Raw genomic sequence first — 144179 nt, 5'->3', positions numbered from 1 at the left:
GAAGATGGCTGTATAAGAGGCAAAGATGAAGCCATAAGGTAAGAAATTGCATTTTCTACTATGAAGTGTGTGGTGTTGGGGGCGTCCGGGTAGTGTAATGATCAATTCTGTTGCCTACCAACACGGGGATCGCTGGTTCGAATTCCCGTGTTACCTCCGGCTTGGTCTGGTATCCCTACAGACACAACTGGCCATGTCTGCGGGTGGAAAGCTGGATGTGGGTTCGTATCCTGGTCGCTGCACTAGCACCTCTTCTGGTTGGTCGGGGAGTAATAGCGTGATCCTCCCACGTGCGATATGTCCCCTTGGTGAAACTCCTCACTGTCAGGTGAAAAGAAACGGCTGGCGACTCCACATGTATCGAAGGAGGCATGTGGTAGTCTGCAGCCCTCCCTGGATCGGCAGAGGGGGTGGAGTAGCGACCGGGGCGGCTTGGAAGAGTGGGGTAATTAGCCACTTACAATTGGGGAGAAAAAGGAGGCACCCCCCCCCTCCCAAAAAACAGTTATATTATGGTCAGGGATTAAAGTTTTCATTCAATTTGATGGATTTCCGTCATTTTGTCTGAGGACGGGGAAAAAGAGAGAGTGAGAGAGACTGCATGTGTGTATGCGTGTGTGTGTGTGTGTGTGTGTGTGTGTGTGTGTGTGTGTGTGTGTGTGTGTGTGTGTGTGTGTGTGTGTGTTAACTAATGACACTTGAGTTGCACGTGGAGCACTTGACAGCTGTGGAATAATAACAGCATCACTGAACTTTAACGTAGGGAATAGTTGAGTAACTTAACGGAACAACGGAATTTGACATGACGGAATGACAACGGTAAGATTGCTTATACTGTTGCTGAATGTTCAATTAGTGCAAAACGAGTTAACAGCAACATAAAAAAAATGGACAGATAGATGGTTTGTTAGTTTAGCTGGACAGCTATGTATAGGTAGTGGTTGGCCACACATTGCATTTTGCAAATTCATGTTGGTTCACGTTTAACCTTTAACCTACCAAAAATCCAAACAATCATGCACTGCGGGGTAATTTGTTCCTTAACGCTACCATCCTGATTAGCCATGGACTCGCTTTTCATGAAGGACGGCTCTGATGTGTCGGAAATGGACAACACGGTTAAAAATAAATGGAGATGGGCTTGGCTTACTGAAACGGGCGAGAACAGCCAGCCCTTTATTTCGTGGTGCAAAAAAAGAAAATGGCCAGGTGTGTGTTATTGCACGGTATGCCACAACAAACTACTGTATGGCAGTAATGGGGAAAAACTGCTTGCTCGCCATCAATCAGATGCGTGTCACAAGGCTGCACTTCGCGCTCGCCAGAACAACTCCTCACTGCCTGGTGCAACAACCACTACAGCGGAGGTGCAACAATCCATGGCCGAGTGTGTGTGCAACCACAAAGTGCTCATATGTTCGTTAATAGTGGAACATGATCTGTCACTGACTATCGCTCAACCACTGGTCAATCTTATTCAAGCGGCTGCAGAGGACAAGCCCGCACTATCAAGACTGACCATTTCCAAAGCACACGTGTCCTACCTGTGCACGCACAGTATTGCTGCACATAGGAAAACTGAACTGGCAAATAAATTGAAAACACAGATGTTTTCGTTAAATGCAGATGAGGCAACAAATGGGAACGCGGACAGGATCTTAAATGTTCTTGTACACTTCTTTGATGAGGACATGGGGAAGGTTCTAACCCAGCACCTGACCTCAAGAAAAATCAACATAGCGGATGCCTCAACCCTCACTGAAGAATTGACCGACATTCTGCAGTCGTACAGCCTGAACTGGACTCAGGTTGTTAGTATACTGTTGGACAACTGCAGTGTAATGAGGGGGAAAAGGTCTGGAGTGGAGACACAAGCCAGAAGACTAAACCCATCACTCCTGGACATAAGCGGAGACACAATACACATGGTCTCAAATGCAGCCAAGGCCCTCTCAAATCCTTTTGAGTCATTTGTGGAAGATTTTTGCTCAGATGTCTATTATGATATCAAAAAATTCCCAAAACAAAAGGATTTTATTTTCAGAGTTTCAGTCCTTGATGCATTTAGAAAAGAAGAGCCTGGTTCGTCCCATCAGCAGCAGGTTCCTGCAGATGCTGGACGTGTGCGACAGAGTACGGGAGTTTATGGATCCGCTGATTGTGCGCCTCTACAGCGTCCTGTCTCCTCGTGAGCAACACAAACACAGGTACAATGGCATTAGCATTATCTTTATATTATATATGTTTGCCTAATTTGGATAATTTCATGATATAAAATAAAGGGTATAATACAGAAATATTGTATGTGGGTCTATATTAATAAGTGTCATTCTGATTGGTCCTACTACTACAGAGAAAATAGATGATATAATATATGTGTGGATGGGTGGGCAGGTGTATTTTAAGGCCAGACACCACAGTTGAATAGAGACAAAATAAATCTTGTTCTTCTATCAGAATGGAACTTATTAATATAGACACATCATACAATATATAACTGTATTTTGTTTTACATGAAATTATGCTAATTAGGAAAACTCATGAAATAAGTCAGAGCAAATATAGCAATGGACCGATCTCAAAGCCTGGTCTCTTTTCTTGATCCTGTAATCACAACTGTTGCCAGATCAAGAAAAGAGAGTGGGCTTTTAGATAGGTCCATTTCAGGTGTGTTGTCTGCCCTAAATCTTATGTGTATAATGCTTTATATGATGCAGATGGCTCTTGAACCAGGTTCTCAACAAGCATCAAGTGACACCTGATGAGAAGGCCAGGATCACTCTTCTCTGACAGCAAATGGCAAAATCTGCAGAGATCAGAACAGTGGTCAACAAAAATCGAAAGACACGCATCTGTGTGCAGCTCTTCTCAGAGTTTGACAAACTCACAACCTTGATCTATACAGAGGTATGTTCAGTCAGTTTTCTTTTTTGAGTGGTTTAGTCAAAGTCCTGTGCCTAGTTGAAATGATTAGTTCATGCTCAAAAACCTACTAGTGTCTCTGAATGAAAGAGAGATGGATACCAAATAATTTGTATTTTTTAGATATCACTCCTAAAGCCAATGCAAGATATTAAATCAATAAAAGGGTACAATTATTGATTGACATAGACGTAGCAGATATTGTATCACTTTTTCAAGAAATTATTGAAATATTATTTTAATGTAATGAATTGTTGGTTTACTCATTAACTTTGTTATAACCATCTACACATCTAGAACTTTTCCGTTATCAAAACAGAAAAGGGGTAAATACTTATTTTCATGCCACTGCATTCAGTGTTGTTGTGTTTATTTTGAAGACCCTATTTGCAACTGACTTTGTTAATGTTGTAATAAAGCATGGGAAAGGAAAGTAGTGGGCTCCTGTGATCAGGAATGTATGGATAAACATTTTCATCTGCTGTTCTAATCAGGTTCTAATGTGATTTTCAGGTGTGCTTCCAACATTCCAGGAGTTCCTGAAGAAGCTGCAGCATGAGAAGCCCATGCTCCACGTGCTGCAAGCTGAGATGGTGCTGCTGGTCGGGGAACTCCTCTCTAAATTCATGAAGCCTGAAGCCATCTCCATGAGGGTGAATAACTTGCTGAAGCTTGATGTCCAGAAGAGAGAGCTGTTGTACCCTGACAAAAGGCTGTCTGTGGGGAGATGCAGCTTCTTTGCCTTGAACAAGGCTAGAGTGGAGAGGAAGCCCTGGGTGCAGAAGGTCTACATTTCTCTTAGGGAAGTTTACATCAAGGCAGCAACATTCCTGCTGAAAAACCTTCCCCTCAAGAATGACATCATCACCTCTTTGTCTGCGCTGGCATTGTCACTGATTCTCCAGGAACCAGTCCAAGAGGCATTCAACACCTTAGCCAAAGCCTTGCCAAATGTTGTGAAATCTGAGGAGCTGGGTCAGCTGGATGACGAGGTGCAAGCCTACCAGATTGACTCAGATCTAGGAGCACAGGCCAGATGCTTTGAGGAGAATACTGCATGAATCGATGTTGACTGGTGGAGTAAGATCTTTGCCTGCAAGACACCCGAAGGAGGGATGAGATTCCCTATCTTGAGGAAGTTGGTAAAGGCTCTTCTGTCAGTGTTCACTGGCCCTCTTATTGAAGGATCATTTAACCTCATGGATGACATCATTGAGAATGATAGGGCCAGGTTGAACATTGAAACCTATGAAGGCTTAGCCATCATCAAGTCCCACATGAAGGCAAAAGGGAAAACAGCCTCCAAAATGGAAATTAGCCCTGCATTGAGGAGTTCATGCATGTCCTCTTATGAGCGATACCAGAACCATCTCAAGAAGAAGAAGAAGAAGGAGATCATTGACAAGCAAAAGGGAAGGAAACTGAGGGAAGCTGTGAGGGTCCTCTTAGCAGTTAGGATAAGCAAAGTAAGGAAAGGTTCCACCTCTTCTGCTGCTGCTAGAGCCTTCTCCTCCTATTCCACTCCTGGAGCCAGAGCAACTGCTGCTACAGCCTCCTCCTCCTCCACTCCTGGAACCAGAGCCACTGCTGCTACAGCCTCCTCCACTCCTGGAGCCGGAGCCACTGCTGCTAGAGCCTTCTCCTCCTACTCCACTCCTGGAGCCAGAGCAACTGCTGCTACAGCCTCCTCCTCCTCCACTCCTGGAACCAGAGCCACTGCTGCTACAGCCTCCTCCACTCCTGGAGCCGGAGCCACTGCTGCTACTGCCACCTCCTCCTCCACTCCTGGAGCCAGAGCCAGTGCTGCTACAGCCTCCTCCTCCTCCACTCCTGGAGTCAGAGCAACTGCTGCTACAGCAGTGTTGCCAGATGTACAATAATTATCGTATTTGTACGATAAGTTTGCCCTCTGTATGATGTACGATCAATAACAATAATAATGACCAAATTATTTTACTTTATGGGACTTTTTGTCATTATTGATCATACATCGTACATAGGGCAAAATTATCGTACAAATACGATAATTATCGTACATCTGGCAACACTGTGCTACAGCCTTCTCCTTCTCCTCCACTCCTGAAGTCAAAGCAACTGCTGCTACAACCTCCTCCTCATCCTCCACACCTGGAGTCAGAGCAACTGCTGCTACAGCCTCCTCCTCCTTCACTCCTGGAGTCAGAGCAACTGCTGCTACAGCCTCCTCCTCCTTCACTCCTGGAGTCAGAACAATTGCTGCTGTAGCTAGTCACCACAAGAAAAACCTCAAACAGGTAGCCAAGCTTCAGGCATGTGGTTTCACTGCCCAGAAAAGGCAAAAAAAAATGAAAATTTGATTTTACTTAGCGTTATTTTATTTATTGTTTGTGCTGTTTGTTTGATGCACACATTATTGCACTTGATATTTTAATGTTGGTGCTGTTTGTTTGATGTTTCAATAAAATTTATTTTTGCTCATAATTTCTGTCTTCAGGTTACTATTTTTCAATAGTTGTTTGTTTCCAGTTCTACCACTAGGAGGCAGTGTCTGCTAGCATAACAATGGACTGGTAAATGGCGTTATAAAAAGTTACCATTGTTTCATTCATTGTTTTGTTTCGTTAATGTAGATGGTTGATTATTTGAAAGAGTAAAAACTGAGACAAGCTTTGCAAAAAAAGAAAAAGAATCACTTTAATTTCAAAAAGGCCAAAAAATAAAACTGGCAAGAAGCTGTTCAAAAGCGTCTTCTTCCCTTAAAACACTATTGGTCTTGAGTATTTAAACTTGATGGCTGCATTAAAGAGCAGCAGCAATGGTTATGTGTCGAGTGGTGCTGAAATCTCATAATTTTACATATGATAATTTTCACGAAAAATATTTCAGTCAAAATTTTTTTTCTGCTTTAGTCCCTCATTATGGTGTGTGTGTGTGCGCGCACCTAAGCCTATGTAGCCTCCATTACTGAGTAAGTCTCTCTCAGTTTACATTTGTGTGTTTAGTGGGAGAGAGAGAGTGCGTGCATGTGCTGGTACGACTAAAGCAGATTTGGGGGAGGGGGCATTCACTGGACCTTTTCAGGGGCCCAGCCATTTCTGTGGGCGGGCCTGTTCATCGGTATGTTTGAATGCATTGTACGCATGTGACAGAACGTTTGCCAGTCGTGGTATTTTGGGAACAGCAAATAAGTTTTTTGTGAAGGTTTTGTTTTTGAGACGGGGCTCATTATATTTGTCCTCAGACACAGTGGCATTACACTATTGAGAGTATCACCAGCGTACAGTCATGTTTTCTCCCATATGATTTGTTTTCAGTTTGCAAAAATTGAAAATATATAATTTTGTCAACTGACAATAACAAATACTGAAAATGAAGGATTTGCATGAGGAAAAGTTCTTTATGTTCATAAACTGGCAGGTATTCTGATGAAAATAGTGGAGGTTAAATCATGTCACTGTAGAGAAATATTCCAGTTTTTGTCAAAATGTAATACCTTTTCCAATAAAATATAATTGATTTTAAAAGGGCCCACATGGATTTTTTTTGGGGGGGTGATTTTTCCCCTTTTTCCCCCCAATTTTACTTGGCCAATTACCCCACTCTTCCGAGTTGTCCCGGTCGCTGATCCACCCCCTCTGACGGTCCAGGGAGGGCTGCAGACTACCACATGCCTCCTCCGATACATGTGGAGTCGCCAGCAGTTTCTTTTCCCCTTGACAGCGAGGAGTTATGTCAGGAGGATGTAGCACATAGGAGGATCACGCTATTCGCCCCCAGTTGCCCCTCCCCGACCAGAGGAGGTGCTATTGCAGTGACCAGGACACATACCGTCATCCGGCTTCCCACCCGTAGACACAGCCAATTGTGTCTGTAGGGACGCCCGACCAACCTGGAGGTAACATGGGGATTCGAACCAGTGATCCCTGCGTTGGTAAGCAACAGAACAGACCATCACGCCACCCGGATGCCTTCACTCTGATTTTTTTTTTTTTTTTTTTGATAATGAATGTCTGGTAATAGACAGTAAAGATGGCCTTAATAATCATTGACACTGAATAACATTGCTCGTATATGATGTCAACAGCCATATGTTTTGGCTTTGCTTTCAAAGTTACACGTGATTTTGTATAAAACGACGAGTGAATTCAGCGTGAGGCACAGACATGTCCAGGCACACGACTCCATTTGAGGCAATAACCTTTGACCTATGAAGCTTGACCCCCTAATCTTATCTGCACCTGGTCCAAAAACACACATCCATCCAACCCCCTCCCCCTTTCTTCTCTCGTTCTTCTCTCTTTCAGAGCACCTGGTGCAAACTACTCATCTGAGGAGTTTCCCTCGTTTTCAGCACCTTTGAGAATACAACACACACACACACACACACACACACACACACACACACACACACACACACACACACACACACACACACACACACACACACACACACACACACACACACACATAACCAACATTCAAAATTCATAGGAATGGACCCAAGTGTTCAGCTTGAGGGAACAATAAAAATTAAGGTTTTCTGAACTTTAGTAAGTTGTAAAACTGGGAAATGTTAAAGTAGAACACACACATCAGACTGTTTAAAGGCGGTGAGGTACTGTAGTTAGCACCCCTGTTAAATACACACTCAATATAAACTTCCTCTTTTAATTTCAAAGTCCAGGGAGAAGGAAGGCACGCACGCACACACACACACGCACGCACGCACACACACACACACGCAAGAAAGCAAATGAATGCATATGCATCAGTGAAAACAAACGCAAATCCCACTGACAATCTCTTTTCCTATTACACGCTCATACACAAGCACATCTTAATCGCATCTTTATGCGTGCTCAGTAAGCCAGGTGAGAAAATCACAGAAGATCGAATCAGGTCATCAGGAACCAGCCTTCATTGGGGGGTACAGCTCATCACTCATCTAAGTGACCTCTTCAGTCTAAACTGACTGCAGCTATCCCCACCCTTATAAACAATACAGTGGCATAATGACCGAAAACAATGATCAGCTTCATATGCAAATTACCGTGACGATTAACAAGAACCACAATGGCCATGTGTACTACTCACAGAGGATTGGGGAATGTTTGCAATCACAGCATTGTAACTGGTGGTGGTGGTGGGGGGGGGGTAAAAGTACATCTTTTGTTCTTACAATGGCCATTGAATCTCTAGTTAATGTTCATGGTAATTTGGTCATCTCACCATCATCATCATCATCAGTCATGTCTTGATGCATGCTCAATAATCCAGGTAAAATCAAAGAAGGTCAGTTTGCAGTCAGTTTAGAGTGAAGAGGTCACTTCGATGAGTGATGAAACGTATCTGTCAAGAAACATTGTATTCAGGAGAACTGATTCAACCTTTTTTCATCATCAATCATGGTGATTTGGTAAGGGTAATAGTAATCTCCCACTAAATGTTATATCCAGATGAACTGATTCAACCTTCTGTGAACATCTTAATCACGTATGCAAATAGAGGCACACGAGCACACGGACAGACTCGGGCAAACCTATTTTTCAGGATGCTGGGAACATGTCTGTCGCACCGCAGCCACCATTTCCTTGGAACCAGCATACACATAACAAACCAATATAGAGCAGTTTGCTTTCACTTACGTAAACAAGTTGACACAGCTGTTGGTTCACGTACAGGTTGACCATGGAGATTAATGATACTGATGAAGAGAGCTTACCAAACAGAAGAGATTAAGAGTGCAGAGGGCCCGAAATGCACAGTAGTACACACAAATACACATGTAAAAACATGACATGAGCTTGGATTTATGGTTGTCCTACGTGAATTCATCTTTTACACTTTATCGATCCCTTCTCAGGGTCAGTCGCAGAGCAGTGGCCCCTCCACCCGCCACAGCAGTGGGAGGTCAGTCCTGGGCTCAAAGATCACATCTGCAGGGTGGCTATTCAAGAAGAATAAAACACTGACGATCAAAAATGCAAAAAATAATGAAAAGGGAGAATTTGAAGTACAGTGTTGTCTAGTTTTTTGTTTTTTTTTTGGACTACTTTTATTAATCCCCATGGGGCAGCTCTTCCTCTGCATTTAACCCATCCTAGCTGTGTAGCTAGGAGCAGTCGGCAGCTGCTGTGCAGCACCCGGGGACCAATTCCAGTTCGTCTTGACATGCCTCGGTCAGGGGCACAGACAGGAGTATTGACCCTAACATGCATTTCTTTTTGATGGTGGGGGAAACCCACGCAGACATGGGGAGAACATGCAAACTCCACACAGAGGATGACCTGGGATGACCCCCGAGATTGGACAACCCCGAGATTGGACAACCCCGGGGTTCGAAGCCAGGACCTTCTTGCTGTGAGGCGACAGCGCTAACCATTGGGCCACTGTGCCGCCCAGTTGAGATGAAGGAGAGCCTAAAAGTGGTTCTGATAATAGTTACTTAAAAGTATATGCAATTTCTACCTGGGTGCTGACCTCAAATGTTAAGTGACGTGAGTAACAACAACAAATCAGAACAGACATGACAAGCAAATTCACATAAAAGTGTTGCATAGGGGGTAAATTGATGTAGACCTCTGGTTGACCACTGCCTATTAAAATGCATTGGTCAGTATATGCAAACTATGTACCCTGTGGCCCTGGTTCTGAAATATGTTGCGCGTCAAAGCCATTGATCACCCCTCGATTCGATTTTAGTTGAATTCAATTTGTAGATGTTTTTATTAAATGGCTTAATGAACCGGGCGCGATACCGCACTTCAATTCCCAGCAGTCCCTGCCCCTGGTTACTAAGTAACACGAGGCACCTGAATTTCCATCTGACGGTTAGCTAACGTGATATGAGCTGAACTTGAGCCTGATGCAAGATGCTAAAGGTAGCTATAGTAGTAGCTAGTGCCAAGGAGCTCAGAGATATACGTATGCTTTTTATCCTGACAGCACCTTATCAAACGGATTCACCAAACGGATTCAACCTCTCTTTAACATCCTTTGGAAATCGATAAAAAGCACACTTGCTTGGTACGTTCTTCCTGTGGGAAGTGTAGTTCATATACTACATGGTAATTACTAAAGTGGTGTACCTTCGTATTTCCCCCCACAAGTAAAGTGTAACAAATGGGTTCATGTTATGATAGCTTGTATAACGGACAACACTACCAGGTGGTTTTAAAAACCATTCATTGCATTATTTGATTTTTATAATACATGCCCTCCTTGTGTCTATGGGAAACTCCACTAGTCAACCAGTGATGTTATTTCCCTTTTACCTCCCCTAGGTGTGGGACTTGCTATTTGTATGCCATTTCCCCCTAAATCTGAATCAGAAATACTTTATTCATCCCCGAGGGGAAATTGGGTCCTGTTGCAGACACTCACGCTTTAGTAAAGAAAAACTAACAAGATAACAAAAAATAGAAATAAATAGAAATAAGAAAAATAGAAATAGAAGATAAAATAAATAGAAATAAGAATAAAATCAGTAAACCATGCTCCAGCATATAACACCCTATCTATCCTGTATTACTGCAGCATGAAACAAACAGCACAAACACCTGACAGGGTAAAATAAGTCAAAGGGCCAGAGTGTCTGACACTGTAGGTGGAGCTGTAAGGTTTGATGGCCACAGGCAGGAGTGACCTCCTGTGGCGCTCTGTAGTGCATTTTGACAGAATGAGTCTACCACTAAAAGTACTCCTGTGCCCGACCAGCACATGGAGTGGGTGGGAGACATTGTCCATGATGGCACATAACTTCAACAGCATCTTCCTCTCAAAAACCGCTGCCAGAGAATCCAGTTCTACCCTCACAATGTCACCGGCCTTGCAGATCAGTTTATTGAGCCTGTTTGCATCCGCTACCCTCAATCTGCTGCCCCAACACACAACAGCAAACAGGAGAGCACTGGCCACCACAGACTCATACCACATCCTGAGCATTGTCTGGTCGATATTGAAGGACCTCAGCCTCCTCAAAAAGTAGAGATGGCTTTGTCCCTTCTTGTAGAGGGCATCGGTGTTCTTAGCTCAGCCCAGTTTATTGTCGCTATACACCCCCAGGTACGTGTAGTATTCCACAGTGTCCACACTGACCCCCTGGATGGAAACGGGGGTCACTCATGTCATGTCCCTCTTCAGATCAACAACCAGCTCCTTCGAATGACACCATTTTAACCATTTCCGACATATCTTTTTCAACCTTTGCCCCCAACCCTGGCCCTAACTTTAACCTTAACCCTGACATTAACCCTAATCTTAATCTAATTCTAACCCTTATCTTAAGCTAATGTTAACTCCCACATGAACTGGTATAAAAATAAGGAGTCCCCCTTATACACAGCATGGTTGTTGACATCTGCCATTTTTGAACACTCGCAGTAGATCTGTTTGCTGTGATCGCTGTAGTTTACAGTGAACTGAAAATGTGACCCACATTTTTTGGGAGCGAGGGTCTCTCACACGATAAAAACAACTCAGCTGAATGCACAATTCTATGTGTGTGTGTGTGTGTGGGGGGGGGGTTGAGCGCCATGTTTCATTCTATACAGCTCAGCCACTCCCGCTGATATTTAAATTATTTTTCAAGCAAGCTGAAATATGTCTCTTCATCACACAGTAAGTTAATGAAACAGTTTACTATGGAAGAAGAGGAAGCAGCTACTCATTTGCTTTCACCATGCAGATATCCCTCCAGAATAACTGGAGGTTTCAACCACTGACCGCTCCTGAAGGTTATTAGGAGCTTTCTGGGTTGTCTGGTATTTTAAACCTTAAGCATCCAGCAGAACGCTTGACGTTTAACAACCCCCCCCCCCCAGTCCAGGAAAAGCCCTGCTCAGAAATGCACAGGAAGTTAAACTCAACATTAAAATGAAACTCATTCAACAGACGTCCGTAAAATGTTGCCTTCCTGAGATTATAATCTTCTTTTATGAAGTCCTTGTCCAATCTGCCAAACCCTGTATATTAAAATCTCACACACACACACACATATGTATATATATATATATAGATATATATATATATATAGATATATATATGTGTGTGTGTGTGTGTGTATAGATATATAGATATAGATATATATAGATATGAAGTCAGCACAAAAAGTAAGGAAATGTGTGTTTGGTAGATTATTTCTTTGTTGTAACAATGCCTCTTGGCAATACATCTTATATCAGGCACCTGATTGTCAACACCTGGGGTACCAGAAGCTCAAAACAAGAGTCAATAGCAACAGCAAAATAAACTGTTTGGCATTGGCAGAGAAGATTTGGCAAATTTTTCATGGGCGCAACCCACATACTCAGCTCTGATGTTCATCCCACAAATGCATGTTCCTTACAAATGTGGCACCATTTAAAAGGGAAATAAACAGGCTTTCCAACGGTATAAGATTTATTGCCAAGAAGCATTGTTACAACAAAGAAATAATCTACCAAACACAAATTTCCTTACTTTTTGTGCTAAGTATATATATATATAGCGATGTAGCAAATTCAGGGGGCAGCCGCGGGAACCGCCACAGCCGGGACATGAACCCATATCTCCTGCACCGCAGGCAACAATGTTAACCGGTCAACTAAAGGGTCCGACCAATTTATTAATGGGAGGTCAAAGTTCATCCTTCGCATTGACCACTTACTGATTACACATTACCTTCCCATTGGCTATGAATTAGGTGGTACATAGTGGGGGATGAAAGAAAGAGAGCTAGACAGACAGGCAGGCAGACAGACAAACAGATGGACGGACGGGCAGACATACAGGCAGACAGATGGACAGACACAGATGGATGGACGGATCGGCTGACAGATGGACGGACGGACGCACAGACAGACTGACGGGCAGACGGACAGATGGACAGACAGACAGGCAAACAGATGGACAGGCAGGCAGACAGACAGAAACAGATAGATTGATCAGATTTGCGTCAATGCATCCTTTCAACTTTACAGCCAATACAATGTATGGAATTATACACTGACAAAATCTGGAATGAATTGACAAAAATACAATTGAAAAAGAACAAGAGACTGCCACTACCTTTTTTAAACAAAGTCGGTGGCAAATGAGTGCATGCAGCAACACGCCGGGCAGGAAGATAAGAGGAAGGGGGCGGGAGGAGGGAAAGCAAGCGAGGGGAGTTACGGTGAAGTGAGAAACCGTGAGAGAAATAATGTGAATGAGAAAGAGACACACACATAGGAAGAGTGGAAGGAAACAAGCCAGTGTGGTGAGAAAGTGAAAGAATACGACAGTGAGAAAGAACGCGGAGGAGGGAGAAACCCTGACAGCAAGAGAGTGAAATTAAAATAGAGATATAGGGAGACTGAAATGGAGAAGCATAGAGAAAAAAAACTATTAATAAGAGGGATGGGAAAGTAGGAGAGAGACAGGGCAGAGAGAGGGAGATAATGTTGCAAAGCTGAGTTTATCAGTCAGCATATTCCATCCGCCTGCCCGCCAAATCCAGTGGAAACTAAACCACAGTGATCCGAACCTGAAAGTAATGATGCTGATAAATTGGTATACTTTCTCAGGCAGGATGGCCTTCTGGTTCATGGCATTGTCACCTAACGCTGATAGCTTTTAGTCCCCCCCTCCTTCTCCTCTGCCAGGGCCACATCTGTCAAAGACTATGTCATAGACTTAAAACTCAACTCTAGTATTTTGTCAAGAACCAGTTTTTTGCCTCATTGTTCATGAAATTTGTTGAAAGTGATCCATATCTAATAGTGTGAACAGACTTCCATCCTGAGATGACTCACATGCTCAGTCAAAGAAGAATTCATGTCGTTGCTCAGTCATTTCACTAGAAATTTTTGTAAAAAAACAAAAAAAAATCCCAAAAAGTGGTAGAAAGGTTTTGCAAAGAAAATTTAAATCTCAAGTATACAGAACAGAGTTGATCTGTTTAAGTATGCAGGATGATGCAGGACAAATATAGGGGGGTACGCTTGCTGTCAGCCAAACCACTAAATGGAAACTACATTTCCTGTGTAGGCTCGCTGAAAGCGTTGGCAAGGTGGTTATTAGGTGGGTGGTAGAAACCATCATGATGATGCAACAATCACCTGGGAAAATAATACTGCCTTCTTCTGGAGAGATTAATATTGAACTGTGCTAGCTTTCAGCCAACTTGCTCATAAATGATTAATGATGAATGGTTAAGATAGAACAGGGTGGTGGTTATGGAGACTTTGTTCCACAAAACAAAGTTTCCAGGTTCATTGTTTACGGGCAGCGGTTGTATATTCACATGCCCCCAAAGGTCCTGAGAAAGTTTTCTCTGGTAAGGCACTAAACTACTACCTGTTGACTAACTACAAGGTACAGCAGATAATAGCATCAACCAGGACTGATAACTATATAATAGACATGCTATGCAAATTGCACCCCTGGGAACTAAACGACAAGCAACATAAATCATGTAATATAGCCATAAGTGGCGATTCTGTGGTTCAAGCCAACACAGACCGTTAGAAGTTGAAACCTCCAACAGCATAATTAAAAATACCCACCAAGTTTGGTCATGTTTCGACAAACTGTCATAGATTTATGACCATATTTGCGCCAGGCCCATACATGTGTTTGGAACTAGTGGCGCCCCCTGTTGAGTGATTTCAAAATAGTTCTACACATGTGGTTCGGCTTTTTCATGAAACATATCGTGTGAGTTTTGTAATGATTGAACAAACAATTTCTGATTTATAGTCTGATTTGTATTATGCCACACCCATTTGTTTGCATTTGCAGCACCCCCTGGTAATAGATTTGAATGAAACCTTCAGGGCATGTGTCAGGTATATGTGTGGCTATATCCTGCAAGTTTTGTGATGTTTGGCCAAACGGTTGTTGACTTGGGTTTATTTATGTGTTGAGTTGTGCCCTTTTGAAGTTCATTGGTTAATATTGTAGCGAATTCAGGGGACAGCCGGGAACCACTGCAGCCAGGACGCGAATCTGGGTCTCCCACACCACAGGCGACTACATTAACCAGTTGACTAAAGGGTCTGACCCGGGTTCGCGCCCCGGCTGCGGCGGTTCCCGGCTGCCCCCCTGAATTCGCTACACTGGTGTCAGAAGTGGGATGGTGAGACCGTGAGGCCATCGGAAGCGCGTGCGCCCAGAGGCGTGAGGAGCTGGTATGCTGAAACGCGAGGACGCGCTTCCCAAAGGAGAGGGGTAGTGTAACGACCATGGATGGATGACTAGACTCGCTAGCCCTTGGCTAACGGGTCGGACCCTTTTGTCGACTGGTTAACGTAGTCGCCAATGGTGCTGGCGACTCGGGTTCACGTCCTGGCTGCGGCAGTTCCCAGCTGCCCCCTGAATTCACTATGTTGGTGTCTGAAGCAGGATGGTGAGACCGTGAAGCCATCGGAAGCGCATGCACCTAGAGCAGGGGTGTCAAACTCCAGGCCTCGAGGGCCGCAGTGTCTGCAGGTATTTGTTGCAACCATGCACTACACCACCTGTTTAAACTAGTTCCTTTCCCTCCTTGATCCAGGAGGTGAGCTTATTAGTTAAATCAGGTGGTGTAGTGCACGGTTGCAACAAATACCTGCAGACACTATGGCCCTCAAGGCCTGGAATTTGACACCCCTGACCTAGAGGCACGAGGGAGCTGGTATGCTGAAGCGTGGGGACGCGCTTCCCGAAGGAAGGGATAGGGTAACGATCACATATGAGTAGACTCGCTAGCCGCTTGGCTAATGGGCCGGACCCCTTAGTCGACTGGTTAACGTAGTCGCCCATGGTGCAGGAGACTCGGGATCGGGTCCCGGCTGCCCCCTGAATTTGCTATACTGGTGTCAGAAGTGGGATGGTGAGACCTGGAGGCCATCGGAAGCGCGTGTGCCCAGAGGTGTGAAGGAGCTGGTATGCCAAAGCATGGGGACACGCTTCTCAAAAGAGCGGGTAGTGTGGGTCGGACCCTTTAATTGACCGGTTAGCACAGTCGCCCGTGGTGCAGGAAACCCAGGATCAATTCCTGGCTGCGCCCTGAATTCTCTAAAATATCTTAAAAACTAAATGAGATATCAACAAAATTTATAGATCTTTTGATAACCTTGGTCCAGTAATGATCCACATTAAATTTGGTAGCAATCGGACCTACGGTTTAGGGGGCGATATCAAAAATGTGTTTTTGAAAAAAATTAAAATGGCGGAAAATCTAGTTGGGTGGACTTTAGTGGTTCTTGAGGCAAAATTCGTAGAGCAAGGATAGATGGATGTCTATCAAGTTATATGTAAATCTGACTTACGGCGTAGGAGTTATGACTTTTCAAAGTTAAAAATTTTGACCTTTTAATTATAGCGCCCTCATCAGGCCGATTAGGGTCATATTTCATGGGCTGCACTTGCACACAACTTCCAAGCAATAGGCAAAATATCATGTCTTTATTTATTTATTTACCATCTCACAGGAATTTGCGCAAACATTTTTGAAGACCAAAAAATGATAATATAATAATAATAATATCTATATATTATTATTATTATATTAAAATTCTATCATGAGCTGGGCAAGAAGAAGATAGACGTCAACGAACCACCTACAATTGAAGAAATTGAGGGGTTCTGGAGTAAGACCTGGGAGAATAACAAAAGACACAATGAGGGAGCTACATGGATCCAGCAACAATAGGATCAATAAAAACACATAGAGAACCAAGAATGGTCAGACATCAACACCACTGAGACCACTAACGCCATCAACAAGACCAACAACTGGAAGGTACCAGGGATAGACAGAATTGCCAACTTCAGGATCAAGAACCTGCCTAGCATCCACGAAGACCTCGCATGGGCCTACAATGACATCATCAAGAATCCAAAGAAATGCCCCAAATGGCTCACATGGGGAACCATGTACCTGCTCCCAAAGACAGAGGAGACACAGAACCCAAAGAATTACAGACCAATCAACTGCCTACCAACAATGTACAAGATCATCACCTCCATCATCACAGAGAGGACCTATAGCTTCCTCGACAAAAATAAATTGTTACCAGCAGAACAGAAGGGACGTAAGAAAGGTAGCTATGGATGCAAGAACCAGCTACTCATCAATAAAGACATATTGCAAGAGGTCAAATCGAAGAAAAAGAAATTTTCAACAGCATGGATTGACTACAGGATGGCATTTGATAACATGCCACACTCCTGGATAGAGAAGAGCCTCAAGATCTAGAGTCAGCCCAACAACTGTCAAATTCATCATGGAGAGAATGAAGACCTGGAAGTCCACCCTGAATCTCCATCATGCAGAGGGGTCGTTAACATCGAGACCAATCAACATCAGAAGCAGAAACTTCCAAGAGGACTCACTATCACCACTGCTCTTCTGCCTTGCACTAGTGCCACTCAGCAATCTACTGAACAACAGCAGCTATGGGTACAAATCACAGAATGGCAAACTGACCCACCTGTTCTACATTGATGACCTCAAGATGTTTACCAAGGATGACAATCAGCAGAAGGGTCTACTCACCATCGTCAAGACCTTCAGCGACGACATCAAGATGGAATTTGGAATTGACAAGTGTACCAAAGCCACTTTCAAGAAAGGAAGACTTGCCAAGACTGCAGACTTAGACCTTGACACTGACACCGTAATCAAAGTGCTAGACCAAGATGACACATACAAGTACCTAGGAGTAAATGAAGGAGACAGCATACAACACTCAACCATGAAGGAGAAGATCCGGAAAGAGTACCACAGGAGAGCGCGTATGGTACTGAAGAGCGAACTCAATGTGGCTAACAGAATTGAAGCTATCAACACCCTAGCGATATCTGTAGCGAGGTACAGCTGAAACTGAACGATATCAAGAGACTAGACACCAAGACAAGAAAGATGCTGACCATGGAGAAGATGCACCACCCGAAAGCAGATGTCGACAGGCTGTACCTACCAAGAGCTTCAGGAGGACAAGGCCTAGTCCAACTCAAACTGACCTTCAAGACTACCACTGTCGGGCTGGATGCATACCTGACAAAAACAGATGACCCACTCCCCCGAATAGTAAAACCAGATCTACTCCATCAATAAAGAAGCTGCACAGTTCAAGAAAGAGCTTGATGTCCCAGAAACCCCACCAACAGAAAAATTAGGCAACTACCATCTACGCCACACAAGTGAAGCAGAAGACAAAACACCATGGCCAGCAGTAACTGAAAAAAACCTGGGAGGACAAAGCGATGCACGGGAAGTACCCAAAAAGAATGAAAGACGTAGACGTGGACCAGCGAAAGACACACCAGTGGCTGAGGAGCACCGGACTGAAAGCAGAGACAGAGGGCCTGATAATCGCTGCACAAGACCAGAGCCTGGCAACCAGATCCTATCACCATCCAGCATCAAAGATGGAACAGACCCAAAATGCAGAATCTGTGGAATGTACGAAAAAACCATCAACCACATTGTCTCAGGCTGCCCGAAACTGGCAAAGACCGAGTATATATACAGGCACAACAAGGCAGCAGCATACCTGCACTGGAAGATCTGCAGGAGTTACAAGATCAAGACGACTGAGAAGTGGTACGAACATAAGCCAAAAATGGTCACTGAGAACAATGATGTCACCATCCTCTGGGACATGCCCATCCCCACTGACAGGGAGATAAAAGCCAACAAGCCCGACATTGTTATCAAGGACAGGAAGGAAAAGAGGTACGTGCTCATCGACATGGCAATGCCATCTGAAAAAAACACCTCAGTGAAAGTCACAGAGAAGCTGACCAAGTACAAAGACTTGAGATTGAAATCAATAGGATGTGGGTTATGAAGACCGAAACAACACCAGTGGTCGTCGGAGCTTTCGGACTCATGAAGAAGGGAATGGAAAAGTTCACCAACCGTATCCCAGGCAACATCAGCATCCATGCAGTCTAGAAGATTGCCCTAATCGGAACAGCCCACATATTACGACAAGTACTATCAATCAAGTGACATCTGCCCTACAGTGCCTCAGGTCCATAGTTTGGACCCGGCTCTACAGGATGTAAAATAGGAAACACGAAAGAAATAATAATAATAATAATAAATAAATAAATAAATAAATAAATAGGAGCACACTTATCGCCACCCAGTAACCACAGGCCTCTGCACCACCACAACTCCCTGGTCCTCTGTGAGAACAGGATGTATTGTTTTGTGTGACACAACACAAACTGCACTATCACCAAATGGGAAAAGTACCACAACATTAATAAGTAAATGAGATATTTGGTTAATATATGTTTTCTGCATCTCCGTAGCTGAATGGTTACAGCACATGCCACATGGTCGCAACGTCACCAGTTCAAGTCCAGCCTGCGACCTTAATTGCAAGTCATACCCCTTTCTCTTCCCCCCATTTCCTGTCTGCCTCACTGTCGCCATCTAAGTGTAAAAATACCAAAAAATATACACTCCCGTTCAAAAGTTTGGGATCACATTGAAATGTCCATATTTTTGAAGGAAAAGCACTGTACGTTTCAATGAAGATAACTTTAAACTAGTCTTAACTTTAAAGAAATACACTCTATACATTGCTAATGTGGTAAATGACTATTCTAGCTGCAAATGTCTGGTTTTTGGTGCAATATCTACATAGGTGTATAGAGGCCCATTTCAAGCAACTATCACTCCAGTGTTCTAATGGTACAATGTGTTTGCTCATTGGCTCAGAAGGCTAATTGATGATTAGAAAACCCTTGTGCAATCATGTTCACACATCCGAAAACAGTTTAGCTCGTTACAGAAGCTACAAAACTGACCTTCCTTTGAGCAGATTGAGTTTCTGGAGCATCACATTTGTGGGGTCAATTAAACGCTCAAAATGGCCAGAAAAAGAGAACTTTCATCTGAAACTCGACAGTCTATTCTTGTTCTTAGAAATGAAGGCTATTCCATGCGAGAAATTGCTAAGAAATTGAAGATTTCCTACACCGGTGTGTACTACTCCCTTCAGAGGACAGCACAAACAGGCTCTAACCAGAGTAGAAAAAGAAGTGGGAGGCCGCGTTGCACAACTGAGCAAGAAGATAAGTACATTAGAGTCTCTAGTTTGAGAAACAGACGCCTCACAGGTCCCCAACTGGCATCTTCATTAAATAGTACCCGCAAAACACCAGTGTCAAATCTACAGTGAAGAGGCGGCTGCAGGATTCTGGGCTTCAGGGCAGAGTGGCAAAGAAAAAGCCATATCTGAGACTGACCAATAAAAGAAAAAGATTAAGATGGGCAAAAGAACACAGACATTGGACAGAGGAAGACTGGAAAAAAGTGTTGTGGACGGATGAATCCAAGTTTGAGGTGTTTGGATCACAAAGAAGAACGTTTGTGAGACGCAGAACAAATGAAAAGATGCTGGAAGAATGCCTGACGCCATCTGTTAAGCATGGTGGAGGTAATGTGATGGTCTGGGGTTGCTTTGGTGCTGGTAAGGTGGGAGATTTGTACAGGGTAAAAGGGATTCTGAATAAGGAAGGCTATCACTCCATTTTGCAACGCCATGCCATACCCAGTGGACAGCGCTTGATTGGAGCCAATTTCATCCTACAACAGGACAATGACCCTAAACACACCTCCAAATTGTGCAAGAACTATTTAGAGCAGAAGCAGGCAGCTGGTATTCTATCGGTAATGGAGTGGCCAGCGCAGTCACCAGATCTGAACCCCATTGAGCTGTTGTGGGAGCAGCTTGACCGTATGGTACGCAAGAAGTGCCCATCCAACCAATCCAACTTGTGGGAGCTGCTTCTGGAAGCGTGGGGTGCAATTTCTCCAGATTACCTCAACAAATTAACAGCTAGAATGCCAAAGGTCTGCAATGCTGTAATTGCTGCAAATGGAGGATTCTTTGACGAAAGCAAAGTTTGATGTAAAAAAAATCTTATTTCAAATACAAATCATTATTTCTAACCTTGTCAATGTCTTGACTCTATTTTCTATTCATTTCACAACATATGGTGGTGAATAAGTGTGACTTTTCATGGAAAACACAAAATTGTTTGGGTGATCCCAAACTTTTGAACGGTAGTGTATATGTTCTGTGATAATGACTCCTACCTGATGCCTATCAGTGCCAGACATAAATTCAACATTGGCCATAATAACTTCATCAGACGACAACATACAACACTCTTTATGCTTGGACCCGTGACACCCGCGTTGAAGTTTTCACCCCTGCCGCACTGACCCTGATTGCTGATGTATCTCTAAGGATTTAAAGGTAGTCTGAACTCTGTACGACTGTTGGTTGTTAAAACGAACATCATAAAAAAGCATCATAAAATGTCACTAAGTATTTGATTTTTGTGTTTTTAACTGCTTGCTGTAAAAAGAACTGCCCCAGTTTGTACAATAAAGATTTCTCTACCCTATGTATCAGTGGGCAGAAACCAAAGAAGTCAGAGTTGCATCTCCATATCCCTGGTTTGAGAGACACCCCTCTCCTACCACCTCATTCACTCCCAACTCTACAACTTTTCAAAGGTATGTACTTTTGGCAAGCTGAAGCTGTGTTTTACTTTACCCTTGTCCGCTTCCGGTGTGGGAAGATGGTGGCGTGAATTCATGTTTGCTGTGGCCTCACCCAGTACTGGTGTGGGAAGATGGCGGCGCAAACTTTTGTTTGTGGTGGCCTCACCCAGTGCTGTCCATGCAGTGTCTTTGTCCGCATCCGGGTTTTACTCTTTGTCTGATGGCTGGGAGAGCTGGCGCTGGATCGTCCTGTGGGCCTGGGGACGGCGGCCCTGCCCGGAGCTGTGCCCGAAGAGGAAACACTGAAGGCGGTCTGACAGGACGCGGAAGCGGAGAAGGCTACACTAATTGCTAGTCCATGCACACCAGCAGTTTCGATAACACCGAGGGCGGTCTGGCGGCAGTCTCGCCTACCGTTGGCTGTGTTTTTGTTGTCATCGTGTGGAGTGCAGGGAGGTGTTTGAGGGTGTCTGGCTGGGAGAGGTGGCCTTGGGTCGGCTGGGGGAGCTTGGTCTGCTTGTGTTGTGGGCCCAGGAACCACGGCCCCTGCCTGGAGCTTCGCCCGTGGAGGAAATGCCGAGGGCAGTCTGACAGGATGTGGAAGCGGGGCAGGCTAAGCTAACTGCTAGCCCATGCAGACCATCAGTTCCAACAGTCATCCTGGCATTGGCTGTCTTGGACAGTGAAAATTTTTTTTTTTTTGGATATGTTGGATATATGTGTTTTTTCTTTTTCTTTTTTTTTGTAGCTTGAATATATGTGTTCTTGTAGTTTGGATGTGTTTTTGTCTTTGTGTTGTACTGCTGTTGGCTGGGGGAAACAATATTTTGTTTCATTTCATGTGCACAGGTAAATACTTGGGGTCAACAGTCCAAAGTAGCAGTGAGTGCAGAAGAGGTGAAGAGAGTGCAGGCAGGGTGGAGTGGGTGGAGAAGAGTGTCAGGAGGGATTTGCGACAGAATGGTACCAGTAAGAGTTAAAGGGAAGGTTTACGAGACGGTTGTGAGACCAGCTCTGTTATATGGTTTGGAGAAAGTGGCACTGACGAAAAGACAAGAGGCAGAGCTGGAGGTGGGAGAGTTGAAGATGCTAAGATTTTCATTGGGAGTGACAAAGAAGGACAGGATTAGGAACGAGTATATTAGAGGGACCGCTCAGGTTGGACAGTTTGGAGACAAAGCAAGAGAGGCAAGATTGAGATGGTTTGGACATGTGTGGAGGAGAGATGCTGGGTATATTGGGAGAAGGATGCTGAATATGGAGCTGCCAGGGAAGAGGAAAAGAGGAAGGCCAAAGAGGAGGTTTATGGATGTGGTGAGGGAGGACATGCAGGTGGCTGGTATGACAGAGGAAGATGCAGAGGACAGGAAGAAATGGAAACGGATAATCCACTGTGGCGACCCCTAACGGGAGCAGCTGAAAGTAGTAGTTGAGATTTCATGTGTGCAGGTGGATGGAATGAAATGACAAATAAATGTTCCCAATTCCTGATTAAAGCTGCAATCTGTGACTTTCCTCCATTAATGTCATTTTTTTCATCCATTTGAAACATGATGGTGATTCTGTCAAACGGGCAATTAATATTACAGTAGAACAGTTTTCAGATATAGTTCAATCAAGGGTGAAGAGAGAAAGAGACCTGTTGCAACTGATTTTCTCGCACTACAAACAAGGCGTAGTGGTAATTATCAACTGTGTGTCGTCAGCTCAGCAGTGAACAGTTCCCCATGTAAAAATGGGATCCTCGAACTAAAGCTAACGCAGGCAATCTAATGTGTTACAAACTTCATCAAAATATACTGTAACACTGTTCTACATTGACATTGTCTGTCCAACAGATGCATCGCCACATCGGCATCATGTTTCAATCTTTTGTCCAACACATACAGGTTTGCCACTGTGTTCATGTGACCCGATCAAAAATTTTCAACAGCAGTAAACGGAGACTGGAAAGAGAGAAAAGTAGCTGACTTCAACTTAAATTACTGTTTCAGCATGTCTAAGACTCAAAAGTATTAAATGCATTTTCATTTTTGCCTATTTTGAGACCATTTTGATAATGACACCCATCCCTCAAAAATCATATATATATATATATATATATATATATATATATATATATATATATATATATATATATATATATATATATATATATATACACTCACTGGCCACTTTATTAGGTACACCTTGCTAGTACCGGGTTGGACCCCCTTTTGCCTTCAGAACTGCCTTAATCCTTCGTGGCATAGATTCAACAAGGTACTGGAAACATTCCTCAGAGAGTTTGGTCCATATTGACATGATAGCATCACGCAGTTGCTGCAGATTTGTCGGCTGCACATCCATGATGCGAATCTCCCGGTCCACCACATCCCAAAGGTGCTCTATTGGATTGAGATCTGGTGACTGTGGAGGCCATTTGAGTACAGTGAACTCATTGTCATGTTCAAGAAACCAGTCTGAGATGATTCGAGCTTTATGACATGGCGCATTATCCTGCTGGAAGTAGCCATCAGAAGATGGGAACACTGTGGTCATAAAGGGATGGACATGGTCAGCAACAATACTCAGGTAGGCTGTGGCGTTGACACGATGCTCAATTGATACTAAGGGGCCCAAAGTGTGCCAAGAAAATATCCCCCACACCACTACACCACTAGCAGCAGCCTGAACCGTTGATACAAGGCAGGATGGATCCATGCTTTCATGTTGTTGACGCCAAATTCTGACCCTACCATCCGAATGTCGCAGCAGAAATCGAGACTCATCAGACCAGGCAACGTTTTTCCAATCTTCTATTGTCCAATTTTGGTGAGCCTGTGCGAATTGTAGCCTCAGTTTCCTGTTCTTAGCTGACAGGAGTGGCACCCGGTGTGGTCTTCTGCTGCTGTAGCCCATCTGCCTCAAGGTTCGACGTGTTGTGCGTTCAGAGATGCTCTTCTGCATACCTCGGTTGTAATGAGTGGTTATTTGAGTTACTGTTGCCTTTCTATCAGCTCGAACCAGTCTGGCCATTCTCTGACCTCTGGCATCAACAAGGCATTTTCGCCCACAGAACTGCCGCTCACTGGATATTTTCTCTTTTTCGGACCATTCTCTGTAAACCCTAGAGATGGTTGTGCGTGAAAATCCCAGTAGATCAGCAGTTTCTGAAATACTCGGACCAGCCCGTCTGGCACCAACAACCATGCCACGTTCAAAGTCACTTAAATCACCTTTCTTCCCCATTCTGATGCTCGGTTTGAACTGCAGCAGATCGTCTTGACCATGTCTACATGCCTAAATGCATTGAGTTGCTGCCATGTGATTGGCTGATTAGAAATTTGCGTTAACGAGCAGTTGGACAGGTGTGCCTAATAAAGTGGCCGGTGAGTGTGTATATATATATAAAATCCAGTGAGTCAAGTATTTTGCTCCTTATTTGTTGAGCACTTTCCCTACCGTTGAGTGTTTCTTTTAACAAAGTTGTGGATACATATATTGGTGTTTTCCCCATTTTTCTCTCCAATTGTATTCGGCCAATTACCCTATTTTTCAAGCCGTCCCGGTCGCTGCTCCACCCCCTCTGCCGATCCGGGGAGGGCTGCAGACTACCACATACGTCCTCCGATACATGTGGAGTCACCAGCCACATCTTTTCACCTGACAGTGAGGAGTTTCACCAGGGGGATGTAGCGCATGTGAGGATCATGCTATTCCCCCCAGTCCCCCCCCCCCGAACAGGCGCCCCGACTAACCAGAGGAGGTGCTAGTGCAGCGACCAAAACACATACCCACATTGGGCTTTCCACATGGCCAATTATGTCTGTAGGGATGCCCAACCAAGCTGGAGGTAACACAGGGATTCGAACCAACGATCCCTGTGTTGGTAGGCAACGGAATAGACCGCTATGCTACCTGGACGCCCTGTTTTCAATTTCTAAGCTTAGGCCTTACCTTATTTACTTCTCAAAATGTTGACCCCTAAAAAAATTTCCTTTTCCAGGTCTGCGTTACAAACAAAAAGAAGCCTACAAAGAATATTTTGAAAGCTCATTGCTCATAAAAAAAATAGAATGTCAGCAAAATGGACATTCACTTGGACATGTGGATGTGTGCACAAGATATGACTATGGGGTGGGAATGAAAAATAATCATGTCCCTGCATCCTCCCCAAACAAACCTATGGCCATGGAGAGAGGCGTTTGTTTTAAATGGGTCAGACACTGATGGTACAGAAGCCTCTCATCAGCAAGCAGTGATGTAGTGTATTGGTGGACCACGTGGCATTTTTCCTTCACCCCTTCCACGGTGAGGTCAGGGGTCAGCCACAGAGCCAGCGGGGGATTCAACGTCTCGCTCACCAATGCATTAGCAGGCCAGATACTCTCCGACATATGGGTTTGCACCAAAATCCTCCAGATGAAGGGCCCACTTCCCTGCCAATTACATCTCTGTTGAAGGTCTGCATTAAAAACAGACACACAAGGGGGACTAACAGCCAAACAGGCACCGTGCAAACTGCAAAGGCTGCCAGACTTGGAAAAACAGGCCAACAGATCACCAATAGAGTTTCCCTACTGTCAGTGAGGATCAGACGATGCCCTGCAGGGTCAGTGATTTTCTGCTGAGCGCTGGGCTAATTACATCATAAAGAAATAGGATTGTGTAAGTTGGTGACTAGTGGATACATGTGAAGTGACTCTGATATGTGCCTCAAGGTCTGAATGCAAGCAGAACCTGGCTTCCGTCTCTCTCTTCTCAGAGCTACTAATTTTATGTCCCTCTTTAATCTTGCACCATCTCTCAAGCCATTTATTTTTTCTTGGCTTTTTGACAAGTGTCAAGTAGTGATTCGATCTTGTGTCAAGAAGGAATGTTTGCGCTGCGATGTGTCACAGACTGATAAGATAGAAGGCTGTGGTTATTTTAGTCACTGCATTTTCGGTGTTACGCTGCACAATTAGCATTGTGTGGGATAGGAGAGTTAATTATTCAGCAGTAGCTCTTAGAGCCTTTCAAGATCAAATCCACTCTCTCTGGGATCAGACAATCAGTCTGCCTATCTCTCTGTCTCTGTCTTTCCAGCCTGCCTGTATCATTGTCTCTCTGTATGTCTGCTTGCATGTCTGCCTGTCTCTTCGTCTGTCTGTCTGTTTGCCTGTCTGTCCACTTGTCCGCCTGTCCATCTATCCGTCTGTCCACCTGCCTGCCTGTGTGTCTGTCTCTCTGTCTGTCTGTCCACCTGCCTGCCCGTCTGTTCATCTGGTCTGTCTGTCTGTCTGTTTCACTCACAACCCCTGTCCCTCTGAATGTCTTTGTGTGGCCCTGCATCTAATGAATGCTTCATTTCCAGGTGAATGAAAGCTACAAGGATACAGCTGTTCTGGAGTCGGCTTTTTCAAACGTGCTTTATTTGTAAATTACAGTAGAAACAGATTGGCTGAAATGACTCTGGAATGTTTCAAGATTCCATGTGTTCTAATACAACGTCTTGACAAAACTGGGATTTTAGTCTGAGCCTTTAGTCACTGTAAGGCTCTCAATGCGTGCACGCACGCACACACACACACACACACACACACACACACACACACACACACACACACACACACACAAATGTTCACATGGATATATACTTGTGCACACAGAGAAAACTCCTTGCACTCAAACAAACAAAATACAGATCCATATCGCTCCTTGTTTTACCCTTATCCTCTTTCACACACACACACACACACACACACACACACACACACACACACACACACACACATGCATGCGTGCGCGCGCGCACACACACTCACACTCAGGCACTCAGCTGAAACACTCCATGCTGGCCTTGGCTCTCTCCATCTCATGTAGGAAGTTGTAAAACTGAGGAAGAGTCAGCTCTAGAAGAGATGAACAAGAGGAAAACATGTTTTTGTCACCGCTTACATTTCCTACTGGACATGCTTCAGATGCCACTTTTGCACACACACAGTGCTTTATTAATAGCTCACCTATAAGTACAAAAGTGCTTCACAACAACAATGCTGGTACGACTAAAAGATTTGCTGAGAGCTCATTTTTACATGCATATATGGTTGTGTCAGGAAGGGCGTCCGACGTAAAATTTTGCCTAGTCTTTATGCGGATTGACAACACCGCCATTGGTGCTGTACCCTCACAGGCCAATGGAAACTATCAAATCCGCATGTGGCAACCCCTGGGAAACAGGGAACAAGCCGAAAAAAGAAGATATCATCAACGACAATACAAGTTTTTCAGGCTATGACGGACAAACTACATGGACCTGGTTTGGAAGGAGCGGTTACGGGAGGAAAGGAGGAAGCAGAAGGGGGGGGATTTTTTTTAATTGTGTACTTTCACAATCCAGCTCACTCTTGCTCACTTTTCAGTTAGATATGGTTGCTTGAAGGAAAACTGAAGGCGATGGTTTGATGGTCAGTGCAATCGGCAAAATCTGCCTTCACGTCAGGCATTTGATCCAGTGTTAATATCCAAAATATTACTTAATGCGGCTTTAAAAGCTGCAGCAAGCAATATTCTGGCTCTGTTGAAGTATGACTAGTAAATACCTGCAAGGGTCACTGAATGGTAGTGAGTGAGACAAAGTACCCCCCCCCACGATGTCTGCCCACAGGAGCCAGGCTGGCAGGGTTGTTTTTGTCGTTTGACAGCCTGACATCAGACTTGGCTCATCTACTCAGCCTTCAGCAATTTCTGCACTTAAACCCAGAATGAAGAAGGCATTCAAAGAAGCAGCAGATGTCGCCGCGTGTTGGGTAATCGCTCTCTTTCTGTTTGAATTTGATAGTATCACTTGGCTGAGGAATGGGCAGACCGCATTGCCGTTTTAATTTGTTGTTGTTATTTTAGTTGAATGAGTGAGGTCGGGTTTCAGGTACAAACTAAATACTGCACCTTTAACATGTTTCCAGTGTTACTGCGTTAGCTGTGTTATATTTCCTGTCCCATCTGGTCCATTTTCATCTACATCCTGTTTTTCTCTTAATGTGCATCATGTACTCTGCTGCTGCAACCGCTCAATTTTACCACCAGGACCATAAGGGTAGGATCTACTTTAACCTGATCCGATCTAAAGATGAGCTTAAAATCAAACCTGACATTTAAGGAGGTTGAGTCTCGCCATTCAGCGAGGTTACCTTGTGGTAACATTGACCATCTGTTAACAAAAAAAAATGTTGCAAGTTCAATTCCTACACAGACCATGAGCCCTGTCACAGCAGCTATCATCAACCACGACACTCAGACCAGTTTGCTCAGTATTTTTTGCAGTTTATAGAAAAAAAAAAGAGCAAAAGCTATGCATCTCTTCATTCCAGTGAATCACTCCACCCATGATGAGCCAGACAATGGAGGGTTGATGAGTGAAACCACCTTATGGACTGTTTGATTGGAGTGTAAACTTGCATAGACTTGACCCTCGGTGGCACGTGACTGAGCTCCACTTAACTGTCGCCAAATGGAAACTTCAACGATACGCCGATTCAAGTTAAAAGCTGAACGGGGCATGCAGCACAAAACACAAAACGTACGCATTCATGCCTCATTACGCCAGAACTGCCCTGCAGACCTGATCCATGGCTGGAAATGGTTGCACATATGTTTGACATCTCCTCCCAGCCATATATATATATATACGTGTGTGTGTGTGTGTGTGTGTGTGTGTGTATATATATATATATATATACACACGTGTATGTATGTATATATACACACATATACATACACGTATATATATATAGAGAGAGACATGTGTATATAGTATATATATATACGTGTATGTAAGTGTGTGTGTGTGTGTATGTGTATATATATATATATATATATATATATATATATATATATATATATATATATGAGTGGATCCAAGAGAACACACCAACGGACTGTTTATTAAGTCAGGATTAATGAAACTTAAAGATTTAGTTGAATTACAGACATTGTTAGTTATGTACAGGGCAAAAAGCAGAGTATTAACAGAAGATTTACAAAAAAATATTTGTTTTTAGTACAGAGGACGAGGACCATAGAAGGAGATTTTATTGTAAACATCACTACTTTAAAGCAGATGTGTATTTCGGTATGTGGCGTCAAACTGTGGAATTCTTTAGAGAACGATCTAAAGGGTTGTATAAATACCTTTCACTTAAAGAACGTGTATAAGGAAAGAATAATTAGACAATGTGGAGTTGTCAGGTAATGGGTTTTCAGTTGATGGTGAATTATTGTGTATGGCTTTTTGATTCTTTTTCATTTCTCATGCTGCTGTGGGTATCAATTGTTGAGTAAGTGACTGACAGACCATCTATTCTGTTTTGTATTTAGGTTTGTGTAAAGGGCAGGTAAAATAAGATTTTCTTCTCCCTGCCTCCTTTCCAATCATGGAATGTGTAAATTGAATTGTGTTTGATTATGAATTGCTTGTTTCTGTCTGGAGCTGTGCATTACCATGAGTGGAATAAACAATGAAAATGAAATGAAAATGAAATAATCCAGTGAGTCAAGTAAATGCTTTGTGAGTGAGTTAGTACAAGCCTGTTTCATGCCATAAGCAATCATCAGCTGTCAATCAGCTTTTGACAGTCAGCTTTACTTGACAGCTGAGGATTGCTTATGTCATGATACAGGCTTGTACTGTCTCATAAAGAATTTATTTGACTCACTGAATAATTTTGCTCCTTATTTGTTGAGCACTTTCCCTACCATTTAGGGTTTCTTTTAACAAAGTTATATCGATATAACCTTGTTAAAAGAAACATTCAAAAAAGACATAAGCACTTATTTTGTAATTATAAATAAATCATGCCAATATGCAAATACCCCCCCTCCGATTGGACCATTAGTGATCACGTGTTTTTTAATTTTTGAATGTCGCACCTCTCCCTTCCCCATTGGACGTTGTGCACGTGATGTGCATGACGAGGCAGTAAATGGTATGTTCTTTCCCGAGTAGCTTTATTGACAGCTGATGATTGCTTATGGCATGAAACAGGCTTGTTGTACAGTCTCATAAGGAATTTACTTGACTCACTGGATTAAATATATGTATTTATATATATATATATATAAACTAGGACTGTTTTTCTTATCAATCCATCCATTTACCCTTCTACTCAAAATAGTACTCTTGTGCAGACTCGAAAAAACTTGAACTTTTTTTTATTATTTTTTTTTTTACCTTTATTAGACAGCAACAATGAAGAGGTAGACAGGAAATGGGAGAGAGACACGAGACAGAGAGGGGTATGACAGTCACAAAAAGTCACCGGCTGGAATCGAACCAGTGACAGTTACGAGCATGTGACCATGTGGTATGCACTGCAACCATTCAGCTATGGAGGCGCCCCCAAAAGAACTTGAACTTTAACGGGTTAAATGTCACCCTCCAGTCCAGTTTGGGTTTTGGTTTGTTATTGGTGGACTTTCAGGCCGTTGCCAGGCTCATGATAAATGACATCAAATAAAGCATTGGTTTTCTGAAGGGTTTAAAATGTATTCTGTGCGCCCCGGTGGGCTCACCTGGTCCCACATAAGGCTGAGTCCGTACCGCAGTGGCCTGGGTTCGAACCCGGCCCGGGCCCTTTTGCTGCATCACATCCCCTCTCTCCCCTGCCTTTCCTGTCTCTCTTTACTATCGCTATCCGGTAAAGGTGTAAAATGCCGAAAAAATAATCTTAAAACGTATTCTGCTGGTATCTTTCCTTGATACTGTGCTCTGCCAAGACAAATAGAGACTCACTCACCCATGTAGACGTTTTCTGTGGAGTTCCCCTTTCTCAACACCAGCTTGAGCTGGAAGGGAACAACAAAAAATCCCAAGGGGTTAATCTGTGATTGATTTGTGTGTGTGTGTGTGTGTGTGTGTGTGTGTGTGTGTGTGTGTGTGTGTGTGTGTGTGTGTGTGTGTGTGTGTGTGTGATACCTGCAGAAAGATGTTGCTGACCCTTTGGATTTCACTTGTGCCAACAGTCACTGTGGAGAGACGCCACATCATTACCATTACTGTGCAGAACCAAACCAACAACATAATAGACACATAATACACTTGTCAAATGTTTTGTTTTTCATTTTATAACAAATAATATCTACTTAAAAACATAAAGGCTCCTTTCTGTAAAAATACTGCCATTTTATCTAACACTACCTTACTTACAGTGCGTTAAAAAGTTGAATTCAATTGTTTAAACCACTCTCTCGACACTTATTTCAAATCCCAGTTTTGAAAAAAATTGCATTTAGTTGTCATAAACATAGGAGTTTATTTTTTTAGGGTTGCATGGCACTTAACACTACCAGGGTTAGGGCTTTCATTCCCTGTGTGGGTCCACTGGTAAAACATGGTAATAAGGCTGACAGGCTGCAAACTGCTGTCGCCGAGCATCAGACTGACTGGAGACATGACTTAGCATGACAATAACAGGCCCAGACAAGGCCTTGTACATAATACACAAACACACACACACACACGCACGCACACAAACAAAAAGCAGCCACACAGAATGGGAGCCAAGGTGATGCAACACATATGGGCAGAAGAGTGGAGTAAGCCGATGCATGGTGTAGTCTAATGTGCAGCAGTTTAACACTGTCCTTACTGGTTCACCTCTATCTTAAACTATCAGAATCAACTTTACTGGCCATGTGTGCTTATGATGATGACGAATTTGACTCCGGTTTACAGCAGCTTCTAGTACTTACATATATCATTCACAAAAAAAAAAAGAAAGAAATGAAATAACAAATAGAATACTGGCGATATCCTAGGAGGTAGGTACAGGTACGTCACAACTATACAGAGTTTTGTTATGGCTGAATAATTTACGACTTATTATGTTTATATATTATACACTAATTTATTAAATACATAGTACATATTTTTAGCATATATATCTATTATATAAACCAGCATATAGCATATACAGCAGATAGGCTCCAGCATCCCTGCGACCCTGAGCAGGATAAGCAGTTTGGATAATGGATAATTATATACTATATTATATACTTATGTCGTAATTAAAATAACAATAACGGCAATAATTTGTAACCAGTATACAGCAGTTGTATGTGTATTTACAACCGTACGTTTGTATTGCACATCTGGTTTAAGAAGAGGTAGTGCTCATCGTAGATATGTAGGTGAGATATCTGGAGCAGAGGGGGCTATTTACAAAGTGTCATGTATACATAATAAGTGTGTATTATTGCACCATGCTGTTGAGTGCTCATGACAGAGATGGGCTGTGGGGGAAAAAAACTGCTCCTGTGTCAGGTGGTTTTGGTGCACGTTGCTCTGTAGCACTTGCCAGAGGGTAGGAGTCCAAACAGACTGTGTCCTGGATGGGGGGGGGGGGTGTGCTGATTCTGCCCGCCCGTTTCCAGGCTCTAGAGGTGCACAATCCTGCAGGGTGGGCAAGGGAGCACCAATTAATTTTTTTTTCCTGTTGTCTTTACTGTTCGCTTGTGAGGTCTGTTTGTGTCCTGTTTCGTCGCTGCTCCGAACCAGGCCAGGATGGATGTGCACAGGGGAGATTCAGTGACTGCGGTGTAGAGCTGGATCAACAGCTGCTGTGGCAGTGCAAATTTCCTCAATTGCCTCAGAAAGAACATCCTCTGCTGGGCGTTTTTTCAGAAGGCTATTAGCATGTCTATAACCCACAAGAGACAGCAGTCCTTCAAAGTCATTAGGCTGCATTTGGGAACAATGAAGTCTGACGGAGAGGCTGTTTACACCTGGCATTAACATGCGTCTTGGGTGATCCAATCACAGATGGACAACTCTGAGTACATCAGTTCACACCTGGCCTCCACAGGCATCTCAAGTGACCACTTATGATCGTATCTCACTTCCCCGCTCTATATGCAAATGAACACGTACGTCCCCGTGGTGGTGGGGGTGGGCGGGGGTGTGTGGTTTATCCGCGCCTGCATGCGGAGAGAGGGAGGGAGCATGGCACGCAGGAGAGCAGCACATTATTAAATAATGCCTGTGTTAAAAGCCTAAAACCGTGCCGGCCTTCATCTCCCCGGGGTGTGTGTCACAAACACTTCTTTTATTTCCGTTCCACTTTGTTGTGGAGCACAACAGGGTTTTTTTTTAAAGTGTTGTGTAAATAAACGCTATTATTCTGATGATGATGATGTAGATCTGTGCGAAAGCCTTCAGACCCGCAACCTGATATATTGCATTTAAGAAATAGTCTATTGTGGGTTAATGGTTTCACATGATTACAATGGCACGGATGCAGCAAACGCATGTTGTGCCAGACAGAGACAAACAATCTGATGAGGAGAATTAACTGAGTGAATTAGGAGCATCAGGCCCCGAGCGTTTGGCTCCTTTAATTTTGTGCTGAAAAATTCATAGCAAAAGTTGAAACTTATTCTTAAAACTCGTTATGTGGGAAAGTCCTCAACCCGAACCCTGTCAGGCTCGACCCAATCATGTCGGTTCAAGCTCAGATCACTCCAGCGGTTTTGAGAGGCTCGGGCTCTGCACTGTGGTGGATAAATGGATTTGAACCTGAAGTTGAACTTCAGCGTACAGGCGGGCGAAGGCTCTTCCGCAGTTGCGGGTCTGATGTGGGTCAGAAATTACTGATGAGGTAAAAATAAAAAAATAAAAAGAACTAAACTAAACCCAGAGGAGGCTTTGGTCCTTCAATGAGGCCTGGGACACATGTGCGTTTACATCTCAAATGTGATGTGGACAAATGTGTCCCAGGCCACTTCCGAATGAGGCCTGAGCGATTGTATCTCAGGGCGCATTGAGGACGCATTGGATGCATTCACACCTCAACTTAGAGCTGTCCACTTGTGATCACGTCATCTCTTTTTCCTTTTTTTGTTGTTGGATTCTTCCCCCCTTTTCTACCCAATCTGACCAATCACCCGTCCCGATCGCTGCTCCACCCCCTCTGCCGATCTGGGGAGGGATCACACTATTCCCCCCAGTTTCCCCTCCCCCCTGAACAGGCGCCCCAACCGACCAGAGGAGGCGCAAGTGCTGTGACCAGGACACATACCCTACATCCGGCTTCCCACCTGCAGACACGGCCAATTGTGTCTGTAGGGATGCCCGACCAAGCCGGACGCAACACGGGGATTCAAATCAGCAATCCCCATGTTGGTATGTAACGGAACAGACCGCTATGCTACCCAAACACCCTACCCAAAACACGTATTAATACCAGGCATAACAGCCTCATTGAGACTCATTGGCTGCTGACCTGCTAAACCTGACGTGATCACAGCAAACATGTTTACATGAATCTAAGTTCAAACAAACCATTGGGGAATATAATCAGAATCATGTTTATTGGCCATGTAGGTTTGCACTACATGGAATTTGACTCCGGTTTCGTGGCTCTCTCAGTGTACTTAACATAGAATAACAACACCGCAACACAACAATCTTCAGCCATATACTTAATAATTCGGCAGCATACAGGTGAAATAAGAGGTGATAAGGTGCAATGGTGCAGAGAATATATCAGAAATGCTGACATGGATGTTAGCAGGTTACTCACATACATGCCTGAGGTAGATGGACATGACAGAGCGTACCAGTATACGTACAATGTACAGTACAGTATATACAAAATGGCTGGATTAGCTCCCAGCCATAAAAGACATTTATCACAAACGCTGCCTTCGAAGGGGTCTGGGCATCAGCAGAGATCCCACCCACCCCAACCATGGACTGTTCTCCCCCCTGCGCTCTGGGAGGCGCTACAGGAGCCTCAGAGCCCGCGCTACCAGGCTCAAAAAAAGCTTCTTTCCACAAGCTGTTGCCCACCTGAACCTGGCTACCCACTGAATGTCTGTAGATATTTTTAAATATTTTGTACTCCAGCTCTCTTTTAACTTATTTTTAGCTTTTGGTCTTCATGTGTGTATATCTTATATTGTGTTTGCTGTGTTTGTCTGTGTCTGTCTTGCACTGTTTGGTGAAGCCACAGCCCTCATTTCATTTTTAACATGTGCCTGCACATTGTTTTTAATGACAATAAATTGAATTGAATTGAATTGAATTCATTTGACAGTGTTAAGGGTTCATTTGAATGACAGCCCGTGGAAAGAAACTGTTTTTATATCTGGTTGTTTTGGTGTACAGTGCTCTGTAGCGCCTACCAGAGGGGAGGAGGTTGTGACCAGGGTGTGGTGGATCTGCAGTGATGTTGCCTGCCCGTTTCCTGAGTCGGAAGGTGTATAAGTCCTGAATGGAGGGCAGGTTGGCACCAATGATTTTCCCTGCAGACTTAACTGTCTGTTGTAGTCTGTCCCTGTCCTGTTTGGTGACTGACTAAACCAGACAGTGATGGATGTGCAGAGGACAGACTGGATTACTGCAGTGTAGAACTGAATCAGCAGTTCCTGAGGCAGGTTGAAATGTTTGAGCTGGTGGAGAAAGTACATCCTCTGCTGGGCCTTTTTGATGATTGTGTCTATGTTGGATGCCCACCTTAGGTCCTGGGAGATTGTGGAACCCAGAAATCTGTAGGTTTTCACCGTAGACACGATACTGTTGAGTATGGTGGTGGTGGTGGTTGGGGGGGGGGGTTGCGGGACTCCTCCTGAAGTCCACTGTCATCGCTACTGTTTTGAGCGTGTTCAGCTCCAGGTTGTTATGGCCGCGCCAGAGGGCCAGCTGATCAACCTCCCGTCTATATGCAGACTCGTCACCATCCGGGATAAGGCCAATGATGGTTGTGTTGTCCACAACGGACGGGTCACCTGAGGTGCAGTCATTTGTGTAGAGAGAGAAGAGTACAGGGAGGGGCACACATCCCTGGGGGACACTAGTGCTGATTGTTCGGGTGCTGGATGTGATTTTCCCCAGCCTCACCAGCTGCCTCCTGTCTGTCAGGAAGTTTTTAATCCACTGGCAGATGGGGGCTGGTACAGTGAGCCAGGTGAGTTTGGAGTGGATGAATATAAGCTTAAACATGAGCATAAACAAGTCTACAGGGGTAAGGTAGATATGTGTTGTACCTCCCTCAGATACAGGGAGTGAGAGACAAAGACAATGATCGTGAGAGCTCTCTCAAGCATATTTTTATTATCTCTTTCTTTTATAGAATATAACAATTAGATTTCTTTTTATCATACTATTATAAAGCAAGTAAGCGTTTCATGGCTAGCTGTACTGTGTAACTGTTACATAAATAAACTTGAAACTTGATTATGTCGACAACCACGTCTATACACAATGCCTGTAAGAATTATATTAGTAATTCTAATTGTCTTTAATGTGTATGTAACATGTATTACATGGAACATTAAGGACAAAAACTGGATTGGGAGGAAAATGTATCAACAGATACTACAACATCAATAACTACTACGCCCCAGGTAAAACCGGTTTTTCTACTGTTTGATTGGTTGTAAGGAAGGCACTGATTATCAACACTGGCAACTCCAATTAATCAATGTTGGGTTTCAGAATAGTGAAACACAACTGCAATAACCAAATATCCCTTAAGCGTCAGTACAAAAAAAAAAAAGATTTTCTGGATTGTGACTTTTAATTTTATTTTTAGCATTTTATTATGTAGGAGAATAGAGGCAGGAAATATCAGTTGAAGACAGAGAGGTGTGACATGCAGCAAAGGTCTTGATGCTGAATTCAAACCCGAGACTGCCATCAGGCCTGAGTATGTATGATTTACCCTTAACTGACTGAAGCCACCAGGACACCCAGGACTGTCACTTAAACAAAACACAAATTCCTCTTTTCCCTCTGTTGTGTCACTACAAATGGTTCGATCTGGTTCTGCTTACCACCAAACTTCCACTCCATATCCACCAGCTGGTTGACCATCAGTGTTTGTCGTATGGCGAGTCTGGATAGCACAGCATAGTGGATTCCCCACTGGAACAGCATGTCACAGAAACAATGCAACACAAATCCAATATTAGTTGGAAAGAAATGTTATATATCTTGCAGAGATTTCTTTATTTCATAGAAACTGAATGATAGACTTCAATTTTTTTGTCTTGGCAATTTGGAAATGAAACTTCATGTTATTTTCCTTTACAAATCCTCGTCGATAGCAGAAGCCATGGAAACCAATTTCTGAATGTCAAAAGAGTTAGAATAGAAGAATAGAATAGAGGAAAGGATAGTTGGACTTTGACCCTTGCACATTTGATAAAACCTTTACTGTTGGCCTTTCATAATCTATGAATTGACACACTCATTTCAAATCCCCTGAGAATTGACTGTCTGATAAATGGCTGAAAGGTGAATGTTCGGCAAGCAGAAACATTGATTACCTGCTGGGAAAAGTGAACCGCTTTATCTTCATTTAGTCCTGAGACATTCATAAGAAACACAAGTTAGACTTAACACACTGGAAATAATGATTTTTGAATTCACAATTTGTGATATTACATGAAAAGTCAACCGCATTAGTAATCATACTACATGAACACAGATCAGAATGTTTGACACAAAGTGTCGTTACAAGGGGAGGTTATTCCAGAGCCATGAATTTGCCTTCTTCAGTCAAGACAGTAAAGAGTGACAGGAAATATAGGCTATGTAGATATTTGGGGAGAATATGCAGCGAAGGGTCCTGTGATGTTCAGTATTAGGGGAATACACCTTTAAGGACACAGGGAATTATGTGATAGTAAACAGAGCAGCCACGGGAGCGGGAAGGTAGATGAGGGTCAGTCGGATTATGTGCACGTTATGCATGGAGCGAAGTAAACATGCCGAAGTTCCACGGCTAATTCAGAAACGATGTTGTCATCTAAGAGTGAAAAGTAGGTCATTACAGGTCCGAGAGCTGAATTAAAACCCAAGATGCTTCTATCAGGCCTGAGCCGTGGTGCGAGCTTATGTGGCTGAGTTTCGGAGGACTGGAACATATCTACTTTTAGGAGGTTAACCTTGACAGCAAGGAAATTAGTGATGTACCAACTGGGTCATACCTAATGTCAGAAGGTCTTCTTTGACTTGCTCGGCAGTCAGATTTTTTTTCAGGGCACCTACGGAGAAAAGAACAGAGGACATCGTTGAGTTTCATATGGGCACCTTCCTCCTCACTTCATCTTTTACATTTTACAACAACACACCCTCCTTCATGTTCTGACTGGTTGAATATGTATTTAGTTGGGAGCTTCCCAGTCCAAAGGACCCCTGGCACAGAGCAGCATTGTGGTTTATAGTTAACACTGTCACCTCAAAGCAAGAGGGTCCTGTGTTCAATCCCAGCCCTTCCGTGTGGAGTTGTGTGTTCTCCCTATATTGGTGTGAGTTTCATTTGGGTAATCTTGTTTCCTCCCACAGTCTAAATACACTCTTGTTAACTGCATAGGTATGGTATAAATGGTGTGTGACTGACAGGCAGCACTGCTTGATGGGTGACATTGCACTGCTCCCTGTCTGGACAACGTTGGCAGGAAAATAACAATGTTCTACTGCAACAATAACCACCAACAACTAAACACTCCACTGGAGCAGTTGGGCATTAAACACCTTGCTGAAGATACATAACTAACTCCAAAGTATTTAATGGAAGATAGTTATTAGCCCTAACTATGCCATTCAGTAACCTTCTCTAATCACTGCTCCTGTTCACTTGATATTAACCTTACCAATGCCCTTTTTATCCAAATTGCCTGGCATTTTTTAGCAGCGGTGGACTTAAATGGATTTCAACCCCTTATCCTGGTGGGGTTGGCAACACTCATTCAACTGCGTCGGGAATGAAACCTCTTACCCTGCAAATGTTAATACATAACCCAACCATTAAAATGCATAGGACATTAACTATAAAGCAATCTCAGAACCCAGAGGCTAAATCGTCGTCAGACTCGGCCAATATTTCAGGGCTTCTGATGTACCTGCTAGCTGCTCGCTTCCGTTTCCTATGAAGACCTCCTCATCCATGCACCCATCGTTGCTTACAGTCGGATTAGCAACTTGAGACGCGAGAATTGAGTTGGAGTTGAGAGACAACGTCTACGACCAGATTGTTTCACAATGGGTCAATGCAAGTCGAACGTTTCTCCACACAACACACAAACTGATACTTTTTGTAGGTGTTTTGGGTCCAGACGACATTTTGACCAATGCGTTCTGCCTCTTTCGCCCTCCACACTGACTGTTAACAACATGCAACCAAAGTATGTTCCTGTAGAAATCGCTACCTTCTCAAACGTGATTGGTCAATCCTACTCAGGCTAAAATCAAAACCGAAATGGAAACCAGAATGCTTCTGACACTAAAATCTTGTCCAGTGCCTACAGATTCTATATACCTTCTTCTTATTTCAGCTTGTTCCCTGTTTCTCAGGGGTCGCCACAGCAGATTTTAGTTTCCATCGGTACCCTATGACGGCACAGGACCAATGGAGGTCATTTTTAACCTGGGCCTTGACTGATCTGGTAGTGAGCCTCGACCAATCTGTATGGTCTTGACAATCTGCATAATGATTTGGCAAAATTTTACGTTGGATGCCCTTCCTGACACAACCACTATGGACCTATGGATGGGGGCACAGGTAAAATGCTGGATGCCATCCCAGTATTCATGAACTTGTGCCCATGCCTGTTGCCAACTACAAATATATATATGATAGATGTACATAGCAGAACAAGCTTGTTTCATGCGTCACACACTCATCAGCTGCCAATGCGGTTAAACAACAAAGAAAAAACACAGCCAATAAATACTACATTGCCCCACATCACGCCCCTAGTTACAGTGCACAGCAACCAATGGAAGGATAGAACACATTTGAAAAATTACAACCAATAGGGTAGGTAGTTATGATGCACAGCAACCAATGGAAGAACAGAAAACATTTGAAAAATAACATCAGAAAACATTACAACCAATGGAGAAGGGATGGGGCTTGTTTTGAAAAAGCAAGGACTTAAAGGGCCGGGGCACTGTTGAAAAAGCATACATTTAAAATATAATAACAGAACATCCAATGGGGGTACTTTACGTATATCATTTAGTGGAATGGTGCTGGAGCACAGTTGGAAGAGCAGACAGTTAAAATATAAAAATATAACATCTAATAAATGTCACGTGTATCATCTAATGGGGGGGGGGGTAATAAAGACACTGGTTTACTTGTTATAGCAAAGCAGATATTTTTTTCTGTCTACAGCTGGTGGCCAGTTAATTTCTACTGTTCAAGGTGGACATATCAGGCTTGCAAATAAAATGTTTCTCTGCCAAGCATAGGTTACGTATTTTGCTGTTAATTAAATATGCCTTGTTCTTTGTGAGGATTTTCCATGAAATAGAGTAATTAATAGTATTCTTGCCCACCAATGACCAAATGTGGCGGCTTAAGGCTGTTGCATTTCTTGAATGCCCATTCCTGAAGCTACTCATATGGGGGTTAAACCTAATTTTAAAAGGGCCCTCTGTTAGTCCAATGTAAGTGTCCACTTTGCAGTTGTCTTCTCTTGTCACTGATGCCTGGTAAATGACTCCCTCTGTCTGGCATTTTCCTTCAAGAGGGCACGATGCCTTAGCATGGCAGTTGCAGTTGGTGGTGTTTGTCTGCGTTGAGGGGGTCTATGCCTTGGTCATGATGCTTGTGTTGTGGGATGATATAACCTGCTGAATATTTGGCATGCAGCTTTAGCTAATTTTCACTGTGTTCCTGTTGAATATTTTTCTTGATTGATGTTCTGGGGTAAAGCACTCATCCAAAAGTTTGAAAAATAGTTTTCCAATATTAGAGGCCATGGCGTCGCTGTAGGGAGGATTATACCCGGTGATGTTTCGCCTTCTGCTGCGTTTTTTGTTGTTGTTGCTGGCTGTTGCTAATTGATGGTGGGTTGTACTTAAGCCTGGAATTATATCCACTTTTTTGTAAGGCTTCTTGGTATGGGGGGACTGCTTCATTAAAGATAGCTTCACTAGACGATAAACATGAGAGTCTCTTATTTATGCTTACTGGGATATTTTTCAAGATAGAGGGTGGGTAATTGCTTTCATTGTGGATATATTGCAGTGTATTATTAGGCTTCATGTATGGCCTGTATGTACAATTTCTAAGGTCTAACGAGATGTCCAGGAAGTCAATTTGGTTTTTGTTAGCCTCAATTGAAATGTTTAGCCCATTGCTTGTGAATATACTACAAATTTTCTTTTTCATTCTCTTGACTTCTCTTGCCGGTTTGTTGCAGACTGCCAGCCCATCATCCCTATATAGCCCGACGTTGTCTAGGACCTGTAGTTGAGACAACAAGTACAAGCCCACTAGCTCACAAGTCTCTGCCCCGTTGAAGCTACCTATGGTCATGTCGAATTTACTGCTACCTTGCTTTTGCCATGGGTTTTCCTTGTAGCATAAAATTTACTCTTTGGCGTGGGCTATTATTATTATCAAAAGCAAGGTAACAGTAAATTTTATATATATCTATAAAAAATCAGATAGATAGATAGATAGATAGATAGATAGATAGATAGATAGATAGATAGATAGATAGAGATCAACTATAAAGCTGCTATTATTTATAGTTGGATGGATGAATGGATGGAAATCCTACCCTGTGGTACTAGCAGAACACTCTTCATCAGGTTCCTCAGTGGTCCAGCACTCATCCCATGTTCTGCTGCAAAGTCCCCGAGCTGCTGCACGAACCTCTCTGTCTACACACACACACACACACACACACACACACATACACACACACACACACACACACACACACGTGCATAAATACATACACATAAACCAGGAAATGTACATACACAAGTGTGTGTATACCTATGTTAACACGTATTTACACACATCCACACTTATATTAATACACATGCACACATTTGCACACAAGATAACATTAATAAAGGCTCACCTATCAAAATTATTCATAAGTCTTGTGTGAAAGCGGCAGTGTGTGTGTGTGTGTGTGTGTGTGTGTGTGTGTGTGTGTGTTCCGTATATACGTTCACCTCTTTAGAATCCAGTAGAAACTGGAAGATAATTTCAATCAGACGGACAAATTGCTGCAAAGATTAAAGAAAAAACACGTTGGTTGTTCTTAACAACAAACCATCAGTGATTAATAGTTAAAGGTTTCAGTTTCAAGTTTGGTATCTACACCTATACACACATCAGTCACATGAATCACGTGACCTGCCACTTGTCACATGACAATAGAAGTCACGCACAACTCTTATCGAAACACTTGAATCACGTTGATAGCAACCCCGCACATCGTTTTCACTATAAATGAAACCTCGGGAGGCTACAGTGACGTTCGTTACACCTTATGCTAGGGCTATCTGTTGGCTGTAAGCCTGGATCCACAGTATTTTTACACAATTTGCTGCCCACTACTTGCACTACTTACCCCGTCGGAAAGGAAGGAGATGAAATGCTTACCTGTTGGCTGAATTTGTTTAAATTCTGAAAGTCACTGATGACAGAATCTGGTAAAATATCTTTAGTAAAGCACAACTGTAACATCGCTGCAGACTATCTGTAGCAGACCAGTGGTGACTTTCTTCCTTGTTCTGTAATGCGCATGCGCGAACAAGCGAGCACTTTTTCAATCACAACCATGCACTACGGGGTGACACAATGTATTAGCTTAATTTATCATCAGATTCAAGGATTATAATTATGGTTTGAAACCGAAGTGTATTTTACATCTGGTGCATTAAATGAACTTGTTATCTACTGCATTAAAAGCGATACTACGATAGGCTGCTTCCATCATTCTAATTCTCTGACGCATTAGCACCAGCAGTTTCCACACAGACCGAGAGCGAGGGAGTGTGTGTTTGTGTGTGTGTGTGTGTGTGTGTGTGTGTGTGTGAGAGAGAGAGAGAGAGAGAGAGACAGAGAGAGAGAGAGAGAGACCTTCCTGCAGTCTCCCGATAGCTTTTTAATACAGATAGAGATTATCAAACTATCAATTCAAAATATGTACACTACCGTTCAAAAGTTTGGGATCACCCAAACAATTTCGTGTTTTCCATGAAAAGTCACACTTATTCACCACCATATGTTGTGAAATGAATAGAAAATAGAGTCAAGACATTGACAAGGTTAGAAATAATGATTTTTATTTGAAATAAGATTTTTTTTACATCAAACTTTGCTTTCGTTAAAGAATCCTCCATTTGCAGCAATTACAGCATTGCAGACCTTTGGCATTCTAGCTGTTAATTTGTTGAGGTAATCTGGAGAAATTGCACCCCACGCTTCCAGAAGCAGCTCCCACAAGTTGGATTGGTTGGATGGGCACTTCTTTGAGCAGATTGAGTTTCTGGAGCATCACATTTGTGGGGTCAATTAAACGCTCAAAATGGCTAAAAAAAGAGAACTTTCATCTGAAACTCGACAGCCTATTCTTGTTCTTAGAAATGAAGGCTATTCCATGCGAGAAATTGCTAAGAAATTGAAGATTTCCTACACCGGTGTGTACTACTCCCTTCAGAGGACAGCACAAACAGGCTCTAACAGGTACTATTTAATGAAGATGCCAGTTGGGGACCTGTGAGGCGTCTGTTTCTCAAACTAGAGACTCTAATGTACTTATCTTCTTGCTCAGTTGTGCAACGCGGCCTCCCACTTCTTTTTCTACTCTGGTTAGAGCCTGTTTGTGCTGTCCTCTGAAGGGAGTAGTACACACCGGTGTAGGAAATCTTCAATTTCTTAGCAATTTCTCGCATGGAATAGCCTTCATTTCTAAGAACAAGAATAGACTGTCGAGTTTCAGATGAAAGTTCTCTTTTTTTGGCCATTTTGAGCGTTTAATTGACCCCACAAATGTGATGCTCCAGAAACTCAATCTGCTCAAAGAAGTGCCCATCCAACCAATCCAACTTGTGGGAGCTGCTTCTGGAAGCGTGGGGTGCAATTTCTCCAGATTACCTCAACAAATTAACAGCTAGAATGCCAAAGGTCTGCAATGCTGTAATTGCTGCAAATGGAGGATTCTTTGACGAAAGCAAAGTTTGATGTAAAAAAAATCTTATTTCAAATACAAATCATTATTTCTAACCTTGTCAATGTCTTGACTCTATTTTCTATTCATTTCACAACATATGGTGGTGAATAAGTGTGACTTTTCATGGAAAACACACAATTGTTTGGGTGATCCCAAACTTTTGAACGGTAGTGTATGTGGCTGCACTGTTGCAACAAACAAAGAAGGATAATTCGGTCCACAGGGTAATGATGGGGTAACTACAGTGTCCTTCACGAAATCTATCTGTAACCGAATCATTTCGAGCAACACAACAGGTCATAAGCACAAAGTGACGGCCTGTAATTTTGTGGAAATTTTAAAACTTTCTATTCTATTCTGTTCTAATAAAGGTAAATGAAGTTTTTGTTTGGATATGAGTGTTTCGCGACCTGGGGGGGGAATCACGCTTCTTTAGACAAAGCGGCGGTGCTGAGGGTCCGTTTTGTCCGAGCCAGGTGATTTGGCGTCCGACTTGCGTGGGTGGTAAAGGGCTCTAAAGAGGGAGCGACATATTCACCTCGAATAGCTTTAATGCCTTTTGAACAACCAATCATCCTCTCGCGTCTTGCAACCCCCCCTTCCCCCCTTCCCTTCCTCTCTCCCGACCGCATTGCACGCACGGCGGCAACAGGTAAGTGTTGTATGCCCCCTTTCCAGACTCATTTTCAGGTGTTACAACTGGTGTTCAGGCGAGAAAGACAAACAAAGGTGTACGGCACACGACCGCGATCTGCAGCATGCTCCGCTAAAGCTCCGCTAAATCGGACCACTTCTTGCACGGGGGCTACATAGCGTGATTTCCCTTGTGTGCCCTCTTGCTCTTATAGAAGTTGAAGGTTGATACTGAACTTTCTTTTTGTTTTTTGGGAGCTATTTCTGAAAAAGGACCACTTTTCCATTTCATCCGTGGATTTGTGCAAGGAGCGTGGATGGTTATGTAAGTTTTCACAACGAGGAAGGCGGCTTGCACGAATTCGGCGAATGAATAATGAATAGCAAGTATGCACTTTGCACACGTTTAGACTCGACTCTTTGTGTTTTTGGAAGTTAATTCTTTTTGGGTAATGCGGCGATTTGTTGCGATGTGCTTGCTTGTTGTAACGTGATTTAAAAGTTTTAAGCCCGTGCCCGATGCGTGTGCAGCAAACAACACCATGTAGGCTACAGATGTTGGAAATCGAAGCCCGTGCGTTTTTAATGGGAATCCCGCGACGGCACGTTCACCTGTGGGTAGCGTGCGGTTTACAAAACGGTTTTATGTCTCTCGTCGTATTTGAAAGTGAGCTTGCAAGTGAGATCTCTTTCCTGGACTACTTCTTCCTCTCGTTCTTGTTGAGGTGCTGGGCTAGTGATGTTTGTTCTCGAGAGAGAGAGAGGGGGGGGGGAGAAGAAAAAAAGCAAAACACACACGCGCGCGCTTAGCCGTGTGTTCGGCGATGATCAACAAGAAAGTGCATGCCCCGAGCAAAGCCCTGCGATGACAGAAAGTTACGCGCAAGATAAAGCGACTCGACTGTGTAGCTCCGGCGTACGCACGCGAGGGGATACTACTACTGGGACGGGTGAACGTTTGGCCTGTATGCTGCGCGCTCTCTTTGCCATTGATTCAAATGTGAGATAGTTTACAGGTAAGGCGAGAGCCGTTAACTATCAGCCACATGCGGACGGTGGCAGGTTAAGCCCAGAAAGTTAGCGGTTTACGCCAAGTCGTCGTTATGTGAGTTGTTGGTTGGCTGCCAGAGACACACCAAGGCCCGTTTAAAGCCGCCTCACTTCTATCATTAAGGCAGGGGTGTTGCTGCTAGCGACATGTGGCCTGAGTAGAGCTGGACCCCCAGTCTTGTAAAACGTGCTTGGACCCCCCCCTCCCCCAGGCTTTTAAAACGTGCTAGATCAATGTATCTCACCGATATCGGTTGTGGTTTATCAGCGCAGGCGTGCACTTTTCCACCATCTTTGGTTTAAAGAAGAAACGTGTCCTATATAGTGAAAGTAAAGGATTGCAGAAACGGGTTAAAGGAAGGTCGGTGTTCACGCCCTCCCTCATACTCCACGCATCATAGCGTCCCCCCCTCCCCCAAATACGTAGGCCCGCAAAACTGGGAAAGAAAATAGCGCGTGTCACCTGCCCAGAAACCGAGTGATGCATCCGAATGGTAATCTCCCACTTGAATCGAATAAGATGCACTAACTTTAAAGGCATTTAGCGCATTAAGGCTTCAACTTTCATTGCCAAATTTCACGTCAGGACACGGGCTGGGGGAAATTGCTGTGAAAACCAGGGAAGGATGTTATTTGGAAACAACCAACAGCAATAAACTATCAAGCCATAAAAAATTGACTATCAGAATCAGAATACTTTATTCATCCCCGAGGGGAAATTTGGTTATTTTATTAAATCCAACAATGTTTTAGTGTATGAGTGCATTTGTATGTGTATATACGGTGTATAATTTTGATCTTGAAATTTTGTCATTGGCCATCTTAGTGCTGGAACTCTAGTGGAGGCTTACTGAAGCCCACTTGGGCTTGGAGCGCTTCGGCCGATCCGCTATCTGTTGCTCTTCCCCTCCCTGCGTTTAACAGTTGTCTGGTAATTTACATTGGCTATTTCTTCACAAATACTATGTATTTTATCTGACCACTAACTTGTACTGAATCTATCAACATAAAAGAGTATACATTCAGCCGATACGATCCATGTCAGACATGTGTCAGAGTGACTCACTGTGTTCCTGGATGGCATCTATGGCTAGGCCTCATGTCCCCACCCTCTGTTTGGGACACTACACCCCCCTCTCCGATGTCTTCCTCCTCCACTCACTCAGAATTCTCTCATTTCAAAAACATCCCCCGTTTCTTTTCTTCTATGCTCTTGCTTTCATTCCTTTCACAGCATTCCCTTCTTCCAATGTCATGTGATGGAAGGAACATTGTCAGAGCAATCTGGGTCTGACCTTTGACCCCCTTTGTATCGATTGCTTGCAACAGCTCAGGCTACTGTTGCGCTTATTGTATTTTTCGCTGGATTGCAATTTCAGAGAAAATGTAGGTGAAAATTTTGTTTACAAAGATATTCCAGTAAGAATAGCTGAAACTGGGAAGTTCTTCTGAGTCATACTGAGAAAAATGAATAGTGAATCTACATAGAAGAATTATTTATTGATCCTCTGCCGTGTTGCCTCTGGAGGAGCTCCAACTGTTTTATTTCAAACAGTCAAGAGGCACAAGGGATGTTCTGCTAACCAGTCATATGAAAGTGAGGAGTCATGTGCCACAGTATGACGCTTCAGATCAGTTTTACAACATCGAAGGAGCATAGGTTGCAGCAGCCTCTTTGAAGCAGGGTAGATGCAGGAGTATAGGTTGCAGCAGCCTCTGTGAAGCAGGATAGATGCAGGAGCATAGGTTGCAGCAGCCTCTGTGAAGCAGGATAGATGCAGGAGCATAGGTTGCAGCAGCCTCTGTGAAGCAGGATAGATGCAGGACCATTACATGATGGGTAATTCTGAGTATGCCTGGATAGGACAGATGAAAGATAGAAGCATAATGGTGGACTTCCTCAGGGACTACTTCACCGCCAGGCCATGTGACTAACTTAATGGAAAAGTGTCACAAAGTGTGTACCCTAAGATACCAGGGGGTGGTTGCACCAGTTGTGTGTATAGTCCTTACTAGGTCTTGCAGTCACCTAAGTATATATATCAGAATATACACCACACTTAATACAGACAAGTTGCACCACTCATAGTTAATACTAAGAACGTAGCTGCTCGTAAATTATTCCACATACCAACAATGAGGTGTAGCTGCTTATTAGCTAATGAAGAACTGCAATGTTTTGTCATTTGGCCATGGAAGTTTGCACATACATGGAATTTGACTCCTGTTTCGTGGCTCGGTGTATTTAACATAGAATAATAACATTACAACACAACAATCTTCAGCTATATATATATATGTATATATATAAGGACTGACTTATATAGGAGAAATAAGAGGGGATAAAGTGCAATGGTGCAGAGAAATAGCTGTGAGCAGCTCTAGTCATGGCAAGAAACTAGAAAGCAGTGAAGTGGCTGGAACCGGGGGCGGGCATGACGGTGCCCCCTCCCACGGGCGCCACCTGGTGTCCGATCACAGGAGATTCTGGACCGTAGCTTCGTTGCGGGGAAATCAGAACAGGAACAGCAGCTTCGGCCGCAGGAAAGCACTGAGGCAGCCCTCAGCTGCGGGGGAATCAGGAAGGGCAGCTTGAGCTACACAATCTCCAGTCTCCAGATCGGGACGACCCGAACAGCCTGGCCAATTAACCGAAACTGTATCGAAACCGACATTAATAACCCCTTACCGATTTAATATTGCATCTTGCGCATGTCGGTTAATTCGGTTAATGATTTCCCCTAAAGCGCGCGTTCATGAACTGCCCCTTTAAAAAAAATACTACGTCGTGTTCAGTCACGTGCCTCCGCCCCCTCCAACCGACGTTAATCCGAGTTCACTCAAAGTAAACTGGATGACACGAGCGCCAACCCCGAGACAACAAATTGGCCTCAACCTGAGCAGTTTATACCTAAAAGAATGCCGTGTCCGTCGTTTGGACACATGTTGGCTTCAGTGAAGACGACACAGAACGAAAAGAAGTCAAATGCAGACACAAAACTTTCAGCGACCAAAGGTAACAACACCAATTTGTTTAACCGCATGGAACAGTCACATGACCCAATATGAAGAGTGCGTGGCTCAAAAAGAGAGACGACAAAGGCCGAAGTGCTTCCACAAAGCAGCTGCCGCTAACACGAGCATTTGCAAATGCCACGCAATATGCGAAGGACTCAAGAAGATGGAAATAAATAACCAATGCCATTGCATAGTCGTACATCGCGAAGGATAGGGCTCCCATAGCCACTGTGGAACATAGTGGGTTTAAACATCTCGTTAAAACCCTCGACGAAAGATACGCTGTGCCATCGCGAAAATATTCTTCCCCAAACAGCGGCGCTCGACATGTATACAACATCTCGTGAGAGATGCTGCGGAACTAAAATCTGTGCGGTACTTTAGCGGCCACGTGTGATCTCTGGTCAGGTAGAACGATGGAGCCATACTTGAGCCATACGTTGCACTAAACTGACGGTGAATGGGACCTGCGGTTTCAACTGATTTTGATTTCAGCTGGTCGAAATATTCAATAAATGGCGGTAAATAGTTCATCTGTGAATGTTTGCTTAAATAATTTTAAAATCGCCAACAAGGTGTGCTTCATTAGAAGAAACGTATCCCCGCAGTTCAGCATATTTACAGTAGTACAGACCTTGTCAGAGGGCAGTGTAAAAAAAAGCGTATGAAATAAATAATTGTTCGTTAATCGTAATCGAGGTAAAAGTTTGAAATATGGTGATATTGGTGTGAAGTCATATCGCCCAGCCCTGCGATCAGGTGGGAATTCACCGGAGCGGACTCCGAACAGAAGCTTCGGCTGTGGGAAAACACGGAGGCGGCCCTCGGCTGCAGGGAAACCGGAACGGTGGTTTTAGGGCTGGGCGGTACATCGGCTTTATATCGCTGTATTTTCAAACAAGGTATAGGATGAAACAACACCGATTATATCGATATAGTTTGATGTTGCGTTGTCGCCCGCGGTGCAGGAGATACGGGTTCGCGTCCGGGCCGTGGCGGTTCCCGGGCTGCCCTCCTAACTCGCAGCAATACATAACCCGCTTCTTAACAATAGAACGACCAGGATTTCACTCCTACCTAAAACGACCATGGGCGGTCAAATTGACGGTCGATTTTTAAACTCTATTCTGTCAAGAGAAATGCCCAATTGAGATACTAATGAATTGCATATGTTACCATGTCTTTTAGGAAACGACTGACGCCAAAATTAACATTTTAACAACTATAATACTATTTTTCAACAATTTAAACTTCAGAGAGGCATGGTCGAACTTGAATAGCAAAACTGAAGAAGTGAAAATATTACCTGAAAAACAAAACGGAAAGCACATATTGCTAATCCAACAAACGTAACAAGGCCTATAAAACGTGAAATAAAAAAAAAAACCAAACTGAAAATACTGAGAGTCCCAAACGACCGGAACTTAACTACTAGAACGACCGTGGGCGGTTATTTTGAACGCCACGGTTGTTGACCTCTATATTCTGTCAAGATAAATACCCGACTGAGATATTAATGCATTGCTTATGTTAGTACGTCTGTTAGGAAGCTGACTGACACCAAAATTAATGTTTGGACTACTTTTAATACTATTTTTCACACAATTTAAAATGGCCGCTGTCCAACGCCTGTAAATACTGCAGCGCCTCAGTGATAGTCATGGTGCGTCTGAAATGGTGTCTGTAATCAGACCATGGGTGTATTATAGTACATCCGTGAACTACACATGTTGGCAATAATCAAATTTAGACTTATTTCTCCGCAATGGAGAACGCTAGTTTTTGTTTTTTTCTAAGACAGAGCAATGAACTCCGCGAAAGAAATGATGCGACCAAAACACGTCATAAATAGTGACATGACGCGCATGATCACGCGCAAATTACGTGGTCGTTTTAGGTAGATCTTATAACTTTTTTGTGCAATTGATCTAAAATTTATTTTAAAATGCAAATATATGCATTTTTAGAAGAATCCAGGGAGCGGCAGATCTGTATCTTATTTTTCACAAAGTTATTAAACTTTGAAAATCCGAAACAGTTTGCATTCTCAAAGATAGGTCTATTATTTTTATGTAATATAAGCTATTTATTTTTGGATAATTTTTCATTTACATGTTGATATGTTGTGCAGCTGTATATTTTGGGATAGGCTCCAGCATCCCATGACCCGAATTCGGATAAACTGCTTGGATTATTGATGGATGGTTTCAGCTGAGCGGGTTTTGGGAACAGCCTTACTGGACCACAGGGCAGACGGACAAAACAGCAAGACTTGTGATAGACACTCATCAGACATCAGGGATAGCAGCCTTGGCCATAGGAAAATCTCAGTGGCCCTTGGTTGCAGGGGAAGCCGGAAACAGGAGAGGTGGCATCTGCTGGGTCCAGGAATGGTCAGATTATTCTGTCACAGCAGGAGCAGGAATTGAGGACCCAATTGCAGACGTGGTAACAGGTGAAACAAAGGTTTACTAGTAGGAAACATGAGGGTATCAGGAACACGCATGACGAGAACATGGTACAGATGTGGAACGCGCTGACAATGAACAAACTGAACAGCCAAACTTAAATACATAGACATTTTATTGAATAACAGACAACAGCTTTGGGGCAAATGGGTAACAGAGGAAAACTGGACAGGACTAAGGACTGGGATGGTGTTATCAGAGCAGGACAAGACATGAGACATGGAAACTTGGGCTGGAGTGACCGGAACCAGGAGCAGCCATAATAGTACCCCCTCCTATGGACGCCACCAGTCACAGGGGGTTTCAGAGCGGCAACTGTGGCATGGATCAAGGCTTAATTCTAGGCAAGGTAAATAGCTGTAAGCAGGGCTAGACATAGCAAGAGAAAATCTAAGCTCCTAGACATTGCAAGAGAAACTTGAAACAGGACCGAAGTGGCTGGAACCAGGAGCAGCCATGATAGCCAGTCTCCCATCGGGGATGTTTTGAATCTCCCCGCTTTGCTGCTATGGAGCGCTGTAATCAGAGGAAAGATGTTCTTTATGAGGCTGGTTAAAGTAAAGTCCAATGGAAACCGCCGACAGTGATCAAACTTATAGTGATCAACTTATACTGATGAAAGGTCACTGGACAGAATCGTTTGTATGCTAATGCTTTTGAAATAATCTGGTTTTTGTGATCAATCAGTGATTGAAGTGATTAGCATGGGTCTTTCATATATTGGAAATTTACAAACATAACTATTTTAAAACTAAGGTAATTCAGGAAATCTAATGTTAAAATGTCAAAATATTTTTTCACTTACTCCCATGATAGTGAACGGTGCTGCCTCCGCTCCAAAACTCTGACTCCAAAACCACCAGATAGCTTACAGTGGCATAAGCTTACTTTCGTTTTTAGGCCTTTCTTTACTGTTGTTAAAAATGTACTTTAGACAACACTAAGCAGTGTTGCTGTAGCCTATAGAGGATAGTCTTTTTTAAAATCCCTGCATGAAATGTTTGAAGCAGATCCTATTTTGTAGTACAAGAGATGGCACAGCAATATTTAAGCTTTTCTCAGGTTCATTTTTACTCTATGGAAGTAAGGGAGGGTGGCACCGTGGCACCGTGGTTAGCGCGGTCACCTCACAGTAAGAAGGTCCTGGGTTCGAGCCCCAGGGTAGTCCAACCTTGGTGGGTCTTCCTGGGTCGTCCTCTGTGTGGAGTTTGCATGTTCTCCTCATGTCTGCGTGGGTTTCCTCCAGGGGCTCCGGTTTCCTCCCCCAGTCTAAAGACATGTTGGTCAGGTGAAATGGCCGTACTAAAGAATTGTCCCTAGGTGTGAATGGGTGTGTGTGTGTGTGTGGGCCCCGTGATGGTCTGGCAGCCTGTCCAGGGTGTCTCCTCGCCTGCCACCCAATGACTGCTGGAATATGCTCCAGCATCCCCGCGACCCTGAGAGCAAGATAAGCGGTTCAGATAATGGATGGATGGATGGAAGTAAGGGAGAAAGGCAGCTTATCAGTTAAACAAAGTGGCGTTAACCTTACAAACTTTAAAATTCTGCATCTTTTTATCTTGTAATGGTGTGCTATCTTGACCAACTCTCCCTCGTAACAGAGATTGCTAAACTCAAGGGACTTCTTGGTTAAATAAAGGTCATAATAGTGTAATAATAACTATTAAGGACTGCTGCTAAGTTTAGATCCAGGACCTTGGTATTTGTGTATATGCATGTACCACTAAAGAATAATTTCACTCAAATCAGAACCACAACAAACACTGAGTGTCCCCATTCACACACAGTCATACAGAGTCACGCAGAACGGTTGAAGCAGAAAGTTGTTGCTGATATTGGAGAAACAGCCTAAATGATTTGGTGTGTGTTTGGTGATTGTACCAGACATGTTTTACAGCTCAGCTCTGTGTGGGCGACTGAACGGAAGATCAGTGGGCCTCTATGCCTTAAGACTGGTCTGTACAATAGGCAACCCAGTGGACAATATATACATTGTAGACCTATATCTCAGCTAAAATGGGGCCATACAGTACATAACAGACAAGGAATGCAGCTCCCAGTGAGAGACCCTGAGGAACTAACCCCCCACCCACACACATACACACACACACACACACACACTTTCGAGGGTGAAAATCCCCTCTTGCAATGCAGTCCTTAATCTCCGGCTACCAGACACAACTTTGATGTGGACCCCCAACCCCCAACACCTCCCCCTGCCCCTTTCTCATGTCCCCTCTCCTTGGGCCCCTCTCACTGCCCTCCTGGTTTCCTTATTTTTCTCTTTCTCACTCATTCATTCTCACTCTCTGTTCTTTCGCTCTCTCTTTCTGCTTCTCTCTCTCTCCTCTTTCACCCCCTCCCCTCGCGCTGCCTCTCTTGCAGCCTTCTCCCTCGCGCTGCCTCTCTCCGCTTCGATGCCTTCTGCAATCTCAAAATCAAATTCACAGCCTGTTTAATTTGCCATGTACATTTTCTCACACCAGGAATTTGACTTGATGGGTTGCTCACTATGGACTTAACACACCACTGTTGTCGTTAACGGCAGTGACGGTAATAACACACGCTTCCACGTTTTCCTTGGTCTTGTTGGGAAGAGGGAGCGAGATGGACAGAGATGACGCAAAGCAGCTTTATATTCATCTCACAGCAAAACCGGCGGATGGACGTTGATTCGCTCGCAATCATTTTCTGTGGTTTCTTTTTCTCTCTCTCTGTGGGTTCTTAAGGGAAAGAAAAAAACTATAGCTGTTTTCTTTGTATAATTATTTTCTAAACTTCAGATGTGATTAGATAATAGCCTGGCAGATATATCGGTCGATACTAGAGGGATATGACTGTAGCCTGAAAGTGTAATGAACTTGTTCACCTCACCTGGAGCTGGGCTCAGGGAGCGTCCCCAGGATGTTTGATATGCAGAGGTGTCAAGTGTGCCTAAGTCAGTGGCGTGCTCGTCAATGACAGAGACTGTCTGGTTTTGACTCTTCCTCTCTCATTCAGACTTCAGATAGGAACAACATGACCTCCCCCAGTGGCAGGAAAGATGTGTATGTGTGTATGTGTAAGTGTGTTTGTGCGCGTGTGTGTGGGTGGGGGTGGGTGAGGGGGATTGTCCCCTTTTGTGTGCAGGATGCACCTGGTGGTCTGCTTAATGTGGTTTTGTGTGCACGCCCCTGTGTGCGCTTACGTCTTTTTGTCTGTGTGTGTGTGTGTGTGTGTGTGTGTGTGTGTGTGTGTGTGTGTGTGTGTGTTTTAAACTATCCATACATATACAAACGCAAAAAGTCTGCAAACAGTTGCAGACGCATGCAGGCACGGTTTGCCCGGTTGGTTGTGTGTTTGTCTACTCTGCCGTTGGTTTGGTAAGCAGCCATCGTGTGGCGGTTACAGTCTTTTTCCAGAAGCTGTTGAAATAGTGGAAGACACCGGTGTGTTCTGTAATCTTCTAAAGAGAGGTTTGCTGTCTTTGCTGTGTTTAGTTATGCCAACAAAAAAAGATCCTGTTTAGTTTTCGTGCATAGCCAGTCTGACTGACATGATTGTTTTACTCTGTGTTGTGTTTGGGGGTCAGGTATTTTCAAAAAGGTTTTGTTTTTATATGTGCAGAAACGTAACGGTGTTTCTCTTGTGCTTTCTTTGCATGCCCCTTTTCACTGTATTCATCACTTTGCTGCCGTTATTGATAGTTGCACTTAAACCCATCTTAAACTAATGTAATCTAAGCTAAGCTAAACTAAACTACAAAGCAGCCCTGCAGGAGGAAGTGAAGACTTCAGATCTTTCTGTACAGGCGGTGTCGACAATGCCTGTGACCTGTGACCTCTGCTGACTAAAACTCTTAAGACACACTCAACTCTCATGCATACTGTTTTCTTACTTTCTCTCTCTCTCTCTCTCTCTCTCTCTCTCTCTCTCTCACACACACACACGCACACACACACACACATGCCTACACACTCTCAAACGTACACAAATACATGCTGACAATACGTGGAAGTGTTTACCAGCGCCCCACACATGCATACGCTAACATATAGCCCATAAACCTGCTTGTGATCTACTACCTTCTGATGTCTTGCTCTCTCGCTCTCCCCCTGTTTTTTTCCGCGTTTCTCCCTCTCTCATCTTGCCCTTACCTCGCCACCTTCATTTTGAGCTTCTATGTGAGCAACACAGAGGAAACTGTCTAGAGCTGTTTGTCGTCGTCGGTTGTTTTTTCCGCCACCCATTAATTTTGAACGTCATAGGCAGAACACTGCAATCAAACCATGCACGGTACAAAGTGAAGCTACAGGCTGCAGGTTACCCCCGCATTGCGTAGTCTTAGTTTTTTCTTTTCTTTTTTTTTTTAAGAGATTTTTTCCCCCCTTTTTCTCCCCAGTTGTACCCGGCAAGATTGCCCCACTCTTCCGAGCCGCCCCGGTCACTGCTCCGCCCCCTTTGCCGATCCGGGGAGGGCTGCAGACTACCACATGCCTCCTCCGATACATGTGGAGTCGCCAGCCGCTTCTTTTCACCTGACAATGAGGAGTTTCACAAGAGGATGTAGCAAGTGGGAGGATCACACGATTCCCCCAAGACCCCCCCCCGCCGACAGGCGCCCTGACCGACCAGAGAAGGTGCTAGTGCAGCGACCAGGACACATACCCAAATCTGGCCTCCCACCTGCAGACACGGCCAATTGTGTCTGTAGGGACGTCCGACCAAGCCAGGGCTAACGCGGAGATTCAAATTAGTGATATCCGTGTTGGTAGGGAACGGAATACGCCACTTCGCTACCAGGACACTCCTCTTCGTTTTTTCTTGAGGAAAATGTAACCCCGCCATGTAGTTTATGGTGAAATATCATAAACAAGGTCAATTTAGATAAGATTAGATTGAATAGAAATAAATTTATCGTAGTCAGATGGTATTTTTCTCTCATTAATTCGACAACGAATCGCCTCGGGGTGTTAATACACAGCAACACAGCAGTTAATCTTTTGGTGTCACAGGACTTGACCAACTGCATGATTAGCGCCTTGCAATTAATCTTTGTAGCATGCTACAAAGCATTGCTAGGTGCTAACCATGTAATGTTGGTTATTGTTTAAAACGGATGTAAAGAGAACAAGACTTGTGACCTTTCTTAAAAGCAAAGTACGTGATGTGATTGTCAGTCATCAGAGGCAATCAGCAAATAAAAAGAAAGTGAACTTGAAAAGCCACAAGTTTAGAAACATCTTCAGATAGTCTATGCTTTTGGTTGTATAAGAGATACAGGCCTCCAGTAGGGCCAGCATGGGGCACAATAAAGAATGCAGAAATTCTGACTACAATAAAGGTTGAATTATTCATTTGATTAACAAAACTAAGATAACAGCGGTACTTAATAGCAATCCATTGTGTTGTAGCATTGTTATTCTGTGTTAAGTACACTGAGCGAGCCACGAAACCAGAGTCAAATTTCATGTAGTGCAAACCTACATGGCCAGTAAACATGATTCTGATTCTGGATTTCTGTGTATCTTGTACAGATTTGACAAGCAATCTAGAAAGTATTGGACCAGTCAACCGCAACAGTGATGCCTTCCAACAAGTATTCAGCTGCTATCATGGAGGAGAGCAAAAAGATGACTGCCACTGTGAGTAACACACACACACACACACACACACACACACACACACACACACACAGGAACAGCTGTCTCTTTGCAAGGGGGAAATGCGTGATGGATAGAAATATTAAGGAACGGGGAGAACAGGATGACGGATATGAGCGAAAGAAGAGAAGGGAGAAAGCAAGGGGTCATCTTGTGACAGCCAAACTTGTAATGAGGTGAGCATGTTTTACTACTTTGGCTGCCCCGCTGCCTTAGAAATAAGTCTAAACACATGGTTGCAACCCTAGAGATTTACATGAAAACAAACGTCCTTCCTGATACGTCTATCACTGGCGTGTCTGAGACAGCAGCTGTTCCACGCATTTCCAAAACACGTTTTATGTTTGTTCATTTTGCTGTCAGCCTTTCCTGCAGAAATTGATCCGGTGCAGTAGGTATACGTTTAGCGTCGCAGCCTAATCGGGAGGGAAAAGTTGTGTAGCGGCAAGTTTGAAGAAGTGAAGCTGTTGTCGCTAACTGGTAGAAAACCTTTACTGGTAGATGCCGCAGCATCAGTAGCTAAGAATCAGGTTCAACCATGTTTGATTTGTTTCCTGGCGAGGAAGGTATTGACACAACCGCACTGAAGCCTAGCTACTGTTTCATTTCAAACAGAGCTGGTCAGACACCACAGCCCTCAGCTCGGTTCAACACAGTTGTCAGTAAATTAAAGCAAAGTAGGAGAAACTTGGGCACCCAGGTGGCGTGGCGATCTATTCTGTGTCGAGCAACACGGGGATCGCCAGATCGAGTCCCTGCATTACCTCCGGCTTGGTCGGGCGTCCCTACAGACACAGTTTGCCATGTCTGCAGGTGGGAAGCCAGATGTGGGCATGTGTCCTGGTCGCTGCGTTAGCGCCTCCTCTGGTTGGTCGGGGCGCCTGTTCGGGGGGGAGGGGGAACTGGGGGGAATAGCGTGATCCCCCCACGTGCTACGTCCCCGTGGCGAAACTCCTCATTGTCAGGTGAAAAGAAGCAGCTGGGGACTCCACATGTATCGGAGGAGGCATGTGGTAGTCTGGAGCCCTCCCCGAATCAGCAGAGCGGGTGGAGCAGAGACCAGAATGGCTCGGAAGAGTGGGGTAATTGGCCGGATACAATTGTGGAGAAAAGGGGGGGGAAAGCCACAAAAAAAAAAAGAAAGAAAAAGAAAAATAGCAGAAACTTTTTGGTTGCCAATTTTACACGCAGTAATACACGTGTAACACACATGTATGCTGTATGCATGGCGAGTGGATTTTGTCATTCCTGTCAAAGTGACACACACATACAAAGCTGGTGACTACACACATGCTGTGCACACCCATTAATAAAGGCTGTTCTCACTTTCTTTTTTTGGGGGGGGGGGTTCCTCTTTTTTCTCCTCAATTGTACCTGGCCAATTACCCCACTCTTCCAAGCCGTCCCGGTTGCTGCTCCACCCCCTCTGCCGATCCGGGAAGGGCTGCAGACTACCACATGCCTCCTCCGATACATGTGGAGTTTCAAGCTGCTTCTTTTCACCTAACAGTGAGGAGTTTCACCAAGGGGACGTAGCACGTGGAAGGATCACGCTATTCCCCCCAGTTCCCCCTCCCCCTGAACACACACCTCGACAGACCAGAGGAGGCGCTAGTGCAGTGACCAAGACACATACCCACATCCGGTGTCCCACCCACAGACATGGCCAATTGTGTCTGTAGGGACGCCCGACCAAGCAAGAGGTAACACAGGGTTTTGAACTGGCGATTCCCATGTTGGTAGGCAACAGAATAGACCGCTACGCTACCCGGACGCCCTGTTCTCACTTTCTAACCTTAGGCCTGCCCGAGTTGTTTTATTTCTCAAAATATCCTTACCCCTAAAAACATTTTCCTTTTCCGGGCCTACGTCCATCCATAGATAGCTTGTAAATGTGATTTGTGGCATTGTCGAGCTAATTTGTAATTCGAATACTCGACTTCTACTGTTACACTGGTGATCTACCTAACGCTTGTCATGATCGCTAATCAGTGCTTCGAGATAGGATGAGACACACGTTTATTCACTAATTTCTGACTGTTGTTAATTCGCTTTGGATAATAGCGTCTGCTGAATGAAAAAATATGAACCATGTCCCAGTGAAGTCTCCCAACCACCTCATGGGTGTGTGTTGGGTCCCGGGAAAGGAAGGCGGCATGGAGAAATGACTAGAAGAAAAGGAGTGATGGATAGAAGGAAGGATAGGGAAGAGAGAGGGGGACAGAAAAAGAGAGAGATGATTTCATAATTTCAGTTTTATAGAAGAGAAGAGTGGGGGACTAGTTGTGGTAGGTTGGTGACGATATTGAATGAACATATACGTATATATACACTACCGTTCAAAAGTTTGGGATCACCCAAACAATTTTGTGTTTTCCATGAAAAGTCACACTTATTCACCACCATATGTTGTGAAATGAATAGAAAATAGAGTCAAGACATTGACAAGGTTAGAAATAATGATTTGTATTTGAAGTAAGATTTTTTTTACATCAAACTTTGCTTTCGTCAAAGAATCCTCCATTTGCAGCAATTACAGCATTGCAGACCTTTGGCATTCTAGCTGTTAATTTGTTGAGGTAATCTGGAGAAATTGCACCCCACGCTTCCAGAAGCAGCTCCCACAAGTTGGATTGGTTGGATGGGCACTTCTTGCATACCATACGGTCAAGCTGCTCCCACAACAGCTCAATGGGGTTCAGATCTGGTGACTGCGCTGGCCACTCCATTACCGATAGAATACCAGCTGCCTGCTTCTGCTCTAAATAGTTCTTGCACAATTTGGAGGTGTGTTTAGGGTCATTGTCCTGTTGTAGGATGAAATTGGCTCCAATCAAGCGCTGTCCACTGGGTATGGCATGGCGTTGCAAAATGGAGTGATAGCCTTCCTTATTCAGAATCCCTTTTACCCTGTACAAATCTCCCACCTTACCAGCACCAAAGCAACCCCAGACCATCACATTACCTCCACCATGCTTAACAGATGGCGTCAGGCATTCTTCCAGCATCTTTTCATTTGTTCTGCGTCTCACAAACGTTCTTCTTTGTGATCCAAACACCTCAAACTTGGATTCATCCGTCCACAACACTTTTTTCCAGTCTTCCTCTGTCCAATGTCTGTGTTCTTTTGGTCAGTCTCAGATATGGCTTTTTCTTTGCCACTCTGCCCTGAAGCCCAGAATCCCGCAGCCGCCTCTTCACTGTAGATGTTGACACTGGTGTTTTGCGGGTACTATTTAATGAAGATGCCAGTTGGGGACCTGTGAGGCGTCTGTTTCTCAAACTAGAGACTCTAATGTACTTCTCTTCTTGCTCAGTTGTGCAACACGGCCTCCCACTTCTTTTTCTACTCTGGTTAGAGCCTGTTTGTGCTGTCCTCTGAAGGGAGTAGTACACACCGGTGTAGGAAATCTTCAATTTCTTAGCAATTTCTCGCATGGAATAGCCTTCATTTCTAAGAACAAGAATAGACTGTCGAGTTTCAGATGAAAGTTCTCTTTTTCTGGCCATTTTGAGCGTTTAATTGACCCCACAAATGTGATGCTCCAGAAACTCAATCTGCTCAAAGGAAGGTCAGTTTTGTAGCTTCTGTATCGAGCTAAACTGTTTTCAGATGTGTGAACATGATTGCACAAGGGTTTTCTAATCATCAATTAGCCTTCTGAGCCAATGAGCAAACACATTGTACCATTAGAACACTGGAGTGATAGTTGCTTGAAATGGGCCTCTATACACCTATGTAGATATTGCACCAAAAACCAGACATTTGCAGCTAGAATAGTCATTTACCACATTAGCAATGTATAGAGTGTATTTCTTTAAAGTTAAGACTAGTTTAAAGTTATCTTCATTGAACAGTACAGTGCTTTTCCTTCAAAAATATGGACATTTCAATGTGATCCCAAACTTTTGAACGGTAGTGTATATATATACACATACACACACACACACACACACACATACATACATACATACATACATACATACATACATACATACATACATACATACATACATACATACATACATACATATACATACAACCCTGTGATGGACTGGCGGCCTGTCCAGAGTGTTTCCCCACCTGCCGCCCAATGATTGCTGGGATAGGCTCCAGCATCCCTGCGACCCTGAGAGCAGGATAAGCGGTTTGGATAATGGATGGATGGATACACACACGCACGCACACACACACACACACACACACACACACACACACACACACACACACCTTGTCTCTATCTGCAATAATAATATAATTTGAAAAACACCTGCAGTTGTTCCTGGTCGTTGCTGTGTCTCTTCGGGCGGTGAGACAGTTTTCTCTTCCGCCCGCCAAGTGCTGTGTCATGACGTCAGTTGGCGGATGGAAAAACTAGAGCCTAGCTTAGCTTGGGGTTTCTAATGTGGGCCATATCTAAAAGATGCTGTTCAAAAACCCCATCCTCTCAGCCAAGCTACATTTCCAACTATAGAAACGGCGTCCTACAACACTAGCACAGAGGGTTTTATGAACAGTGATACAGAAACATTACACACAATGCATTCTGGTCCATGTAGGTGCTGTCAGAAAGACTACATTACCCATCGGTACTGACTGCACAAAATGGTTAGTGTAATTTTCCTTTAACATGACTGTAAGCATTCATAGGCGCGCGCACACACACACACACACACACACACACAAACACACATGGATGCTTTCACAGAGACACCCGCACACACACTGCTACGAAAAAACACACATTCACAAACCCACATGCATTCATACGCGATGACACAGACACATTCACCTACTGCCACTTGTGTGTGCACACTAGCACACACACATTTTTATTTGTAAATGCACACGCGCACACACACGCATGCACACACACAAACACGCATACACTATTCAGGGGCCCCTATCGTTCGTTAACGTCTTCCCCTTTTTCATTTTCCCTCTCATATATCACTCTGTTTCAGAGGGAGACTTCCTTCCATCTGTCGTGCGTTTCAACTTTTCACCCCCGTCTCTCTCTCGCGCTATATTATGAACCCGTTTCATTCTTCTGCATTTTCACTCATTGTTGCCCTTTCTTCTTTCGCCCTCTCCCCTCTTTCACTACCTCTCCCTCTGCCTCCTTATCCTCTCTCACTTTTTTATCTGTCGGTCCCTCTCTCTCTCTCTTGCTCTCTTTTTATTTTTCTGTCTTCGTTGTGATTTTTGATCCTTTTTTTTTTTTTTACTGCTGTCTTCCTGTGAACCAGTTCAGCTGCCTTCTAAGCTGCAGTCTTATCATGAAGGATATGAACCATGAAACCCGCATTTGACTCCTGGTTTCACTCAGCTTAGTAGTGGAAATTGCATTCTGACAATCAGAATCAGAAACTGTTTTGTCACACAACTCAGTTTACACGTACAAGGAACTGGATTTTGGAGGTCACTCTCATAGGAAACAATAAGGCATAATGAAGAAGAATATCTTAAGTTCAGTATGCAAGGGAGATGTGGCGACAGGCATGGGTGCAAGTCCATGATACTGGGATTACGTCCAGCACGTGACCTGAGCCCCCATCCATAGGGTTCGTGGTTGTATCAGGAAGGGCATCCGACGTAACATTTTGCCAAATCAGTATGCCACCAATGACTGCCATTGGTGTTGTGCCCTCACATGGTACTGATGGAAACTATAAAATGTGTAGTGGCGGCCCCTGAGAAACAGGGAACAAGCCAAAAGAAGAAGAGGTAGGCAAGGGGGACAAAGAAATGTAGTGAATAAGAGGACTTTTGTTCTGAGTAGCTGTCTTAATTTTACTTGAAATCTGAAACTTTATGGTCATTTGAGATCACTTAAACCTCATAGTCATTTGGCTGAGACTCCAGGCCAAGGCTGATCTCTATAAACGATAGGAAGAACAAATCAAACCAAACTATGATGGGTACTAAGCATAGTTGTTGTTTTTTTCCCACGTCCCGAGGACCAGTCTGTAACAAATAGGATTGTTATTCCTAGTTTGTGGTTCCGGGGAGCAATTAGAGTTTGACACAGACCGCGAGTGATGCTGGCTAGAGATGAAAGCAACTGAACTGTATGACCTAAGGATTCCTGTTAATAAACTGATAAGTAAGCAAGTAAAGCTTTAACCATCCATTCTGTAGGGTTAAGTAAAGAATGGAACAGAATGAAACACAGTCTGCGATGTCGGAAGTCGGCACGCCCTGGTCCCCGCCTTTGCCTGCCGCCCAGCCTGCATTGCACCCTACCCCAATGCTCATCCCCGTGGGTGGTGGGTCCACGGGGTGGTGGCTCCATGTTGTTTTTTCAGGCTGGGACCGACCGAGCCCCATGGGCCACGGCCCGGCCACGTCAAAGCTCCCAATTTACCAGTCAATCTTCGTTCCAACCCTCACCTATGAGCTTTGGGTAGTGACTGAAAGGTTAACATCGCGGATACAAGCGGCTGAAATGAGTTTCATCCGTAGGGTGTCTGGTCTCAGCCTTAGAGGTAGGATGAGGAGCCATTGCTCCTTCACGTCCAAAGGAGCCAGTTGAGGTGGTTCGGGCATCTGATTAGGATGCCCCCTGGGTGCCTTTCTTTGGAGGTTTTCCAGGATGTACAACTGGTAGGAGACCCCGGGGTAGACCCAGAACTTGCTGGAGGGGGCTACATATCCAATCTGGCCTGGGAATGCCCTGGGATCCCTCAGGAGGAGCTGGAGGGTGTTGCTTGGGAGAGGGGTGTCTGGAGTGCCCTACTTAGCTTTCTGCCACTGTGACCCGATGCTGGAGGGAGAAGCGGCTGATGATGAGATGAGACTAAGCATAGTAGCTAGCATTTGACAAAATAATAACACTTTCATGGTGTCAAAGAAGGTTGAATTAGTTCATCTCCATACATTTATTGACAGATACGTTTCATCGCTCAGCTAAGTGACGTCTTCATGCTAAACTGACTGCAGGTATCCCCACCCCTTATAAACAGTACAGTACAGTTGCATAATGACCGAAACCAATGACCAGTTTCATATGCAAATTTTGGGGGGGGGGCCTAAGAGTACATCTGTCACCATCTTTCAATGCTGTGATTGCAAACATTCCCAAATCCTCTGTGAATAGTACACATGGCCATTGAAACTCTAGGTAATGGTCACACCCATATTTGCATATGAAACCAGTGGTTGGCTTCGGTTGTTATACAATTGTGTTGTATTGTTTATAAGGGCCGGGGGTACCTGCAGTCAGTTTAAGTCAAGTCAAGTCAAGTGGGGTTTATTTGACCCCTCTGGGGACAAATAAAACGTACTTGTCACTTAGTTGAGTGATGAAGCGTATCTGTCAATAAACCTTGTATCCGGGTGAACTGATTCAACCTGCTTTGAGTTTCTTAACTGGATTATTGAGCATGCATCAAGACACTTTTATGGTGTTTTGCAAAAATCTCAATGATTTTTTTTTAATACTTGGGACTTCAAAGATATTCGACGAATCCGACGATGAATTTAGGTTAAGATTCTTTTTCTTCAATTTTTAAATGTGTCTGTAACAGATGATTTTTAGATTTTCTGTCTTCTAGGCTTCTACCCGCCCGTAGTCCTACTGATTCAGTGTGGAATGTGTGTGAAGAAGGTGTGCTACCACCGCTCTGTGTGATGCTGTACCTCACACAGCTAGAGAGAGAGAGAGAGAGAGAGAGAGAGGGGGGGGGGGAGCGCGTGATGTACACACAGGTACTCACATGTCTCTCACTTCACAGAGAGAGAGAGAGAAAAGTGATGAGTGTGCATTGCAATGTGGAGGACAGATGAGTGATGGACGTCCTGTAAGGCAGGTTAATGAGGTGATAATGATGATGATAGCTAGTTACACCAACAGTCACCTGGCAAATATCCTATCACATTCTATATTTTTGTCTGCGACGTAAAGAGTTGGAGTGAGGTCTTATATATTTAGCCTGTCATTCTCCTCTCCAGACACTAGTCTAACTTTTATATCAGGCAGGGCCTCCGTAGCCAACGCTTGAAACAACAATGCCTGTCTGTGCATGACTCCAATAGAGGGGATGTTATTTCCAAATCTGTGCCTACACTAGAATATTACCTAGCTTGTAAAGTATGGCAAAGCAAAACAAACAAAAAAATTGCTGTTGTTTGAATTGGAAAAGGTTTTTTTTTTTTTTTTGGACCCCCCCCCCCTTTTCTCCCCAGTTATGCCCGTCCAATCACCCCGCTCTCTGAGCTGTCATGGTCGCTGCTCCAACCCCTTTGTTGAGCTGAGGGCTGCAGACTACCACATGCCTCCTCCGATACACATGGAGTCACCAGCCGCTTCTTTTCACCTGACAGTGAGGAGTTTCGCCAGGGGGACGTAGCATGTGGGAGGCTCATGCTATCCCCCCAGTGCCGCCTCCCCCCTGAACAGGCAGTCCGACCGACCAGAGGAGGCACTAGTGCAGTGACCAGGACACATACCCACATCCGGCTTCCCACCCGCAGACACGACCAACTGTGTCTGTAGAGATGCCCGACCAAGCCGGCGGTAACACGGGAATTCGAACCAGCGATCCCTGTGTTGGTTAGCGATGGAATAGACCGCTACGCTACCCGGACACCCTGAATTGGAAAAGCTGACAGGTTCATAAAAGTCAGCAGTTGGAGAGAGACCATTGTGCCATTTCAAACCCAAGCATTAATTCTCTGGAAGATGTCCACCCTAACTCAAATATTTCATGATCTCAAGTGTCACAAACTCTCATTCTCCTTGCACTGCTAGAATCGTGCTTGTCTGCAACTTAAATCGGCCAATTTAAATAATGTTCTTGCATCCAGCATCACTTCTTGATGTCAGCAGAGTAATCTGCATTATTCTGACGTGTATCAAGATGCTGACGGCGATTTAAGGAAAAGTCTGGACGAATTGAAACCACATTTGAGTAAAGGCAGAATGATCTAGCCCTATGTTGGAGTTAGATTATTGTAACTGTATTTGGAGGAGAAAAAAAAGATTTTGAGAGGGCATGTAATGTCTCTCTCTCTCTCTCTCTCTCTCTCTCTCTCTCTCTCTCTCTCTCTCTCTCTCTCTCTCTCTCTCTCTCTCTCTCTCTGTGTGTGACAAGCCAACTCTCCAGACTTTGGGAGGAAACCCACCCTAAATCACATCTTGGTTGGATCTAGGTACAGGACATGTGTTACCTCAAGATGTAAAGGGGGGGGCACTTATAGTTGGCATGTTATATGCATTTTTTTATTTATTTTTTGTACTGTTCCAATGTAAAGGTTTTCCTTTAATTCCAGAGAAGCAAATTGGACTGACCGTGGGGCCGGAGAGAAAGAGAGAGAGAGAGAGAGAGGGATGGATACATTGGTAGTCCGAGTGAAACTGACAGAAACAGATGGGCATTATAGAGAGAGAGAGAGAGAGAGAGAGAGAGAGAGAGAGAGAGAGAGAGAGAGAGAGAGAGAGAGAGAGAGAGAGAGAGAGAGAGAGAGAGAGAGAGAGAGAGAGAGAGAGCGAGAGAGAGAGAGCGAGAGAGAGAGAGAGAGAGAGCGAGAGAGAAAGGGGGATGTCAGGCTAGGAAAAAGGGTAGAGGAGAGACGGAGGCCATGGGGGGTATTTGAAGAGGGAGAAAAGGGTGGTAGAGGGAGTAGAAGGGGCGAGGCACAATTGGGGGAGGGGGTCATTGTCAAGGTATAAGAGAAGTGTGGGGGATCTTGGTATTTGGCTGGGGTAAAGAGGGATTGTGGGAGTTGTAGAAAGGGCTGTGTGTGTGTGTGTGTGTGTGTGTGTGTGTGTGTGTGTGTGTGTGTGTGTGTGTGTGTGTGTGTTTCAGGGGACCATGAAAAGAGCTCGTGCATGAAAGTGAGGGTTTGAGTGAGGTTTCGAGCAGGCGGAAGAGTGAGTGAGGAAGTAAGAGAGGTAGACAGACGGCCATGGAGAGAGCGAGAGAGAGAGAGAGAGAAGAGGGGATGAGAATGAGAGGATGAAAAAGCAGCTCTTGATAGCGACAGTCGTGTCAGCTCTAAGTCACAAGCGATGTTTCCATCGGGGTTTTTTTCTTTTTTAAAGGAAATTTTGAAAAGAGGCGGCTGAGTGGAAGTGGAAAGTCGACGTTTTTATGTTCTTTTGAGGTGGAAAACTTGACGTGTTGACAAACAGATCATGTGGTAAAGAGCCATTTCCTACGTCTGCTGCCACAGGAAGCAATTCCTTGCGCCCCATGCTCAGGGAGATTGTTTATTCGCTGAAAATTAAATCATGGAAATGCAACCAATTTGCGTGTTAACTTTTTTGCTCCTACATTTGTTTTACCAGGTGAATAGAAACAAGACATTTGCTGTCTCTTAACACACACAAGCGCACACAAAATGATAAAGTACAACACTGGCATACAAAATGGACAAAAAATTGACAAAATTTGCAGTGTGTCTGTCTGTATGACACTAAACATCGCTGACTTGGCTAACTTGGGGTTTTAGAAGAGTTGCGTAGAGTTTCACGTTTTACTACCAAAAACTGAGATTCCAGCTAAACAGGATGTGACTGCCGTCCTTCTCTCCATCTCCTGTCACTCGAGTAAGTAGCTGTATGTACTAGGCTTTCTCCTTGCAACCGGCCATGAAACTAAACCATTAGTAGAAATTAAAATGGAGCTGTTTTGCACTGTTTCATCCCTCTGCAGTGAATCGCATCATATTGCACCGCATCCCATCGTATGAGGAAAAGGCTGATTCGAATCGTATCAATCTTTTGGTTGGTAAAACGCATCTTGATGTATTCTGTACGGAGATGTGAATCGAATCCGTCTCGGCGGGTGAGATGCACACTCCTCAACAAAGCTGTATTAGTGTGAAAGTCAGCATTAATAGGCCTGTGTTAGTAGTTTCAGAAGCAGGTGTCTGGTTCGTATCCCATGGGCAGGGAAAATAAAAAAACGAACCCTCACCCCTCCTCCTGTGGAGCTGCTCAGTGGCCAACAACACAAGACTGTGGTTGTACTGGGCAGCTCCAAGGTTCGACTGTGTATAACTGTGTGAAGCAGGGCAGTTGTTGAGATAGAGCATGCAAACAACCCCACCATGGCTGCCAAGGCTGCTGAAAGGCAGCTGTGCTGGTGGATCAACATTCCAGCCTAATTCCTCCAAACTCCTCTCCTCTCCTGTATCCTATACCCTCCTCTCCTCTCTCCTCTCCTTTCCTCTCTTCAGCTCAGACCTCAAAATTCAGAACGCTGAAACAGCACGGTGGTCCAGTGGTTAGCACTGTTGCCTCACAGCAAGATGGTCCTGGGTTCAAACCCCAGGCCATCCCAGGTTCTTTCTGGGTGGTTTGCATGTTTGTCCCCATGTCTGCGTGGGTTTCCTCCAGTTGCTCCGGTTTCCTTCCACCATCAAAAAGACATGCATGTTAGGGTTAATACTCCTGTCTGTGCCCCTGAGCAAGGCACTGGAAAGAAGAACTGGAGTTGGTCCCCGGGTGCTGCAGTTGCCCACTGCTCCTATACACAGGATGGGTTAAATGCAGAGGATGTATGCTTGCTTACAATGACAAATAAAGTGTCTTTATAGGCCAAATAAGTTTGTTCAAAAAAAAAAAAGATTGAGTTGGTGGGATATTTGCATCAAAAGTACAGTCAGTCAGGATTTTCAACATTATCTCTGTATATATGTTGTAGGGATAATGCTGCATTAGTTCAAGTTGAAGTCCACTTTAATGTTACTTGGCGATTTGCTGATAGACTGCATTGTGTAAGAAAATGCAAATAATACTGCAACTTACAGCTGCATAATGTAGCACTATTGTTCACATTTCTTATGCAATGCAGCCTATCAGCAAACCAGGAAGTAAGTTTCTACATTCACAGACGTGAATGTAGAATGAGTGACGTCACCGGCAGACACAATTTTGGCAGCATTTTAGAGACGCGCAGAAGACCGCTCAGTATTATGGCTGATAATGGAGCTCTGTCCCTATATATAGTACAGCGATAATGTTGAAAATCATGATCGTTTTCCTCTGAAAATCAAAAAATATGTGTGTATTTAAGAATATGCATCTTGTCAAGAGAGTAAACAGGGCTGTAGCCAGGGCAGAATGTTAACCGAGGCTCAGAAGCATACGTAGAGTGGGTTTATTTTATAGCTGTACATTCATACTTTTTTCCCAGGAAAATTTGAGTTTCAGACATGTAATTTGCTGCATCCTGGTGAAGTTTTAATGCTTGTGAACCTACGAACAGCAAATCGACTTTCAGGACAAATAGTTGAAAATATTCTGGGGAAAAAAATATTTTAACCATTTTCTAAAATACATAACTAAATAAAATAACTACAACATAGTCTGACCGCCTATTCATCTACATCATTATCATTATATTTGTCACACACGTAACTTGAGGCAAGTGTTCTGGTTAATTAAATTGTTACTTAGCCTAATTGTAAACAAAGGTGTAGTACATTATAACTGAATAGTTGAGAAATATGTGAAACGTCAGATGAGTGAAAGAGCAAACACTGGGTTGGGTAGTCCATAGTTAAGTGATACAAAATGTCATTTGGACGGAGCGGTTCAACGCACACTAGTTAGTAGACACTAAAATGTTACTGCTGGTAGGCTCTCATTGTTCTTATCCCCTCCAGCTTTCATATGTGACAGAAACACTGTTACTTATCACTGAGGAATAACTTAAAATTGGTTGAAACAAGTCTTATTTGGGGCGGCGCAGGGGTTAGCGCAGTTGCCTCACAGTAAGAAGGTCCTGGGTTCGAGCCCCGTGGTCATCCAACCTTGGGGGTCATCCCGGGTCGTCCTCTGTGTGGAGTTTGCATGTTCTCACCGTGTCTGCGTCAGTTTCCTCTGGGTGCTCCGGCTTCCTCCCACAGTCCAAAGACATGTAGGTCAGGTGAATCGGCCGTACTAAATTGTCACTAGGTGTGAATGTTTGTGTGTGTGTGTGTGTGTGTGTGTGTGTGTGTGTGTGTGTGTGTGTGTGCATGTGCGTGTGCGTGTGTGCGCGCGTGTGCGTGTGCGTGCGTGTGCGTGCATGTTGGCCCTGTGATGGTCTGGCGGCCTGTCCAGGGCGTCTCCGCACCTGCTGCCCAATGACTGCTGGGATAGGCTCCAGCATCCCGCGATCCTGAGTAAGGATAAGCAGTTTGAATAATGGATGAATGAATGAAGTCTTATTTGGCAGAAATTGCTCAGGCTTGTTGACTGTTCTGCCTCAGCTATGCTCTAACATTAGCCTAATACATGTGTTGTAAAAGTAAAATTATATTAATTCAGACACATATACTGCAAAACATCAGCAATGAGAGGGGAAAAAATTACCGAGGTCTAGCCCTCAGCGACCCCCTCATAACTGGCTGTGGGGGTGGTCCTGAAACCACCTCCCTAATTCTTTCGAGATTTCACTCATTGCCCCATCCTTCCTCTCATCCAAACCCTCTCTGTCTCTCTGCCTCGTCTGCAGTCACTTCTCACCTCTCTTCACATCTACGACTGTCGCTCAACGCCTTTTCAGCCCGAGTGCCTCCTCACCCCCCTCCTTGTTTTTGAACACCATCCCAAGAATATAGCAGGAGCCTCGACCTCACCCAGAGCTCATTTTGTGCATGTGGTTTTGTTGAACGCTTGGCAGCAGGTTAGCAGTATGGTAAAAAAGGCTGAGGTTGCTTTTTTAGTCTCTGCAGGCGATGTTAAGGCGACTTGGGCATACCCAGGTGGAAATTTCTGAATTTCAACATAATGTGTTTACGCCGTTTTCACTCAGGGAAAAAATTGATGCTGTCAAACGTCTCATTATTTCATCTGTATCATTTTTGAGCAAGCTAACTTTATCTTGCTAGGCCTGTTAGCAAAAAAAGTGTCTGATGTAATATTTTTAATTTCACAGTGTTATAATGTGAAACATAAATGATACAAAAAACTACCACACAATTACACACCCAGATATGCATTCAAATGTAGGTAAAACTTTTCCTTTCTTAGCATTAACTACGAATGCTGCCATTTTTCTTGCTGTAATTTCACCAAAGCTCTGACCTGTAACTCCGAGTTTGACAACCGTTCAGTTATTTTTTTTCACAAGGCGGATTTAGTGTTTTATTTTTTTTACTAGTTCTGAGTTGTCTTGAATGCAGCACACATCTCTCTTCAGTGTTGCCCAATACTGATGACCTTCTTAGCCAAGGTACTCATGCCCCATGTAGAGACTGTACCGGACTGATAGGATGCTAATGCAATCTAGCTAGAAACTAGCTAGCATCTGTAAAGTACCATTATATGGCACAATAGGCATTTCTTAGTAACAAGTCATACTTGAACTTGTGTAAAAATAGACAAAGCATCTGAGAGACCGTACCTCATACGAACCATTCTTATGGTCAAAGGAAGAGCTTGATTCCTGAGAGCCATTGTCACCATTTGGAAAGATGTAGTTGGTTAATTGGCGGTTATTGGAGAACTGTTAAAGTCAGCAGACATCTTCATACATTTGTTGACCGTATGTCTCTGTTTTCCAAATTCTACCTGTAGTATTTATGAGCGCAACATCTCTCCTTAAGGGATTGTCAGCAGTTTTAGAAAAAAACTCGATATGTAAAAGACCTTTGGGAATATTGTGAGAGTTTTCTTTCCATACTATTTTAACAGTTTTAGTGTTTAACTGATGTGGTCATCTTCAAGTCCAACTGTCTTTGAATGCACAAAAAAACAAAACTATTCACCATTTGAAGTAAGAAACACTGAGTATTCACAGAAACAGCTCTAGATTTGGGAATAATGCAAAAAAAAGAAAGAAAGAAAGAAAGAAAAAAAAGAAAATCACAAATTAAAATGTACGGACACCGTTTCAGCACAGCGGAGCATTACAGCCTCAAATTACAGTCATCTGTTGTCATCTGACCTCCTGTAAGTTGACGTTTCCTCCTGCGGTAGTAGTTTGTTTTAAGGGGCTTTTGGACCAAGATGGTGAAATAATGGTACACATCTGTTTTACAGCTGTCACAGTGAATCTTGCACTCTCTCTCTCTCTCTCGCTGTCTCTCTCTCTTATTCTCTCCTTGTCTCTCTCTCCGTCTGTCCCCCTCTTACTTTCACTATCAATCTCTTTCTCCCTTTTACTCTTTCTAGGTCTATCTCTTTTTCCGTCTCGACGTCATGTCTCTTACACTCACCATTCATCTCACTTGATCACTCTCTTTTTTTTCTCTCAGTTTCTATGGCCTTGTTCAGCGTGCCAGTCCAAATCCATTTTTTGGCATATCCAGGTTGTATCCAGATTGATTTTTAGAAAGTCTGGACAGCAAAAAAAAAAAAAAAAAAAAACCACTTGAAATGCTATTTTTACAAATCGGCTCTAAACCACATTTGGAGTTGGTTTGAAGTATGATCCAATCGAGTTTCTACAGATGCGTCTCGGTCTGGACACTCTGGCCGCCCAAAACAGATTTCAAACTGTCTTTTGCATCACTTGCAATGCAACAAACAATGCCGACGTCAAATCCAGAGTGGCGGGACTGCATCACAGCAGCTGAGTGGCAACCTTATTTTTTTCCCACCTGCATTCCCGCCCCTACTCTGCCTCTGATTGGCTGGTACTCATTGTCCCTGTGGTTATGTTGGTTAGGGTTAGGGTTGGGTTAGCCAATCGGGCAGAGGAGGGGTGGGTCTTCGCATAATGTGGGTGGGGAAAAAATAACGCTGAGCGGCATCCATACTGCTACTAGCAGAGCAATATGGAGAAGAACACAGAGAACAACAGTCCGTGGACAGACACTAAATTGTACGTGGTTACACACGCCTACGTCATTACCACAGCAACACATGCAGATAGGTTAGTGATGTCTGGACACACAAATCCGATCTGATTACTCGCAAATAACATTGCGGACAGTCTGTCTTAAAGGTCTGATTTGAGAAACATCCAATTTGCCTGTAGTCTGATCAAGGCCTGTCTGTCTGTCTGTCTGTCTGTCTGTCCGTCCCTCTACCTTGGTCTCTTGTCTCTCTGGCTTTGTTCAGACTGCAGGCAAGTGGGATTTGTTTCTCAAATCCAATCTTTAAGACTGTCAACACTGTCACTTGCAAATGATTAGATCGGATTTGTGTGTCCAGACATCACCAACCTATCTGCATGGGTTGCTGTGGTTACGATGTAGGCGTGAGTAACTATGTACGCCGGTGACGCGGTTTACCGAGGTGGATGCATGAGAAATGGAAATCCATCATCTCACCCTCCAAGCAATCGCGCTGTTAAGTCGCAGTGCAGAACTCCAAGGCTGTTCTACATTGCAGTGATCCATGCTGCTGTCCTGGCGGGCTTCGCTGTGCAGCGAGAGGCACATAGTGCGAGAGACAGGTTGAAGTCTGATTTGGGCAACCAGAGCGTACAGCACCTGTAGAAATCTGATTGGACTCACGTTTCAAACCACCTCCAAATGGGGTGTAGGTCAGATTTGCAAAAATCACATTTCATGTGGGTTTTTGCCATCTAAAATCAATCTGGATATGCCAAAATAATAGATTTGGGCTGGCAGTCTGAACAAAGCCTATGTCTGTTCTTGTTATCCCTCATCCATCCTCATACTCCCAACCAGCAGTCCTCAATGTTAACCGTCGTTAACACACACTTGACACAAAAGTTCACTGAGTTTATTCGAGTTTGTCATCACGTGGGGAATGGGCCATGTGGTTGTACACTGACTCTCACACACACACGCGCGCGCATAACTTCAACGCATTACAACATTTTACAATCGCAGCGCCTCAAATAGGCAGTTTTGATGTCAGCAAAATCTTTCTCCTTTCACATCTGTGTCACAGCTGTGCTCTTTCTCTCTCTCTTTCTCGTTCTCATTTTCCCTGTCTCTTTAATTCTGTCTGTCATTTTCTCGTTTAAATCCCTTCAACGTTTATGTCATTGCTTTTAAAGCTACAATCTCGAACGCTTTTGTTGTTTGCTCATTTTACTGGTTATACTAATAAGGAGAAATGACACGTGCGTAACATTTTACGTCCTGACCAGCGCAGCCAAATGCAGGAAAATGAAGGCAGGTCAGCAGTGAGTTTAAAGAAGTGACATTTTTGTGGCTAACGAGGGTATGGCAGCGTAAGACCTTTACCAACAGAAACTACTGTGTCAATAGCTGAGGTGTAATTGTGTGTTTTTTTGGCAGTGGTGAATGAAGGTGGCCGGCAACTCTGCACTGGCGACTCTTATTTAATTTCAAATGGATCTCAAGGGTTTAGAGCGGTTGGGACACCAATGCAATTACCAGTACCGCTAGCTAGCTGTGACTTAAACACAAATGACAATGTTTCGGGTCATGGCTTCAATGGCAAAATTACCCTTGAGTTAAGGGTTTGGAAACTAGTGGAAAAGTGTTTGTAATGAATGATACCTGTCAAACACTGAACCGTGCTTATATGCCAGTGGAGCGAATCACCCTCTCCGCGGCCTGTTGGCTGCCTGTCCGTCACGTAACATTCAGAGATCTGATTGGACAAACGTGCCACTTGCTGGTCTGTCATTGGTTTCTGCTCCCGGTTTCAACTGCACAAACATGGCTGACGAAATCTGTTAACGATGTCTTATTTCACCTATACGGTCCACTGAAATTGTTTTTCTCTGATTATATTTGAGGTGGGCAGCACGGCGGTGCAGTGGTTAGTGCGGTCGCCTCACAGCAAAAAGGTCCTGGGTTCGAGCCCCGGGGTAGTCCAACCTTGGGGGTCGTCCCGGGTTGTCCTCTGTGTGGAGTTTGCATGTTTGCATGTCTCCCCGTGCGTGGGTTTCCTCCGGGGGCTCCGGTTTCCTCCCACAGTCCAAAGACATGTAGGTCAGGTGAATCAGCTGTACGAAATTGTCCCTAGGTATGAATGTGTGTGTGTGTGTGTGTGTGTGTGTGTGTGTGTGTGTGTGTGTGTGTGTGTGTGTGTGTGTGTGTGTGTGTCGGCCCTGTGTGATAGTCTGGCAGTCTGTCCAGGGCATTTCCCTGCCTGCCACCCAATGACTGCTGGGATGGGCTCCAGCATCCCGGCGACCCTGAGAGCAGGGTAAGCGGTTCGGAAAATGGATGGATATTTGGGGTGAGAAATAGACTGTGTAGTTGCTGGATGTTACTTCATATCAGTTCTGCAACGCCTCGTTTGTTGTTTGTTTACATGATTCATAGTTTGGACACACCTAACCTAGTTTAAAGTTTCATGTTTTGTCATACAATATGAAAGCAAGGTTACACTTATTTTCATAATGAAATGCTTGTTTTGCTGGCTCAACACAAGATACATAGGTAATGTATCTTGCCCTTGTGCTTTGATTTCTCCAAGTACTTTCATAAGAACTGTTTTATAAGTATCAAAGAAGGTTGAATCAGTTCATCTGGATACAACGTTTATTGACAGAAACGTTTCATCACTCAACTAAGGGACATCTTAAGTCTAAACTGACTGCAGGTACCCCCCCCCCCCTATAAGCAATTCAGTACAGTGCAGTGTCTAATGACTGAAACCAATGACCAGTTTTATGATCAAATATGGGTGTGGCCTTTTACTAGAGTTACTGTGGTGGCCAGTGATACAGAGAAATTGCAAAAAAAAGTCAATGAGACGAGGATCCTTCAAAATAAGACTTTTATTAACGTATCAACAAAGTCTGAGTCAGGTCTGCAGAGTGACTGAAAATCAGACAAAAGCCTCCCTGACTTTATACCATTTACAAATCTAGTTTACAATCTACTTGCGTCAGTCAATGTCCTGCTTTTAATCAGGGAGCTTGTTGATCAGGACATGTTGGCGGAGCAGAAGCCTCTCTATCGATGCAAGGATGACTTTAGGATGTCTTCAGTCATCGCCCTTTCACAGTCTAATGGTTGTCTAGATATGCTACCACCACTGCTACTACTGTTTTCTGCATAATAATGGTTACACTTACATGATGGAATGTCACTTATCATACTTTTTTCTTTTTAAAAAAAAATAATTTTTCTCTGATTTTTCCCTTTTTCTCCCAATTTAGTGGCCAATCGATCCCTATTTTAGTTCAAACACCCACCCTCGTACTATATGGGCAGTCTTGAAGGAGACGCCTCGCCACTTTCGTGACAAGGCGACTCCAGGCCGAATCACTGCTTTTTCCGACACACACAGAGACGCATTCATATGACAAACACAAGCCGACTCCTCCCCCCTCCCGAAGACAGCGTTGCCAATTATTGCTGCTTCATCTAGTCCGGCCATAGTCGGATCTGGCGAGACCGAGGTGCGAACCCCGGTCCCCAGTGGGCAACTGCATCGACACAAAGCTGATGCTTGGACCGCTACACCACTGTGGACCACTTATCATACTTTTGGGCATAAACAAGTTTATCTTCTACTGACGTTATGTCCTGGTTATATGGCCTTGTGCTACTTGCCACAATTGCTTGTCACTCTAGTCACATGAAATGACAGATACCCACATATGCCCTTACGTACTACCATATTACAATGGCCATGTGTACTGTTCACAGAGGATTAGGGATTGTTGCAATCACAGCATTGTAAGATGATGACAGATGCATAACGACCGAAACCAACAACTAGTTTCATGATCAAATATGGGTGTGCCACATAGGTAGAGTTTCGATGGCCATGTGTACTATTCACAGAGGACGTGGGAATAGTTGCAATCACAGCACTGTAAGATGGTGACAGATGTACTTTTAGACCCCCCCCCCCTCGGTTCAGGGATGGTTGTTCTGTCTTAACATAGATGGCCTCTTTGACTCCTCGTTCAAACCATGGTTCCTCCCTTTCAATGATGTGCACACCCGGCCTAGCACACCCTGTCCCGCTGGCATGTAAATGTACCTGTGTCTCTCTCACACATACACACACACACACATGTTCCCCCGCGCACACACAAACACACACACATGCATACGCGCGCACACACAGACACCCTTTTCCCACTTTTATTTCGGCCAGCATTCACACGTGCAAGCACATATAATTCCTCCAAGGTGTGACATAGATACATTCATTTGATTGTACTCCAATACATGGTAATAAAGTTGAACTTCATTGAACCGTCTCTAATCTGAGTGGGCGGGGAAGGATTTGGTAAAATCACTTACCTAAATGTGACATCACACCTTCAAGTCCTAACAGAGAGCCGGAGCCAGCGGGGGGGGGTCCATTAAAGCAGGCTGATGTTCATGACAGCTTTTTCACATCTGATGGAGCAAGGGGGTGAACGGCTAGATAAGAGGAAGGTGAGGTAAGAAGGATACAATCAGTAAACTTCTTAAATCCCTCTCTCTTGTCTTCTCTCTTCCCTTAAATCCTTGCCGCAGTCCTTCATACTTTCGACAAACGGACTGCACCCTGCAAACAAATGAGTCAACCTCGCCGAGAGCTCATCCACTGCTGCGTTCCTGGCAGAGCATCCATAGTTTCTCTACTGACTGAAGTGGTTTACCTTGAATGAGGTGTTATTGGTTGTGTGGGTGTGCCCCTGGGGCTAGGCACGCCGGCTTCTTGTGCCTGATGAGAATACCTGTTTGGCTTTTATAATCCTCGCACCGCTTCCATCTGCTGGGGTACTAAGAGGGCTCAGGGTGTTCTTGGTATTTACAACGGCCCCCTGAGAGGAGGAGGGGTTGAAGATAAGATGTTTATCGTGCTGGAATGTTAAAAAAAAAAAATCCTCAAGATCCTTGTTTTGTTTTGTGTTTAACTTGGGCAAGGCAAGTTTATCTGTACAGCATATTTCACACACAATGGCGATTCAAAGTGCTTTGCACGAGGCTTGAAAATAAATCAGATAAGAGAGGAAAATATACAAAAAAAGTTGAAAGAAAATAGAAAACATGATATAAAAAGACATTTTAAAAAGAAATTTAAACGATAAATCAGAAATGGAATAAAAGAAAAGGGTTGAAGTGCAAAGTTTAAAAAATAGTCAAATTGCATCTCTCAGTAGGTGGAGGACTCAGTTAAAAGCAACAGCAAGCATAAAGGTTTTCAGAAGTGGTTGGCGTTAGGACAAGTCTTACATTTTCTGCAGGTTTGTTCCAGTTATGTGTAGCATGATAAGTAGACACTGCTTCACTGTGTTTTGTTTTAACTCTAGGAATAGTTAACAGACCATTCCCAAATGATCTGAGAGGTCGAAAGGGTTCATAGTGGTAAATGCAGGTCAGAGATGTATTTTGCACCTAAACCACTGAGAGATTTGTAGATGAGCAGCGATGTTTTTCCATGACACTGGAAACCAGTACAGACACCAGAGAATTGGTTTAATGTGTTTTGCTTTCTTGGTCTTTGTTTGGCCCCTCGCGGCACTCTGAATGAACTGGAAGACCCGAGAAAAGACCATTACAGTAGATGTGTGTGGATATAGGTGTCGGGGTGGCGTGGCAGTCTATGTGGAGCCGCCGGCTGCTTCTTTTCACCTGACTGACAAGTGAAGAGTTTTGCCAGGAGGACCTAGCACATGGGAGAATCATGCTATTCCCCCCAGTTCCCCCTCCCCCCCAAACAGGCACCCCGACTGACCAGAGGAGGCGCTAGTGCAGTGACCAGGACACATACCCACATTCGGCTTCCCACCTGCAGACACGGCCAATTGTGTCTGTATGGACACCCGACCAAGCCGGAGGTAACACGGGGATTTGAACGATCCCCGTGTTGGTGGGCAATGGAATAGATTGCCATGCCACCTGGATGCCCCCTTTAACTCAAAACTTAACCAAAACCTAACGTATATAGTTAATATTAGAATATTATCCCAGAAGTTTCACATTGGATTCTATGGAACACCCACACTTCTACGATGCCAAAGGGTACCTTCCATGTCAATAAATGACACCATGAGAATGTGTTGCCACAAGTGTAGGATGGAGAGAGAGGGCATAAGACATGCAATAAAAGTCCTAAGTGGCATTCCCAGGATGCCTCAAGCCTAGCTGGTTAAGTGTCTCTGTCACTTTCACTTCACTTCAAGAGGGTGCTGGATTTGATCCCAGCCCTTCTGTGTGCTGTTTTCATGTTCTGCCATGTTCATGTGGGTTTCTAACTCCGGTTTCCTCCCACAGTCCAAATTTAGAGTTAGACTTCGACTGCTTTTATTTGTCATTGCCTTATATCAGGGGTCGGGAACCTTTTTGACTGGGAGAGCCATAAAAGCCAAATATTTCTAAATATATTTCATTGAGAGCCATATAGTATTTTTAACGTATAATAAATTAAATATGTCTTACTTTTAATGCGACTTCTGGTGCTGCATGGTTTTGCTGATGGCCTTGTAGTCTGGTTCATACGTGGTGAGGTTGAGCTTCATGCAGGCGTTGAGGCTTCCATCAGTTAAACGTGAGCGTAGGTTGGTCTTAATGTTCCTCATATGCGAGAAAGACTGTTCACATGCATATGTAGAGCCAAACATGGTCAATACGGCAATACTCACACGCTGCATTGTGTGGTATGTCACAGGAAGCTCGTTCCAAGTTTTAAGAATCAGCTGGTCTTCAGGTTGAAGATTTTTAATTTCTGTCCACTTGTGTTCCCTCGCCAGCTCTGCTCGCTGTCGCGCAAGACTTTCCAACTCTCCATTAAGTGACTTGAACTTACTCATCCACATGTCTGATGCCTTCAGGTCAGCAACTTCCAGCTCAAAGTCTCCGATAGAGACCCCGGGGATGCATGTCAGGTCGATTTTGTCCACTGCACACTCATGTGGATGAGTGATGAACTTGAAAAGACCAGTGCGCGCACGAAATTCTCCAAAACGTGCTTTGAATGACTGCAGGAGATTGAACGTAAAGCCAGCTAGCTGCTGGAGATCCAGATGTTGAGTGGAGTCACTTGCTAAGCATGCATCTCTAAATTGTTGCAGTCTTTCAAAGTGCAGAAGACGACCTGTTTCAATGTCCCTGAGAAAGACTTCCAGCTTGCTTTCAAATGCAAACACTGCTTGTTGAAGGGATGAGATTGTATTTCCAATACCTTGCATTTTCACATTGAGCTGGTTCAGATGGCCAGTTATGTCCACGAGATAGTGAAACTGCAGGAGCCAGTCAGTGTTGTCTAGCTCAGGATGCTTGACGCCTTTCATTTCAAGAAAAGTCCGGATTTCACTCAGGCAAGCTGCAAAACGGCTGAGCACCTTCCCCCTTGACAACTAACGCACGTTGCTGTGTAAAAGCAGACCGGGATAATGATTCCCAACTTCTTCTAACAGAGCTTTAAACTGGCGATCATTTAAAGCTCGGGCAACAATAAAGTTGACCACTCGAATGACCAGAGACATCACCTCGCCAAGCTCCTGGCCACACGTCTGAGCGCAAAGCGCCTCCTGGTGCAGGATGCAATGAAAACTTAGGATGGCTCTCTTTTCATGTTCACGGAGAAGCGCTACAAATCCTTTGTTCTTCCCCAACATACAGGGTGCACCATCAGTACAGACAGAAATAAGTTTATCCATCGGTAGTTTTTTTTCTTTAGCAAACTCCATGAAAGACATGAATAAATCCTCTCCTCTTGTTGTCCCTTTCATTGGCAAAACAGCCAAGCTTTCCTCACGCAGTGTGTCACCTGCAGCATACCTGGCAATGATACTGCACTGAGATAGATGGCTAACGTCTGTTGACTCATCTAACGCGAGAGAAAAGTATGTCCCGGCGTTTATGTCCTTAATTTGTGTTTCCTCGACTTGATTTGCCATCATGATGCTACGATCGTGCACAGTTCTTGCTGACAGGGGCATGTCTTTTATTCGTTTGATTATCTTGTCTTTATTTGGGAAGTCATCAAACAGTTCATTGGCCACATCAAGCATTAATGTTTTGGCATACTCGCCATCTGTGAATGACTTTCCATTCCTTACTATTGCCAAAGCCCCCGCAAAGCTAGCGGAATTCCCGTCACCTTGCTTGGTCCACACACGTAGTTGCTGCTGACTCGTCTGCACTCTCCGCTGTAGCTCCTCGCATGCCCTTTTCCTGCTGTCCCCCGCTGGATATTTCGATGCAAATGAAGCATGGTGCATATCGAAGTGCCGCTTTATATTTGACCGTTTCATCGATGCAATTTTATCATTGCATATTAGACATACCGCAGATCCTGCTCTCTCCACAAATGCAAATTCCTCTGTCCACGCAGCCTGGAATGCACGGTAATCATCGTCTTTTTTTCTTTTCGCCATCTTTTCCGTTACAAGGGTTGAAGCGGATAAACTAGTTGGCTATCTGATAAAATTGATTTCTTCACCTTTACAATGACCCGGACATGCTCGCGAGCCATTGGTTCCCGACCCGACCCACGGGTGACCCGTGACCCGTGAAATTTATCTTCAAAACTAATTTCTGTTTACTTTAAAATGACACAGTATTATTAAGAAATATCACAAGTATTTTAAAATCAGTTCCAAACTGATTTTTTGGAAAAAAAAATAATTTTCAACTCAAAATTGTCTGGGAGCCATATGCCGTCACCGGAAGAGCCATATATGGCTCGCGAGCCATAGGTTCCCGACCGCTGCCTTATATGTATGTCTCATACATACAAGGGAACAAAATTACATTTCACAAGGACCTCAGTGCCACATAAAAACAAATAACACACAATAAATATTAAAAGCAAAAAGTGCATTAAAAACAAGAATTACTTCACAGACCTAAACATCATAAGCACACCTGACACGGACAGTGAGTAAGACGGTCAAAAAGTCATTTTATGGAAGGTCTAAGAGTTCAGGCTATTGAGGAACCTCACAGCCTGAGGAATAAAACTGTTGCATAGTCTGGCAGAGGCAGGCAGCACGGGTGCTCCAATACCTCCTGCCAGAGGGTAGGAGGGTGAAGTGGATGTGGGAAGGGTGGGTGGGGTCCTTCATGATGCTAAGAGCCTTCCGGGTGCACCGTGCATCAAAGATGGCCTGGATGGATGGGAGAGCAGTTCCTATAATCTTTCCAGCTGTCTTCACTATCCGCTGTAGGGATTTGTGGTCGGAGGCCTTGCAGTTCCCATGCCAGACAGTGATACATCTGGTCAGAGTGCTCTCTATGGTGCCTCTGTAGAATGTGATGAGGATGCGTGGGGGGAGACTCACCTTCTTTAGACGCCGCAGGAAGTGGGCCTTCTTGGAAAGCACAGTGACATATGAGGACCAGGAGAGGTCCTCTGTGATGGTTGTTGTTTTTGCACCTTGCCGCCAATTGATCCACCTCCGCTCTGTATGATGATTCATCGTTGTTGCTGATGAGACCTGCCGCTATGGTATCATCAGCAAACTTTATAATGAGGTTGGAGGTGGATGATGCTGTGCAGTCGTGAGTCAGCAGAGTGAACAAGAGTGGACTGAGCACACAGCCCTGTGGTGCGCCAGTGCTCAGTGTGATGTCCTGGAGGTGATCTTGCTAATTTGCACTGACTGTGGCCTCCCCACGAGGAAGTCAAAGACCTCAACTTTTGGTAAAATGAAGACTCTAGCGCCATGGCCACATTAACATGGATAAATTTGAAAAACATCTGTTTAGGCTTCAAATCCAAATTAAGCCAGAATTTTCAACAAGTGAAAACTGTTCTTTTCTAAAACACCCTCCTGAGTGAATAAATTTGAAAAGGCTAGTCTCATGTTAACAGTGTGGAAAGAGTTTTTGAAATACGCTGATACATGTCATGTGGCTCAGGATAACATGGCTGGTAGTAGAAGAAGAAGATGATATACTATAATTATCGGAGTGGAGAAACTCATCCTCTGCATTCAATTCAGTGAACAGCTTCCATGCAGCGCCCGCGGACCAACTCCAGTTCATTCTTTTTGCCATTGCCTCGGTCAGGGTGACAGACAGGAGTATTAACCCCAATATAGATGTCTTTGATGTTGCGAGGAAACAGGAGCACCTGGCGGAAACCCCTACAGACATGGGGAGAACATGCAAACCTCACATAGAAAGGACCTGGGATGGCCTGGGGTTTGAACCCAGGACCCTCTTGCTGTGAGGCAACAGTGCTAACCACTGGACCACTGTGGTTATACATGGGTTATACATGCATAATTTAAATTTCCATGCCTGGACCCACAAAAGGGGCCTGTGCATGGGACTATGCATTTTTCTATTGTTCGGGGATTCCCATGTACATGGTGAACTTTTCGAAAATGTCCTGAAAATACTAGCGTGGGTGGAAAACTTTCAACCTGTTTTAGACATGAAACAGTGTTTCCAAATTTCTCCTAATTAGTGAGGATATAGTCTCAATTAATTAGTAGTTCCCAGGTGTCATACAGAGCCATTCCTCCATACTAGTTTAAGGATACTGGAAAAGGTCCAACATCTCTTCAGCTTAATTGATACAGTTGGAAGTCATTCAGTAGCCTTGGGCAAGGGAAACATCAAAAGAGCTTTGGAGATTTCAAAAACACAATGGTGATCCGAGAGCCATGAACAGACAGAGTCTGGCTGTCATACCTGTCAGTGGTATTCATGTTGACCTAATTGTTTGTTTGTTTTGGTTTTTGTCCCTTAATTTCTGAGATTTTGGGGTATTACGGGTATCTTATAATGATTTAATGGCAGGTGTTGCCACAGCTTAGTGAACTTCTTACTTCTCATGAAATGACAGAAATACAATCTCCAGCATCTACAATCTACAACATCGAAATTCTCACTATTGTTGTCTGGGAGGATTTGGACTCTCACTATGTGGAGGGTAATTCAGTGTTTTTACAGATAGCACATCATCGCTCGATTCAATCAACACTAGTACGGTTAACATACAATAAAGTCAATTGTGGCTAAGCCACTAGGTGAGTTTGTTTAATAGGAAAAAACGTGTTGCCACTAGCAACATATTATGTTCTCTCTCCTCAATCTGGGCTGTCTCTCTGCTGAGTCACCAACCTGTGCAGACTTGTTGTTTTACACGACACAACTTCTGGATGACATCCAGTACTGTTGATGCAGTTTTTTATCTCCTCTTCTCTCATCTCTCCTCTTTCTGCATTTCTTATTTACCCACCCTTAATCGCTATGTAGCCTTCACACCATTTTTTCTGGTTTGCCCTGTTTTGCTTCTCGATGTTCTCTTGTCCAAAGCTCTCTCCCCACTGATCTTTTCACTGATGAGTCCTTCTTTTAATCAGTCAGATTATCAATATGTCATGTACAAACTGCGACGCTTATCTTACTGGTTGGCGCTATCTTACTGGCTAATAATGGCGGGCTAGTAACTGGAAGGTTGTTAGTTCAACTCGCGCACCGGCAGGATATTTCTGTGAGTGAATGTCGGAAATGATGTCACTTTCATAAACCAAGTCGGAGAAGCTGCCCTTGAGCAAGGCTGTCACCCCCACCCCATTTGCTCGAGTGGCGATGTCTTATTAAAGTGCATATACCCTGCATGTGAGTGTTTGTGTAAATCAGGGTGTTGCTGAAAGAGTAACAGGTTAAAGCAGCTGTAGACAACTTTTCAGCCCCCCCCAGCATTTCCAAGTGTTTTTATTGTTTGCGCCGCTCTTGCATGGACAACCAGATCACTTTCCATTTTTTAGCCTGGCTACTGTCCAAAGCAAAGAACAACCATAAGAATCCCAACTAGAATCCCCAATCTGAGTGCTATGATAAAGGCAGAGTAAAACATCCGTTAGTGTTAATAAGTTGGCAGGTTGTGTTACTTACTGACCCAGTAGAAAGAATGTCAACTGAATGTCAGTTTGGAACCCTCTGAAGTCCTGGGTGTTGTATTGAACTCTGTTTCCCCGTCGAGATATGTCCCCCTCTAGCCAGAATTCGATACAACACTGGGACGCTTGATTAACCTTAACCTAACCTCAACCTAACCCTAAGCTTACCTTAACCTAATTATAACCAATAGCTAACCTGTTTCCATATGAATGCTTTCATCTGGCTAGGGGGAAACAAATCTCGACGGGGAAACAAAGTTCGATAGAACACGGCACTTACTCCATCGAGTGAATGCCCGTCTGAGGTTCACTCGTTTTACCTCTGTTTCTATCACGCTCCCTCTTCGCTTTCTTTGCCTCCTCCATCAACGAGGTTCTTTTTCTCTTGCCAGGTAGAGTTTCCACTTCGGTTCTTCCACCGTCCACCATTTCCACTACTGGGGATAGCTACCAATGGCTGTTGATAGCTACCGGGAAAAACCAAAAACACTATCCTCTTAGTATTTTGGTTGCGGGATGGTTGACATACTTCCTTTGGGCTGTAAATTGAGCCATCATTTTCCACCGAGATCATACCTGGTGGCAGACAGAATTTGGTATAAGCCTGAAAGCGAGGTTTATAGGGAACCAGTCTAAACACAGATGGTGTTATTATTATATAGCCATTACACTTTGTAATCAACATTCACTTCATAATGATAAGTTAAAGCAAAAAACTTGTCTACTGCCACTTTAAATATACCGATGTGACAAGCTAGCCTGTAGCAATGTGGCAGTGTTGTTGATTATGGGTCTTAATTGATCTCTTTGTCAAACCGTACTGGATTATTGTCGACAACCAATGCGCCATTATTCTGTCTTAAAATCCAAGACCTGTGATTTCATACTTTCTTTGTGGAAACATCTTCCTCCCACACTTTGTAAAGAAATCTGAATTTCACAAGAACACAAGCAGTCGTATCAGATGCACGTGCTTGCAGGTGTGCGATTGTTTGCAACACACAGGAGGTCACTCTTCCAAACTACAAATTTACGGTTGGCATTTTGACTTTTACGGCTCTCTCTCTCTGTTCTGCATTTTCGCTGACCCGTGTTTTAGGGACATACTTCAACCTTTAGATAATATGCCAAGCACGCCAGGACACAAAAACAGACAAAAACACAGAGTGATAAACAACTCATGCGTCATGTCTCTGTCTTTCCTTTCTCTCTTTCTTCATCCCTTCTTCTCCATTCTGTTCCTCCTCAGGCGGCGGTGAATGGAGACATGCCTCCAGCCGAGGGCCTATCAGAGAATGACAGTGGCATGGAGCTGACCAGTGAGAAAAGTCCGCTGACTGCAGCGGAACCGCCCTCCCCCTTTAGTCCAAAACAAAACGGAGATGCCGCTTCACCTCAAGGTTAGACACAAAGCAGTCTCACACACACAAAGCCACGACTATCGCCACAAAGGTGTCAGTGATATATGAATAGAAACACTTATAAAAACACCTTATCTTACACGTTCTCTCCCTTCCCTTGTTCTTTCGGTCTCACTTTTCTCTTTCTCCTTTCACTGTTCTGGTTCTCAATCTATTTTCTTTCTTATTTCTCTGTCTCTCAATCTCTACTGTTTTTCCATCCACTTCTTGTTCTCTCCCCCATCTCTCTCTCTCTGTCTCTCTCTGTCTCCGTTTCTCTCTCTGTCTCTCTGTCTCTCTATTTTCTCCCCTCTCTAGATGATAACAAGTGTTCTAGGGGAAGCAGGAAGAGGGCCAGGAAGAGGTCAGAGGAAGAGGACAGCAGCTGGGACTCCTCCTACAGCGAGGTACATACACACACACACACACACACACACACACAATTTTTATTCCATTAGATGCACCCATATGGTAACAGATCATCTGTAGGATGGCTGAGGCTGAGGGGTATACACAGAGCTCCCAATGAAATCTCACTAATCAGGTGGCCTTCCTGGTGATTTAACTGCCACCCCAGTATATTTTTTGTTTGATTGTTTAATTTGAGTGTTATAATTCACTCATTTATATTCATTTTATAATTCACACAAGATTGTGTTTAGCTGGCACGATGGCCCAGTGGTTAGTGCTGTTGCCTCACAGCAAGAAGGCCCTGTGTTTCAACCCCGGGATTGTCCAACCTTGGGGGTCGTCCCAGGTCGTCCTCTGCGTAGAGTTTGCATGTTCTTCCCATGTGGTGGGTTTTCCGTCGGGGTGCTCCGATTTCCCCCACCATCAAAAACACATGCATGTTAAGGTTAATACTCCGGTCTGTGCCCCTGACCGAGGCATGGCAAGACAAACTGGAGTTGGTCCCCGGGCACTGCACAGCGGCTGCCCACTGCTCCTAGCCTCACAGCTAGGATGGGTTAAATGCTGAGAAGAATTTCCCAAAATTAAATAAAAAGATTTTTGATGCTCAAGTCTTGCATTTGTGGTTAGTGACATTCTCAAAGAAAGAACAAAAAGCCATTGCTCACAATCAGTCAAAGAGTTTTTGTGCATTACAATGAAAGTTGTGCATCAGAGCTGCTTTGCATTTTTGAATTGGCCTTTGAGTATTGTACCTATACCTGTTTGTACCTACACCTGTTTGTAGCTACACCTGTGTGTATCTACAACTGCACACCTTTTTCTTTCTTTGTGTGTGTGTCTGTAGAAGTCTTCAGGGGAATCGGGAGTGTCTCCGTCTGGTTTGAGGCAGACGCCTCAGCCCAGATCAATCTTCCAAGCTGGGGCGAAACAGAAACAGACACAGAAACAGACACAGACACAGACACAGACACAGAATAAAACCCGCAGACACAGCCGCAAGCAGGGGAACAACACGTCACTGGTATGGACATATTCACACAGACACACACACACACTGACTTCTCCCTGTTTCTCTCTCTCTCTCTCTCTCTCTCTCTCTCTCTCTCTCTCTCTCTCTCTCTCTCTCTCTCTCTCTCACTCTCTCACTCTCTCGCTCCATTCAACAGCTTCAACTATAGGTAATACAATCAAACATCAGGGGTTGAAAAAAGTTGTGTGTGAGATAGAAACAGGTTCATAATAGTAACCTTTTCACAGAGAGAGAGAGAGAGAGAGAGAGAGAGAGAGAGAGAGAGAGAGAGAGAGAGAGAGAGAGAGAGATGTGTTACAGTTGAAGAGGTTCACTGTACCATTTTTTCAGAGAGGAGGATGGCATATCTGGATTAGTTAAAATAAATGTATTATTTTGTTACCACATTGATTTGATGGAATATCTCTCATCATCAGTCTGCCAATAGTCACACATGCCCAACATATTAAGTAAAGCCTTTTTTATTGAGTAATTGTAATATTTGTGATTATTGTGATAATTTTGGTAGTAATAGTAATGATAGTAATGATTTCTTTTGCTTTCTCTTTCTCTCACACACACACACACACACACACACACACACACATCCCTCTAACATAAGCATAGGCTGCCTTCATCCATTTGTCTCAATAATGTTTTCAAAATCAGCTTTCCTCTTCTCTTGGTCTCATTATCTTCCTCCATGTGTCCCTCTCCCTGCCTCTGTCTGTCTGTCCCTCTCCCTGTCTGTATGCCTGTCCCTCTCCCTGTCTCTCCATCTGTCTGTCCCTCTCCCTGTCTGTCTGCCTGGTCCTCTCTCTGTCTGTCTGTCTCTCTCTCTCCCTGTCTGTCTGTCTGTCTGTCTCTCTCCCTGTCTGTCTGTCTGTCTGTCTGTCTGTTCGTTCCTCTCCCTGTCCCTCTGCCTGTCTGTCTGTCCTTCTCCCTGTATCTTTCTGTCCCTCTCCCTGTCTCTCTGCCTGTCTGTTCCTCTCCCTGTCCCTCTGCCTGTCTGTCTGTCCTTCTCCCTGTATCTTTCTGTCCCTCTCCCTGTCTCTCTGTCTGTCTGTCCCTCTCCCTGTCTCTCTGCCTGTCTGTCTTTCTCTCTACCCATCTGTGTCTCTCTGTCTGTGTGTCTGTCTCTCTCCATCTTTAACTCGTTCTCTCTCTGTCAGTGCGTTAGCTCTCAGGTGTCCGTGGTCGTACCCAGTGGCGTTCCTGAGGGCCCCAGTCTGGAGCTGATGGAACAAGACTCCAAAGACTCAGCCCGGAGCACCAGCACCTCCTCCAGCTTCGAAACCCAGCCTGAGTACAAGGTCAGGTGGATGGATGAATGGATAAGAGTTTGAGGGATCAGCAGATAATTAACCGATAACTTTTGCTGTTTTTAATTAAACATTTAGAAACACAAGAAAAAGTTAAATAAGTAAAGCAAAAACATTAAACCCACAACACCAACAAGAAATCATTGTCACACAAACATATAACACACACACACACACACACACACACACACACACACACACACAGCCAGTAAAGCTGATTGGCTTACCAGTGTATAGAGGTCAGAAGTCAGAAGATTGGCAAGCAGCGACAGCATTTCTCCCAAAGTCCTGTGATATTGTGAATGTGATGGCTTGTGGTTGTCAGTCATCAACCAGATGTGTTCTGTCAAAGTGTCCTTGAGCAAAACGCTGCCCGTCAACACTTTGTGATTTACTGGAATCACATCTGTCTGTGGCTGTGGGTTAAACCTCTGCTGACCTGAAATGAGATCTCTGCTGGAGAGGAAACTTGGAATTTGTCCTTGAAACAGATAGATAGAGGGGTGGGGGGGGGGGTAGCGAGAGATAGATGGATGGAGAGAGAGGGAGAAAATTTACCAGAGCAAGAGACTCAGAGACAGATAGAGAGAGAGATGGGGAGGGAAACAAAGAGAGAGAGAGAGATGGTGGGAAGAAGAGAGGTGAAAGAAAGTTGTTGAAACGGAGACAGTGGAGGCCAGGCATGAGGAGGTGCAAAGCAGGAGAAGGAAGGAGGGAGGAGGGAGAGAGAATTTTGAAAAGAGGAAGTGAAGGTTTGTCAGAGGGAGTAACTCCCTTCACAAACCATACAACCTCCTCCACCTGGCCTCGTGCAGGTGGCCTCCACACACACACACACACACAGGCATGCACATGTACACATAAACACACACTCACACACTAACTCTCACACAGGGCAGCTGAGTTTACTCTGCGTCAAAAGGCTCTTTCAGATCAACGCGGCCTCGAGTCTCGACAGCTGTGTGTGTGTGTGTGTGTGTGTGTGTGTGTGTGTGTGTGTGTGTGTGTGTGTCAGCGTGTCTATGTTTGTATGCATATGTATATTTACACGATACTAACAGAATTTGCCTGAGCATAAGGGCCATTGCTGAGTCTGACTCCATTACAAAGCCGAATGACCTTCTCTGCAAGGGAAGCCCCAGAGGTCACATGGCTCTGGGGTCTGCTGCGAACTGTCTGCAAACACACAACACCCATCTGGTTGAACACACATAAGGAGGAGCATGACCTGGCATTTAAATGAATGAAAGACAGAGGGGGGAAAACAAATAAAAAGAGAAAGACAGGGCGTCCGAGTAGCGTAGCAGTCTATTCCGTTGCTTACCAACATGGGGATCCCGGTTCAAATCCCCATGTTGCCTCTGGCTTGGTCGGGCGTCCCTACAGACACAATTGGCTGTGTCTGCGGGCAGGAAGCCGGATGTGGTCATGTGTCCTGGTCACTGCACTCGCGCCTCCTCAAGTTGGCCAGGGTGCCTGTTCAGGGGGGAGGGGGAACTGGGGGGAATAGCGTGATCCTCCCACACGCCACATCCCCCTGGCGACACTCCTGACTATCAGGTGAAAAGAAGTGGCTGGAGACTCCACATGTATTGGAGGAGGCATGTGGTAGTCTGCAGCCCTCCCCGGATTGGCAGAGGGGGTGGAGCAGCGACCGGGATGGCTCAGAAGAGTGAGGTAATTGGCTGGGTACAGCTGGGGAGAAAAAGGGGGGAAAAATCCACAAAAAAAGAGAACGACAGACACTGGGGGAAAAAGGGTTGGTTATGGTATTTCACAGCCGTGTAACAGGGGTTACTTCTAAGGGTCTGCTCATAGAGACAGCCATGTTAAGCCAGCTGCCAAAACTAATGGCAACACCTGGGTAAATGAAAAAAATCAAAGTACAGTGAAAAGAGTGTTTTTTAAAGAACACCTGCAGTCAGTTGAGACTGAAGAGGTCCCTTAGTTGAGTGATGAAATGTATCTGTCAGTAAACGTTGTATCCAGATGAACTGATTCAACCTTCTTTGATGGTCTTAGCTGGATTATTGAGCATACATCAAGACATTGTCATTCCCAGGTTTTAAAAGCTGCATTACAGTAAAGTGATAAAATTTTCTGAATTTATTCCACTGTTTTAACGGAGTGAAATGAACAACGAAGGTCTGAACCTGCTTGGTCGTCATATCCACATCACTTATGATCATTTCTCATAATTTTCTTGTGTATAAATATCTAAAGCACCAAGTCACCCCCCAAAGTATCATCATGTTATCGATATCGAGGTATTCAGTCAACAGTATCATGATATTTGATTTTGTCAGTATAACCCTGTCCTAGTCAGCCACCTCTGTCTCCCTCCCTTTCTCCAAGACAAAAATGAGATTTTCATGCTGCTAAACAAGCACAGGCTGCCGGAGCGATCTCTGCCCAAACTGTCCAACAATTTACATCCTCTCTCCTTTTATTCCATCTGTTTGGTTTTAATTTAATCTGGTTCAGAGTGTATGAGAATAATTTTTGCCATGTGGTATACAGTCTTGCTCTTTGGGGTTGGGGGGGGGGGTGTCCAGTCGCACCAGTTAGTTAAATTGGTACCAATGCTGGGAGGTTTCAAGCAGAATGGCCGACCATTAACGCGACTATCTGTCCTCTTGTCCCTCGTCCCTTCCATCTCCAGGATAACAAGGGCTTCGGTATCGGCGAGCTGGTGTGGGGGAAGATCAAAGGTTTCTCTTGGTGGCCTGGCATGGTAGTGACATGGCGCGCCACCGGCAAACGGCAGGCCACCCACGGCATGAGATGGCTGCAGTGGTTCGGAGATGGCAAGTTCTCTGAGGTATGGACGGATGGAGGGAGGGAGGAAGTAATGGATAGGGACCTAAATACATGGTTGGTAGGATAAGATAGACAGTAAACAAACAGTAAACAGATCGTAGAAACGGACATGATGTGTGGAGTGGAGTGTTAATTTTGTCAGCTATTTTCTTAATTTAGTCTTGGTCCTTTTTCAAATGTCCTTGTTTGTCTTCATCACATTTAGTCAACCTCGTCCTATTTCTGTTAAGCCATCAGATTATATTGAACATTTCAGTCAATCTAGTCTAGCCAAATCCAAAAATTGTTTTGTCATTTTAGTCAAACTTATTTCACATAAGACTTTATCTTACCATTATTTGATGACAAACACAGGTAGGCTATAAAACAGCCTACATGATGTAACACGACCGCCTTACTAGTTGGCTTAGGATGGCTAAAAAAACCAGTCTACCATTACCACCAAGACTTCAACCTAGCTCAGTTTCTTCATGGTGAAATACGCTGCGCTAGATAAAGTGGACGGTTAAAACAACACTAATGGCAATTTAAGAAACTTTAGCTCCACTGAAGAGTTTTTGCTAGCTACTTACTTCGTTGTCATTTGTCTGACATCATTATTTCATGCCACACACATCAGTTAATGTCGCATGTCATCCTCTGAACTATCCTCTCATTCATTCATTTGGCTCCAGTCTGCCTGCTAGCTTCAGCATGGAGGGTTCACCACCCACTCCTGCTACGCTGGTTTTACATTTTAAAACCAGCGTAGCAGGAGTGGGTGGTGGTTTGTTGGTTGCTCCTTGTTAACATTAACATGCGGGGATACAATGATGAACAACAAAACGGACCGCACCTAGAAGCCACAGAAACTGCGGTCGGAAGCCAGTCTGAGCCACTAATAGGGGCAGGCTGAAACAATAATTCAGGCTGGGAATGTGACTCCATCCCAGGCCACCCTGTTCACGCAAACCACCACACCGCTAATTTTATAGGCTAACCCTATTTGGTGATGTAATGGGTACCAGACTAGTTATAAATTTGGCCACTATGTTCCTGCAGGAGGAAAGTAATCCAGATTACTAAATACAAAAAATTGGGACTGACCGACAAGCAGCCTGTCTGAATACTGAGTTTTCAAGGTATGCTGTGTCTATGGGTGCACCCTCAAAAACCCACGAGAAATACACTAATCATAGCACATGCAAATGTACAAAGCTAGTAGACACGCAAAACAATTAGCCTACACTTTTTAAAAAGAGAATGAGTTGTACATTTAGCTCAGATGTTCAAATGATTATCTTTATATTCAAGCATTAAGCAAATCAAAAGTATCAAAAAAATGTATACACACACACACACACACAGTCAATGAAATTGTGTGTGTGTATGTGTGTTTTAGCTAGTGTGTTTAATTGACCTGGTTCCTTACCGGTGAACATGTTGCTTATTTGCATCTGTGGCAAGGGCCTTTCTCATTTTTATGCTCTTGCTCTCTGCGCCACCTTTCCTTTTCTTCTGACCGTTCGTTTCACCGGGCGACTTGTCTAAAATGTTATCGGTAGAGAAGCAGGGATGCGGTTGCTATGTGCGTCGCCAAGAGACACGATGACATCGTTTTTGAGAGGTCCGTCAGGTCCCGTCGCGATTTTGAGAGGTCCGTCAGCTCATTCCTGCTTGCTATATTATCACCCGTCAAGTTGACTTCACAGCAGTCCAAAATGACCCTCAGACCACCAGGAAATGTCCCCGTGCTCCTGACGGGCTGTCTGCGTGTGGCAGCTAACAGCTGTAGAGTGACTGAAAGTAAATGTAGAAAAAAAAAGTCTATAATATTCTGTCTCCTCTTCTTGTCAAAGGAAAGTACAGAGAGATTTTGGTAAATTTTGTTTTTTAAACTACATTTTAGTCTCTTCTTTTTCCATCAACAATATTGCATGTTGATATAGCCACAGTTAGTGTTTATTGACGTCGGCAGCGTCTTTTCATCGTCTCATCCTAATCATGGCATGAAAGGTCATTAACGAACATATTTAGTTATAGTTTTCATTAACGAAATTAACACTAGCGGAGCGTAAGTGGATGAGAGGGATGGATGTGTTGAGAGAGATGAGTGGATCAGTGTGCAGGAGGGCCAGATGGATGGATAGATGATAGAGGAATATGAGCACACGTTGTCTGGTCCCCTTATTTCTTTCCTTTTTTTGGTCTCATCACCCTCAACCCCTCCCATATTCAACTCCACTCCCACTATCTATTCCTCCCCTCGCTCTCTTCCCTCTCCTCCTCTCCTTTCTGTTTGTCCTCTCATTCCCTGTCTACCCCCCCCCCCCACACACACACACACACACCCTATTCTCTCTTCTTAGGTTTCAGCAGACAAGCTGGACTCCATCACGGCTTTCCCCAAATTCTTCAGCCAAACCTCCTACACCAAGCTGGCTTCCTACCGTAGGGCCATCTTCCAAGCCCTCGAGGTAAAGTTCCCCTTTACTTGTCTCAACTATGTCGGCTTGTTTCGGTGTCCTGACGGCGCCACCAGATAGCATGTCCCAACTGTGACGTCCAGGGTTTCATGCCCAGCTCAGGAACTCGGATCCATGTCTGCCTGCCTTTTGTTCAGCCTGTTTAGTCTGTTGTTCTTTGTTTTTTTTTTTTTATTTCTGATTTTCCCCTTTTTTCTCCCAATTTAGTGGCCAATTGATCCCTATTTTAATTCAAACACCCACCCTCGTATTGCATGCGTTCGCCAACTGCATCTCTCCGGCCGGCAGTCTCGAAGGAAAGCGCCTCCCCACTTTCGTGACAAGGCGAATCCAAGCCGAACCACTGTTTTTCCGACACACACAGAGACGCATTCACATGACGAACACAAGCCGACTCCGCCCCCCTCCCGAAGACAGCGTTGCCAATGATTGCTGCTTCATCGAGTCCGGCCATAGTCGGATCTGACGAGACCGGGGCGCGAACCCCAGTCCCCAGTGGGCAACTGCATCGACACCAAGCCGACGCTTAGACCGCTACGCCACCGCGGATCCCTAGTCTGTTGTTCTTTGCCATCCTATCCCATGAAAGCAAAAAAGAGCTCATACCTCCGCTAAGGCACAACATCCCTCCCTCCAGTAACATCTATCTGTCTGTCTGTCAGTCTGTCACTCAATGTTTCTCTCTCTCTGTCTGTCTGTCTATTTGTTTAACTCCTGACATGTCACCCCAGTGTGAAAAAGGTGAAAATGATTGACAGCGGAGGTAAAACGGTACAGATGGTTGTTATGTTAGAGGAGGCAGGCAGACGCCTGAGTGACAGGTGAAGATGGGCCATTCAGACAGATGGCTGACAGGGGCAGGCCAGGCAGAGGAGGCAGAGGAGGAGGGGAAGGCAAACAGCAGGACGGCATGAAAGGGCCTGCTGCTAGGCTCACTTACTGCACCTCTGTCTGTTACATATCGACATATAGACATACACATCGACGTAAAAGATATCATTTGCACCACACAAACACCACACACACACACACACACACACACACACACACACACACACACACACACATCTGTCAGCCGTGCGAACAGAAATAAACTGCACACACAAACACACACATGTTGATCAGTCAGATGGAGCCATTAGACACACGTTTTTTAGCATACAGACAAAAACAAACCCGTCTACAGACACACTCACACACACACACAGAGGCAGGTGTCTCCACAAAAGACAGACCGTCAATATCGAGATTAGAGGCCAGTACAAGAATAAGTGATGAAATTCAGAAATGAAAAGAGTGGCAGAGAGACACATACGTTGGAAGAAGTAAAGAAAGAAAGAAAGAACGGTAAGACCAGCGATAAACAAACAGTCGAGTCTTTTTACGCAGATGGACCAGTTAAAACAAGTCGTCTAACACCTGATTGTCTGTCTTATACGTCTGTCTGGTGTAGGTGTTTGCATAGCTGTCTGTCTCTGCAACCCTGTATCCCCCTCTCTGCCTCCTGTCTCGGTCATTTGTTGTGTTTTTTTTTTTTTTTGGTCATTTTGGCAGAGAAAATGAGAAGTAAAGTACAGGAATGTGTTTGTTTTACTTAAGCACTGACACACACACACACACACACACACATGCGGGCAGACCCACATAAACTTATTCAAGTGAATGGGCGTGCAAACATGCATTTATAGTGAACCGGTTTACTCTTGCAGGTAAACCCGCTTATAACGTTCTCACAAAACCCCCCAGGTGTGAAGAAATGTATTCAGATTTGATTTTATGGTTTCTTTTTTAAAGGAACAATTTCCCCCCGAAATTCCTCCTTCTCTCTCTCTCCTCACCTCCTCTCTTCATCTTTCTCCCTGTCTCTTCCCCGCCTCCTGTTTCCTCATAATTTGCAGGTTTTATCAATTAACTGCTTTTTTTTCCCCCACACAATATCCCTGTAAAGAGGACAATGTCATCCAAAAGAGAAACAGAGTAGTTAAGAGAGGGTTGTCCAGGTAGCTTTGCTGTCTATTCCTTGCCTACTAACATGGGGATCGCCGGTTCGAATCCCTGTGTTACCTCCGGCTTGGTCAGGCGTCCCTACAGACACAATTGGCCGTGTCTGTGGGTGGGAAGCCGGATGTGGGTATGTGTCCTGGTCGCTGCACTAGCGCCTCCTCTGGTTGGTCGGGACGCCTGTTCAGGGGGGAGGGAGAACTGGGGGGAATAGCGTGATCCTCCCACGTGCTACATCCCCCTGGTGAAACTCCTCACTGTCAGGTGAAAAGAAGCTGGCGACTCCACATGTATCGGAGGAGGCATGTGGTAGTGTGCAGCCCTTCCCGCATCGGCAGAGGGGGTGGAGCAGCAACCGGGACAGCTCAGAAGAGTGGGGTAATTAGCCGGTACAATTGGGGAGAAAAAGGGGGAGAAAAAAAAATCCAAAAATAAAAGAGAGAATAGTTGAGAGAAACTACTTGCACTTTCAGAAAATCAAATTTCATTTCCTATTGCTCTTCTTTGCATTACCACCCACTGTCAGTTTTTCAACTCAAGTGCATCTTGAGTCCTTTTGGTGATATGTCGTTGTTGTTGTTTTCTTGTTGGCATTTCCATTCAGCTTTTATGTTTGGCAACCTCAAATTTCAGCTCAAAAAGAGCTTGATGGAAACGCAAAATCAGTTTTTTAAGCCACTGCCCTCATGAGCGCCCATCTCTCTCTGTCTCTGTCTCTCTCTCTGTCTGTCTGTCTGTCTGTCTCTCTCTCTCTCCCTCTCTCAGATGGCCAGTATCCGGGCAAAGAAGACATTCCCCCCCTGTGATTCAGATGCTCCAGATGACCAGATCAAACCCATGCTGGACTGGGCCAACAAAGGCTTCCTGCCCAAGGGCGAGGAAGGACTCAAACCCACGCACAATGGTGAGCATGGCAGCAGCCGATGGAGTAGCTCGCAGTCAAATGTCATACGTCGCTGTTTCTCAACCAAACAACCGAGCTGCTGTTGCTCTTTTGTGTTGAGACAAGACACATCAGACCAATCTGAGACTTTGAGCGGGTTTAAATCCCATATTACAATCCGGTTGGAATACATTTTATTTACAAATCATGTTTTACTCCAAATTGTATATTCACACTGTACGGTAGAGTACAGAAGGACAGCATGTGAAAAAAGTATTTGGAGTTGTGCGATTAAAGTCAATTCTGACTTTGCTAATCTTGAGTGACTAGTGTGATTTCTCTGGTACCCAGGTGAACATGTATTATTTTGATAATTATTCGACCTTAGATAGTTATAGGTGAGATCAGTTATAACTTATCTAAGGTCTGTGGTGTAAGATTTTTGTATTGCACAAACAACATTCAGTTTACGGCGTCTGATGACTTTACACCTGTGCAGTTTCGAAAACCCAAAAGAAAGCTGACCAAGTCCTTTACGTGCACCAATAATAATAATAAAAAAAAAAAAAGATTAAGTGGCATCCGGGTAGCGTAGCGGTCTATTCCGTTGCCTACCAACATGGGGATCGCCGATTTGAATCCCTGTGTTACCCTTTTCCTGAAGTCTCCGATAGTCATTTTTAGATACGTCCACTAGTTAACACCTAGTTTTGTGTCTTTGTGTTTTGTACAGAGAGTAACCCGCTGGACAAGCAGGTTCTGGACGTATCTGTGCCGGAGTACTTCCCTGTTGCCAAGAGACCAAGAGTCAATATATGTAAGAGCAAGGCCGCCCCAGAGGAGACTTACAGCAGAGGTAGGCCTCACCAGACACAGGTCAAAGGTCAAATATACATGTGGGGTAGTCATACATCAATGGTATCCTCAAACACTAGATCTGTATCTTATGGGTTGGATAAGGTCATGTAATGATACATTTGTGCAATACATCTTTTCTGTATTCAGTAAAATTTGCAGTTTTATTCCAAAATACTATAATCCCTTTCCTGGGAAAAATCTTTATTTGGGGTTTAGCATTTTGCCAGTCAAGGCCTGAAAGGGAATATACTGTCTTTGAATTTATTCTACATTGATACTGTCAATTAACCTGGCTTTACAAATATGTGTTATTTTAATGTAACGCAGCGCAGTGTTGTTTAAGTTAAAGCTGCAGTAGGCAACATGAACATTCCAATGCAAATCCTTCCGCCTCTCTCTCTGCTGCGTCGTATCACTCCACTAAGCCCCTCCCACCAGATGACCTCCGCATCACTCTTCAGCCCCTTACACTCATGCACAACCAGGAAAAGTCAACGCGAGACTCCTGAGACTTCTATCATAGTTGATAATCTATCCATGTAAAAAATTATTTTTTTCCGCGAATCTCTCAGTTACACTAATATTGTTCATGTGAAGCAGCCATTTTGAGTTGGTCGGTCTTGTTGATTTTTTGGAAAATAAAACACTCATGTGGGGGGACTCGTAGAGAAGGAAGAACTAGTCCACAAGTGACTGGCGGGGCAGGGCGAACTCGAATTGAGCGCTACACGTCCATCTGCGTTTGTAGAACAGCCAATAGGGATGCCCTCTCTATGAAATGACCCGTGACTGGCTAAAGTCTCCCGTCCCAGGCTAGATTTTCTAAAGCCTGAATGCAGAGCCAAGAGGACGTGCAGAAGTCTAGTTTTCGCTCAGACCACTTGCCGAAAGGTTATTATGGAATTTTTGCCCAATGACGCCAAAAAAACAAACAAAACAAAAAAAACTGCCTACACCAGCTTTAAGTTTGGTTAAGTTAAATGATGCTATTGTAGCAGAATGTTAAGTACATGAACATGTAAAGCAAATGAAAGACAGAGAAAATAAAGGATGATGAGTTTTACTTGTACAGTAAGAACAAAGACACTTAACAAACATGTCTGCCCCCTAGAACAAATGGTGAATGAAGTCCTGAAGAATAAAAGAAGTATAGAAGGTAAATGACTCACAGTGTCAGTGTTGGAGGGTTTTCTCTGTGTGTGTGTGTGTGTGTGTGTGTGAGAGAGAGAGAGAGAGTGTATGCTGGAAGGAGCCTTTTTCTCGCTTTACTTCTTCATTCTGTTTGTGCTTGCATCTGTCTGTCGCTCCTTCCCAGTTTGTTTGTTTTTGTCTTCTGTGTGTGTGTGTGTGGTGTGTGTGTATGTGCACAATGGTAACTGTTATTCAGATTCAGGTCTGAGTCAGTGATACTTACTAACCACAAATGAGTCTTTTAGTGAGAATGAAATCTGTCACATTTCATCATCAACATGCCTGCACATGTGATAACTGCTTTACTTCTAAATATATCATTTACAAAGAAATAAGCACTACAAACAGTGATGCAGATCCCCTGCTCATTTGTGTATACATCTGCTTGTATGCTTCTGAGTGTGAGTGAATGATTAATGCTGTTGGTGATTTATCAACTTACATTTTAATCAGCTGCCATGTGTGTGTGTGTGTGTGGGTGTGTGTGCGTGTGTGTGTGTGTGTGCGTGCGTGCGCATGTCTTGGCAGAGTTCTGCCTCTCCTGTGGAAAGATGAAGGCAGCTACCTTTCACCCGCTGTTTGAAGGAGGCCTATGCCAAACATGCAAGGTTAGAGCAGCAGTCACTGCATGCAGACTGTTAACACTGGATTACCATGAAAACATCTCTTAACTCTGGCATTAATGATGATAATGATGATAATATTGATAACAGTAATAACAATAATAATATCTACTAGAGAATGCATACTCTGGAAGAAATATATGGGCAAGCTGAAAGGCAAGACAGTGTTGGCAAAGCGGTTATTAGGTTTTCGCTAAAAATCTGTTACAGGGCATCCAGGTAGGGTAGTGGTCTATTCCATTGCCTACCAACATGGGGATCACCAGTTTGAATCCCCGTGTTGCCTCCGGCTTGGTCGGGCGCCCCTACGGACGCAATTGGCCATGTCTTGAGGGTGGGAAGCCAGATGTGGGTATGTGTCCTGGTCGCTGCACTAGTGCCTCCTCTGGTCAGTCGGGGCTTCTGCTGGGTGGGGGACTGGAGGGAATAGCGTTGATCCTCCCACATGCTATGTCCCCCTGGTGAAACTCCTCACTGTAAGGTAAAAAGAAGCGGCTGGCAACTCCACATGTATCGGAGGAGGCATGTGGTAGTGTGCAGCCCTCCCCAGATCGGCAGAGGGGGTGGGGCAGAGACCAGGATGGCTCGGGAGAGCGGAGCCAAGTACAACTGGGGATAAAAAGGGGGAAAAATCCAAAAAAATACAGCCAATGTTACATTATAATGCTGAAGAATTACATGCAAATAAATTTCATTTTTGAAGACGATACCTAATCCACAGTATTTCACAAATATTCAAGTCATGAATACTATGTGCTCTGTGGAAGTTCTTCTGTTGTTGCTCATTTTGATGGTTCCTATCATAAATGAGTGTCCAGGGAGAAATGATACAGTATGTTGTATGTCTCCATCATACCAGCCAAATGCATAAGAATGGCGCAGGCAGCAAGCAGTGTGTTTGAAATGGAAGCAAAGTAGTTGTGGCTAACACATATGACTGATCTGGTACAAGACCTTTACCAACAGATACTAGAACAAAAGCGGCTAAGTCCCAGATTCATGCGTTTTTTTTTGTTCAGCGGTGTGCTGATGCGAACAGCACCGGTGACTGTTTCATCTCACATGAAAAGTGGTCCAGCACCACTGCAATTACCAGTATCGCCATAGGTGTTAGCAAGCTCTGCAAAACTTACGATCTTCAGGATTTTAGCTTTACCCACCCCATCATGCATCCCTCTACCAACACAACATCTCTTCGTTCATTTCAGCTGCAATAAATGTACAGAATTTCAAGGTACACAGAATATTAAAAAGTGGATTACATGCGCACATCTCCAAAAGAGGCTGAACATTTTCAGGTTTGAACCGAGTTAGCTAGGACTAGCAAGAGCCCAGGAGAAGGGCCATGCAAACCTGTGAACAGCCAATCACAACCAGCCGATGATACACTGATGCCCTTGCAAGAATTAACATACTGCTTTTCGCCTCTGAAACAGAGGTAGAAATAAAAGCTAAATATTTAAAATGTTTACTGGATATGCAGATAACATGGTACATAAGATAGATATATTTCATATTTTGCCAGGCTAAAAAGCGAGTTATCTAATGCAGTGTACGTCACAGTGAAAATTAGTGTTACAATTATATATATAATAACTTGTAACCAGTATACAGCAGTTTTTGTGATGCTCTGTGTGTGTGCGTGTGTGTGTGTGTGTGTGTGTGCGTTTAGGATGTGTATCTGGAGATCTCCTACATGTATGATGATGATGGTTACCAGTCCTATTGTACCGTGTGCTGTGGAGGCCGGGAGGTTCTGCTCTGTGGAAACACCAACTGCTGCAGGTCACACACACACACACACACACACACACACACACATGCCAATCAAACAAAGACATAATCAACTGTGTACCATCAGTCTTCTCTGTAAAAGTCAGAAAGCAACAGCAGCTGTTGAAATGCGTCAAGAATTGAAGAGAAAGTTCTTATGAACTTTCTCACACAGGATCCGTGTGTTTGGGCATGTTCAAAATTAATTTTCCGAAACTATTACAGAACAATTCAACTGCCTATCAGTTATGATATCATTTTACACGCTGAATTCATTTTGGAGATTTTGAACAATGATGTCATTTCAACACCACCAACAAAAAAAACCCTACAGCCAGGGTTCGACTATGGGATTCCCCATTATGACTTCTCAGCTGTGCTGGCTGGGTAGTTAGTTAATGTGTGTAAGTATGGGCTGGTCATTCCTGCAGGTTGAACCAGGAAATAGCTCAGCAATGCGATCGACCATTGATAATTTTGGACATTTTGGGTAATAATAACTTTTAACTTCAATTTTTTTTTTTCATTTCCAATACATGTTTTGATGATTAGGTTAAGTTGAACTCATTGAAACCTGTCTGAAGCTGTGTCTAGCTTTGGTCCATTTCCATAATCAGTGAAACCGATGAGTAAAATGATATCAGAACTGATATAAAATGCAATACCATTATTTGCCGATCACACAGACCTTCTGGTGCAGTGGTAGCATGTCTGACTCCAGATCTGAAGGCTGCGTAGATCAGTTTGGTATCATCCCAGCTGGTTTTCTCTGTGGCGAGCTTGAAACTTCATGGACAGAGCAGGACACTTCCAATGTCCAAGTGTGGGTGCAGAGACACACAAACAGTCAAACACAATTCCATGTTGTCTGTTTGTTCACCTGTCTCATAATGTGGATGTCTATCTATGAAGTCAAACGTCAGTCAGTCCTTTATTTTTGTTTAACAAATAAACAATAGAGTATTATTCATTTTCTGCCCATAAATTCTTAATCAAGAACAATCAACCTCAAGAACATGAAAGTGAGTCTACACTGAAGTCTTCCAAGAAAACCAGTTCTTGACTTGACCCTGATGTGATTTGAACACGCAGCCTTCTGATCTGGAGTCAGACGCGCTACCGTTGCGCCACAAGGTCTCTTGACCTGCAAGATAACATAAGCGTTAGCTCAGTCATTTTTCACAAACCAGCGAGAAAAAGGGATTTCGATGCAATTTTGAGTTTGATTGTAAGCGTTCACAACTCATATGCCTCTGTCGACCACCTGAGAGACAGGAAACGCACATAGAGGCTCACTGCTAGTGTTTACCTCTGAGGCTAACCTACACCGATGCCTTATTCTGCACTGCTTGTTTTCCACCATTTGTGAGATGCAAGGGGGGCTTTTGGTAGAGGGAACGGTCTTACAGGAGTGTGCCATACTGTTTGAGCACACTACAGTCTAAATGGCATATCAGGTACAGCATACCGAATTACTATTTCTGTATGCAGGACATACTTCATGAGTACTGCAGCTTGTTAGTACATGGTTTCGGTCACATCCGTGGACTCAAAGGTTCTTAATTTCTTGCATTTATTCCCTCTCCAGATGTTTTGATGTGGACTGAACATCTACTGTCAGTCTATCGTACTCCTTGATTCCTTCAGCTATTTAACCCTCTTTGTCTCCATCATTTGCATGTAGCCCACAAAGTAACCCTTCACTGATCTCATACTGTCCAAATGAGAAACACAACACAATGACCCTGACGTGATTTGAACACACAACCTTCTGATCTGGAGTCAGACGCACTACCGTTGCGCCACAAGGTCTCTGAAACCAGTAGCGTTGTGTGTGCTATGAACAGCCTCACCACTTGCTCTGGTCATAGCTTACTTGTGGTCCTTTGTAGTTCTATGGGCAGAACATGACTCTTTGGCCAAGCGACAGGTACACAGGCACACAAACATATATTATAGATTATGTAGAGATGCATACACAACAGTGCTCCATTAGGCAATTCTCTCCCTCTTTTTTTCTCGCTATCTCCATCTCCCTAGATGTTTCTTTCTTAGATTCCATATAATATACTCAAGGGTTGAAGCATATGTCCATCCTCTCTTTCCTCTCCATCCATCCATCAATTTTCTCTCTCTTTATCCTTTTCCTCTCTCCATCTATCATCTATCGATCATTCTCTTCCATTTTTTTATCTATCTTTTTGCCCCCCTTTTTTCCCCCAATTGTACCCGTCCAATTACACCACTCATCCAAGCCGTCCTGGTCGCTGTTCCACCCCTTCTGCCGAGCCGGGGAGGGCTGCAGACTACCACATGCCTCCTCCAATACATGTGGAGTTGCCAGCCGCTTCTTTTTACTTGACAGTAAGGAGTTTCACCAGGGGGACGTAGCACGCTATTCCCCCAAGTCCACCCTCCCCCGAACAGGCACCTCAACTGACCAGAGGAGGCGCTAGTGCATCTCTTCCATTTTTTTAAATATTCTCTCGTTGTACGTACATGCATTCACCTCTGTCTGTTTCTCTATCTATCTATCCATCTATCTATCTCTGCAGGTGTTTCTGTGTGGATTGTCTGGATATTCTGGTGGGCCCCGGTGCATCTAACAATGCCCGCCACCTGGACCCCTGGCGTTGCTACATGTGCCAGCCGCTGCTGCAGTACGGGGTCCTGAAGCGACGACATGACTGGTGCTTCAAACTGCAGGAGTTCTTCGTAAACGACAATGGACAGGAATTTGTAATTGCACCCTCATACCTCCTTTTTTACCATGTTTTATTTGCTGTAGGTCATATATCAGTCTGGTGGCATGGCTGGGGAGGGTAGGGGACCGAATTAAGACAGAAATAAAATCCAAGATATGACAAGGGTTATGTAGACTGCTTGCACAGGGCTTATCAATGAGGTATGGGCCAATTAACAAAGCACAGCCATTTTGTAAAACACTGGTCTGTAGATAGTCCTTGACTTTTATTGTTATTATTATCATTATTATTTACCATTTCATTTGTCATCATGTGGTTTAAACAGTGGATATCTATCATGCGTCAGAGTGACAATGCTCATATATCTATGAGTCCAGCGGTGTTATGCAGTATCAGATGTGCTCTGCCCCATCTCATCTTTGAAAAATCCTCATAAATAGAAAATATTAAGGGATCGGTTGGGATCAGACTATCTCTCTGTTCAGTAGGAGCAGTAACGTGTGACATCAGAATCAGACCAATCATATGCATACGAGCAACATGACTCTGGTTTACAGCAGCTTCTAGTACTTACATATATTCAAAAACACGGCGGTCTATTCCGTTGCCTAGCAACATGGGGATCACCGATTTGAATCCCTGTGTTACCTCCGGCTTGGTTGGGCATCCCTACAGACACAACTGGCCATGTCTGCGGGTGAGAAGCCGGATGTTGGTATGTGTCCTGGTCGCTGCACTAGCGCCTCATCTGGTCGGTCGGGGCGCCTGTTCAGGGAGTTTTCCCCTGGTGAAACTCCTCACTGTCAGGTGAAAAGAAGCGGCTGGTGACTCCACATGTATCGGAGGAGACGTGTGGTAGTCTGCAGCCCTCCCTGGATCGGCAGAGGGGGTGGAGCAGCGACCGGGACGGCTCGGAAGAGTGGGGTAATTGGCCGGATACAATTGGGGAGAAAAGGGGGGGGGGTTAAAAAAAAAGGCAACAAAAGGGGAAAAATAAAATAAATAAATAAGAATAATAAATAGAATATTGGAAGTAAGTAGGTATGCACAATGTATGTCACAACTATACAGCTTGTCGTTATGGCTGAATAATTTATAACTTATTATGCTTATATATTATATTATATACTAATATTATATACTATATATTTATATATTGTATAATCATATAATTAAGTAATATTATATACTTCTGTTACTCTTATTTATAATAATTTGTAACCAGTATACAGCAGTTGTATGTGTATTTACAACTGTACATTTGTATTGCACATCTGGTTTAAGAAGAGGTATTGCTCATCGTAGAAAAGTAGGTGAGACATCTGGACCACAGGGGGCTATTTACAAAGTGTCATGTATACATAATAAGTGTGTATTATTGCACCATGCTGTTGAGTGCTCATGAGAGAGATGGCCTGTGGGAAAAAGCTGTCTGTGATTGTGATTATTATTATTAGTAGTAATTGTGCATGTAAGCATTTAGGACCGCATGCCTACGAGGGAGCTCAACCTACAACGTTGGCAGATTTATGAGAGGAAACGCAAATATTACCATATTTGCGCAGAAATGTTGTGATTTCTCTCGTGCCTTTTAGTGAAAGGAAGCTATTAAGTTCAGTTTTTCACTCAAAAACCTACTTAAAGTGGCAGTAAGCCTATTCTTTATAGGCGAATTCGCTGGTATGTGTGAATTTTAGGGACTTGACCCTTTCTTTGTACCACATTGTGTTGTAGAGCTGCGTAGACTTTGGCGCAGCGGCAGCACGTCTGACTCCAGATCAGAAGGTTGTGTGTTCAAATCCCACCAGCGTCATTCTGGACTGCGGCGAGCATGGCTCAATAAGGATCCCTATGAAGTCATGACAGCTGCGCTTTTAGTTACTGGCTCCTTCGGTGGTTGTGCGATAATAAGTTCTTCATTGAGAGTTTGTGAGAAGTCACCAAGGATGTGATTTTAAGTTTAGGGAATTTTTGTTTCGTTGTTTTGTCTCTGTGATGGCTGTGAAACTATGAAAAACAATATCGTTTGACACTATCCAAACCCTTTTAAAGGTCAGAAATCATCTGTAGCCCAAGGCTATTCTTGACTGTTGACACAAGAGCCTCACTTAAATCCCTTTTTACTCATTCCTTTTGTTGTTTTACTGACTAGTTTACTAGACACTCTGGGTAAAAATGTACCCTGAATATCTACAAAGTAATCATATCTGTAATCATGTCTATTTGTCTACCAGGAGAAACCAAAGATTTACCCAGCAGTCCCTGCAGATCAGAGACGGCCAATCAAAGTCCTCTCTTTGTTTGATGGCATCGCCACTGGTGAGAACCTGTGTGTGTGTGTGTGTGTGTGTGTGTGTGTGTGTGTGTGTGTGTGTGTGTGTGTGTGTGTGTCAGTGTGAAATAGACTTTGATTGGATAGTCTGATGTAATTTCATTGTGAAAATACAACATACTCCATACTCTGTGTGTGTGTGTGTGTGTGTGTGTGTGTGTGTGTGTGTGTGTGTGTGTGTGTGTGTGTGTTGCATATGCATGTATGTGTGCTCTGTGTGTTTCCAGGCTACCTGGTCCTAAGGGACCTGGGTTTTAAGGTAGACCAGTATGTGGCGTCGGAGGTGTGTGAGGACTCCATCTCGGTGGGCGTAGTCAGACATGAAGGAAAGATCCAGTACGTCCACGACGTCAGGAACATCACCAGGAAAAACGTAAGGGGGGGGGGGGTGAAGGAATGGAGCAAGGGATGTATATGGAGGTTGAAAGAGAAAAGGAGGAAAAATACCTTGGCGGAAGAAAATGAATTTCAGTTGAGAGGGCTTATTTATGGAAAAGGTGTATATCATTGCCTAAGAATGGTGGTCATATTTTTACTGTGACACTAACAGGATGTGCTTGTATGTAAAGAGGGTGCCTATCGTGTTCCGTGTTTCAATAAACACGGAGCACAAATCCAGAATCAGCACACAGGATCAGGTCGAGACAGGTGTCAGGTGTGGTGGAGGAAGTTGAGCAACAGCAAAGCATTCAGTACAGCAGCAGCACAAACTGGCCTCCTCCAGTCAGTGGTAGACTCTGTAGTGGTGTTAAACAGCAGCCTCTAAAGCATCTTATGATTGGTGCCAAAAACATCTTTTGTTGTTCGGTCAAACCACCGAGTGGACCTCCCTCAGAAATCTTCATGTTTGACTAAGAAAACATCAAGTTGTCGCTTAACTGCACAGTAAAAAAAAAAAAGAAAACGAAAAACGCCAAAAAAAAAAAGAAAATCAAAGTCACTTGTGAATTTGCTTTTGGTTTTAACATAATTCCATTTCAGGCAAGTATATCCAATATTTATACACGGCGAGAGCAGCTGCGAGCTTGCATGCTTTCTTTTGTCTGCCATTATGAAACGAGTCCTCCTCAGTCTCTGGTCCTCCCGCAGTCTGACAAACCCTCCCTTATTCCTACTCAACTCAAGCGCGCGCACACACACACACGTGCTCAGACATCAGACCAAAACAAAAACATATCAGCAAAGTGAAGTAACCAAGTGAAGCTCATTTGCCTAGAGGTCGCTGTTTGACACCATTACAGAATCTGCCTTTAAAATAGCCCTGCCCCTTTAGCAGGGTCGGTTGTGATTGATAAATGGCGAATACGTGGCGGAGGCCTATCACTCAGATTTCTTGACAGAACTTACTCCATCCACTTTCATTTCCAAAACTGAACTATTCACCATGAAGGAAGTTTCTTCCTGTAATCACCATTTATCACTGCATTTGTAAAAGGTGGCAATGATGTGCAGCCAAGTACTGTCTCCAGTATCAAACCCATGTGTGTGTGGGGGGGGGGTGCATGTGTGGGTGTGTGTGCACTGCATGTCTGTGTGTATCAGAGTATCTAAAATCGAACCTAAACTTACAGCAGACAACTTTTCAACTTTGCCCCCCAGCGTTTCCACGTGGTATTATTGTTTGTGTCACTGTCACAAAGACAACCGGATCACTTTGCGTTTCTTAGCCACCTGGCTACTGTCCAAAGCAAGAAACAGCTGTAAAAATCCCAATTTGAACTAGAAACCCCGATCTCAGTGCAATGGTAAAGGCAGAGTAAAACATCTGGTAGTATTAGTAAGTAGGCAGGTTGTGTTACTTTCTGATCCGGTAGAAAGAATGCCAAATGAATGTCGGTTTGGAACCCTTTCAAGTCCCAGGTGTTGTATCGAAATCTGTTTTCCCATCGAGATCTGTTTCCCCTGGGCGGCATGGTGGCGCAGTGGTTAGCGTGGTCGCATCATGGCAAGAAGGTCCTGGGTTCGAGCCCCGGGGTAGTCCAACCTTGGTGGTTGTCCCGGGTCGTCCTCTGTGTGCAGTTTGTATGTTCTCCCCGTGTCTGCGTGGGTTTCTTCCGGGGGCTCCGGTTTCCTTCCACAGTCCAAAGACACGTAGGTCAGGTGAATTGGCCGTACTAAATCGTCCCTTAACCTAACTGTAACCTGTTTCCATACAAACGCTTTTGTCTGGCTAGGGGGAAACAGATCTCAATGGGGAAACAGAGTTCAATACAACACCGGAGCTCGCTCCATTGAGTGAATGCCTGTCTGAGTTCCACTCTTGTTTTACCTCTGTTTCTATCACTCTCCCTCTTCGCCTTCTTTCCCCCTCTTTCAGCAGAGTTCTTTCTTTCTTGCTAGGTAGAGGTTCCTCTGTCATTTCAGTTGTTCCGCTGTCCACCATTTCCGCTACTGGGGATAGCTACCGATAGCCACCAGGGAAAACAAAAGTGCTATCCTCTCCCTATTTTGGTTGCGCAATAGTTGACGCACTTCCTTTGTGTCGTAAATTGAGCCTTCATTTTCCCGCGAGACCAGACAGAATTGCATAGTGAAAGCGAGGCTTATATAGGAAACCAATCTAAACGCCGATGGTGTCATTATTCGGTAACACTGTCTATGAAGCTTGCATCTATAACGCCCTATAAGCATCTATAACACCCTATAAGCATTTATTGCATCTATAACGCCCATACTTTCCTGTAATGTGTATTACAATGACTAACGGCTATGGCTGAAGACTGAAATAGCACTGAAGTCTCATTATGCATCTCTACAAAACTTCAGCAAAACAAATTGGCTATGATGCATTATGACATTTGACAGATAAACAGGCTAATGGTGACATATTTATAATGCATAATCCAGTTTAAGTTGACAATGTATCATAAAGGTGGTTATGAGGTGTTGTGAGGGCATATACATAGTTATAATGAATCTTACAATGACGTATAGCTACACTTATGGGGAGTTATAGATGTTTATAGGGCGTTATAGATGCAAGCTTCATAGAAAGTGTTACCCATTATTCTATAGCCATTACACTGTGCAATAATGACAAGTTAAAGAAGTTTTTTACTGCTGCTTTGAGAAGGTTCTCTTGAGTATTGGTTTTTATACATCATTTATCAGATGATGTTTACTGACAGTAAAATTTTGTCTGTGCAATTCTGAATGATGCCCAACGATGTTTTCAATAAGGGCCCCCAGTTCAAAAATAGTGAGCCTATCCTTTAACACCTTACCATGTCACTATTAAAGAAAAAACACAAATCTACAATTCAGCAGTGACTCACTTGCAGCGTGAGTTTCATGACCTCAGGGCTCCCAAAACCTGTTAAAAAAAAAATGCTGTGTAATTCCCAAAAAATACATGGTCTTTCAGCAAGAAATGTTACAGACAGATTGTACTGGTTGTGAATGTATCACTTTCTTGCTCACTCCTCCTCCAGGCCACTGCCATGAATTATGTCCAAATCTTTTGGCAGGTACCCTGTCGGATCTAAACAGTTTAAAAAGTCAGTGGCAAGCTGATACAAGTAGTTAGAGATAGGATTTAGTCGAGGAAGGGGTGTGTGTGTGTGTGTGTGTGTGTGTGTGTGTGTGTGTGTGTGTGTGTTTGAAATTCCAGAGGTGCATTACTTAATCAGTTACGGAAGTCTGTTTGTGGTGGGTCTGTCTTACATTGTTTTGGGCCACTGTAAGTGGATCTATGTGTGGTCGACATGGTATGGTAATTTTTTTGTCAGCTGCCCAGGTGTCAGGGTAGTAGTTCAGCCAGGCTTCCCTCAAGTGCGTCCTTTGGATGTCACAAGTGAGTCAACACATTAGGCACCGTAAACCCCATTCACACATGCTGCCTATCCCATAAACCTCCCCTAAATTTTCCCTTAAGACCTGGTAACGCCAAACGTCGACAGGTTGGACGTAAGCCGTCAGATTGCTGTATGAGGAGGCTTTCGCAGGAGTGAGGGAACCAAGGAAGGCATCCAACCTGCTCACAGCAGGTGTTTTTCTGAAAATCAAGAGCGCGGAAATGCTTAGGAAATGAACTGAAATAACATTGGAGTTAGAAATGGTAGGATTTGGGCGTCCGGGTAGCGTAGCGGTCTATTTCATTGCCTACCAGCACGGGGATCACCGGTTCGTATCCCTGTGTTACCTCCAGCTTGGTTGGGCATCCCTACAGATGCAATTGGCCGTGTCTGCGGGTGGGAAAGCCGGATGTGGGTATGTGTCCTGGTCGCTGCACTAGCGCCTTCTCTGGTCGGTCGGGGCACCTGTTAGGGGGGAAGGGAGAACTGGGGGCAATAGTGTGATCCTCCCACATGCTACGTCCCCCTGGCGAAACTCCTCACTGTCAGTCAGGTGAAAAGAAGCGGCTGGCGACTCCACATGTATCGAAGGAGAAGTGGTAGTCTGCAGCCCTCCCTGGATCGGCAGAGGGGATGGAAAAAGAAAAAAGGGGGGGGGTAAAAAAAATGGTGTGATTTACAATATAAAAGGCGTCCTACACGAGATGGGAATGAGACAGGAGGCTCTGTCGTGTTGTGTGTGCATAAACGCTATATCCATAAATCTTAAAAGACAGCGGCTATAGTGGGTGTGAACAGGAAAAACGACGGGTGGTGCCAGAAAAGTCGTTCTGACAGTGTTACAGAATGTATGTTTGAACCTTTGGAACGCTTTCGAAACACCTCTCCTTCCTCCTCGCTGCTTTCATCCACTCATCTGTCTCTCTCCTCCATTAGTTCAGATTTATTACCTCTGTTAAAGACAACATGGAAACGTTATCTTCCCAGCTGTCACCCCCCCCCCCCCCAGTCTAATCTCTCTATCTCCGAGTCTTTTTACGCAGCCTTTTCAAGGCAGGAACGTTCCACTATTAATCCACCTCACCGTTCTGTGCAACAGGTATGGAGACGAAATGGAGGGGTCATTGTTGTTGCAGTGTTAAGCCGCCGGCGGAGGTAGTCACAAAGCCGAATCAACCTCTGTGTAAAAGGGACAGCTGGTAGGACGAGATGACAATTTTTTTTTTTCCCTAGGAAGGCAAAGTCATGACCTGCCCTACTCTGCTTTTGGTTGACTAGTACTCGTTGCCTTCGTTGGTTGTGTTGGTTAGGTTTAGACATGAGGAGTGAGATTGGTTAGGGTTAGAATATCAGGGTAAGTCAATCAGAGGCAGAGGAGGGCGGGTCATGACTTTCCCATCCTAGGAAAAAAAATGTTGCAGTCGACGCTGTCACGCCACCTCTGCTTCTGGAATGCTGGCATGTCATGTAAGGTCACACACTGTGGGCGTCCAGGTAGCGTGGCGGTCTATTCCGTTGCCTACCAACACAGGGATCACGCGGATCGAATCCCCGTGTTACCTCCGGCTTTGTCGGGCATCTCTTAGGACACAATTGGCCGTGTCTGTGGGTGGGAAGCCGGATGTGGGTATGTGTCCTGCTCGCTGCACTAGTGCCTCTTCTGGTCAGTTGGATTACCTGTTTGGGGGGGTGAGCTGGGGGGAAATAGGATGATCCTCCCACGCGCTACGTCCCCCTGGTGAAACTCCTCACTGTCAGGTGAAAAGAAGCGGCTGGCGACTGCACATGAATTGGAGGAGGCATGTGGTAGTCTGCAGCCCCCCCCCCCCCCCCCCGGATCAGCAGAGGGGGTGGAGCAGCAACCGGGACAGCTCAGAAGAGTGGGGTAATTGGCTGGATACAATTGGGGAGAAAGAAAAACAAAGCCGGCATAAAGACGGGTATTCCTCATCTCTGTGTAAAAACACTTTCTGACTCTCCTTTTTCCTACCTTTCTGTCTGTCTGTCTGTCTGTCTGTCTGTCTGTCTGTCTATTCTTTTTCTCTGACTTCTCTCCTTTGTCCTCTCCGGCCTTTCTTTCTTTTCCTCTCCACCTATCCCCTCCAGTCTACCATTATCACCATGTTAATAGCCCTGAGGTAAGAAGCCCTGCTGGTGAGGCCTGGTGCCAGTGTCTGCGGGGTGTGTAGGTCAATGCAAACACTCGCTAACCTGATAATGAGCAACACGGTATTAAAGTCAAGGAAATGGCTGATAGTAAGGACAAGAGATGGTCCTCGGTGAGCGATAAAACTCCATCTATTACATATTTCCAGGTAATCTGGGATTTTATCATTTGTTGAAACTGGTGTCGCACACACAGTGCATACTTAGTTGAACCCCTGTGTGTCTCAACATAGAGACTTGGGGCCTCGTTCATCAATCATTCATATGTACACATTTGTTCTTACACACCCATGGAATTTTTCAGGCCCTGAAGTAACCCGACGAACCTGGGTAACCCCTGAATTTACACACCAATCGGCTATCGCTGATGTGTTTGCAAGCCTGGGTGATGGCTCGTCGCAAGAGGTAGACAATAGATGTTAGGGGGAAGGAATTGCAAAATCCCTGGCTGGGTAAGAACAAATTTGTGCATACAAACGATCGATGAATGACGCCAATTGTTTCTATTGTTTCAAGCTATGCCTTCAAGGCCCTTTTTTTCTGTGACTCTCCCTTTATGAACCTATCTACCACTTTTATTGACTCTCTTCTTTTATTCTCTCACTGAGCATCTCTCGCTCTCTTCCTTTTTTGATTTATTACATTCCACCCTCTGAACTGTCAAGCTGTTGCACACACACACACACACATTCCTCTCTCCCATTCTCTCTCTCCTCATTCACACACACCACTTGAAATATCAAATATTTTCCAGACACATACCTATAAATAATTCCCATCCTCTCTCTTTATCATACATCATACACAACACTGTCATTATTTCTCAGTCTCTCTCTCTCTCTCTCTCTCTCACTCTCTCATTAACACACACACACTCTCTCTCTCTCTCTCCCTCTCTCGGTCTCTGTCTCTCACTCTCTCTCATTAACACACACACACACACACACACTCTCTCTCTCTTTCTCTCTCTCGCTGTCTCTCTCATTAACACACACTCTCTCGCTCACTCTCTCTCATTAACACACACACCAAATAGTGGACCGCAGCTGCTCATGGAAAGAGGACAAAGAGCAGTTTCATTCTCTGTAAATCCCCTTAGGAACCATTTCACTCTGTGTGTGTGTGTGTGTGTGTGTGTGTGTGTGTGTGTGTGTGTGTGTGTGTGTGTGTGTGTGTGTGTGTGTGTGTGTAAAATGGTATGTAGGGGCTCAACCCCCACACACATACACACACATGCACACTTCTTTTAGCTATTATGTAAGAGATTAGGAGCACCCCCACGCACACACCCTAAATCTTGGTTACTCCCTCTAGTCTCGCTTTCGCTGTCTCTTAAGGGGACAGCGATGAGATAGTGAAGGGATGAATGGTGTAAAGAGATGTGTTCATGACATGATAAACTGTCTCTGTCTCTTAAGGGGACAGTGATTAGATAGTGAAGGAATGAATGGTGTGAAGAGATGTGTTCATGACATGATAGACTGAAGTGCAGGTCAACCTGTCTGTTCTCAAAATTTAGGGGTTTCAATCCAAAATGCCGTGCATCCAGTTTAGGAAAATGTAAGGGAAAACTCCACGTTCTCTGCTGACTACTTGAAGTGTACAGAGTTTGGTATTCACTAATTTGTCACTGTTTTGTATAATAAGGTGTGTAGACACAAAGTAAGTTGATTTTAACAACAGCATGATTTTAGATGTTAAGTTTCCTTTCGATTCGACAGGTTTTTCACTGCCTGCCATTTTAGCTTGTGCGTAAGGAATTTGACCACTCACCACGAAGGTCCTCAAAGGCGATGTGTATCAGAGACTGTCTGCGTAATTGAGAATATCTAAATTAGCTAATAAGTACAGGGCTTCGGGAATTAAATGCCTGTTTAGAGAGCATCAAGGAAAACTACGTTTTGCAAATTGGGGGGAGGGGGGGGTCTCACCAGAGCTCATGTAGTCAGTTATGTGTCCGTCAGTTCGTCAGAGAAAGTATCAAAAGTTTTCAAGCGGTTCTGTTCTGTCCAGTCCTGCCACTCCCTCAGTCTAACAGTAGGTGGTGCTGTTGTCGCCCTCAGATTGACGCGTGGGGCCCGTTCGACCTTGTGATTGGTGGAAGTCCCTGCAACGACCTGTCAATCGTCAACCCGGCCAGGAAGGGTCTCTACGGTGGGTTGATGACCACGAGATATTTGTCTTGTCTCACGTTGTATCTTACATTTCACAGTTGAAAGTCAGGCTGATTATTTGTTACCGATGACATTTTTTTATGTGCATTTAATGTTATTGTTCATGCCCATATAACATACACACCTTAAGCACATACATATGCAGAGGAAGAAACCAGATGCTGGTTCCTATGTTTGATTTGATATACTTTGTAGACCTCTTCATTGGCAATCTAGTCAAAAGTTTGCTTTTTAATGAATCCGACATCGCAGAAAATTTTGCAGAATAATACGGCTCTAGAGATGTTCTTAATACCGTTGAGTTCAATGTAATTTTAAGAGGACTGCCACAGTAATTTGGCTCCACAAAGTAATCTGCTTTCTATCTTATTCATAGCGTACGTCTCTATACTGTCACAAATGTCTGATTAATGTTCAAGCTTTCTCTTATTTTTAATTTATAATCAAAAAGTTCCCCGATGAGAACATGATTGGTAATTAGATTCTTTTGACCATAACCACTGGATGAGGATGTCCTCCACTCCTCCTCCCTCGCTAGCATATGTAGGCTTCTAGGCTGTAGCAATGTAAATTAAGCTTTGTTGGCGTGCATGCTTGCTTTTGAGCCGCGGCATTGTCGTTCTGCAATACAATCCTACGATCCTGAAGATTTACATGCAAACGACTATTTTGGGTGCTTTTCTTCACTGGTGTATTTAAAGGCAATAGACTATCTATGAATATTCAAATCATGAACGCTGTTGTAATTAAGCACTCGAATGGTAACTGTATGGTAGGACTTTCCTGAGGAAAATTAACAATGCATAGCTCTTTACATCTTCACCATAGCCGCCAAATGCATAATAATAAGGCAGACAATGATGAGTTTGAAGAAGAAGCAAATCTGTTGTGGCCAACAAGTATATATGGCACACTAAGCTTGTAGACCCCTCCCCCTTTCTTTTGCGCCTCAGAAGGTACAGGACGATTGTTCTTTGAGTTTTACCGCCTGCTGAGTGAGGCCAAGCCTAAAGAAGGAGAAGACCGCCCCTTCTTCTGGATGTTTGAAAACGTGGTTGCCATGGGTGTCAATGACAAGAGAGATATTTCACGATTTCTTGAGGTAAGCAACAGCTCTTGGGCATACATACTCTCTGGAATCATATTAAGAAAAATATTATAGGGTGACTGGGTAGCATAGTGGTCTATTCCGTTGCCTACCAACGCGGGGATCGCCAGTTCGAATCCCCGTGTTACCTCCAGTTTGGTCAGGCGTCCCTACAGACACAATTGGCTGTGTCTGCAGGTGGGAAGCCGGATGTGGGTATGTGTCCTGCTCGCTTCACTAGCGCCTCCTCTGGTCAGTCGGGGCGTCTGTTCAGGGGGGAGGGGGAACTGGGGAGAGTAACGTGATCCTCCCACACGCTCTGTCCCCCTGGTGAAACTCCTCACTGTCAGGTGAAAAGAAGTGACTGGCGACTCCACATGTATCGGAGGAGGCATGTGGTAGTCTGCAGCCCTCCCCGGATCGGCAGAGGGGGGTGGAGCAGCGACCGGGACAGCTCTGAAGAGTGGGGTAATTGGCCAAGTACAATTGGGGAGAAAAATGGGGGAAAATCCAAAAAAAAATTTTGATCCATAGTTTTGTTAAGAGTGTACAATTGTGTACGCAATATTGGTCGATTAAAATAAACCCAAACTACTGGAGTTCTTACCAGCGATCAATGACATCCTTTACTGAAGGTCTTGTGAGTGTAAATGTCTTCTTTAGCCATTGTCGTTCCCCATTATTTACCCCAGTGGATGTCTTTTTCCATAGAAGGCACAACTTTTAAGCCCAATTTCTGAGTGTGCATTTATTTACATGCGGATGTGTGTGTGTGTGTGTGTGTGTGTGTGTGTGTGTGTGTGTGTGTGTGTGTGTGTGTGTGTGTGTCTCTCACAGTGTAACCCGGTGATGATTGATGCCATCGAGGTGTCTGCTGCCCACCGTGCCCGCTATTTCTGGGGTAACCTGCCTGGCATGAACAGGTAGGCGTTAAGTCAAAGTTAAATATTACCACATAATTGTAGTATTTATCCTATAGCTTTATCTCATTCTGCTGAAAACAGCTTACAAGTTGTGTGTCATTATTGCTCACAGAGCTCCATATTGCAGAACACTTTTCCCTGAAGCACAAAGAGTTTAAAGAAAAATAGTGTAGCGCTTATACTTGAAATTTACATAGTGTAGATTAGGGCTGTCACAATATCAGATTTTCACTACACGATTTTCATGGCCAAAGGAATAATAACAATGCTATCAGCCAAATTCATCTTTAACTTTGTCTATTGTGTGTTTTGTCTCTTTTTTGGCAAATGAATTACACTCAAATTACAAGTACAGGGAGGTGGAGAGAGAGTCTGTAACCATAAGTGTACAAAAGCGTATAAAAAGAACAATTACACTTAATGGATAGTGAAAAGGCAACCAGATGAACTGATAAACAAACGATCTACACATCTGCCATCAATACAATGTCAGCTGAAACAAAATCACGTGCGGGGAGCAGGGGACAGAGCATTTGTGTGTGAGAACACAGCCTGACAACTAACTGTGATTTAATGTCCACTGACCATGTCCGTACATCATATTTTCCTCTTTCCATTTTTCTCAACATGATTTTGCGTGGCAGTAGTAGCCACACACTGTGATAGTAGCTAGCGAGTTACTGTGTCACGGCGTCATGTCAGGTCTGTGTGTGTGTGTGTGTGTGGGGGGCGTCCGATATAATCATATGTGTATTATTAACATGATATCAATATTTAATTTTTTCAAATATCGCAGTTATCGTCAATACCGGTATATCGTGACACCCCTGGTACGGCTCCATCTGTAGTTGGCAGTCAAGTTATATAGCATATTGCCAAATTTCTTTTGTCCTTTGTTGTTTTGACAAAATATCTATGAAATATTAAAATAAAGAAAAACACATGTTCAAAAACAACTGTTTTATGTCTTTCACCCAGCTGTCTGAGAAATACAACTTGCCCAGAACGCACTCCTTTCAAAATTTACAGGTCAGACAATATGCGTTCTATCTTACCGTGCTTTCCTGAAAAACCTGACACTAACCCTGTCGACACATTTCTCTCCTTTGACCCACTGTCTAAAGGTGCACTGTCAATGTTATACAGAAAAATGTCCATGCTGACATGTCCACCTCTAGACAAGATTAAAACAGCCTGGGAACACGATTTGGGACATGCACTATCTGTTGACCAATGGGATTCCTTTCTCACGTCAATACACACATCCCCACTCTGTGCAAGACACTGCCCAGTGCAATTTAAGGTGGTTCATAGGGCCCACATGTCTAAGGTTAAATGATTTAGCATCTGTCCTGATGTCACCCCCACCTGCGACAAATGCAAAAACAGTGATGCTACCTGGTACACATGTACTGGCTGTGCCCTCACTTGGAAAAATTCTGGAAAGATGTTTTTCACACTCTATCCAGCATTTTAAAGCGTAACCTAGACCCAGACTCTCTGATCGCTTTGTTCGGCGTTACTGGTGGAGTGACTCCTCATTTGACATTTGTAGAGTGCCACAAGGTGACCTTTGCTTCACTCTTGGCCAGACAAGCAGGTTTGCTCAGGTGGGAGGATGCGATGCTGCCCTGCCTACACTTAGTCAGTGGCTTCGAGATGTAATGTCCTGCCTCGACCTGGAGATGTTGCGCGTTTCAGTCAGTGGTTCGGAGAAGAAATTCTAAAACACTTAGGAACCCTTTTTAACATACTTCCATAACACCTAAACAACATAACATGGCGTGCATTTTACCTCTGCCCTTGACATGAAAATAACAACTGACTTCATGGAAATAGCTGCAGCTTTACGTGTTATTTATTTATTGCTAAATATTCTGCCTTAAAACTACTCTGGACAGTCAAAGGGGTGGGGGGATGGGGGTGGGAGAGCAGGGTAGTGCAGGGCTGTTTTATTTTATCACTATTATCAATGTCGTTATTGCTCCCTTTTCTTTCTTTTCTTTTAATGTAAACTTTATAACAATGTGGAACACATCTGCCCAACCCTGATAATTCCTTTTGCCAATAGAAATATTTTGGAATATAAAATAAAGAAAAAACATGATGAAACGGTAGGCAGTGGTTAGCACAGTCGCCTCACAGCAAGAAGGTCCTGGGTTTGAGCCCCGAGGTTGTCCAACCTTGGGGGTCATCCCAGGTTGTCCTCTTTGTGGAGTTTGCATGTTCTGCCAGTGTCTGCGTGGGTTTCCTCCGGTTGCTCCGGTTTCCTACCACAGTCCAAAGACATGTGGGTCAGGTGACTCAGCCGTACTAAATTGTCCCTAGGTGTGAATGTGTCGGCCCTGTGATGGACTGGTGGCTTGGCCCGCCTGCTGCACAGTGACTGCTGGGATAGGCTCCAGCATCCCGTGACCCCAACTGGGATAAGTGGCTTGGATGATGGATGGATGGATGGAAAAACGAATGAAAAACTACATGATTTCAGGCCATTTAAAACCATCCATACAGCCATCCATCCATTATCTAAACCAAGCGGTTTGGATAATGGATGGATGCTCTCAGGGTCGCGGGATGCTGGAGCCTATCCCAGCAGTCATTGGGCGGCAGGCGGGGAGACACCCCGGATAGGCCGACAGACCATCACAGGGCCATTTAAAACCATACTTATTGAAAAACACAACACTGTGGTCCGCTTCAACTGCATGTCGCAATTCGCCACAGGGATAGATAACGTTTTTAGTATCGTAACATATCATATCTTCATCAATGATCTCTTGTCGTATCGTATCCTATATGTTGAACGTAATATATAAACGCTTGTCTTTTTCTTCATCTCTGCCTCTCTCTAGGCCTCTTTGTGCCACTGGAATGGACAAACTGCAGCTACAGGACTGTCTGGAGCATGGGAGAGTTGCTAAGGTCTGATATCATTTTTCAACAATAGTAAAGTACAGCTTAAGATAAGCTGCTTGATGACTAACAACAATTATACTAGGTGGCTGCAAGAAGGAAATATGTGCAAACTATATGACTGTGAAGCATAGGGACAATTAAAAGGAACTTATATGCTTAACAAAAGTCCCTGCTTATGTAAATGTAAAGTTTAACAGTAACTTTAATTTCTATTCATGTACTTTCAGGACAGTTTAAAGCCTGCAGGGTCAAACTATAGCAGCTGTGAATCCGCCCCTTGATTGTTCATACTGTAGTTGGATATATATTTCTGCTTTTCTGTGTCTATGTTAGTCTGTCTGCTTTTCTGTGTCTGTGTGTCTTTCTGTCCTCATCTCTTCGTCTGCCTTAGTTGCCTTAGTCTGCCCGTCTGTCTTACTGATTGACCATATGCCTGTCTATGTGTGTATTCTTTAGTTTGGGAAGGTGCGTACCATCACTACTCGTTCCAACTCCATCAAACAAGGGAAGGATCAACACTTTCCTGTCATGATGAACGGGAAGGAGGATATCCTCTGGTGTACTGAGCTGGAGAGGTAAGGACCGCGCATGCACACACATACACGCACACACTCACATACACGCACACACACCATCGGCAGTCACTCGGGGTCGAGTATGACTGTCCTCTTTCTGGGTCCTTATGGGTCTTCAGGTGGGCGTAGAGGCCAATCCTGGAGCCGCATGTCTTGGGGCAATGTGGGCAAGGGTATGAAGGAGTGATTGAGGATGTGGTTTGGGCCTTTCTGGTAACTCGCTCCTTTCTGAGTCTGTGCTTGTTTCCAGCAGTACAGTAGAGATCATGGTTGTAGCACAAAGCACCCTCATGTATAACCAGTCTCCAGGCCCTGTTTTTTTGCTGTTTGTTCCCAGGTGTTAAGGTCGATGCCAAGCCTTTTGATGTGGACCTAGATTTTATCTTTATATCACTTCTTTTGTCCTCCTGGAGCACGGCATCCTGTCGCGAGCTGAGAGTAATTGTCTTGTTTCAGGAGGCAAGAGTCAGGCATGCAGAGGACATGGCCAGTCCATTTCAGCTGATGTTGTGCAATGGTAGCAGTTATAGTAGGCATGTTTGCCTCCTTGAGGATGCTGAAGTTGGTGCACTTATCCACCCAGCTGATGTTAAGGATCCTCCTGAGTCATTGCTGGTGGTATGCCTCAAGTGCCTTCAGGTGCCTTCTATATGTGGTCCACATTTCTGACCCATACAGTAGGGTGGGCAGCACTGCCGCTTTATACACCAGAATTTTTGTTGTGGCCTGAAGGGTCACGGTTTTCAAAAACCCTTTCCTCAATATTGAGGCCTGGCCGCACAACTGAGACAATGGTGTATTTCAATGTCAATGTTGGCTTTGGAGGAGAGAAGGCTGCCAAGATACGGGAACTGTTCCATGTTTTTGAGTCTGGTGTTGTCTACAGAGATGGATGGGGGCAGAGCAGGCATATTTCTGTTGGATGGGGGCTGGTAGAGGATACGGGTCTTTTTTATGCTAATGGCCAGGCCAAGCTGCTTGTATGTCTTCACAAAGGCATCCAGTATACGCTGCAGTTCCTCTTCTATGAGGGACACTAAGGTGTTGTTGTCGGCGTACTGCAGCTCAATGATGGATTTAGTGGTGGTTTTACTTTTAGCCCTAAATCTGTTAATGTTCAGAAGATTCCCATCAGTTCTGTACATGATTTTGACTTCCTGAGGCAGATTGGGACTCGTGAGGTGAAGGATGGTGGTGATGAAGACAGAGAACAGGGTTGGGGCAATGACACAACACTGTTTAGCTCCTGTGTGGACCTTGAAGGACTCTGTCTCGTCTCCATAGCTGCTGAGTACTCTAGCTGACATATTGTTATGTAGCCTCTGAATTTCTATCTACCAGGGCCTGCATTGAATTTGCGTCCTTCTTCAGTGACACAATTTAGAAAAATTGACAGGCAGCCAGTGCCTCCGTATTAGGTACAGGGCATGTGTTGTCCCTGTGACAACCTAAAATCAATTCAAATAGCATGACACTATTTGATCCCATCAACCATAAAAACTTAGAGGACATTTTACAACATCTGAAATCTTCCTCCTGCTGCCTTGATAGTCTGCCAACAAGGTTTGTCAAAAAAAATTCTAATTGCATGTCCTCAGATCTTCTACAAGTTGTCAACACATCTATTCTCTCAGATCTCTTCCCACAAGGCCTAAAAACTGCAGTCATCAAGCCACTATTAAAAAAGAATAATCTAGGGGTATCCGAGTAGCATAGTGGTCTATTCCGTTGCGTACGGGGATCCCGGTTCGAATCCTCGTGTTACCTCCGGCTTGATTGGGCGTCCCTACAGATACAATTGTTCGTGTCTGCGGGTGGGAAGCCAGATGTGGGTATATGTCCTGGTTGCTGCACTAGCGCCTCCTCTGGTCGGTCGGGGGGGGGGCTGGGGGGAATAGCGTGATCCTCCCACGCGCTACATCCCCCTGGCGAAACTTATGGCGACAGAATAGTGCCAAAAAGCACTCGCGCGATAAAACATGCATTCGGGCGTATTATATTATTTCACACACGTAGATATCAACTGCGAGCGCGCAAATTATCTCTGTGCGCGCGCACTCAGAGGAAACTGCTCCCCGAGAGAGGAAAAAAATGCTGCGAGCGAGGAGGAATCTGTGACCAGCGCACCAAACAACCACTGGAAAATCACTCCACTCTCTCAAAGTTGATTTCTGCTCGCACGAAGTGAATTTCTGCTCTCTCGCCTGAAACTTTTGGCACAGTGGGGGGAGGGAACCAGGGGCGGTTTTGGCACAGTGGGGGAGGGAACCATGGGTGGTACTGGCTCTGCTGTGATTGGTCGTTTCTGAAGAGCGACATTTGATTGACAGCCCTTTTCTCATGGAAGTCTGCTGAAACAAAGAAGACAACGGCGTCTGGGCAGAGGTTACTTCAGGTAAGAAACCCTTGGCTGAATTCGAGCATTTGTGATGAATGAAAACAGTGGCTTGTGTAAAATTTAATCTAGATAGAATGCACGCAGACTAATGCTGGTAATTAAGTTAACTACACTACACAACATATTTCTCAGAAACATATTTTCATGAAACTCTACTAAAGCCACTATCTTCATTCATTGCAAATAGTCGAATTCAATCTAGGTTACCCTACCTGAAAAAATGCCTGCTCAGCAGCGGAGTTCGAAAACGAAGTGGTAATGCCGTCTTCTTCAGGGACTGGGAGTTCACTTTCCCGGGCTTTCTGAAAGGAGGGCTGTCAATCAAATGTCGCTCTTCAGAAACGACCAATCACAGCAGAGCCAGTACCGCCCCCTGGTTCCCTCCCCCACTGTGCCAAAAGTTTCAGGCGAGAGAGCAGAAATTCACTTCGCGCGAGCAGAAATCAACTTAGAGAGAGCGGAGTGATTTTCGAGTGGTTGTTTGGCGCGCTGGTCACAGATTCCTCCTCGCTCGCAGCATTTTTTTCCTCTCTCGGGGAGCAGTTTCCTCTGAGTACGTGTGCACAGAGATAATTTGCGCACTCGCAGTTAATATCTATGTATGTGAAATAATATAATGCGCCCGAATGCATGTTTTATCGCGCGAGTGCTTTTTGGCACTATTCTGTCACCATAGAAACTCCTCACTGTCAGGTGAAAAGACTCCACGTGTATCGGAGGAGGCAGAGAGGGTGGAGCAGCAACCGGGACAACTTGGAAACATAGGGTAATTGGCCAGATACAATTTGGGTGAAAAAAGGGGGGGAAGAATAATCTAGACACTTCACTAATGAACAATTATAGAACCATGTCAAACCTCACATTTCGAAGTGGAATAATTGAAAATGCTGTTTTCCAGCAGCCTAACAACTTTTCTGCACTAAACAACAGTTTTGATGTCTTCCAGTCAGGATTTGGACCACACCACACAACAGCACTGAGACTGCTCTTGTTAAGGTCTTTAATGACTTCCGCCAAAACACAGACAGTGGCAGAATCTCAGTCCTGGTATTATTGGATCTCAGTGCTGCATTTGACACAGTTGACTACAACATATTGCTAGACCGATTGGAAAACTGGGTGGGACTTTGTGGCACAGCACTAAGCTAGTTCTTGTGCACCACATATCTGGAACAAACTCCTGGAAAACTGCAGGTCTGCTGCAACTCTCAGTTCTTTCAAATCAAGGCTGAAGACCTTCCTGTTTGCTGCTGCCTTTTATTATATAAAACTTGAAGCTTTTGATTATCATCTTACACTCCACTGTAACGTTTACTCTGTTTTTATTTGTTTTAAAATGTCTTTTTATTGGCTTATGTTGCTTTTCTTAGTGCTTTTTATGTTTTATGTAAAGCACTTTCAACTGCCTTGATGCTGAAATGTGCTATACAAATAAATTTGCCTTTCCTTGCCTTGCCAGGTGGTCACAGTACTGATATATTTGTCAGGGCAGCCTATTTTTGACAGAACTAGCCAGAGGGCCTGGCGGTTTATGGAATCAAAGCTTTGGTTAAGTCTATAAAGGCCATGTACAATGGTTGATTCTGTGCCTGGGCTTTTTTTCTGGAGTTGGCGGGTGGTAAAAATCATGTCCCTGGTGCCTCTGTTAGGACAAAAACAGCCAGGGCTTTCCCTGTGGTGGAAAGCAGAGAAATGCCACACTAGTTTCCGCACTCAGCTTTGTCCTCTTTCTTAAAGATAGAGACAATGAGTTTGTCCCCAAGTTGCGCAGGGATTTCCTCTTTTTCCCATATTTTAAGTAGGAGGGCATGGATATGTCTTGAGGAGTGTAGGTCTACCTGCCCTCAGTACTTCTTCTGCCTGTATTCCATCAGGACCAGCAGCCTTGTTGATTTTCATCTTCCTGATGGCATCCTGGACTTTTCTTATGCCCCTTTTCCACTACATGGTACCGGCTCAACTCGACTTGACTCGCAGTGTCGTTTTCCATTACCATAACAGTACCCCCTCAGTGTAGCTGGTCTGCATTGATTTTGGTACCTGCTCCAGTTTTTTTGGAACCTCGACAAAGGTGGTACCAGAAAAGTGGCAACAGTTACAAAAATGCCGGTACTTTCTAGTAATGGAAAACCGAAAAGTCGAGCCGGTACCATGTAGTGGAAAGGGGGCATTAGACTAGGTGGTGCTGCCATGTCCTCCTCACCACGACATGGTGGCAATTCAGGAGAATACACACACACACACAATACAAACATGAGATGAGTGAGTGTTTGAGGAGTAGGGACCTTGTGATAGACTGGATCTGATTAATGTTGTTTCCTTGTTCACCAATCTCGGTCAGAGAATCTCCACCTTATCCCTGCTCCTTCAGCTAATGATCAGACCTCTGCAACACCATGTGCAAGACATTAACATTAGCTCACAGGCTATTATGAGGATGAGATGTTCAAAGTTGCTGAAAACATGGAACAGATCTTATTGGTTGAGAAGAGGGACGATGTGGCACTTTTCTCCAATACAGTCAGGTGAACTAGCATCTGGCTCTGTCCAGGGCGTCTGTCTAATATCTGCCAGGATAGACTCCGGTCCCTTGCGACCCTGAATCGGATGAAGGCTGCATCGACAATGAAAATGGAAGAATGAATAGAATAGATGAACTATTATCTTGTGTTTCTTGTCTCTCTCTGTCTTGTAGGATATTTGGTTTCCCTGTTCACTACACAGATGTGTCCAACATGGGTCGTGGTGCCAGACAGAAATTACTGGGCCGGTCCTGGAGTGTCCCTGTTATCAGACACCTTTTTGCACCACTCAAAGACTACTTTGCCTGTGAATAGACTCCACCGAACACCGGCAAATGACAAGCCAAGCACTGCCAAACACCAGTAAATAAACATCGGCGAACATCAACAAACGAAATAGGCAGTGATAAACCTTCGTTCTTAACGGTGTTTCTAGCTAGAAGATTTAGCCTGGAGATTGTCTTGTTTAAAAAGCTTAGAACATGCTACAGCCATACAACCCACTATCCAGTGATTTGCCTGAAAAGTAGGCTGCTGTGAAAATGGTTGTCAATTTTAAGAGCAAAGTTTTTTTTAAACCCTCCATGAACCAGAGCAACATTTTTACCTTGAAGATTTAATAGTCACAACATTTTGTTTGGTGTAAGTGATATTTTTCCTTATTTTACTTTTACTTTCTAAAGGAGGATTTGATACGAGTAAAAAAGAGGAAAATTTTTACAAAGATGCTTTGTGTAGATGCAAAGAAACAAAGTTTGTTATATTTACATCGCCTCAGACTGACATTTACCAAACAACTGCATAAGAATACTTGAAACCAGTCAATGCAAGCGTTTATCAAGGTGAGAGATGCGTTTGATAGTCTTCCTCAACCATTCCAGACAAATGAGAAGCTAGAGGGCTAACTTTATCCTAACGTAGTTGTGTTTTTGAGTATGTAGAATATAGAAAAAATATATATTTAGAATACTGTAAACCTCGGACACCATCATCTCCCGCTGCCATTCCTAAATGTAGGCCATTCTGTGCAACAAACAAAAGGATGTTGTTTCATTTTCTTTGAAAGAGATTTGTTTGCATCATTTCCCTTGGAGATAACTATCATATATCTAAATTCTCTTTCCAGATGGTGCAAAAGACTTATAGATAAAATACTAATAGACTTAGAACATGTTTTCTGACCTATTGTTGTGACTACTTTTGTTTAGGATATGGATGGAAAAAACTGGAAGACTTTACATACTGTTGGCTGTCACCAAAACAAACCCAGGGCATTACCTCATACTATGGGGCAATTTAACAACCCCTTTATATAAAAAAAAAAAAATTGTTGTTGTGAATATATATGCTGTAGCTTTTTACTCACATTTGCCCTGTATATATATATAGCCTATCTTTTATCACTGGAACTTTTTATGCTGTTGTTGTTTTTTGTTTTTTTTACCATACTTTATCCATAGAAGTGTTTACAAATTCTGTGCAACTTGTTTGTCCGGGAACTACACTAGTTTTGTTTTTGTTTAATGCGAAATGCACAACCTTTTCTTTGTAGGAAAAACAAAAAACAAATTTCAAATACTGTTCTTTTTTTTATATATATCTTTAAGTATCCAGGTCTTTGCAGAACATGAGGCGTTAATCGGAGTTCAGGGCTCTTTCTCTTTTTTGATCTTGGTGCTGTTAAAACCCTCATAACCTACGACCTGGAAGTTTTTTTTTTTTTTTTTTCCCTTTGGTTTCTGGTTTTTTTTTGGGGGGGGGGATTGCAAAATATCGTTGAGGGAAATGTGAGTTCCAGGTGTGAATTCAACACCCGATTGTAAAGTTCTACAGATCAGCCGATCGTTTACATGCTTTTACTAATACTACTGTATCTCAGATGAATGTCATGCTTGAACCATACGCAAAGATTTAAAGACTTCTTTTTTTTTTGCTCAACTTTTTTGGTAACTGCTCGTTTAAAACGTTGTATTGAAATCATGTGCACGTATATATCAGCACATATGAAGCTTGCTGTTTAGAACGTTTTAATCAATAGTTGTTTTATACTATGAGTGTGTTAGATTTGGAGGCTTGTTTTGATTGATGTTATCTGAGAAACGTTTTGTTTTGTTTTTTTTACCTAATACCTGTTTTTATGCCTGTTTCTTATCCAGTTCGAATGCTGAGTTTTTTGTTGGCCTCTTTTCTTTTTTTTTAATCTTAAGGTGCAAAGTCATTCCATAAAAATGGAATCTGTGCTATTTTTGTACTTCAATTTGTTAGTGAAAAAAGGTTGCTATGTTTGTGTAGCTACTACCTATACCATCTTTTACTCAATAAAAACATGCCCCTGTCAAATGTTGTGTGTGTGTGTGTGTAAATGCTAACTGTAGGACTCAACCACAGTGAGGAATGCCACTAATGGATATTGGTACCATAATGTCAATTTCTTCACAGCGTCATTCACATATCTCATTCCAGGTATGTGCACACAGTCTGGAGAGGTAGCTAATACTGTCCAGTTTTCCCTCCACTATATTCCTTTAATCTGATTACAGATCAGTTCGCAGAGTTTCTCCATCATTATTTTGCATTTTCTCGTTTAATCGGGAATTGGCAGATAAAGTTGCATATCTCTGACAGACATTAGTTCCAAATTTGCTATATTTTTTTTTTTTTGTAATCATTTTTTGGACAGGAAACTACCTCTCTGTGAGTGTGTGTGTGTGTGTCTGGGTGTGTTACTACAAGAGCTTGGTTTTTGAAAATATTTTTATATTAAATAAATGAAGCAATCTGTAATATTACATTACTTCAGAGCTTCCGCCAGAGGCCTGTGCGTGTGCGTACGTGCGCGCGTGTGTGGTGTGGGGGCTTCGGAATTCTCCCTGCCATCAATATTTGAGGGGGAATCTGAGGCTGTTTTGGACGCCCTTGCATTTTGTGACGGGAGTCCAGCCATCACATTATCCATGAAGCCAACTTGTAACATTAAACGTAATACACCTTTTATTTTTAGAAATAAAAAAAGCCACGCGGTAATGGCCGCGCTGCAGACAGCATTTAGGATTAAGCCAGCAGGACACACCCCCAGTATGTAAATAATCTTGTTATAAATTCTAAAATTTCACTGAAGACTAGTGACCAGTTTATGTATGTGTCTTAAGTAAAAGTTTTATGTCCCATTTGCCCTTTTTCAGTGTGTGTGTGTGTGTGTGCGCGCGCGCGTGCCTGGGTAACAGGAAGTTGTGCGTAGTAGAGAATGCTGGGAAAGCGTGCGTGCTAACGAGACCGATCCCCTGATAAATCCATTATAAAGATAATACATCGTACTGATAAAGGGACACTTGTAAAAATTGCAATATTTTACAGGTGATATCAGGGATTTGAGGTGACCCAAAATAAAATGTATAATAGCATAAACTCTGTTTAATACTGGGGTATAAGGTACAATATAAGCTATCTGTGATTCGGATGATCCGCTGTGGCGACCCCTAACGGGAGCAGCCGAAAGTAGTAGTAGTAGATAAGCTATCTGTGATTCCAAGTAGCCTAGCCTACTGGAAAATTTAGACCCAGAAAATAACTATTAACACAGCAAACCTGGGAACGTTTATGAAAGGACAAGGTAGAGGATTTTCAGAGTAAGTGCCGGAGTGATGCCTTAATTTTCTATATCTTTTCATGTTTAAAATCATTCTTAAAAAGGATTGGCGCTTACGAATGTAAGTTTTAGTCAGTTGATTCTAATTTCCTCGTCGCCTTTGTTTTATTGAATAAGTCTTCTTGAAACGGTCGTCATAGCCCACAAACATTAAAGCCGTATCAAACAACACGAAATCTCACGCAAAGTAGTTTATCCTCATGTTATCTTCTTTTGTAACAGGGGACAAGAAAACTGTTGTATGGGTTGATTTTATTGTATCAGAGGTAACTGATGACACTTGCTGGCAGTGTCAAGTATTTCAGCCACTTTTGGGGATACGCGAGCTATTCAATGACACGATGTGATTCGCAACGCAACCAGTTCTCGCAAATCGCCGAGGAAACTTTTTAAAGAATATTTCCGCCATACATGATCATTACCTCAAAAGGACGACAATATCTCCCTCTGCAGGCTGCAAACGCGTGTGAGGCTCGTAGAAGCTGAGTCCGGTCTTTGGTTAAAACCTCGCGAGAGGTCGGTAATGTTCGATAATCTCGTCCAGTACTTTAAATGCCAAGAGAGAGCGAAGCGGGTAAGTGGTGAGCCGGTTCCTATCTTTCGCGTGTGTTAGCAGAACATATTTATTTCGAATATGTTTAGCAGTAAAAACGACCTCGGGACTGTTTGAAACGTTCTAACCAGAAAGATGTAGTTTACAGCTCTTCAAGCTGTTTAAACGTCGAAGCTATCGTTAGCTTAACGATATAGCCAACGCAAACGGCGGAGGGCGATACGAAAAAATCGGCAACTTCCCTTTGTCAGTGTTTCGACCCTGCGCAGGCTAGCGTGGTATGGGGGAAAAGATTGAGACACATTTGAGTTTTTTGTCTCTATAAAGTGCAGGAAATAAACAAACGGCTAACTCAAATTCTAGTTAAATCATTTTTAAAAGTTGTGTATTAACTACTTAACTGCCAACGACATATTTTGTAAGTTTTAATAATGTGGGTGTTACGCGTCAAGTTGTGTACTATTCGGTGATGGAAAAATTTTGTCTAGTTAGTCAATAAACTTTTTAACCAAAAATAAAATCAGTGTTGCACGAAAACGCCCCCCCATCAACGTTGAAGCTGCTTAACGGAATATATTTATGGTAAAAATGTTACCTTTTAATTCTTGTTAGTGTTGAAAATATCCCCCGGGCCCCAGTCGAATGAAAAATAACTTCGCTATATTAACTTTGCTTATTTGTGGATGGCGAAACACTAGCCGTGCTTTTCCGCGAACTCTTTAACACGCACAGGAAGTGACGCGTTTTACGTACTTGTAAAGTAATTTCTTCTAAATTGACGCTTTGTCAGTTACACCAAAGTTAAAAAACAAAAAGTATACAAGAAGTCACAGTGTTAGACCGTGGTCCATGATTGTTTCTTCTGCGTTGGGCGGACGGAAGTGAGGAGAATGACACGCTATTGATTCACGGAACAGATTGGTTAAGGGACGGAAATGACGTTTCTTTTCGCGGTAAACGGCGCTTGTGGCCTCCTTTTTCGTCCTGTTATTGTTTTAAGGTGGTTGACATCCAGTATATTGATGCGTACCGCCACCTTCTGCCCCCCGAAATGTGACAATATACTTACAATCTAAATCCCTTAAAAAAATTTTTTAAAAAAAACCTCTCTCTCTCTCTCTGTCAGTCACACATGCACCCTAAACTACATTTTAGCCTCCATGCTTCACAACCCAGTCCTACTATAAAATCTCTGTCCATGTCAGCCACCCTAGCACCATATCCCTGCTTATCCATTATATCCTATAAAAAACCTGTATCCCTTAAGAACGCTAACAGTACCCTGACCAGTGCTCTCACCCATGCTCTGTAAACCTTTTAATGTGAATTCCTGCACCCCTAAATCCCTCAGATTATTCCTCATCATCTCTCTCTTTGTTCCATACCCCCTACAACTTGGAAATACGTGCTCCACTGACTCCTCTTGCTGACATCCCTCACACAAGCCTGTCTGGTGTCTCCCTACCATTTTCAGTGTTTTATTTAGTGCACAGTGCCCCAACCTTCACCTTGTCAACATGGTTTCCTCTCTCCTGTGTCCACTACCTACCCTAGTAATGTTGACACTCTTTTGAATTTGCTATAGATGCAGTGGCAGCTCCTGCCAAATCTCTTAGGGGAGAAATTGTTGCAATGATGGCTAAGGTGACCCGTTCAATGGGTAAATTAACATAAGTCAGCTAGCTAACTTGACATTGTCGCCTCACCTAATACCACCAGTAAGCACTAGATGGCAACATAAGAGAAGGGTTGTTCCTTAGGCTACAATACTGTACAGTATTTGTGGATGGCTACATCCAGGAGTTCATTGAAAATGTCTTGAATAAAATTATTTTGGCTCTACAATGACTGAACAATCCACTGTGGTCATCATAAATAAGTCCAAAGGAGTTGAATCAAGTGCAACTGGACTTGGTATATATCCGTGAAGACGTTTCGCCTCTCATCCAAGAGGCTTCCTCAGTTCGTGCCTTTCTGACTAGACCAAGCTAGTCTGACTGGCAGGTGATGAGACTCAGATATTTATCCTCTTTGGAGTCGTTATCAGAGCGATCGATGTACATGGCTCTTTGTGTTCCAATGTTTAGCAACGCCCGTCGTTATCAGAGGTATTGATATGCGTGGCTCTTTGTTATCCGATGTTAAGCAGCGATGGTCGTTGGGGGTGTTAGTTCCGACTTCATTAGTGCTCCATTCAGTGGTCATGAGCCGTTAGTGACCGACTGTTGTTCTTGGAGGCTAAGCTTCTTGAGTCTCCTGGGTAGAGACGAAAGGACAGCATTGTAAGTGGGAGATAGGTGGTGTCGCAGACCTCCTCTGTTGAGGGGTGGTTTTTCTAGTTTCGCATAGATGGCTTCCTTCACCCCTCTTTCAAACCATCTATCTTCCCTGTCCAAAATGTGTACGTAAATATCTTGAGTCTCATCACCAGCCAGTCAGACTAGCTTGGTCTAGTCAGAAAGGCACGAACTGATGAAGCCTCTGGGATGAGAGGCGAAACGTCTTCATGGATATATACCAAGTCCAGTTGCACTTGATTCAATTCCTTTGGATAACCATGACCTGGATGAATGAGAACATTCACAGACCTGTTGTCATGGCATATTAAAAAGATGCAGACCAAAAGGGCAATTAATAGTGTAAAGACACTATCTGGCAATTTAACATTGGACCCACTTGAAATGAATATCACCTTTAGATTTTTTTTTTAAATCATTGTATAAATCAGAATGCGCAGGACAAAACCAGGAGCAGTCACTCTTTCTTGCCCACTTAAGATTTCAGACCCTGTCAGAGGAGGAAAGGAGAATACTTGACGTTCCGCTAATAAAGGAAGATCTACTGGAAGCCATAGCCAGCATCAACAGTGGAAAAGCGCATGGTCCTGACGGAATAACAACAGAGTTCCATAAACATTTTAAGGATAAGCTTGTGGAACCTCTCCTGGATATATTTTAGGAATCTTATAACAGATGAATGCTTCATTCCTCATTAAGACTGGCTATGATAACCTAAATATTAAAATCAGACAACCCAGCGACTGCATTTTATATAGTGCTTTTCTAGTCTACTGACCACTCGAAGTGCTTTTTTACAATGTACACTACCGTTCAAAAGTTTGGGATCACCCAAACAATTTTGTGTTTTCCATGAAAAGTCACACTTATTCACCACCATATGTTGTGAAATGAATAGAAAATAGAGTCAAGACATTGACAAGGTTAGAAATAATGATTTGTATTTGAAATAAGATTTTTTTTACATCAAACTTTGCTTTCGTCAAAGAATCCTCCATTTGCAGCAATTACAGCATTGCAGACCTTTGGCATTCTAGCTGTTAATTTGTTGAGGTAATCTGGAGAAATTGCACCCCACGCTTCCAGAAGCAGCTCCCACAAGTTGGATTGGTTGGATGGGCACTTCTTGCGTACCATACGGTCAAGCTGCTCCCACAACAGCTCAATGGGGTTCAGATCTGGTGACTGCGCTGGCCACTCCATTACCGATAGAATACCAGCTGCCTGCTTCTGCTCTAAATAGTTCTTGCACAATTTGGAGGTGTGTTTAGGGTCATTGTCCTGTTGTAGGATGAAATTGGCTCCAATCAAGCGCTGTCCACTGGGTATGGCATGGCGTTGCAAAATGGAGTGATAGCCTTCCTTATTCAGAATCCCTTTTACCCTGTACAAATCTCCCACCTTACCAGCACCAAAGCAACCCCAGACCATCACATTACCTCCACCATGCTTAACAGATGGCGTCAGGCATTCTTCCAGCATCTTTTCATTTGTTCTGCGTCTCACAAACGTTCTTCTTTGTGATCCAAACACATCAAACTTGGATTCATCCGTCCACAACACTTTTTTCCAGTCTTCCTCTGTCCAATGTCTGTGTTCTTTTGCCCATCTTAATCTTTTTCTTTTATTGGTCAGTCTCAGATATGGCTTTTTCTTTGCCACTCTGCCCTGAAGCCCAGAATCCCGCAGCCGCCTCTTCACTGTAGATTTGACACTGGTGTTTTGCGGGTACTATTTAATGAAGATGCCAGTTGGGGACCTGTGAGGCGTCTGTTTCTCAAACTAGAGACTCTAATGTACTTATCTTCTTGCTCAGTTGTGCAACGCGGCCTCCCACTTCTTTTTCTACTCTGGTTAGAGCCTGTTTGTGCTGTCCTCTGAAGGGAGTAGTACACACCGGTGTAGGAAATCTTCAATTTCTTAGCAATTTCTCGCATGGAATAGCCTTCATTTCTAAGAAAAGGAATAGACTGTCGAGTTTAAGATGAAAGTTCTCTTTTTCTGGCCATTTTGAGCGTTTAATTGACCCCACAAATGTGATGCTCCAGAAACTCAATCTGCTCAAAGGAAGGTCAGTTTTGTAGCTTCTGTAACGAGCTAAACTGTTTTCAGATGTGTGAACATGATTGCACAAGGGTTTTCTAATCATCAATTAGCCTTCTGAGCCAATGAGCAAACACATTGTACCATTAGAACACTGGAGTGATAGTTGCTTGAAATGGGCCTCTATACACCTATGTAGATATTGCACCAAAAACCAGACATTTGCAGCTAGAATAGTCATTTACCACATTAGCAATGTATAGTGTATTTCTTTAAAGTTAAGACTAGTTTAAAGTTATCTTCATTGAAAAGTACAGGGCTTTTCCTTCAAAAATATGGACATTTCAATGTGATCCCCCACTTTTGAACGGTAGTGTATGTCTCACATTCACCCATTCATACACAGGTGAAGCCATTGAAACTCACCCACAGATGGATCAGTTTAAGAGGGGGGGGTCAGTGAATAGCCCAATTCGTGGCTGCATGGCATGTAAATTTTGAGTGTTCCCTGAACTGCTGCTGCAGTGTTTCTATATCTGCTCTGTACTTGAGAAACGTTTTCTCACATTTGGGGTCATCTTTGCGCATCTCTTCACAAGCAGGAAAGTGTGCCAAATTTGGATGGTCGGATGAAAAGCCTTCTTTGAACAGGGCTAATATACACTTAAATGCATTCATGTGTGCATAGAGAGCCAACACAGTTCGGCCTCTTCCCTGTAACTGCATATTAGGGTGATTAAGATGCGAGGTAATATCCGCAAGGAATGCCATGTCGCAGAGAAAATCTGTATCCCTGAGTTTACTGTAGCAAGCTCTTGTATCACATCGAATGCTGTCCTCCAAGAACACTGGAATTTCAGTGTGCAGTGCAGTGTAAATCCCCATAAGCGGCACTCGCGTCATTCAAAAATGCTACAAACGTCCTATGATTGAGAGACCCCCCCCCCCCCCCGAATGAGATTGGTAACCTTGGTTTCCCATCTTACCTGGAAGACACGGTTCTCTAGGTCGTTTTCTTTTTTTGCCGCTCATGTCTCTCCTCATTGCATGTCGTTGAGGAAAAGGCCTGCCGAGAACAAGATGAGACCATGTGCAAGCAGTTGCTTGGCTACAGGCCTCGTGTGTTTCGAGGGAGTGCCCTCTATCAGTAGACAGTATAATTACTATTGGTATCCGGTTGAAATGTGGTCAAATAGCACGCTTGCTTCAAACACCTGTGCACGAACAATTTATTGATATATGAAAATATACCCATGGGCTGTACTGAGTGAGGACGGGGGCCGAAATGCAGCCCACAGGCCACAAGTCACCCATCTCTGTTCTACAATGATCAACTAGACAGGGTTGCCCACGCTCTTCTTTGCTCTTCACGTTAGCCATTGAACCACTGGCTATGGCAATAAGAGAACATGAAGAAATATCAGTTATTACAGTAGGAGGGTAGAACATTGAATTTCATTATATGCTGATGATATCATCCTATTTTTGACTGCATTAAAGGAGAGCATTCCCAGCTTGCTCAATCTTATTGAAACATTTGGGGCTTCCTGGATATGAAATAAACATATCCAAATCAATACTTCTGCTTCTAAATAAAGAAGAAAGGCAGAAACCGTTGATAGATACCCCATTTATGGTAGAAGGTTTTAAGTACCTTGATATTAAGATCACTCCTGAGGTTAAGGGAATACTCCCAGCAAACTATGACCCTCTGGTGGACACAGTAGTAGAGGCACTTAACTGATGCTCTGATTTGCTAGTGTCAATGATGGGACGTATAATTATCATAAAGCTGTCAGTAGTACCAAAATTTGTGTATCTTTTCCAGTCAATTCCACTCCCTATACCTTGCTTTCTTGCTGGTAGTCCATAAGAGTCCATTGATGACATCCCTCCTCATTAACGGTATGTTCTTTGATGACTGTAGAGTCCAAGTCTTAATCCACAAGTTTTACTGCACATTGGACATATTGGGGGCAGGCACAGTTGTGTGTCTCCTTAATCTTTTCTGTTGTTTTTTTCCACATTCTTCTCCATTTCCAGCTGTTCTGTACCTCTGTGGCAGATCTCCTGCTAGTTGGAATGGTTGATGGCAGCTTGCTCCAGTCTCAAGGGGTCAATACAACACTTCTTCAGTGATGTTTTTAGTTGGTCTTTGTATCACTTCTTCTGACCACCTGTGGACTGACGGCCCAGATGAAGCTGTCCATACAGGACTTGACATGGCAGGCGTTCTTGAAGCATCCTGGTGACATGCCCAAGCCAGCGCAGTTGGTGTTCACTGACCATGGCTTCTATGCTCTTGAAGTTTGTCCTAGCAGGAATCTCAGCATGGGGAACACGGTCATGCCACATGATCCCCATGATTCGTTGCAGACACCTTATGTGGAACTGCTATAGCAACCTTAGGTGGCGACTGTATGTGACCCAGGCTTCACAGCTGTATAGGAGAGTTGTGATGCAGACGGCTTTGTAAAGTGCAATTTTGGTGTGCAGGTGGAGGTGTGTGTTTTGGAGGACCTTACAGAGGCTTATTTGATTCTATTGTGAGTTTTGTGATCAGTGTTGCAGCCCTCAGAAAGGATGCTGCCCGGGTATTTGAAAGATGGAGCAACTGAGAGTGGTTGGTGTTCTATAGTGAAGACAGGCATAGTGGGTGGGGGGCTGGACCTCCATTGGCATAACACCTCAGTCTTGGTGGTGTTGGCTGATAGACCCAGCCTTCTGTAGGCATTCACAACTACGGCAAGGATGGTTTGCAGGTCTTCTGGTGTGTGAGCTACAAGAGTGCAGTCATCTGCATACTGCAGCTCAAGGACCTGCACCGCTGACAACTTGGTGGTTGCCTGGAACCTTCGGATGTTGAAGAGGTTTCCATCTAGCCTAAAGTCTATTGTGATCCCACTACTGTCTTCCAGAGCTTTATGAAATAGCTTTGTGACACATAAGAGGAAAATGTTGTGAAGAGTACCGGTGCCAGCACACATCCCTGCCTAACTCCAGTGCATACATTAAAGGGCACCAATTTCTGTCCTTGTATGGCCCGTGCCACCATCCCATCATGGAACTGTGATAGAATGTTCACAAATTTGCTCGGACAGCCAAACTTTCCCAGGATTTTCCAAAGTAGCTCTCAATTCACAGTGTCAAACGCTATGGAGAGGTTGACAAAGGCATGAAAAGGTGCTGATGTTGTTCGCGGCACTTTTCTTGTAGTGGTCTTACTGTGAAAATCATATCCACAGTACTCCTGTTCTTCCTGAAACTGCACTGTGACTCTGGCAGCAGATGTTCTGTCAAGTGTTTCACCATCCTGCATAGCATGACCTTTGCTAGGACCTTGCCTGTAACAGCTAATAGGGATATACCACAACTGTTGCCGCAGATTGATTGTCACCTGTTTTTGTACAGGGTGACAATTTTAGCATCCCTCCGTTGTTGAGGGATACTCTCCTGATCCCAGGCCTGCAGATGTACTGATAGACCATTCTGGTGCACACGTATTCTCCTTGTTTTAGGAGTTCTACTGAGATACTATCACTGCCTGGTGACTTATTGTTCTTGAGGGAGTTGATGGCTGCAAGTACTTCTTGAAAAGTTGGCGATTGGTCAAGGTCTGGGATGGGCCAACAAATCGGCAGCTCTTCCTGGATGGATTGGTCAGTTGGTAAGTGCTGGTTAAGTAGGGCTTCAAAATGTTCAGCCCTCCTTGCCAGGATCCGCGTTTGGTCTTTCAGGGTTGTCAGTCTGTCCGCTGATTTTAAGGGTGTGATAGACCAGTTCCTATGGCCATATACTATAGTCTTTATAGAATTGTAGAAGTTGTGCGTATCATTTCTGTCAGCATATGATTGAATCGCGTGAGATTTGTTCATCCACCATGTATTTTGCAGCATGCGCAAGGTTGTTTGTACCTTCTTATGTGCTGTTTGCCACTGCTGCCAAAAGATGGCGGATGCAGAGCAGTTGAGAGCCCTGTGTGCCCTACGCATGGCTTCCAGCAGGGATGTGATGGTGTCAGAGTTCTCGTCAAACCAGTCCTGATGTTTTCTGGCTCTATAGGCTATAGAGTCAATTGAAACTTGATGTAACAATTAGGTTAGGGAAGTCAATTTCTGATCTATGGAATTGTCAGAACTCAGAATGGCCTCAAACTCTAGTGCCATCATGCCTACAGGGTGATGGAACTCATTCCATGCTGGGGCTAATTTAGATTTAGCACGGTTCAGTTGCTTTTTTATGGGTTTCCTGAGACGCTGTGGGGGGTACAGTTTGATGTGGATCTTGGTCATGATCAGGCGGTGATTTGTCCAGCATTCTGCACCTCTCATGGCCCGGGTCAGAAAGACATCACTATTGTCAAGTACATCTTGTTATGATATAATCAATCAGGTGCCAGTGTTTAGATTTCGAGTGCATCCAGGATGTTTTGTATTTGATCTTCTGCTGAGTGTATTCGTAATGGTGAAGTCATGTTCTGCACAAAGTGTTAGCAGCCTCTGACCATTTGCATTAACTTGACCAACCCAATGCCTACCCAATATGCCACTCCATATACCATTGTTCTTTCCTGCTCCAGCATTAAAGTCTCCCAGAAGAAGGATCTTGTCCTTTTTTGGGATACGGTGAAGGGCCTCATCTAGTTGCTGGTAGAAGCTGTCCTACACACCATTGTCAGATGGTAGTGTTGGCACATATGCACTTAACAGAGTGGCATAGTATGCCTTTGCTAGGGGGATACAGAGGATGATTAGCCTCTCACTTAGTCCAGTGGGTGTTTCACTGAGGTTGGGTAGAATGCTGTTCTTGATTGCCAGTCCAACACCATGCTGACGTTGTCTGCCAGGGGGGATAGCCTCTCCAGACAAAGGTATACCTTCCTCCTTCCACTCTCAGGGAGGCTTCACCCAGGAGCCTGGTTTCGCTGAGACCAGTGATGTCCACGTTGTAGCATCTTAGTTCCTCAGCAATCAGCGGAGTCCTTCGATGTGGTCTGTTGCTGTCATTATCAAGGAGAGTCCTAACATTCCATGTTGCCAATTTGAATGGGATCATTTTATTGTTTTTACCACAGGATGGAATTCCCGGTATGCATGGTAAGCTACCCAGGAGGTTGGTTGAGTGGACAATTTTAGGCCACCTTTTCTAGGCCCCTCCCAAATTGGGGTGAGCAGTGTGGTCCCTAAATAGGGCTATTCAGTCACACAGGTGTATGCTGAAAGCAGCTGCCACTCTATCCCAGCTGCTAATGACTATATACCCCATGCCACTGATGTGCAGGGCTCTGACTAGGAGCTCCCGGGCCAATTTTACCCTGCTCCTGTCACCAGATACCCCAATGCCACCAGACTTCTATCAGATATAAGGCTGGATATTGTATACCATGGTCAGAGGTGGAGATCTACACAGGGAGGTTTTTAGAGTGACATAGGGGTGTGCAGTCCTCAGTAGTACTGTTTTTTCCATGACAGGTTGGTCCTGGTGGCAAGGGCTTATACCCAGGACGACCAGTCACCCATCATGACTGCAGGAGACTGTCGAAGAACCACTAATGTGTTCTGCCAAACACATTGTTTTTCTCTCGGGGTATGCTCAATACACTTCCCACAAGGCAGCAGGGCAGTGGTTGGCCACGAACAGCCTCTGAGGACCACTGCAGCTCTGAGATCCCCTACCAAGTTTGCCTCAGGCTGCGAGGCACCCAGTTACCGTGTGTGGCCATGTGGAGGCCTGGCAGAGGTCTTGGCGAAGGAGAGGCTATGTACTGGAGGGGGAAGGCTTATGCACTGGGCTGCTTCCTTGTTCCACAAGGGCTAGCCAACAGCAGCAAGCTGTAAATGACAGGTTAGAAAAGCAGGCAGTAAGCAAGCAGCATATTCCCTCTAACTACTGCACTAGATGCATCACATCACCCTGTGTGAAACGCACATATGCACACTCCTATACCTTATACACTTTTTGACAAACTTGGAAAAAAAATGCTTAGCGAATTTATTTGGAACAATAAAAAATCTAGACTCCGCTATAAACTACCTCCCTTATGAGCGGGGGGTGGGCTTCAAGTACCCTATCCGAGATGGCATTACTGTGCTTCAACAATTTCTTATTTTTCTCTATCTACACCCCAAGCGTGGGTTGACATTGAACAAAAATCTATCTCGGACCTTCCATTAAACTTATTCATGTATTTTTCAGATTTTAATATTTAAAAGTAAGACAGACAAGGAACCCCATCCTTAAAAATTCAATATCAATCTGGTACTCTGTACATTAATATGTGGGTGAACCATAACAATATCACAGTTTACTCCTATCTGGGGAAATGATAAATTCACACCTGGCAAAGCGGACAGGGGATTTAAAATCTGGGCTAACGGGTGTTTAAAAAATCTCATATTTTTATGCAGACAGGACTTATCTTTCATTTCATCAATTATGTGGAAAATATAAAATTCATGGGAAACATTTTTTTCAAATACTTACAACTAAGGAGCTTCATATTATCGGAGTACGAAAAGATAACACCTGTACCACCATTGTCAATTATTGAAAAAATTTTGCTTTAAAATGTAGACAATCGAGGCAATATATCAAGTGTCTTTATGCATGCTCAATAATCCAGGTAAGAAAATCAAAGAAAGTTGAATCAGTTCCTCTGGACACGTTTATTCACAGAAATGTTTCATCATCACTCACCTAAGTGACCACTTCAGTCTAAACTGACTGCAGTTATCCCCACCCTTATAAACAATACAGTTGTATAATGACCAAAACCAATTATCATTTTCATATGCAAATAGGCATGACCGTTAACTAGAGTTTCAGTGGTCACTCAGAGGATTTGGGAATGTTTTCAATCACAACATTGTAAGATTGCAATAGATGTCACCCAATATCCCCAGATTCTTGTGTGAAATGCTCAGAGAAGAAAACTCTATTACGCTGTTTGGGAATGCGCACAGATTCGATTATTTTTGGGAAAAAATCATACAGCATTTTTCACCGGTTGTCAATAAGAACGTTCCGTGCCATGCCAAATTTTGTATACTTGTAATTACCCAGAAGATCTATCGGTAACAAGGAAACAAACATTATTAATTGACTTTGGACTTCTTCAGGCAGGAAGAGTGATTAGCGTTATACTGGAAGAGTACAACTCCTCATCATTAAATAGATGGATAAAAGAATTGTCATCTTGTCTTGGTCTGGAGAAACTGACATATATTACTAAAGGGAAATGGAAGGACTTTGCTCATATTTGGACCCCTTTCATTAACTTTTTGGAAAATGCAAATACCAACACTACCTGAAGTAGAGACTGATAACAAAGGTGTATGTGTACCGTACATCAGTGTATGGTGTAAATACTTCCAAATATAAACTGTGTCTATTTATTTATTTATCTATTTATTTGTCTACTTTTATTCTCATTTGCGTCAATGCAAATGTTTAGTTATTAAATGTATGTTCTTTCTATACTGTTAAAACCTCAATAAATAGATTAGAGAAAAGTTTGATTTCTCAGCTTTATAACAAATTACATTTCAAGAAAATTGGTTCAGAATTAAATGAGTTACAGTTGATTTTGTAGTGAAGTCTTCATCTCTCAATACATTGTATTTGTTTACTAGCGGATCTTGAAAACTCCAGTATGGCAGATGCACAGACACATAGCGATGACATATAGCAGCGGCAAATGAAGAATGGCTGGCTGCCCCAGTTATGTATGATGAAAACATGTTAGTGCAACCCCTCCTGGAACCAATAGAGATTGCATTATAGTGTCTGCAGTTCGAAAAAAATTGCCTTACCATGAAAGTCTATCAGAGTGATCTGGGCGATTTTCAGCCTGACTCAAATCACCCCAAAGGGGCAGTACTTCACGGAACACAACTTTGCGCTAATTGGATTATGATATTCAGACGCAGGACAAACTGTCGAGAACAGTCACAGCTAGAGTGACTCTGTGGTAGAATGTGATAGATGCCTCCCTTTCCCACCTCTCTTGCAGAATTTGGTTAGGTTTTTCCCAGCTTGTATGTTTAACATCTGGTTTACTGATACTAATTTACATTTCCATATTTCCTTTCTTTAAAGTCCTCTTTACCAACTCATCTACCCTCTCATTCCCCCTCACCTGTACATACACGGAACCCACAGAAATTTTACCTGACCTCTCTGATTTACTATTTTTGTGACTGACTGAAGGACTTCATATAGTATAGTATAGTATAGTATATCTTGATGGCTGTTTAAATGTGAAGACATTAAAGCTGCTAGGGCTGAGGATGAATCTGATCATCTCAACAACTCATCTTGTTTATTTTTTTCCACCCATTGTAGTGCAACCAACACTGCTGACATCTCTACTGTGTAAACCCTAACTTGGTGAATGTTCTTCCATTGGTTCTGATTCCTTTTGCTGGCATTGCCACCCCATATCCTGTCACTCCTGTCTCAGGTTTCTTAGCATGATCTGTATAAATCTGTTTAAAGTCACTATACTCTTTCATTATGCATTTACCAAATCAATTTTATCTTTTTCTTTACTTTTTACCTCTAACAAATACCAGTCTATATCAAGCCACACAAGCATCCATTGAACGACCACCAGGTGTAAACTCCTTTTGCAATGTCATTCCCTACCCGACCAAAGTTATCCCTTTGATACATCCCATTCTCCTATTACTCCTGCAAAGCTTTTGTTGGGGGAGAATGTGTCCCTGCAAATTAACCCAGTAATTTGCCATCAATTGCATCCTTCTTAATTCCAACAACATTTCTCCCATTTCTACCTGTAGGGCAGGCACTGGCTAGAGTGGCATTCCATCTAGATGTCAAGGCACTAACGATGTGTAGGTACAGTAACTTCAATCTGATGCAAATGACAGGAGGTATAATCCAGTTTAAAAACCTTTGCTGAAAAAGGTTTAAATTACATTGTCACACGGTAGAAAAACTGTGCTCCCATGTCAGTTGGTGCTATCTGTCTGACTACTACTGCAGATGACATTACTCACTATTAAAGGGAGCATTGATGATCAACATTCAGTATATATGAATTTGTTTTTGTACATTACCTTTTGTCTTATACAATGACCAGAAATTATAACTATGACCTTTGCATAATATTTAAATTAACTTATATTCTCAAATTGTGGCTCTTACATATCTGGCCCCTAATGTATTTATGCACGCTCAATAATCCAGGTAAGAAAATCAAAGAAAGTTGAATCAGTTCATCTGGATACAACATTTATGGACGGATACGTTTCATCACTGATCGATGTGACTTAGATGAGCAATGACCTTGATGTTGGCAAGGTCAAGCCAAAGCACAACTAGGTCACCCTTCCCTTCGTGCACCTCCCTGATCAGCTGGGTGACAACTCTGGTGTGTTCTAGGCACCCTGGAACTCCAGGAATGCCACCTTTCCATACCAAAGTTTCTATCTAGGCATTCTTATGGATGAAGTCTATCATCCTTCTGGATAGGACACTGAAGAAGATCTCCCCCTCTACGCTGAGGAGCGAGATGGATCTGAACTGCTCCAGCTTGTTTGAGTTCTCTTCTTTTGATATACAGACTCCCTCTGCCTGCCTCCACTGGTCTGCTACAGTTCCCCTGTGCCAAATCACCCACAAAATCTTCCAGAGGATACTGAGGAGCTCTGAGCAGTGCTTGTACACCTTATAGGGCACTCCACTGGGTCCCACAGCGGAGCTGGCTCTGGCTGCAGTAACCACCTCCTGGACTTCCTTCCAGGTAGGCTCTCTGGTGTTGAATGCCACCATTGGTGATGGTATGTCCAAAAGAGCTCTGAGGGGCCCTAGCTCTTGCTCTCTATCAGGGTCACTCAGAGTGTTCTGCAGGAAGTGGTCTTACCTCTTCTTTAGTGCAAGCAAGACGACTGCTGTGTTTCTGCCCTAACAGCTGCCTTGTGAATCCAAATGGATCAGCTATAAACACAGTATGCTTCCTGACTCTCTCTCTCCTCCGTCTCCTGTGGCATTCTGCTCTGCGCAGGGTCATGAGCTTCTTCCTGATGATGTAACGGAGCTCAGCCAGTGGTGGTTTCGCCTCCTCAGTTGCTACCTTGCATTGCCTTGCTAGAGTCTGAAGCTCTTGTCGCAGTTGGTGGCTCTTGTCTGCCCTTCGGTTCATGATGTAGTTGGGTCTGGTGGTCTTGCCCTCTTCAACACCAAACTTCTTTGATGCAAAACTCTCAATTATGGTCGTCATCATCAGAAGCCGTCTGTCTGCATCTCCCTTTGCTGTTGATTTGATGATTCTGGCCATGTCCTTGTTAAACTGGTGCCACTCTCTGTGCTGGCTTGCTGGAGGTCACTTGATCTGACTCTGCTGAACTACCCTGCTGGGAGCTAGAGAGCTTAGCACATGGAAGTTCTGGGCTCTGTGAGGTACTACGCCCCCCCCCCCCATGCCAAGCATTTCATTTGGGCCTGATGGATTTTGGTTTTTTTTGGATTTTCCCCCCCTTTT

At 43.9% G+C, this 144179-nt stretch overlaps 2 protein-coding genes and 2 non-coding genes across 6 annotated transcripts; 1 reads left to right on the top strand and 3 right to left on the bottom strand.

The window, feature by feature from the left end:
• Positions 1–27103: 27103 nt before the first annotated feature.
• On the bottom strand, positions 27104–47220 carry commd7 (COMM domain containing 7). Of its 3 annotated transcripts, XM_056274389.1 has the most exons (9): positions 42760–42887; positions 42327–42380; positions 41921–42023; positions 38333–38389; positions 37670–37707; positions 37175–37265; positions 31317–31366; positions 31138–31186; positions 27104–27255 (listed from the first exon to the last, which is right to left on the bottom strand). In XM_056274389.1, exons 1-9 carry the CDS (start codon positions 42841–42843, stop codon positions 27179–27181), a joined length of 603 nt encoding a protein of 200 aa, XP_056130364.1. In that variant the 5' UTR covers positions 42844–42887; the 3' UTR covers positions 27104–27178. The 3 variants fall into 3 exon arrangements, with proteins under 3 accessions (XP_056130364.1, XP_056130366.1, XP_056130365.1); XM_056274391.1 differs by lacking the exons at positions 42327–42380; positions 42760–42887 and adding an exon at positions 47082–47220; XM_056274390.1 differs by lacking the exon at positions 42327–42380 and having other exon boundaries at positions 42760–42881.
• A 9796-nt stretch (positions 47221–57016) lies between these two features.
• dnmt3bb.1 (DNA (cytosine-5-)-methyltransferase 3 beta, duplicate b.1) lies at positions 57017–125451 on the top strand. The gene is made up of 23 exons (XM_056272799.1): positions 57017–57125; positions 86035–86185; positions 86504–86592; positions 87444–87598; positions 88789–88921; positions 91593–91751; positions 94099–94206; positions 96982–97120; positions 97197–97201; positions 97835–97955; positions 99069–99113; positions 99677–99756; positions 101444–101556; positions 104100–104283; positions 106484–106568; positions 106809–106954; positions 114605–114695; positions 115669–115817; positions 116640–116725; positions 118323–118325; positions 119578–119647; positions 120098–120216; positions 125310–125451. The coding sequence occupies exons 1-23, from the start codon at positions 57066–57068 to the stop codon at positions 125449–125451; spliced, it is 2433 nt and encodes an 810-aa protein (XP_056128774.1). The 5' UTR covers positions 57017–57065.
• On the bottom strand, positions 102610–102681 carry trnaw-cca (transfer RNA tryptophan (anticodon CCA)). The gene has a single exon. It is a non-coding gene; the product is annotated as a tRNA-Trp (tRNA).
• trnaw-cca (transfer RNA tryptophan (anticodon CCA)) lies at positions 103285–103356 on the bottom strand. Its single transcript has one exon. It is a non-coding gene; the product is annotated as a tRNA-Trp (tRNA).
• Positions 125452–144179: the final 18728 nt, after the last annotated feature.

This window comes from Lampris incognitus, chromosome 2 (genome assembly GCF_029633865.1).
Source record: "Lampris incognitus isolate fLamInc1 chromosome 2, fLamInc1.hap2, whole genome shotgun sequence".
In the NCBI taxonomy this organism is placed as follows: Eukaryota; Metazoa; Chordata; class Actinopteri; order Lampriformes; family Lampridae; genus Lampris; species Lampris incognitus.
Note: the sequence above shows the minus strand (reverse complement) of the source record. Positions and strands in the feature narration are given on the sequence as shown.

What these genes read in the sequence shown, in the direction of transcription:
- commd7 (XM_056274389.1), bottom strand. Translation starts at nt 42,843, where the DNA reads ATGTTACAGTTGTGCTTTACTAAAGATATTTTACCAGATTCTGTCATC. An exon ending in TTCTACTGGATTCTAAAGAG is followed by an intron (nt 42,024 to 42,326) that starts GTGAACGTATAT and finishes GTGTGTGTGTAG; the next exon opens with ACAGAGAGGTTCGTGCAGCA. An exon ending in TGTTCTGCTAGTACCACAGG is followed by an intron (nt 38,390 to 41,920) that starts GTAGGATTTCCA and finishes TTTTCTCCGTAG; the next exon opens with GTGCCCTGAAAAAAAATCTG.
- dnmt3bb.1 (XM_056272799.1), top strand. Translation starts at nt 57,066, where the DNA reads ATGCCTTCCAACAAGTATTCAGCTGCTATCATGGAGGAGAGCAAAAAG. An exon ending in AAACCCAGCCTGAGTACAAG is followed by an intron (nt 88,922 to 91,592) that starts GTCAGGTGGATG and finishes TTCCATCTCCAG; the next exon opens with GATAACAAGGGCTTCGGTAT. An exon ending in AGCATGGGAGAGTTGCTAAG is followed by an intron (nt 119,648 to 120,097) that starts GTCTGATATCAT and finishes TGTATTCTTTAG; the next exon opens with TTTGGGAAGGTGCGTACCAT.